This window comes from Oncorhynchus gorbuscha, linkage group LG02 (assembly GCF_021184085.1).
Source record: "Oncorhynchus gorbuscha isolate QuinsamMale2020 ecotype Even-year linkage group LG02, OgorEven_v1.0, whole genome shotgun sequence".
In the NCBI taxonomy this organism is placed as follows: domain Eukaryota; kingdom Metazoa; phylum Chordata; class Actinopteri; order Salmoniformes; family Salmonidae; genus Oncorhynchus; species Oncorhynchus gorbuscha.
Genome location: NC_060174.1, coordinates 58,316,728 through 58,460,906, shown reverse-complemented (window position 1 = coordinate 58,460,906; position 144,179 = coordinate 58,316,728). Strand labels below are relative to the sequence as shown.

The 144,179-nt window shown below is 42.7% G+C and overlaps 1 protein-coding gene across 1 annotated transcript; it reads right to left on the bottom strand.

Annotated features, from left to right (window-relative positions):
- Positions 1-28,398: 28,398 nt before the first annotated feature.
- LOC124005302 (beta,beta-carotene 9',10'-oxygenase-like) lies at positions 28,399-130,819 on the bottom strand. The gene is made up of 12 exons (XM_046314440.1): positions 130,652-130,819; positions 107,630-107,846; positions 106,148-106,359; positions 82,533-82,648; positions 81,883-81,985; positions 71,242-71,370; positions 60,390-60,550; positions 58,049-58,216; positions 52,306-52,443; positions 44,312-44,494; positions 33,814-33,924; positions 28,399-30,922 (listed from the first exon to the last, which is right to left on the bottom strand). The coding sequence occupies exons 1-12, from the start codon at positions 130,677-130,679 to the stop codon at positions 30,806-30,808; spliced, it is 1,683 nt and encodes a 560-aa protein (XP_046170396.1). The 5' UTR covers positions 130,680-130,819; the 3' UTR covers positions 28,399-30,805.
- Positions 130,820-144,179: the final 13,360 nt, after the last annotated feature.

The window sequence follows — 144,179 nt, the reverse complement described above, 5'->3', positions numbered from 1 at the left end:
TCATTCTGCTTCCTTTTATTATTAATGATTTAATTCTCTCTCTCCCTCTCTCTCTCTCTCTCTAGTCAGACTTACAGGCACTGACTGATCTTCTCCTCACTACGGACATCAACCCTGCACATCTGCTCACCCAACCTGACCTCTACTGGCTATGCAGTGAATCACACTGTGGTAATTCATATTTTCTACTGTAGGATCCTGAGCTTAGATTCAAATGGGTTTTCACGGAGAACTTATCCATAGCCCCATTTAAAACTGGTGTCTTGATTTTGTCCACGTTCTGATTGTGTCCAAAAATGTGAGCACAATCAGAATGAGGATCAGGACAAAGGACGCATGTTAGCACAGATATAAGCAGCTTTCATGAAGTAATGAGTTGGAATGAATGTTTTTCAAATCAAAATCAAATCAAATTGTATTTGTCACATGTGCCGAATAAAACAGGTGTAGACCTTACAGTGAATTGCTTATCAAAGTAACAAATAATTATAGAGCAGCAGTAAATTACAAATAACGAGGCTATATACAGGGGATACCGGTACAGAGTCAATGTGCCCTTGGCACCAGTTAGTCGAGGTAATTGAGGTAATATGTACATGTAGATAAAGTTATTAAAGTGACTATGCATAAATAAAAACAGAGAATAGCAGTAATGTAAAGGGGGGGGGGCAATGCAAATAGTAGCCATTTGATTAGATGTTCAGGAGTCTTATGGCTTGGTGGAGAAGCTGTGTAGAAGCCTCTTGGACCTAGACTTGGCTCTTCGGTATATCTTGCTATGCGGCAGCAGAAACAATCAATGACTAGGATTGTTGGAGTCTTTGATTGGTATTTATAATGTGTTGATTGAGTATGGAAGTTGTGAATGTAGGGGGGAAAAGATAGGCAACCTTTTTGCCCAATGTCAACAACAGCACCTTTCTGTCTCTGTCTGTCTGTCACTCTGTCATATCTTTGATGATGTAGATAGATGGCAGTGTGCAACCAAGGCTCAGTTCTGACTCATCCCAACACCCGGTTTCTGTTTGCCTGTCTGTCTGTGTTTGTAGCCTGCATTCTGATATATGGGTGACAGTGAGAACTCAAAATAACTAGGGAAAAAAATAAGCACTGTGTAGAAATGGATGTACAGAATAGAGGAGACTGACTCTTTAGTCCTGGGTCATTCCACGAAAAGAGTGCCTTTGATATTTTAAGTAGAAATTGTGCACCAATATTGAATATGCATATTTGTATAACATATATCAGAAAATGTTTTTATAAAAAAATATTATATTAAATATGCCCATACTTGCAAATTGCACAAATCCATTTTTCGAGACTGGTTGAAGTCAGGCTAAATCTTTTGGTTACATTTTGTTAAGACAACACAACATTTGGTGAACGCAGATGCTTCTAAAGCTGAGATAAATGAGTTGATGTGTAGGAAGAGTCTGACTTTTGGGAAATGGCATTAAAGTACACTGATTTTAGACTACCAAACCACAAATGCTTATTTAGACCCAATCACCATCTTTTAAAATTAAGTTATTAATATAGTTTAGTATGTAACACTATGAAATTGGCTTTTAAATTATGTGCAATTTTATGTAGTGAACTTTGAAATTATGGATGCATGTCCATTTTCAAGTGGTTCAAATTCTTTAAAATGTTGATGACCGTAGTATGGCTAAATTCCCAATCTGGCTCTCAAAACATCACGGTCACCTAATAATCCCCAGTTTACAATTGGCTCATTCTGTCATGCAGGTGAAAGAGGACCCAAAAGCGACTTGGCGAAAACAGAGTCTTTAATCCAGTAAAGTAAATACAAACAAAAAACACAACTTTCACTCGAAATGACGAGGACAAACTGGAGACTCGATCTTGAACAGCAGGTGAACAGCAGGTTGCCTCGGGAAGGCACTTGAACCAGACAGACTCAGACACCTGCTCACCACGCAGCATCTGAGGAAAACACGACACGACAGGGCGATACACAAACACAGCACGGTGAATTCTAGACAAGGAACCGACAGGACAGGAACGGAACACAAAGGAAGAAATAGGGACTCTAATCAGGGGAAAGGATCGGGAACAGGTGTGGGAAGACTAAATGATTGATTAGGGGAATAGGAACAGCTGGGAGCAGGAACGGAACGATAGAGAGAAGAGAGAGCGAGAGAGTGAGAGAGGGAGGGGGAGAGAGAGGGATAGAAAGAGGGAAAGAACCTAATAAGACCAGCAGAGGGAAACGAATAGAATGGGAAGCACAGGGACAAGACAAGATAATAAATGACAAAACATGACAGTACCCCCCACTCACCGAGCGCCTCCTGGCGCACTCGAGGAGGAATCCTGGCGGCAACGGAGGAAATCATCAATGAGTGAACGGTCCAGCACGTCCCGAGACGGAACCCAACTCCTCTCCTCAGGACCGTAACCCTCCCAATCCACTAAGTATTGGTGACCCCGTCCCCGCGAACGCATGTCCATGATCTTATGTACCTTGTAAATAGGTGCGCTCTCGACAAGGACGGGAGGGGGGAGGGAAGACGAACGGGGGTGCGAAGAAAGGACTTAACACAGGAGACATGGAAGACAGGATGGACGCGACGAAGATGTCGCGGAAGAAGCAGTCGCACAGCGACAGGATTGACGACCTGGGAGACACGGAACGGACCAATGAACCGCGGAGTCAACTTACGAGAAGCTGTCGTAAGAGGAAGGTTGCGAGTGGAAAGCCACACTCTCTGGCCGCAACAATACCTTGGACTCTTAATCCTGCGTTTATTGGCGGCTCTCACAGTCTGTGCCCTGTAACGGCAAAGTGCAGACCTCACCCTCCTCCAGGTGCGCTCACAACGTTGAACAAACGCTTGAGCGGAGGGAACGCTGGACTCGGCAAGCTGGGATGAGAACAGAGGAGGCTGGTAACCCAGACTACTCTGAAACGGAGATAACCCGGTAGCAGAGGAAGGAAGCGAATTGTGAGCGTATTCTGCCCAGGGGAGCTGTTCTGCCCAAGACGCAGGGTTTCTGAAAGAAAGGCTGCGTAGTATGCGACCAATCGTCTGATTGGCCCTCTCTGCTTGACCGTTAGACTGGGGATGAAACCCGGAAGAGAGACTGACGGACGCACCAATCAAACGACAGAACTCCCTCCAAAACTGTGACGTGAATTGCGGGCCTCTGTCTGAAACGGCGTCTAACGGGAGGCCATGAATTCTGAATACATTCTCGATAATGATTTGTGCCGTCTCCTTAGCGGAAGGAAGTTTAGCGAGGGGAATGAAATGTGCCGCCTTAGAGAACCTATCGACAACCGTAAGAATCACAGTCTTCCCCGCAGACAAAGGCAGACCGGTAATGAAGTCTAGGGCGATGTGAGACCATGGTCGAGAAGGAATGGGGAGCGGTCTGAGACGACCGGCAGGAGGAGAGTTACCCGACTTAGTCTGCGCGCAGTCCGAACAAGCAGCCACGAAACGGCGCGTGTCACGCTCCTGAGTCGGCCACCAAAAGCGCTGGCGAATAGACGCAAGAGTGCCTCGAACACCGGGATGACCAGCTAACTTGGCAGAGTGAGCCCACTGAAGAACAGCCAGACGAGTGGAAACAGGAACGAAAAGGAGGTTACTAGGACAAGCGCGCGGCGACGCAGTGTGCGTGAGTGCTTGCTTAACCTGTCTTTCAATTCCCCAGACTGTTAACCCGACAACACGCCCATAAGGAAGAATCCCCTCGGGATCAGTAGAAGCCACAGAAGAACTAAACAGACGGGATAAGGCATCAGGCTTGGTGTTCTTGCTACCCGGACGGTAAGAAATCACAAACTCGAAACGAGCGAAAAACAACGCCCAACGAGCTTGACGGGCATTAAGTCGTTTGGCAGAACGGATGTACTCAAGGTTCTTATGGTCTGTCCAAACGACAAAAGGAACGGTCGCCCCCTCCAACCACTGTCGCCATTCGCCTAGGGCTAAGCGGATGGCGAGCAGTTCACGGTTACCCACATCATAGTTGGGGTCCTGTAGCTCAGTTGGTAGAGCATGGCGCTTGTAACGCCAGGGTAGTGGGTTCGATCCCCGGGACCACCCATACGTAGAATGTATGCACACATGACTGTAAGTCGCTTTGGATAAAAGCGTCTGCTAAATGGCATATATATATATATATATATATAGTTGCGCTCAGATGGCGACAGGCGATGAGAAAAATAAGCGCAAGGATGAACCTTATCGTCAGACTGGAAGCGCTGGGATAGAATGGCTCCCACGCCTACCTCTGACGCGTCAACCTCGACAATGAATTGTCTAGTGACGTCAGGAGTAACGAGGATAGGAGCGGACGTAAAACGTTCTTTTAGAAGATCAAAAGCTCCCTGGGCGGAACCGGACCACTTAAAACACGTCTTGACAGAAGTAAGAGCTGTGAGAGGGGCAGCAACTTGACCGAAATTACGAATGAAACGCCGATAGAAATTAGCGAAACCTAAAAAGCGCTGCAACTCGACACGTGACCTTGGAACGGGCCAATCACTGACAGCTTGGACCTTAGCGGAATCCATCTGAATGCCTTCAGCGGAAATAACGGAACCGAGAAAAGTAACGGAGGAGACATGAAAAGAGCACTTCTCAGACTTTACGTAGAGACAATTCTCTAAAAGGCGCTGTAGAACACGTCGAACGTGCTGAACATGAATCTCGAGTGACGGAGAAAAAATCAGGATATCGTCAAGATAGACAAAAACAAAGATGTTCAGCATGTCTCTCAGAACATCATTAACTAATGCCTGAAAAACAGCTGGCGCATTGGCGAGACCAAACGGCAGAACCCGGTACTCAAAATGCCCTAACGGAGTGTTAAACGCCGTTTTCCACTCGTCCCCCTCTCTGATGCGCACGAGATGGTAAGCGTTACGAAGGTCCAACTTAGTAAAGCACCTGGCTCCCTGCAGAATCTCGAAGGCTGATGACATAAGGGGAAGCGGATAACGATTCTTAACCGTTATGTCATTCAGCCCTCGATAATCCACGCAGGGGCGCAGAGTACCGTCCTTCTTCTTAACAAAAAAGAACCCCGCCCCGGCCGGAGAGGAAGAAGGCACTATGGTACCGGCGTCAAGAGACACAGACAAATAATCCTTGAGAGCCTTACGTTCGGGAGCCGACAGAGAGTATAGTCTACCCCGAGGAGGAGTGGTCCCCGGAAGGAGATCAATACTACAATCATACGACCGGTGAGGAGGAAGGGAGTTGGCTCGGGACCGACTGAAGACCGTGCGCAGATCATGATATTCCTCCGGCACTCCTGTCAAATCGCCAGGTTCCTCCTGAGAAGTAGGGACAGAAGAAACGGGAGGGATGGCAGACATTAAACACTTCACATGACAAGAAACGTTCCAGGATAGGATAGAATTACTAGACCAATTAATAGAAGGATTATGACATACTAGCCAGGGATGACCCAAAACAACAGGTGTAAACGGTGAACGAAAAATCAAAAAAGAAATAGTCTCACTGTGGTTACCAGATACTGTGAGGGTTAAAGGTAGTGTCTCAAATCTGATACTGGGAAGATGACTACCATCTAAGGCGAACATGGGCGTAGGCTTCTCTAACTCTCTGAAAGGAATGTCATGTTTCCGAACCCATGCTTCGTCCATGAAACAACCCTCAGCCCCAGAGTCTATCAAGGCACTACATGTAGCACCCGAACCGGTCCAGCGTAGATGGACCGACAAAGTAGTACAGGATCTTGATGGAGAGACTTGAGTAGTTGCGCTCACCTGTAGCCCTCCGCTTACAGATGAGCTCTGGCTTTTACTGGACATGAATTAACAAAATGTCCAGCAACTCCGCAATAGAGGCACAGGCGGTTGGTGATCCTCCGTTCCCTCTCCTTAGTCGAGATGCGAATCCCTCCCAGCTGCATGGGCTCAGACTCTGAGCCAGAGGAGGGTGCTGGTTGCGTTGCGGAGCAGGGAAACACCGTTGATGCGAGCTCTCTTCCACGAGCCCGGTGACGAAGATCTACCCGTCGTTCTATGCGGATGGCGAGAGCAATCAAAGAGTCCACATCTGAAGGAACCTCCCGGGAGAGAATCTCATCCTTAACCACTGCGTGGAGTCCCTCCAGAAAACGAGCGAGCAGCGCCGGCTCGTTCCACTCACTAGAGGCAGCAAGAGTGCGAAACTCAATAGAATAATCCGTTATGGACCGTTCACCTTGGCATAAGGAAGCCAGGGCCCTAGAAGCCTCCCTACCAAAAACTGAACGGTCAAAAACCCGAATCATCTCCTCTTTAAAGTTCTGGAACTTGTTAGAGCAATCAGCCCTTGCCTCCCAGATAGCTGTGCCCCATTCTCGAGCCCGGCCAGTAAGGAGTGAAATGACGTAAGCAACCCGAGCTCTCTCTCTAGAGTATGTGTTGGGTTGGAGAGAGAACACAATCTCACACTGCGTGAGAAAGGAGCGGCACTCAGTGGGCTGCCCGGAGTAGCAAGGTGGGTTATTAACCCTAGGTTCTGGAGGCTCGGCAGGCCAGGAAGTAACAGGTGGCACGAGACGTAGACTCTGGAACTGTCCAGAGAGGTCGGAAACCTGAGCGGCCAGGTTCTCCACGGCATGGCGAGCAGCAGACAATTCCTGCTCGTGTCTGCCGAGCATGGCTCCTTGGATCTCGACGGCAGTGTAACGAGCGTCTGAAGTCGCTGGGTCCATTCCTTGGTCGGTTCCTTCTGTCATGCAGGTGAAAGAGGACCCAAAAGCGACTTGGCGAAAACAGAGTCTTTAATCCAGTAAAGTAAATACAAACAAAAAACACAACTTTCACTCGAAATGACGAGGACAAACTGGAGACTCGATCTTGAACAGCAGGTGAACAGCAGGTTGCCTCGGGAAGGCACTTGAACCAGACAGACTCAGACACCTGCTCACCACGCAGCATCTGAGGAAAACACGACACGACAGGGCGATACACAAACACAGCACGGTGAATTCTAGACAAGGAACCGACAGGACAGGAACGGAACACAAAGGAAGAAATAGGGACTCTAATCAGGGGAAAGGATCGGGAACAGGTGTGGGAAGACTAAATGATTGATTAGGGGAATAGGAACAGCTGGGAGCAGGAACGGAACGATAGAGAGAAGAGAGAGCGAGAGAGTGAGAGAGGGAGGGGGAGAGAGAGGGATAGAAAGAGGGAAAGAACCTAATAAGACCAGCAGAGGGAAACGAATAGAATGGGAAGCACAGGGACAAGACAAGATAATAAATGACAAAACATGACACATTCACCCCCCCCCCCCCCCTCCTCTCCCCTGTAACTATTCCCCAGGTCGTTGCTGTAAATTAGAACGTGTTCTCATTCAACTTACCGGTTAAAATAACGGATCAATTTTAAATATAAAAAAAAAAATGCTAAACTAAAGAAAAAAAAAAGTTTAATCAAGTTCTCATTTTTATTATAAATATTATATATTATTATGTTTGGAAAGACTAATATTAATAGACCAAAATACCAATAAATCTCAAAATTGATAGGCAGACGCAACATTTTTATTTCAGCCTGTGGTCTGAATAAAGACTTGTTAAAGTGGCAAAATTATGTTAAATCGTGACTTAAATGTTCTGTCCATCAATGATCCAAAACCAAATTTACTGAGCCTGAGCAAATTTGACAAAAACAATAGACACGTTTGCCTAAGAGTTGTGCAGAGTTGGAAGAATCTTAATGAAAATGATTCATAGCTGTAATGGCGACAAAAGGTGCATCCACCAAGTATTAACTCTGGGGACTGTAGACTTATCCAATTATGATATATCATTTTTTTTCTTAATTTGGAAAATTTCTATAACTTTCTTTCACTTTAAAAATGTGGAGTAGCTTGTATAGATCTGTAAGGGAAAAACATGTCATTTAATTTGAGATTGAATTCATAGCAGCAAAATGTGAAGGTGTAGACTTTCTACGGGCACTGTATGTGCTAAAATACAGGTACAGTTGAAGTCGGAAGTTTACATACACTTAGGGTGGAGTTATAAAAACTCGTTTCTCAACAACTCCACAAAATTCTTGTTAACAAACTGTAGTTTTGGCAAGTCGGTTAGGACATCTACTGATAAGAAATTATTCCAACAATTGTTTACAGACAGATTATTTCACTTATAACTCACTGTATCACAATTCAAGTGGGTCAGAAGTTTACATACACTAAGTTGACTGTGCCTTTAAACAGCTTGGAAAATTCCATAAAATTATGTCATGGCTTTAAAAGCTTCTGATTGGCTAATTGACATCATTTGAGTCAATTGGATGTGTACCTGTGGATGTATTTCAAGGCCTACCTTCAAACTCAGTGCCTCATTGCTTGACATCATGGGAAAATCAAACGAAATAAATCAAGACCTCAGAAAAAGAGTTGTAGACCCCCACAAGTCTGGTTCATCCTTGGGAGCAATTTCGAAAACGCCTGAAGGTACCACGTTCATCTGCACAAAAGATAGTATGCAAGTATAAACACCATTGGACCATGCAGCCATCATACAGCTCAGGAAGGAGACGCATTCCGTCTCCTGGAGATGAACGTACTTTGGAGATTAACCTACTTTGGTGCGAAAAGTGCAAATCAATCCCAGAACAACAGCAAAGGACCTTGTGAAGATGCTGAAGGAAACATGTACAAAAGTATCTATATCCACAGTAAAACGAGTCATATTTTGACATAACCTGAAAGGCCGTTCAGCAAGGAAGAAGCCACTGCTCCAAAATCAACATAAAAAAGACAGACTACAGTTTGCAGCTGCACATGGGGAAAAAGATCATACATTTTGGAGAAATGTCCTTTGGTTTGATGAAACAAAAATAGAACTGTTTGGTCATAATGACCATCATTATGTTTGGAAGAAAAGGGGGGTGGCTTACAAGTTGAAGAACACCATCCCAACCGTGAAGCACGGGGGTGGCAGCATCATGTTGTGGGGGTGCTTTGCTGCATGAGGGACTGGTGCACTTCACAAAATACATGGCATCCTGAGGCAGGAACATTATGTGGATATATTGAAGCAACATCTCAAGACATCAGTCAGGAAGTTAGGGCTTGGTCGCAAATGGGTCTTCCAAATGGACAATGACATCAAGTATACTTCCAAAGATGTGGAAAAAAGACTTAAGGACAACAAAGTCAAGGTATTTGAGTAGCCATCACAAAGCCAAGGTATTTGAGTAGCCATCACAAAGCCCTGTATTTTGTGAAGTGCATTTTCCTGTAGAAAATGAATGGGCAGAACTGACAAAGCGTGTGCAAGCAAGGAGGCCTACAAACCTGACTCAGTTACACCAGCTCTGTCATGAGGAATGGGCCAAAAATGACCCAACTTATTGTGGGAAGTGTCAGGACCCGGTTACGAACCCGGGTCTCCAGAGTGAGAAACAGTCACTTAACCAACTAGTCGGCAGAACCCAGAAGATGAGGCAGACACAGCAGTACTTGAGACGGTGTATTTAATGAAGTAAAAAGTGAAGTTCTTCAGGAAAACATGTAACTCCACAAACTCAAAAGGAATCCTACAAGAACAAAGGTAATCCTCCAAGACAAAAAAGGTAAATCCACAAGGTGGAAGGTAAAGCACAAAACGCCTCAAAAGATACTCAAAAAACAAACAAACAAGAACAAAAAACAGAATTCCACAAGAGAGTCCACCGGGATCAACAAGAGTTCTCAGAGTACTAGGCCTGGGTGCTAACATACAAACACAGAGCAAAGAACAGAGGAAAACAAAGGGTTTAAATAAAATCAGGGGAAACGAGGCACAGGTGCAAATAATAATGGGGATCAAGGGAAAACAAAAGGTCAAAAGGCACAATGGGGGCATCTAGTGACCAAAAACCGGAACAACCCTGGCCAAATCCTGACAGGAAGCTTGTGGAAGGCAACCCGAAAAGTTTGACCCAAGTTAAACACATTAAAGGCAATGCTACCAAATACTAATTGAGTATATGTAAACTTCTGATCCACTGGGAATGTGGTGAAAGAAAAAAAAGATGAAATAAATCACTCTCTACTATTATTCTGACATTTCACATTCTTAAAATAAAGTGGTGATCCTAATTTACCTAAAACAGGGGATTTTTTACTAGGATTAAATGTCAGGAATAGTGAAACACTGAGTTTAAATATATTTGTCTAAGGTCCTTCTGACTTCAACTGTACAGACTTCAACTTCTGACTTCAACTGTACAGTCGTGTCCAAAAGTTGTGAGAAGGACACAAATATTAATTTTCACAAAGTCTGCTGCCTCAGTGTCTTTAGATATTTTTGTCAGATGTTACTATGGAATACTGAAGTATAATTACAAGCATTTCATAAGTGTCAAAAGCTTTTATTGACAATTACATGAAGTTGATGCAGATTCAATACTTGCAGTGTTGTCCCTTCTTTTTCAAGACCTCTGCAATCCACCCTGGCATGCTGTCAATTAACTTCTGGGCCACTGATGGCAGCCCGTTCTTGCATAATCAATGCTTTGTGTTTGTCAGAATTAGTTGTTTTCTTTTGTCCACCTACCTCTTGAGGATTGACCACAAGTTCTCAATGGGATTAAGGTCTGGAGCGTTTCCTGGACATGGACCCAAAATATCAATGTTTTGCCTCCCAAGCCTTAGTTATCTTAGTTATCACTTTTTATACTTAGTTATCACTTTTGCCTTATGGCAAGGTGCTCCATCATGCTGGAAAAGGCATTTTTTGTCACCAAACTGTTCCTGGATGGTTGGTGAGAAATTGTCCTTGGAGGATGTGTTGGTACTGAGAAGGAACCCCACACATGAATGGTCTCAGGATGCTTTACTGTTGGCATGACACAGGACTGATGGTAGCGCTCACCTTGTCTTCTCCGGATAAGCTTTTTTCTGGATGCCCCAAACAATTGGAAAGGGGATTCATCAGAGAAAATGACTTTACCCCAGTCCTCAGCAGTCCAATCCATGTACCTTTTGCAGAATATCAGACTGTTCCAGATGTGTTTCCTGGAGAGATTTGGCGTCTTTGCTGCCCTTCTTGACCAGGCCATCCTCCAAAAGTATTTGCCTCACTGTGCGTGCGGATGCACTCACACCTGCCTGCTGCCATTCCTGAGCATGCTCTGTACTGGTGGTGCTCCGATCCCGCAGCTGAATCAACTTTAGATGGTCCTGGTGCTCGCTGGACTTTCTTGGGTGCCCTGAAGCCTTCTTCACAACAATTGAACTGCTCTCCTTGAAGTTCTTGATGACCCAATAAATGGTTGATTTTAAGTGCAATCTTTCTGGCAGCAATATCCTTGCCTGTGAAGCCCTTTTTGTGCAAAGCAATGATGACAGCACTTGTTTCCTTGCAGGTAACCATGGTTGACAGAGGAAGAACAATGATTCCAAGCACCATCCTCCTTTTGAAGCTTCCAGTCTGTTATTCGAACTCAATCAGCATGAAAGAGTGATCTCCAGCCTTGTCCTCGTCAACACTCACACCTGTGTTAACAAGAGAATCACTGTCAGCTGGTCCTTTTGTGGCAGGGCTGAAATGCAGTGGCAATGTTTTGTGGGGGATTCCGCTCATTTGCATGGCAAAGAGTGACTTAGCAATCAATTGCAATTCAACTGATCACTCTTCATAACATTCTGGAGTATATGCAAATTGCCATCATACAAACTGAGGTAGCAGACTTTGTGAAATTAATATTCATGTCATTCTCAAAACTTTTGGCCAAGACTGTATGTGCTGTAATTTGTTGATTAAAATCAACTGACATTACAAATAATACATTATTTTGCATGAGCCCCATCAGTTAACATAATTTGAATTAACATTCTACATTACCATGGAAATTATTACATCACATTATCAAGCAGCCATTAAGCCCCATAAAACCTGGTGGTCAAACATGGAAATGGTTCCAATCATTTTTCACCATTCATTTGATCCATTGTGGATTTGAGAAAAACTTCAAATAAGGGCTGTTTTGTGTAGGCTTGCCTTAGTGTGATATTTTGACAACCTTGTAAATCTCACTTGGACAAGGTGACTTGTATAAATATATTCTGCTCTGTTTACTCTCAGATTTCAAAATACTAATTCAAGTAGAATGCAAGACTACAAATCCCTGTAAGCGCCTGCATGTCATCTCCAGCTGACACCTTTACTGTCAGCTAGCTAGCTACCTTGATCCAAAATGAAAGATATATTGATATTAATTTTCTGTACAAGGAAGTCATATTTGTTGTTTTATTTATGCATTAGGACTTGTGTCACGTATAGAATACTATCCTCGTAGCAGTCAGATATGTGTAATGTTCCATGAATACTAAGCTAGTTATTTTCAAAGAAGTTATATATTTGTTTATTTTTATTTCACCTTTATTTAACCAGGTAGGCTAGTTGAGAACAAGTTCTCATTTGCAACTGCGACCTGGCCAAGATAAAGCATAGCAGTGTGAACAGACAACACTGAGTTACACATGGAGTAAACAATTAACAAGTCAATAACACAGTAGAAAAAAAGGGGAGTCTATATACAATGTGTGCAAAAGGCATGAGGTAGGCGAATAATTACAATTTTACAGATTAGCACTGGAGTGATAAATGATCAGATGGTCATGTACAGGTAGAGATATTGGTGTGCAAAAGAGCAGAAAAGTAAATAAATAAAAACAGTATAAAAACAGTATGGGGATTAGGTAGGTGAAAATGGGTGGGCTATTTACCAATAGACTATGTACAGCAGCAGCGATCGGTTAGCTGCTCACATAGCTGATGTTTGAAGTTGGTGAGGGAGATAAAAGTCTCCAACTTCAGCGATTTTTGCAATTCGTTCCAGTCACAGGCAGCAGAGTACTGGAACGAAAGGCGGCCAAATGAGGTGTTGGCTTTAGGGATGATCAGTGAGATACACCTGCTGGAGCGCGTGCTACGGATGGGTGTTGCCATCGTGACCAGTGAACTGAGATAAGGCGGAGCTTTATCCGAGGCTACTGAGTTTGCCGATAAGAATATGGTGATTGACAGAGTCGAAGGCCTTGGCAAGGTCGATGAAGACGGCTGCACAGTACTGTCTTTTATCGATGGCGGTTATGATAACGTTTAATACCTTGAGTGTGGCTGAGGTGCACCCGTGACCGGCTCGGAAACCGGATTGCACAGCGGAGAAGGTACGGTGGGATTCGAGATGGTCAGTGACCCGTTTGTTGACTTGGCTTTCGAATACCTTAGATAGGCAGGGCAGGATGGATATAGGTCTGTAACAGTTTGGGTCCAGGGTGTCTCCCCCTTTGAAGAGGGGGATGACTGCGGCAGCTTTCCCAATCCTTGGGGATCTCAGACGATATGAAAGAGAGGTTGAACAGGCTGGTAATAGGGGTTGCGACAATGGCGGCGGATAGTTTCAGAAATAGAGGGTCCAGATTGTCAAGCCCAGGTGATTTGTACGGGTCCAGGTTTTGCAGCTCTTTCAGAACATCTGCTATCTGGATTTGGGTAAAGGAGAACCTGGAGAGGCTTAGGCGAGGAGCTGCGGGGGGGGGGGGGCGGAGCTGTTGGCCGAGGTTGGAGTAGCCAGGCGGAAGGCATGGCCAGCCGTTGAGAAATGCTTATTGAAGTTTTCGATAATCATGGATTTATCGGTGGCGACCGTGTTACCTAGCCTCAGTGCAGTGGGCAGCTGGGAGGAGGTGCTCTTGTTCACCATGGACTTCACAGTGTCCCAGAACTTTTTGGAGTTGGAGCTACAGGATGCAATCTTCAGCCTGAAGTAGCTGGCCTTAGCTTTCCTGACTGACTGCGTGTATTGGTTCCTGACTTCCCTGAACAGTTGCATATTGTGGGGACTGTTCGATGCTATTGCAGTCCGCCACAGGATGTTTTTGTGCTGGTTGAGGGCAGTCAGGTCTGGAGTGAACCAAGGGCTGTATCTGTTCTTGGTTCTGCATTTTTTGAACGGAGCATGCTTATCTAAAATGGTGAGGAAGTTACTTTTAAAGAATGACCAGGCATCCTCAACTGACGGGATGAGGTCAATGTCCTTCCAGGATACCCGGGCCAGGTCGATTAGAAAGGCCTGTTCACAGAAGTGTTTTAGGGAGCTTTTGACAGTGATGAGGGGTGGTCGTTTGACTGCGGCTCCGTGGCGGATACAGGCAATGAGGCAGTGATCGCTGAGATCCTGGTTGAAGACAGCGGAGGTGTATTTGGAGGGCCAGTTGGTCAGGATGATGTCTATGAGGGTACCCTTGTTTACTGAGTTAGGGTTGTACCTGGTGGGTCCCTTGATGATTTGTGTGAGATTGAGGGCATCTAGCTTAGATTGTAGGACTGCCGGGGTGTTAAGCATATCCCAGTTTAGGTCGCCTAACAGAACAAACTGAAGCTAGATGGGGGGCGATCAATTCACAAATGGTGTCCAGGGCACAGCTGGGAGCTGAGGGGGGTCGGTAGCAGGCGGCAACAGTGAGAAACTTATTTCTGGAGAGAGTAATTTTCAAAATTAGTAGTTCGAACTGTTTGGGTATGGACCTGGAAAGTATGACATTACTTTGCAGGCCATCTCTGCAGTAGACTGCAATTCCTCCCCCTTTGGCAGTTCTATCTTGACGGAAGATGTTATAGTTGGGAATGGAAATCTCTGAATTTTTGGTGGCCTTCCTGAGCCAGGATTCAGACACGGCAAGGACATCAGGGTTAGCAGAGTGTGCTAGAGCAGTGAATAAAACAAACTTAGGGAGGAGGCTTCTGATGTTGACATGCATGAAACCAAGGCTTTTTCGATCACAGAAGTCAACAAATGAGGGTGCCTGGGGACATGCAGGGCCTGGGTTTACCTCCACATCACCCGCGGAGCAGAGAAGGAGTAGTATGAGGGTGCGGCTGAAGGCTATCAAAACTGGTCGCCTAGAGCGTTGGGGACAGAGAATAAGAGGAGCAGGTTTCTGGGCATGGTAGAATATATTCAGGGCATAATGCGCAGACAGGGGTATGGTGGGGTGCGGGTACAGCGGAGGTAAGCCCAGGCACTGGGTGATGATGAGAGAGGTTGTATCTCTGGACATGCTGGTTGTAATGGGTGAGGTCACCGCATGTGTGGGAGGTGGGACGAAGGAGGTAACAGGGGTATGAAGAGTGGAACTAGGGGCTCCATTGTGAACTAAAACAATGATCACTAACCTGAACAACAGTATACAAGGCATATTGACATATGAGAGAGACATACAGCGAGGCATACAGTAATCACAGGTGTTGAATTGGGAAAGCTAGCTAAAACAGTAGGTGAGACAGCAACAGCTAGTCAGCTAGCACAACAAACAGCAGGTAAAATGGCGTTGACTAGGCAACGGGGCCGACAGAAAACAAACAAGTAGAATGGAGTACCGTGATTAATGGACAGTCCAGCGTGCATCAGCTATGTAGCCAAGAGATCAGTGTCCAGGGGGCAGCGGTGGATGGGCAGGGAAGCTGGACTGGCGAGTGTTATCCAGGTAAAAAAAAAACTAACAATGACTAAATAGCTTGTAGCTAGTTAGCTGGTTAGCGTCTGGAGGTTCTTGAGTGTTTTCTAAAAGATTAAAAATAATAGCGATTCCGTATCACAATGAGTGAGGCAGGTGTCCGGAAGGTATAAACAATTTAAAAATCAAAAAGAGATAGAAAGTAAATATGGGTCCAGAGAGTGTTTGGGATGCGGCGATTCAGACGGTTAGCAGGCCTGTGCTAACAAGCTAACAGTTCGTAGGCCCGGGCTAGACAGGCTAGCAGGGGTGTGCTACAGGTGCTCTGGCCGGGCTAGCTTCAAGCTAAGTGGGTGGAAACGCTAGCCAGGGCTAGTCATCCGGGGTTGCAGTTTAGCTAGATAGCTAGTTGTGAAGATCCAGCTGAAAATGTTCCGTTTGCGGTGGGAATCCGGGGATTAAAAATAAATAGGTCCGTTATGCTCTGGTTAGAGTCGCGTTGTTCGAACTGGCGAGAGCTTTCCGGGCTAAAGGTTAGCTGATGACCGGCACAACATGACAACAACGTGGCAGCAGCGCAAAACATGGTACAAATAATATTTGGCACAGACAACAGCACAAAGGGCAAGAAGGTAGAGACAATAGATCATGTGAAGCAGCCAGAACTGTCAGTAAGAGTGTCCATGATTGAGTCTTTGAATGAAGAGAATGAGATAAAACTGTCCAGTTCGATTGTTTGTTGCAGCTCGTTCCAGTCGATAGCTGCAGCGAACTGAAAAGAGGAGCGACCCAAGGATGTGTGTGCTTTGGGGACCTTTAACAGAATGTGACTGGCAGAACAGGTGTTATATGTGGAGGAAGAGGGCTGCAGTAGATATCTCAGAATTGGGGGAGTGAGGCCCAATCTATAAATGATGTCTCTGTAATCTACCATGGGTAGGATGATCATCTGAATCAGGGTTAGTGTCACACCCTGACCATAGAGAGCCCTTAGAGAGCCCTTGGTTCTCTATGGTGTAGTAGGTCAGGGCGTCTCTAGGGGGTGTTCTAGCTCAATATTTCTATGTTGGTGTTTTGCATGGTTCCCAATTAGAGGCAGCTGGTAATCATTGCCTCTAGTTGGGGATCATACTTAGGTAGCCATTTTTCCCAACTGTGTTTTTGTGATATTATTTGTGTTTGTGCTTGTAGCACCACTGAGGTTAGGTTTCGTTGCTTGTTTATTTTTTATTTATTTTTTGAAGTTTCACTGCAAATAAAGATGTGGAACTCAACACACGCTGCACCTTGGTCCGGTCCTTATTACGAACGTGACAGTTAATTTGGCAGTTGGTAAAGAGGAGCGATTACTTTAGAGGAAACCAAGTCTAGATGTAACTTTAGCCTGCAGCTTTGATACGTGCTGATAGAAGGAGAGTGTATTGACTAGCCATACTCCCAAGTACTTGTATGAGGTATTTGAATTTGACGCTCTGCATTTTCCCTGGCAATTGGCCAAGTGGGACATTTGCATACCGCCTATATGTGAGATATGTGGGACGGTAGCGTCCCTCTTGGCCAAAAGCCAGAGAAAATGCAGAGTGCCAAATTCAAATACATTTCTATAAAAATCAAACTTTCATGAAGTATACACGGTTGGTTATATGGTACTTACATGGTATTTGTGCCAGCTCTCCATCTTCTAACTAGTTCACAATGTTCCACAATAACAAGAGAGAGACATTTTATATTTCCTGAGAATAACCTGCATTCTAAAAGTGAACCGGAATGCAAACACTTCTACACAAACAAAATGACACTGTCATTGTGACATTCTAGGTTTACAGAAAGCTAGCTAACAGCTTGCTGAGAGATAGTGGACTTTACTCCACTCCATGGTGAAGGAAGTTCCTGATAAACTTCCCCAACCGCGTGGAGCCCGAGACCAGGCTTTGTGGAATTTTGCTCCGACTACATCGATTCGCCCAAGGTCAAAACTTCAAAAATTGTGAATTATGAAACGCCCAACTTGTACCTATGTTTGTCCTCTGTAGTTGCGTGCATTTCTTTGTTTGCTGAAATCCATACTTTTTAAATAAACCTTAATCAAATAAAACCACCAACTGTTTACTTTAAGACGGCAACTCTCAAATATGAAACAGTCGGTGGTTGTATTTGATTAACGTTTGTTGAAAAAGCCTGGTCTCGGCTCCACGCCGTTGTGGAAGTTCGTCATACACTTCCTTCACCATTGAGTGGAGTTTAGTCCACTAGCTGACAGAATACATTCATAATGAAAATATACATTCAAATACATGAATGACATACCTAGAAAGACACACAATACACAGTGTCTTGGTGAAATGCTTTCGGAAACTGTAGTACTGTACGGGACCTGGATATCACGAAATAAAAACACATTTCACTTTTCACGAAGTTCATGCCAGCTTAGCATAGCTAGCATAACCCATTCTAACCAGTGGACGGGAGAGGCTATATAGCTCACCAACTTGTAGTCCTAAAAAACAGGAGTTACCTCTGGTTCATTTAGCTATTCCTATGGAGGGAAAGAATAGGGAGGGGAGGTGTCACGGTGGACTGACTACAGCGGTGCGGAATGCCTCAAGATTAAAATGTAATATTCAACATTTGCAAGTTTGACTAAATATTAGCACTTCACTCCACATACTCGCGGGCAATACATTTCAATCTGGATAACAACACAAAACAAATTATGAGGCTAGAGAAATGTATCGACCAATATCATCAATACAATCAAAACCAAAACATGTCAGGAAGTATGCATGGAGAACCAATCCCCAAAAGAATACGTGACTCCTCAACGGACACAGACAATGTATTATTTTCACCACCGGGAATGGTATGCGTGGAAACTGACTTGCTAAAGTTGTCAAATTATAAACTTGAACAAGTCAGTAAAGATATAAAGGAGTTGAAGGCGAGCCTTGAGATGATTGACGAAAAAGCTGTGACAACGGAGAAAGAAGAAAACAAGCTAAAACGTACACTCAATGCAATTGAAACAGACGTTAAAGAACCTCGAAAGGAGAACACGTTTCTGAGAAAAGCCTTACTTGAAACACAGACTACATATATGAGAGAAAATCTAGTACTTACTGGTATCAAATAAAAAGTGGGTGAAGATCCAGAACATGTGGTGAAAGAATTCTTTCTTATAGCGCTACCGATCTCAGGTGATACTGTCGACAAAATTAAACTCTAACATTTCGGAAAGAGGACAGAGATATGAGCGCCCAATCGTTGCCAAATGTACATTCTTTGAAGATAAACTAATGACTAAAAGCCTGAGTAAAAGATTCGCTGGCACAAAAATAGGCATGAATGATCAGTTCCTGAAGGAAATTACAGAACGGTACAAAGATCTGAACCACTCTTCAAGGTGAATAGATTAAAGGGAAACGTGTAGCTCTTATAGTCGATAAACTGTATATTGATAACCAATTGTTCCAAGACTACTCCATGGCTATTTTAAATATTACAAGTTCCCATAGAGGAGTTGAATAATGGAACACCCAATACTATCCATGGTAGGGAATAGAATAGTAAAATAATTAGTATTCAACTTCCTATTTATAGTGTTAATCAATAGATAAGACAGCATTAGGCGAAAGATTGATTATTTATATAATACATCTTCAAATATAAGGAAAACAAAAGTACACAAAAGCCAGATATTAGGTAGGAATCAACATGTTCGGAATAAAACACAGCAAACAGAGGACATAGATGGCACAGTATGTGGGTATGTGCAGGTGTAATGTGATGGAAGGTGGGGGGGGATGTTTTTGTGTTTGGAAAACTGTGGAGATAAGTGAGTGAAAAAGGAAAATGGTTGTAAATGCCAGAGGCCATATGCATCTGCCAGCTGGAGTTGTGACAAGAGAGAGCTTTCAATTTTGTGCAGATATGGGATATACAAAATATAGTTTATTTATTTATTGTCCTATCATGATAGAACAGTGACCAACCCTTTTAATGTCGACACTGGGAGTCTAGAAGCAGGTGGTAAGTTTAATATAACAAAGAACATGGAACGATAGGAGTAGTGTGTTGATATGAATCAGAGAAACAATACTGCTTGGGGAAAGAACATAAGATGAAGGGGAGGTAAAGAGAGAGGTAATGGAGTCCAGGTGTGCCTCATGATGAAGCGCAGGTGGGCGTAATGATTGATGACAGGTGCACGTAATGATGGTTGCCAGGGCCGGTGGCTAGTAAACCGGCGACGTAGAACGTCGGAGGGGAGGAGCGCAAATAGACATGACAGTACCCCCCTGACGTGGCCATTCCGGGCGGTTCCACTGTAACACAACACCGCTCTTCTGGGCCGTACCCCTCCCAGTCCACCAGGTCCTGGAGCCAACCCCCACGACGTAGGTAGTCCAGTAGGGATCTGACGGCATAGGCGGGATCTCCCTTGGTGTCCAGGGGGGCCAGAGGGATGTCTTAGGGGACAGCATTAGCCAGGGGATCAGGAACCACCACCCTGAGAAGACAGACATGAAAAGAAGGTGAGATACGGTAGTCACTGTTGACCCTCCAGAGAATCATGAATGGTCCCACAAACCTGGGGGCTCAGCTTCTTGCAGGGCAGGTGGAGTGGGAGGTTCTTGGTAGAGAGCCAGACATGATCCCCAGGATGGAATACTGGAGTCTCACTGCGGTGGCCGCCTGCCTGCTCCTTCTGAAGGTGGACAGCATGCTGGAATCTCACGTCAGCCTCATTCAACACTTCTTATGTGCGCCTGAACCACTCAACCACCACAGGAGCTTCGGTCTGTTCCGGGGTCCACGGAGCCAGGGCCGGCTGAAAACCTAGGACACACTGGAAGGGAGTCAGCCCGGTGGAGGAGTAACTTAACAAATTCTTGCCGCACTCCACCCATGGAAGGAATCGGGCCCACTCTCCCTGCCGGACCTGGCAGTGACTCCTCCCCAGCTCCTGGTTCATCCTCTCCACCTGCCTGTTAGACTGAGGCCTATACCCTGAAGTGAGGCTGACCAAGAACCCAAGCTTCTCCATAAAGGTTCTCCATACCATAAAGGTTATTCCATCTTTTGCACCTTGCCTATGCCGCTTGGCCATTGCTCATTCATAGACTTATATGTACATATTCTCATTCACCCCTTTAGATTTGTATGTATTAGGCAGTTGTTGGGGAATTATTGGATTAGTTATTAGACATCATTGCACTGTCGGAACTAGAAGCACAAGCATTTCACATTAATATGTGTATGTGACAAATAAAATACAATTTGATTTGATTTACAGAGGTCTAAAGAAATGATCAGGACATACTCAGTATTAATATCCCGAAAGAATGAAATGATCTGACACATGCAGCTAACAAAAATATATTGAATTGTCTGTTCTACCCCAAATAACAACCAACAAATTGCATCATTATCGTAACAATAGAAGAAGTTGTAACCGGAAAAGGTAAGGAACTTGTCTGTCGGCCCTGCATTAAAGACCAAAATTGGATAAAGAAAATTGTGATAAATAAAAAAAGGTATCCTCTTTAATTTGAGAGCTGTGCCTTATAGCTTGCAAAATAGTTGTGAAGAGATTTTCGATGTACCGATTCCATGGCACATGGTTAATGAACCAACGACGACACCGGATTGAAAACATTCTTGCAAACAATAGAATGTTATTTTTGTGCAGGATACAATCATCCCAGTGCTGCAGATTTTGCTGCGAAAACACAGAATCAGTGGATCATTTGTTTTGGTACTGTCCATATTTAGCTTGTTTCTGGTCACAGGTTCTGTTATGCAGGTGAATGAGGACCCAAAAGCGACTTAACGGAAACAGAGTCTTTATTCCAGTCTTAAACAAAAGCGATAATCCTGGATATTATCTAGGCAAATGCAAAAACAGGAAAACTGAAATCCACTCGTCAGTAGAGAGGAATGACTGGAGACGCGACCACAGACTGCAGGTCGCTTCGGGAAGGCACCGGCCGTAGCTGACATTGACACCTGCTCACACGCAGCATCTGAAGAAGGTAAAACACGACAGGGCGGAACAAGGACACAGAACAGCGAACATCAAACAAGGATCCGACAAGGACAGAAGCGGAAAACAGAGGGAGAAATAGGGACTCTAATCAGAGGGCAAAATAGGGGACAGGTGTGAAAAGAGTAAATGAGGTAGTTAGGAGAATGAGGAACAGCTGGGAGCAGGAACGGAACGATAGAGAGAGAGTGAGAGAGAGAGGGAGAGAGGGAGGGGGAGAGAGAGGGATAGAAAGAGGGAAAGAACCTAATAAGACCAGCAGAGGGAAACGAATAGAAGGGAAGCACAGAGACAAGACATGATAATCAATGACAAAACATGACAGGTTCAGGAATGGCTGAAGAATTGTAACATTTACCTGGAGCCAACTCTGAAAATAGCAGTGCTGGGTGATTTGAAAAGTCATAGTCAATCGATCAATAATATAATAATACTTTTAGCAAATGTTTTCTTTCATTTCCAACCTGTAGAAACTATGGGAATAGAAATGTTCACATTTTGTAAAACATCAGCACAGTATATACACACAGCACACAATATACGGCAAATAGAAATAAGAAAATGGATGGTGTCAAGAGATAGATGGGAGGGGTTGAGTGGGGTTGAAGGTTGGGACTAAAACAACAAGATAACTAATGTAAAATATACTGTGTCTGTAAAATGTATAAAGTTTCAGAAATTTTGTTAAACAGAACAGTTAAAAATATATGGCAAAGAGAAATCAAATTGGATGGTCGTTAAAGATACAGTGAGGAAAAAAGTATTTGATCCCCTGCTGATTTTGTATGTTTGCCCACTGACGAAGAAATGATCAGTCTATAATTTTATTAATGGTAGGTTTATTTGAACAATGAGAGACAGAATAATATTTTTTAAATCTAGAGAAACGCATGTCAAAAATGTTCTAAATTGATTTGCATTTTAATGAGGGAAATAAGTATTTGACCCCCTCTCAATCAGAAAAATGTCTGGCTCCCAAGTGTCTTTTATACAGGTAACGAGCTGAGATTAGGAGCACACTCTTAAAGGGAGTGCTCCTAATCTCAGTTTGTTACATGTATAAAAGACACCTATCCACAGAAGCAATCAATCAATCAGATTCCAAACTCTCCACCATGGCCAAGACCAAAGAGCTCTCAAAGGATGTCAGTGACAAGATTGTAGACCTACACAAGGCTGGAATGGGCTACAAGACCATCATGATAAGCAGCTTGGTGATAAGGTGACAACAGTTGGTGCGATTATTCGCAAATGGAAGAAACACAAAAGAACTGTCAATCTCCCTCGGCCTGGGGCTCCATGCAAGATCTCACCTCGTGGAGTTGCAATGATCATGAGAACAGTGAGGAATCAGCCCAGAACTACACGGGAGGATCTCTTCAATGATCTCAAGGCAGCTGTGACCATAGTCAGCAAGAGAACAATTGGTAACTGTACACCGTGAAGGACTGAAATCCTGCAGCGCCCGCAAGGTCCCCCTGTTCAAGAAAGCACATATAACATGCCTGTCTGAAGTTTGCCAATGAACATCTGAATGATTCAGAGGACAACTGGGTGAAAGTGTTGTGATCAGATGAGAACAAAATGGAGCTCTTTGGCATCATCTCAACTCGCCGTGTTTGGAGGAGGAGGAATGCTGCCTATGACCCCAAGAACAACATCTCCACTGTCAAACATGGAGGTGGAAACATTATGCTTTGGAGGTATTTTTCTGCTAAGGGGACAGGACAACTTCACCGCATCAAAGGGAAGATGGACGGGGCCATGTACCATCAAATCTTGGGTGAGAACCTCCTTCCCACAGCCAGGGCATTGAAAATGGGTCGTTGATGGGTATTCCAGCATGACAATGACCCAAAACACACGGCCAAGGCAACAAAGGAGTGGCTCAACAAGAAGCACATTAGGTCCTAGCCAGTCTCCAGAACTTAATACCATAGGAAATCTGTGGAGGGAGCTGAAGGTTCGAGTTGCCAAAGGTCAGCCTCGAAACCTTAATGACTTGGAGAAGATCTGCAAAGAGGAGTGGGACAAAGTCCCTCCTGAGATGTGTGCAAACCTGGTGGCCAACTACAAGAAACGTCTGACCTCTGTGATTGCCAACAAGGGTTTTGCCACCAAGTACTACGTCATATTTTGCAGAGGGGTCAAATACTTATTTCCCTCATTAAAATGCAAATCAATTTAGAACATTTTTGACATGCGTTTTTCTGGATTTTGTTGTTATTCTGTCTCTCACTGTTCAAATAAACCTACCATTAAAATTATAGACTATCATTTCTTTGTCAGTGGGCAAACGTACAAAATCAGCAGGGGATCAAATACTTTCCCCCCCCCGTAACCTGCTATATAAACATTAAGCTGACCCCTGTGCACCTGGCTATGGCTAGTCTAACCCACTGAGGTATAATAAGAACTGGACACAAAATGTCCAACTTGTTTTCAAGGTAATCTAATCTACTCACGTTCGCATAGGCCGATTAATGAACAGTCAATATCCGAGTTGCATCGGGTTTAATACGGAACATCACATGCGCACTAACTCTCAGTGCGGGTCCAAAATATTGCTGGCCAAAAAAAAAAATATTTAGATTTTTGTGCAAATATATACAAAATATATTTGAAAAATCACATTTACATAAGTATTCAGACACTTTACTCAGTACTTTGTTGAAGCGGCTTTAGCAGTGATTACAGCCTCGAGTCTTCTTGGGTATGACGATACAAGCTTGGCACACCTGTATTTCGGAAGTTTTCCCATTCTTCTCTGCAGATCCTCTCAAGTTCGGTCAGGTTGGATGGGGAGCGTCGCAGCACAGCTATTTCCAGGTCTCTCCAGAGATGTTCAATCGGGTTCAAGTCCGGGATCTGCCTGGGCCACTCAAGGACATTCAGAGACTTGTCCCGAAGCCACTCCTGCATTGTGTTGACTGTGTGCTTAGGGTCGTTGTCCTGTTGGAAGGTGAACCATCACCCTAGTCTGACATCCTGAGTACCCTGGAGCAGGTTTTCCTCTGTACTTCTGTCTGGCCACTCTCCCATAAAGGCCTGATTGGTGGAGTGCTGTAGAGATGTTTGTCACCTCATGACCAAGGCCCTTCTCCCCCGATTGCTCAGTTTGGCCGGGCGGCCAGTCTCTGAAGAGACTTGTTGGTTCCAAACTTCTTCCTTTTAAGAATGATAGAGGCCACTGTGTTCTTGCGGACCTTCAATGCTGCAGGTTTTTCTTTATTTTTTACAATGTTCTACATTGTAGAATAATAGTGAAGACATCAAAACTATGAAATAACGTATATGGAATTATGTAGCATTCCAGGTGTAGCTGGTTGAGAGAATGCCAAGAGTGTGTGAAGCTGTCATCAAAGCAAATGGTGGCTACTGTCACGTTCTGACCTTTATTTCCTGTGTTTTGTATTTAGTTAGTATGGTCAGGGCGTGAGTTGGGTGGGCAGTCTATGTTTGTTTTTCTAGGTTTTGGGAATTTCTATGTTTCGGCCTAGTATGGTTCTCAATCAGAGGCAGGTGTCATTAGTTGTCTCTGATTGAGAATCATACTTAGCTAGCATGGGTTTCACTGTGTGTTTTTGGGTGATTGTTCCCGTCTCTGTCTTTGCACCAGATAGGACTGTTTTGAGTTTTCACATTTATTGTTTTTTGTAGTCAGTTGTTCATGTGTACCTTAACGTATTAAAAAGAACCATGGACACTTACCACGCCGCGTATTGGTCCTCTGATCCGTTTCGCCTCTCCTCTTCGGAAGAAGAGGAGGAAATTCATTACAGCTACTTTGAAGAAACTATTTTGATTGAACACTTTTTTGGTTACTAAATTATTCCATATGTGTTATTTCATAGTTTTGATGTCTTCACTATTATTCTACAATGTTGAAAATATTCAAAATAAAGAAAAAACATTGAATGAGTAGGTGTGTCCAAACTTTTGACTGGTACTGTAGATTTCACCTTGTTCATATAGTTGGCAGAAATGGTAAGGGATTAAATATAGATGACTGGCAGAAGAAAAAGAGGATCTGGTAAAATAAGGGTATGTTGCTAACATCTCGGTAAGTAGCTATTGTAACTAGCTAGCTAGCTTCTTTGTAACACGCTAGCCTAGTATTCATTGCAAATATCTGACTGCTACTAGGTATTCTGTACCAGACCAAATGCATAAATAAGACGAAAAAAATACTTAAATAAATATGGAACAAATGAAAATGCTCAATATCTTTCTTTTTGGATCAAGGTAGATAGTAGCTAGTTAGCTGACAGCAAAGTTGTGCAGGAGCTTGCAGGGATTTGTAGTTATGCATAATGACGCTAATTAGCATTTTCAAATCGGAGAGTTAATACAGTGCCTTGCAAAAGTATTCATCCCCCTTGGCGTTTTTCCTATTTTGCTGCATTACAACCTGTAATTTAAATATATTTTTATTTGGATTTCATGTAATGGACATACACAAAATAGTCAAAATTGGTGAAATGAAATGAAAAAAAATAACATGTTTTAAAAATTCTCAAAAATAAAAAGGTGGTGCATGTATTTGCATTCACCCCCTGTGCTATGAAGCCCCTAAATAAGTTCTGGTGCAACCAATTACCTTCAGAAGTCACATAATTAGTTAAATAAAGTCCACCTGTGTGCAATCGAAGTGTCACATGATCTGTCACATGATCTCAGTATATATACACCTGTTCTAAAAGGCACCAGTCTGTAAGACCACAAAATAAGGCGCACCACCAAGCATGCAGCACCATGAAGACCAAGGAGTTCTCCAAACAGGTCAGGGACAAAGTTGTGGAGAAGAACAGATCAGGGTTGGGTTATAAAGAAATCTACTAAACTTTCAACATTAAATCCATTATTCAAAAATGGAAAGAATATGGCACCACAATAAAACCTGCCAAGAGAGGGCCACCCACCAAAACTCACAGACCAGGCAAGGAGGGCATTAATCAGAGTGGGAACAAAGAAAAAAAAGATTACACTGAAGGAGTTACAAAGCTCCACAGCGGCGATTGGAGTATCTGTCCATAGGACCACTTTAAGCCGTACACTCCACAAAGCTGGGTTTTACGGAAGAGAGGCCAGAAAAATGCCATTGCTTAAAGAAAAAATAAGCAAAACAAGTTTGGTGTTAGCCAAAAGGCATGTGGGAGACTCCCCAAACATATGGAAGAAGGTACTTTGGTCAGATGAGACTAAAATGTAGCTTTTTGGCCATCAAGGAAAACGCTATGTCTGGTGCAAACCCAACACCTCCCATCACCCCGAGAGCAACATCCCCACAGGGAAGCATGGTGGTGGCAGCATCATGCTGTGGGGGATGTTTTTCATCGGTAGGGACTAGGAAACTGGTCAGAATAGAATGAATGATGGACGGCGCCGAATACAGGGAAATTCTTGAGGGAAACCTGTTTCAGTCTTCCAGAGATTTATGAGTGGGACGGATGTTCACCTTCCAGCAGGATAATGACCCTGAGCATACTGCAAAAGCAACAATCGAGTGAAACATTTACATTTCTTGGACTGGCCTAGTCAAAGCCCAGACCTCAATCCAATTGAGAATATGTGGTATGACTTGCTGTACACCAGCGGAACCAATCCAACTTGAAGGGGCTGGAGCAATTTTGCCTTGAATAATGGGCAAAAATCCCAGTGGTTCAATGTGTCAAGCTTATATAGACATACCCCAAGAGACATGCAGCTGTAGTTGCTGCAAAAGGTTCCTCTACAAAGTATTGACTTTGAGGGGGGGGGGGGGTGAATAGTTATGCACTCTCAAGTTTTGTTTTTTTGTCTTATTGTTTTTGTTTGTTTCACAATAAAAAAATATTTTGCATCTTAAAAGTGGTAGGCATGTTGTGTAAATCAAATATACAAACCCCCCAAAAAATCCATTTTAATTCCAGGTTGTAAGGCAACAAAATATTAAAAATGGCAAGGGGATGAATACTTTTGCCAGACACTGTAGAGCCGAATATATTGATAAAAGTCTCCTTGTCCGAGAGAGATTAACAGTTATCAAAATATAACGCCAAGGAAAGCCTACATGAAACACACACCTTGTTTGAAGTGGTTTTAATATCCCCTATGAGAAAAATGTATGAAAAATAATTGGGAGCATTTACATGTTTGACTGCTAGGTTTTATGTGTATTATGATGCATCCACAGTGGGGTTCTATGGTAAATTAAATTAAAAGCCAATTTATGCTTGATCCAAAAATGTGGTTAGGAGGCTTCGTATGTCTGCGGAGGCCTTTTTGCAGTAAACTCTGTACGGTCACTTCAGACATTGGATTGATCATGCAGAGCCTTTTATCTGGAGATAACATCCTGGTCTTTGCAACCACCGAACTGCAGTACCACATTACGTCATTAGAGATCGCTCATACCACATGAGTAACATGAAAAACAAATCATTTTGGAGAAAGTCACAACTTACAGGGACATTTGTAACCCTGTTACACCTGGACCACTAATAATACTCCATCAAGGCTTCTCATAATACCTGAGAATCCTGGAAGAAATATGATTACTTTTATTTACATAGGCATGCATGTAGGTTGATTGGCAGAAAACTCAGCACTGTACAATAATACACCCACTGGAACTCAAGGTAGGACCATAGGATGACTGAAAACAGAGTGTGTATGTTTATTGGATTGGATAGAGAAGACAGGAGAGGAAAGAAGAGTGTGTTGAAAGACCCTTGGTCAGATTTCAAATCATGCTCTAAGACTCTCAGTGGTACATAGTGTTCTAGAGGAAGCAGCTTAGACCGTTAGAGCGGCTAGACCACCCCAGGCCTCTGGTGGCTTTACTATCAACTACATTTAATTCAATTTATATATGAATAATATCAATGACTGATAAAGGTCAGAAAACAAATGAGAAACTTTTATAGTATCACTTTTTATTAGAAATGTACCACAAGAACATAGAAAAGCTATTTGTATAAAATTGACAAAAAATACAAGATTGTTAGTGGATATGCATGCGTAACTTAATGTAAACTAAGGCATCAGATTCTGCACTGTATAAAGTAATTAGTTCTGCAAACAATTATTTTATGTGGAAACCAGTTGCCTAGAACCGTTTGAGTAACCCAACTCAGAGTATTTCAGTGTTCAATACTTAAAGTTACTTAAAGTAATAAAGTGACATCACCACCCATATGGTCTTCTTAAATTGTAAATACTTAACTGTTTAATGTTTTATGAACTTTTTGAAACTAAATTCCATGACGTATTCTGATCTAGAACGATTGATTGAAGTTACTTGAACATGGATATGTGTTGTAGTGAATGGGCACACTTACAGTCTCTCTCATTTCGAAAAGGAGCCTGGATTACTTTAATTTCAGTGAATCTCATATACATTGGGTTAAAGTTATGTACAGCAATGGTTACTTAGAAAGTATTGAGCTTTTAAGAGGAGTAAAAGGCTGTCCATTGTCTCTATATATATTTATTATGGCCATCGAAATGCTAGCTATTAAAATTTGATCCAACAAGAACACTGAGGGGTTAGAAATCTAGGGGTTAAAAATAAAAATGTGTCAATGTATGCCGATGACTCAAGTTCTCGCTTAGGTCTGCAATCTGGATCCCTGCACAGTCTCATTGAAGATCTTGATCACTTTTCTAGCCTCTTTGGACTAAAACCTAATTATGAAAAGTGTACCAGATTACGTATAAGATCGTTAAAAGTAAGTTTTTACACTAAATTGTAGTTTGCTAATAAAATGGGTGGAAGATGAAGTAGACATACTTGGTATTCATATCTCAAAAAATATAAATTAACTTACCACAACCAATTTCAATAGAAAGTTTGCAAAAATAGATAAGATTCTGCAACTATAAATCACATGTATTAACTCTTTGGTTCTATCACAGTTTACTTAATAGTGGCATTGCCTACTCCAGGCGACTTGTATTTTTAAAATCATATGAGCGACAAATAGTTCACTTAATTTGGAAAGCTAAACCAGACAAAATAATTAATGTGTTTAGGGGGCTAAAAATATTAAATATTAAAGCATTAAACCTCTCACTAAAAGCTTCACTCATACATAGATTACACTTAAAACCAAAATGGTTTTCCAGTAGATTATTAAGAAAGGTTAATCCTTTGTTCAAAAATGCCCTTTATACAGATTACAACTTCTCATTTCCGACTAATTGAAAATGAAACTTTGTTTAAAGTGTGCCCTTTTATAAACAAGCCATACAAAGCTGGTTACAATTTCAATTTTACCTCCAGAAAAGACAAAACAAATATTATGGTTAAACTCAAATACTGATTAATTTAAAAAAAACGTTCTTTATGGAAAAAATGTTTTAAATGGTATTATATTTATTATTGATATTATGAATAGAGATAGTGGAGTTAAGTAACATATGCAGCTATCAAAAATATATGGGAATGTCTGCTCAATGCAAAGTTACAACCAATTGATTGCAACATTACCAAGGGCAAGGGGAAGAGGGGGAATGTTTGGAACTTGTTTGTCTGCCATATACTAAGGATACAAAATTGGCTGAAAATGATTGGCATAAATAGAAAAAATATACCAGTTTCATTTGAGGGCAAAAATGTTGACCCTGCGCCATACAGGTTGCAAAATAAATGGGAAGAGATTTTTGATGTACCGATTCCATGAAACATGGTATATGAACTGACACAAAAAAACGAAATTTGATTCAAGACTGACTTTTTCAAATAAAATTATTATACAAAATTATTGCCACCAATTTCATGCTATATATATAGGGCATACAACAATCTCAGCACTGTAAGATCTTTCTGCGAAAAATGGTAAATACTTGAATGGTAAATAATGTATGGTCATTTTGGAGTCACTTTTATTGGAAATAAGAATAGAATGTTTCTAAACACTTCCATTGTACATTATTGTGGATGCTACCGTGAAAATGGAAAATCCTGAATGATTCGTAAATAATGACAAGTGAGAAAGTTACAGACACAAAAGACACACAAAAAGACTCTCACCATTACAATAACAGAGGAGGTTATATTTTTTTGGGGGGGAGGTATGCTATTTCTGCATCTAACTTTCTCACTTATCATTATTCACAATTTATTCAGGATTATCTGTAATCATGGTAGCATCCACATTTTAACATGTAACGTAGAAGTGATTAGAAACATATTATATTCTTATTTACATTAAAAGTGACTCCATAATGACACACTACATTATTTACCATTAATTTCTATTGGTCACAAAATAATCTGAGGGAGGAAGGCATGGGTGATTGTTAGGTCAGTAATGCTGATCTAGGCAGTCGGGTTGAAGGTACCATGGAAACCGTAGGGAATATTGACAGGCACCTCGGCTCTCCCCAGCTCCTCCCATGTCTTGGCATTCAGAACCAGGAGGAATGTACTCTTATTCTGCACAGAGACATAGAAGCGTCCAGATTAATCTACATCAACACTGTAGAACATTCTAGATTGACCTCTATCAACATTCCAAACTAATCTCTATTAATACCATATCCGTATATGGCACGTTTCTGAAATGCTGTAACTTGTGTCTAAAATAACTGAGATTGCTACCCAGTGAATATCGCCATTTGACCCAAATGATTGGATGAGAAAGGTAAACAACCTGAACAGGCTCGTTGTGTGAATATTATTGATGACAAGTTTTGAAAAAAATCCCGATGACAATGGTTGTCAAAACCACCCTGTTTAAATGTTTTTTAAATTTTCTGTAGCCCTTTACACTTGTACCTGTATAAGGATTAAAAAAACAGTAACATGCCTTACATGATGTTAGAGCTCAGAGTCTCCGCTTGAAATATATAGCCAATACATTTTGTATTGAATAACAGTGTAATTTACATTATGATTTCAGTGAGAAAACATTTTCATAATGAACAGTTAGCCTGTGCTTATCGTAACAAGCTGTTGTTGCAAGGTTGCCATAAAGTGTTTCTTTACATGACCTTTGACTGTTGTGAAGCACAGTTGTGGTCTAGTGGTGACATTAGGAACTGCATGTTACTGCATAGTTTGAGACAAAGTTTAATTCATTCAGCCCTTCTTGTTTATTAGTGTGCCTGTGGTGCTTCAGCATAAACACTTCTGCATTCTTATCCACTGCCAAAAATAGGTACAACTTAAAAATGTGTCTAGGAAGGTAAACTGAACAAGTGTTTTGTGTTTTTATATAAAGTTAATTATTTTTCCACATTGTATTGTTACAGCTTCAATTCAAAATTGATTGAATAGATCCTACTCATCTACACACAATACCCCATAATGACAAAGTGAAAACATGTTTTGTTAGACATTTTTGAAAATGGATTATATTAAATAAAGACATCTAATTTATATATTCACAACCCTGAGTCAATTAATGTTAGAATCAACAATGGCAGCGATTACAACTGTGAGTCTTTATCGGAAGTCTCTAAGAGCTTTGCACACCTGGATTGTACAATAATTACATTTTTTATTTTTTATTCTTCAAGCTCTGTCAAGTTGGTTAGATTTACAAGCCAAAATAAGTCAATATTGTAACTAGGTCACTCAGGAACATTCAATGTCATCTTGGTAAGGCACTCCAATGTATGGTTATGGTCCTGCTGAAAGGTGAATTTGTCTCCCAGTGTCTGTTGGAAAGCAGACTGAACCAGGAATATCCTCTTGGATTTTGTCTGTGCGTAGCTCTATTCCTTTTATTTTTGTCCTGAAAAACTCCCTAGTCCTTGCTGATGATAATCATTCCCATAACATGACGCAGCCACTACCTTGATTGAAAATATGAAGTTTGGTACTCAGTGACGTGTTGTGTTGGATTTGCCCCAAACATAACACTTCCTATTCAGGACATGAATTTGTTTTCTTTGTCACATTTTTTTGCGGTTTTACTTTAGTTCCTTATTGCATATATATTTGTATTCAGTACAGGCTTCCTCCTTTTCACTGTGCCATTTAGGTTGGTATTGTGAAGTAACTGCTACAATGTTGTTGATCCATCCTAATGTTTCTCCTATCACAGCCATTAAACTCTGTTTTTAAGTCAACATTGGTTTCATGGTGAAATCCCTGAGCGGTTTCATTCCTCTCCAGCAACGGAGTTAGGAAGGACACCTGTATCTTTGGAGTGACTGGGTGTATTGATAGACCCTCCAAAGTGTAATTAATAACTTCACCATGCTCAAAGGGATATTCAATGTCCGCTTTTTTAATTTTATCCATCTACTATTAGGTGCAATGCGAGGCATTGGCAAATCTCCCTGGTCTTTGTGGGTGAAATCTGTGTTTGCAATTCATTGCTCGACTGACAGACCTTACAGATAATTGCAAGTGTGGGACACAAAGATGAGGTAGTCATTCAAAAATCATGTTAAACACTATAAGTGAACACAGTGTGAGTCCATGCAACCTATTATTTGATTTAAGCAGATTTTTACTCCTGAACTTATTTAGGCTTGCCGTCACAAAGGGGTTGAATACTTACTGACTCAAGACATTTCAGCTTTTCATTGTTAATTAGTTTGTAAAACATTTCTAAAAACAGAATTGCACGACAACATTATGGGGTATTGTAGGTAGGGGGTATTATGGGGTATTGTACACAACCTCTCCGGCTGTAACACAACAAAATGTGGAAAAGGTCAAGGACCTGAAGGTACTATAGTTGCTTTTTGGTGGTTATCATGTGAACCACAAATAAAATATACTTTTCCATTTAAATTAGAATATTTAGTTAATAAATTATAATTTGGAGCACATTGTGTAATAAAGATGGTTTGTGTTTTATTCCATTTCTAAAAAAAAATGTAATATAAATCGGTAGATATATTGGTAATATGTGACTTTTGCCTCCCTAAAATCCCATATCGGTTGGCCTGAATTTTGTTGTCTGAGTGAGTAAAATGCTGCAAATTACAAGGACTCTGTGCATTTTGGAAGATAAGATGTTGAGGATTATAATAAACACAGATTTGTTGATAGAAGCATGGGTCCAAATGCGCACTTCACATTTCCATATCATAAAACGTATGTAACGTTTATGATCACTACCTTTCATGTATAGTTACAAGATGACATGATGTTATACCCTGGGTTGTCCTGAACAGAACAGCCTGTTTGTTTTATTGTGAGGAAAATTTGCTACAGACCACACATCAGAATGCACTCATGACTCCATTCTATGCACACCAAAATTACAATCTGCTTCTCGGAATTTCCTTGTGAAAGCCTAACTCTGTAAGATCATGTTTTCTAATTTCGCTAGCCATGTGTGCGATATAATGACCCATGACCTTTACCTCAGTGGGCGTGACCACCACGGACAGGATGACCCCATCGTCCTCCTCCACGGCGTCCGGCGAGGGAACGAAAACAGGCTCTGAGGGGAACAAACCCTTCTGGTACCACACCTTGAAACAGAGAGAGAGCAGAGATGCAAACTGGGACCCCAAAAGGTAAACATGGTCAATCTTTGAAAAGTGAAAGATAATATTTTTTTTCTTCAGAGAACAACAAGTACATAATATACATTTTATTAGTCTCATTACTCCTAACTTCCCAAAACACAATAGACAGAGAAAATAGTGTCCCGGGGAAACGGGGGAGTTGGGCTCTTTGGTCTGCGTTTAAGGTTTATCATGACATGCAACAATAATCTCAGTCTTCCCAGAGAGGAATACATAAGGCACAATCACATCTTTCTTTTTTGCCAAATTACTTTTTGTTGGTTTTGTTTTTCCAGGTTTGCGATATTTTTCAGATTTTCACTCTCGTAAACCAAATTGGATGTTCTAAGTCTACAACAATGCTTAGCTCAATGCTCAGCTCAGACTGGCCAATAAAAAGAAAAGAGCTATAATTGCTGCAAATTGAGGATTCTTTGACGAAAGCAAAGTTTGAAGGACGCAATTATTATTTCAATTAAAAATAATTATTTATAACCTTGTCAAAGTCTTGACTATGTTTCCTATTCATTCTGCAACTAATTTCACGTATGCTTTCATGGAAAACAAGTGACCCCAAACTTTTTAATGGTATTGTATGTATATATTTCCTGAGTTAAAAAAATATTTCCTTAATTTAGGACAGACACTTCAAATCTTTGTTTCTTATGATTTATTTTTGAATGTCTTTTTTGCCATTCATGAATGTGTTATTCAAGGCACTTCTATAGGTTTTAGTAGTAAAGGCCAACATCAATATTCTTTCAAATTATGTCTTTTTTGGGGTTACCTTAAGGGGTCTTAAAATTCTAAATCCAATAGTTAAATGATCCAGTATGACTATCTTAAAACAATTCCATATGTCAGACAATTCCATATGTCAGATATGTCAGGACTCCACCTCCCTTCCCCAATGGCTTAGAATGAATACAAGTTAAGGAATTAGAATTTAGGATAGCCTTAAACATGTGAAATTTAGTTTGGTGTATCTAGGTTGAACTGTTCAAGAATAACTGTTGGTGAGAAATATTATTCTAATTTATGCAAATATATAATCTCCACCAGGAACAGCGAGAAAAGGACTGTCCACCCCTCAGAGCCTCATTCCTCTCTAGGTTTCTTCCTAGGTTCTTGCCTTTGTAGGGTGTTTTTCCTAGCCACATGCTTCTACATCTGCATTGCTTGCTGTTTGGGGTTTTAGGCTGGGTTTCTGTATAAACACTTTGTGACATCTGCTGATGTAAAAAGGGCTTTATAAATACATTTGATTGATATAGTTATACTATAGTTTATCAAGGTTTTACCCCCTACCCTGTCAAACAACTGATTGGCTCAAACCCATTAAGAAGGAAAGAAATTCCACAAATTAACTTTTAAGAAGGCACACCTGTTAATTGAAATGCATTCCTCATGAAGCTGGTTGAAACAATGCCAAGAGTGCAAAGCTGTCATCAAGTTAAAGGGTGTCTATTTGACAAATCTCAAATATAAATGTATTTACAATGTAGAAAATAGTACAAATAAAGAAAAACCCTTGAATGAGTAGCTGTTCTAAAAACTGACCCGTATTGTATGTCTTCTTGTTTTCCCCTCTACGAACAGATTCTGTATCTCCAACCTCAGCCTCTCTGATGGACTGTCTCCTTCCACCACTGTGCGCCAAATTCTCAAAATGTGAATCTGAAGGCTTGCACCCTGAACCTGAGCTTGGTGTGGCCGGACAGTAAAGGAGTCAATCTCAAATGTGAAAACAGTTTAAGCGTGTGTAGACTTTCACTAGGTCATTGATTCTTTAAGAAAATAAGTTATACATTCTTGTCGAGCTTAGTTTAACTGTTCTTCCCCATCAGAATCAAAAATAGGCCTGTTTAACTGAAAACACTGTATAGACTCAAAACATGGTTCAAACTATAAGTCCTTGCATCCATAACTCCTATATGTTAATGGTCAGTGCTAACACGGATCCTTGGGACATCCCTACCCTAAACGATAACCCTAACCTTAACTCTTACACATAACCAAATCCCTTACCTAACCTTAACTATTTTAACAATGGGGTAGGGACATCCAAAGGATGCTGAATAGCATGGACCGTATGTTTATTTTCTGAGATCTGTATCCATGAATACTGGGCAGGGGCACGAGATGAGAGTCTGCTGTGAGAGAGACAGTGGCCTGGCCATAGAATTAGGAATAATAATTGTATGACATAGCCTGACAATAGATCACAGAAAATAGTTATATTCCCAGGGAAATTGATCCCAGGCCTTTGCAGCCCGTGGCCCAGAGTTGCCCATCCCTGACCTAGAATCTTGAAATTCTGTGCATAGTTCCCTCTTCGCACAAGGAACAAATTTCCCTCAAGGACCCACAAAGAATGCCATGATGGATTTTCTGCCAATTTGAATTCCTGAAAAACACTTAAATGACATCTCCTCCGGAGCCACAGGGCCGATCTGGATAAAACCCTGATATACGGCATCTATGGATAAATGTCTTTCAATGCAACATTTTCCAGACTAGTATGTCAAACAACTGACCAATAAACATTAATGTGGGCATGGTCTGGCACATAAATACATATAAATCAGACAGACATTTGTGTGGTAAACATGTTCTTAACCCTGTCAAGACTCATATGCAAGCAGATTTAGATTGACCACACGGTGGTGCTACAACAGGCACATATTTATCTCTTTTGATCTGTTTGACTCTGTGTTGAAATTGAAAACCTCTGGTTATTGTGACGTGTTGTTGTGCTTCCCATTTGAGGTCTGGATTGTGATTCCTATGATTTTTGTGTGGTGTCAAAATCTGAATGATTGTTGCAACAACTTCTTTTGGTTTTCTGTTATTCAAAAGGTGCTGTCAGGAGAAACAAATTGATACCATTTCATCCTTCCACTCTCACATGGTTGTTAGTTCTATCAGTTAAGTTGCTAGAGAAGTGGACTTATTGTTCATTTTAATTGGTTTGATTGCTATGCAGCCTGGCAATGTTCTTAACCCTTGCTTGCTAGCTAGCCATCTGTGGCTGATACAGTCAAAGTCAACTCTGCAGATACAGTGCTTTCGGAATGTATTCAGACACCTTGACTTTTTCCACATTTTGTTACATTACAGCCTTATTCTAAAATGTATACAATTTGAATTTTTATCATCAATCAACAGACAATACCCAATAATGACAAAGCAATAACCGGTTTTTGGGAATTTTTACAAATGTTTATATTTCAGTTGTTTTATATATCACATTTACGCAACTATTCACACCCTTTACTCAGTACTTTGTTGCAGTTCTTTGGCAGCAATTACAGCCTTGAGTATAACATTATAAGCATAGCACACCTGAATTTGGGGAATTTCAACCATTCATGAATGCAGATCCTCTCAAACTCTATCAGGTTGGATGGGGAGTGTCAGGTCTCTCTGTAGCTGTTTGATCATGTTCAAGTCCGGGCACTAGCTGGGCCACTCAATGACATTCAGAGACTTGTCCCGAAGCCACTCCTGTCTTGGCTGTGTGCTTAGGGATGTTGTCCTGTTGGAAGGTGAACCTTTGCCCCGGTCTGAGGTCCTGAGCGCTCTGGAGCAGGTTTTCGTGTACTTTGCTCCGTTAATCTTTGCCTCGATCCTGACTAGTCTCCCAGTCCCTGCCGCTGAAAAATATTCCCACACCATGATGCTGCCACCACCATGCTTCACCGTAGGGATGTTTCCAGGTTTCCTCCAGACGTAACACTTGGTATTCAGGCCAAAGAGTTCAATCAGACCATAGAATCTAGTTTCTGATAGTCTGACAGTCTTTAGGTGGCTTTTGGCAAACTCCAAGCAGGCTGTCATGTGCCTTTTACTGAGGCTAACATAAATGCCTGATTGGTGGAGTGCTGCAGAATTGGTTTTCCTTCTGGAAGGCTCTCCCATCTCCATAGAGGAACTTTGGAGCTTTGTCAGAGTGACCATCTGATTTTGGTTACCTCCCTGACCAATGCTTTTCTCCCTCAATTGCTCAGTTTGGCCGGGCGGCCAGCTCTAGGAAGAGTATTGGTGGTTTCAAACTGTGTACTTGGGGAGACGGCTGGGTTCTTGGGGACCTTCAATTCTGCAGACATTTTGTGGTACCCTTTCCAAAAATCTGTGCCTCGACACAATCCTGTCTCGGAACTCTAAGGACAATTCCTTTGACCTCGTGGCTTGTTTTTGCTCTGACTTGCACTGTCAACTGTGGGACCTTTATAGAGACAGGTTTGTGCCCTTCTAAATCATGTCCAATAATTTGATTTTACCACAGGAAGGCTTCAGTCAAGTTTTACAAACATGTCAATGATTATCAAAGGAAAAAGGATGCACCCAAGCTTAATTTCAAGCCTCATAGCAAAGGGTCTGAATACCTAAGGCATCTGTTTGTTTGTTTTATCTAAATTTGCTAAATTTAGGTAAATGAATTATATTATATTATTATTATTATATTATTATTATTATTATTATATTATTATATTATTATTATTATTATTGTTATTATTATATTATAAATCATAAAAAAAAATACATTATAGAATAAGGCTGTAATGTAACAAATGTGTAAAAAGTCAAGGGGTCTGAATACTTTCCGGATGCACTGAAGAATATCAAAGTTGCAGCATTTGTATTTGTTTAATCTGTTTTCTAGTGATATTAATTTGGATACATCCATTCCACTGTTGAGGGATGACACAGACACAAAATCTATTTAATCTATTTAAATGACAAGTTTAAAATGAGACAATGTCATGTCTTTTGTTGTTCATGGTTCAGTTGATAGCTGCAATATTACTACCTACATTTAAGAAATATTGCTACCTGACTCAGGCCTGATCCAGCAGCCAGACCCAGGCCAGCAGTTTTAGATCTGGAATGCTTGAATCAGGCCAGATGTGGGCCAGATGTTTGCTAACATACTGTACATTTATGCTTTAATACTAAATAAATACTGCACTCTGACCCACAGAACTTATATGATAGTGTTGTTAGACAAAGCAAGGAAAGTTAACTTCAAAACATAATTTGCAGCTGTTGTTGGTAAATAATTAATATCCAAGCTTCTGACATGAAGCTAGATGCAGCTAGAAAGAGAGCATGCAGCTAGAAAGGGAGCAGTTGATGGGTTACTTAAACATCTCTATCTACTGATTGGTAAACATTATTCCTAATCCATTTTCGGATTTGAAAAGCAGAGAAGTAGGGGAAGATTTTATTCCCTCTAACTTTTTGTCTAACTTGTTGGGGTAGTGGTGAAAAACAGCAGTTGTTTGTAGAAAAAGTTACAGCAAATGATGAAGCGGTTATTGAAACAGCTCCGCATTTAACCCCATAGTACCCTCCAGATTTGTCATTAAGCTCGTGTCCCTGGGTCTCGACCCTGCCCTGTGCAACTGGGTCCTGGACTTTCTGACGGGACTCCCCCAGGCGGTGAGGGTAGGAAACAACATCTCCACCCCGATGATCCTCAACACTGGGGCCCCACAAGGGTGCTTTCTCAGCCCTCTCCTGTACTCCTTGTTCACCCATGACTGCGTGGCCATGCACACTTCCAACTCAATCATCAAGTTTGCAGACAACACTACAGTGGTAGGCTTGATTACCAACAACGACGAGACGGTCTACAGGGAGGAGTTGAAGGCCCTTGGAGTGTGGTGTCAGGAAAATAACCTCAATCTCATCGTCAACAAAACAAAGGATATGATCGTGGACTTCAGGAAACAGCAGAGGAAGCAGCCCCCCTATCCACACCGATGGGACAGCAGTGGAGAAGGTAGAAAGTTAAGTTTGTTGGTGTACACATGCTGGACAAACTGAAATGGTCCACCCACACAGACAGTGGCGCAACAGCGCCTCTTCAACCTCAGGAGGCTGAAGAAATGTGGCTTGTCACCTAACCCTCAAAAACTTTTACAAATGCACAATCGAGAGCATCCTGTCGGGCTGTATCACCGCCTGGTACAGCAACTGCACCTCCCACAACCGCAAGGCTCTGCAGAGGGTGGTGCGGTCTGCACAACACATCACCAGGGACAAACTACCTTCCCTCCAGGAAACCTTCAGCACCCAATGTCACAGGAAGGCCAAAAAGATCATCAAGGACAACAACCACCTGAGCAACTGCCTGTTCACCCCGTAACCATCCAGAAGGCGAGGTCGGTACAGGTGCATCAAAGCTGAGACAGAGAGACTGAAAAACAGCTTCTATATCAAGGCTATATTAATACTTTCCAAAGGCACTGTAAGTCAGGAGGACTTCAAGAGTTAGGTGTTAGCAAAACCATTGACTAACTGCAAAGTAAAAGTACGTGTTTGTCTGGTACAACATAACACAATTTTAAGTCATATGGGGCAGAGTCTCAAAAACATTAGAAAAGGATTGTGTGTGGATACGGTGGGAACATGTGGATCTGAGCAAGTGTGATGTCATTAATGTTGCTAAATGCTAAGTCTATTGTCTATTGTTTTTGTCAAATTATGTTTTTTATTGTTAAATATTTAATTGTTTGTCTGCTTTACTACAGATTGCTCAGGACTTTTATACATTTCAAACCCGGACTGCTTGGGGAAACTCACTGATAACTGGATCATGGTCTTCAAGGACAAAACTGAGAGAAGCAAGCCCAAGATCTTCTCTTTAAAGTGCAGGTATAGTTTGAAATGACCGTGCTGGAGCCTCAGATGTCAATTAATGTTTTGACTGAAACAATCAAGTCATTCACTTAACATTCTTCTCTCCAGATACACAAGGTGACATTGCTTTAAGACTTCAGCCAGTGGTCCTCCCAACACCAGTCTACAAGATGGGCAGGAATATATTCCGACCCAGCTTCAATGCAGTGGAGGCTCCTTAGAGGAGGAACGGGAGGACCATCCTCAGTGTATTTCATTAAAAAAATTAATTGTAAAACATTAAAAAAGTTAGCCTTTTTTAAATAAAACTATACTAAATATAATCACACTATTTTGCGATGAAGGACTACAGTAGCCACAACAGCACTGTAGGATAGCACCATGGTGTAGCCGGAGGACAGACAGCTTCTTTCCTCCTCTGGGTACATTCAATACAAAACCTGGGAGGCTCATGGTTCTCACCCCCTTCCATAGACCTACAGTAATTATGACAACTTCCAGAAGACGTCCTCCAAGCTATCAGAGCTCTTGAACTGACATGTTGTCCACCCAATCAAAGGACCACAGACTGTTAAACAGCCATCACTAACACAGAGGGGCTGCTGCCTACATACAGACTACAAATCTACATACAGACTAGAAATCATTGGTCACTTTAATAATGTTTACATATCTTGCATCACTCATCTCTTATGTACTATATATACTGCATTTTATACCATCTGTTGCATCTTGCCTATGCCACTGTCATTTCTCATCCATATATTTATATGTATATATTCTTATTCCATTCATTTGGAATAATTAATTTAGGTAGTTGTTGTGGAATTGTTAGATTACATGTTAGATATTGCTGCACTCTCAGAACTAGAAGCACATGCATTTCGCAACACTCGCAATAACATCTGCTAACCGTGTGTATGTGACCAATACAACTTTATTTGGTTTGCTATGAGACTCCAAATTGAGCTCAGGTGCATCCTGTTTCCATTAATCATCCTTGAGATTTTTCTACAACTTGATTGGAGTCCACCTGTAAATCCACCTGGTAAATTCAATTGATTTGACATGATTTGGAAAGGCACACACCTGTCTATATAAGGTCCCACAGTTGACAGTGCATGTCAGAGCAATACCCAAACCATGAGGTCAAAGGAATTGTCCGTAGAGCTCCGAGACAGGAGCTGCAGAAGGGTACCATAAAATGTCTGCAGCATTTAAAGTCTCAAAGAACACAGTTTCCTCCATCATTCTTCAATGGAAGAATTTTAGAACCACCAAGATTCTTCCTAGAGCTGGCTGCCCAGTCAAACTGAGCAATTGGGGGAGAAGGGCCTTGGTCAAGGAGGTGACCAAGATCCCGATGGTCACTCTGAAAGAGCTCCCGAGTTCATCTGTGGGGATGAGAGAGCCTTCCAGAAGGACAACCATCTCTGCAGCAATCCACCAATCAGGCCTTTATGTTAGTTGCCAGACTGAAGCCACGTCTCAGTAAAAGGCACATGATAGCCTGCTTGGAGTTTGCCCAAAGGCACCTAACGGACTCGCAGACCATGGAAAAACAAAATTCTCTGATCTGATGAAACCAAGATTGAACTCCTTGGCCTGAATGCCAAGCGTCACGTCTTGAGCAAACCTGGCACCATCCCTACCGGGAAGCATGGTGGTGAAAACCTGTTCCAGAGCACTCAGCACCTCAGACTGGGGCTAAGGTTCACCTTCCAACAGGACAACAACCCTAAGCACACAGCCAATACAATGCAGGAGTGGCTTCGAGACAAGTCTCTGAAAGTCCTTGAGTGGCCCAGCCAGAAACTGGACTTGAACCCGATCGAACATCTCTGGAGACCTGAAAATAGCTGTGCTCCCCATCCAACCAGACAGCTTGAGAGGATCTGCTGAAAAGAATGGGAGAAACTCTCCAAATACAAGTATGCCAAGCTTGTAGTGTCATACCCAAGAAGACTCGATGCTGCAATCGCTGCCAAAGGTGCTTCAACAAAGTACTGAGTAAAGAGTCTGAAGACATATGTAAATTATCAGTTTTAAAATTTTTATACTTTTGCAAACATTTCTAAACATCTGCTTTTGCTATGTCATTATGGGGTATTGTGTGTAGATTGAGGGGGAAAAAATTATTTAATCAATTTTAGAATAAGGCTGTAACATAACAAAATGTGGAAAAAGTCAAGGGATCTGTTTAAGAAATGAATTTCTTCCAAAATGAAGAAGCAAAGAAATAGACTATTTGTTTTCAGTTTTACTTAGCTAGCAAATGCAGCTAGCTAGTTTTTCTTACTGAAACACCCTGCTCAAACAGAGGGATGCTATGTTTGCTAGCTGGCTATGATTATCCAACACAAACTATTCCAAGTCAAGGTAATCTTTTCGTTTGACTAATTTATTGTCACCGTGGCCCGGCAGCTTACTTACTGTACTACTCTGACAAAACCCAGCAGCATTGCAGTTCTTGACAGACACAAACCAGTACACTTGGCACCTGCTACCATACCCTGTTCAAAAGCACAATATTTTGTCTTGCCCATTCACTCTCTGAATGGCACACAAACACAATCCATGTCTCAAGGCTTAAAAACCCCTTCTTTAATTTGTCTCCTCCCCTTCATCCACACTGATTGAAGTGGATTTAACAGGTAACATCAATAAAGGATCATAGCATTCACCTGGCCAGTCTGTCATGAAAAGAGCAGGTGTTCCTAATGTTTGGTCACTCAGTGAGTACAGTTACATGCACACAATAATATGATTACTTTGGATAGTCAGATTAGTATAATAGTTTTTTTTAAATGTTTACATGCTTTGCAAGAAGAACAATTTCCATAATAGTCCTGTTTACATGCTCACTTCTGAAACAGGCCACCTGATGGGACTTAAATGCAGAAAATCACCAATCAAAATAAACTTTCTGTCACAGCGACTATGCTATTTTTGCAAAGCATATTTTATTCTGAGTTCGGACGTATAAAGTTTGTTTGTGAAAACTACTTCTAATATGCATAAGCGCGCACATAAGTAGGAGGCTTGCGTTACTGGCGAGGGCAGATATGCAGATCAAATACACCACCTGAACGCCAATTAAGCTGTTTACATGTACTAATTATTTGAAAGAAAATTAGCTGTTTTACTGAAACACCCTGCTCAAACAGAGGGATGCTATGTTAGCTAGCTGGCTATGATTATCCAACACAACACAAACTATTCCAAGGTAAACTTTTCATTTTACTAATTTATTGTCACCGGGGCCTGGCAGTGTAACTGCTTACTTACTGTACACTAACGTTAAAGCATGATTGTAGTGGGTTTACTAACGCGTTAGTTCTATTAGCTATGCTGACTATGATGATACTTTAGCTAATATGGTAACAACGATGTAGGCTGTGTGTAGGAGTTTGGCTTGGAATTTTTTTTTGCCTGGTCATTTACAGCTGATGAGTTGTGCATTGAGCTCCAAAAGTGAAGGGAAGAGGTGAAAGGAGGAGGGCGCATAATGTATACAAAGTGGCTGCTATGAAACTGAACTGCGTTTACCGGTGATCAGAGGTGTAATTCATTCCGCCAATGCTGTTGAAAAACTTTCTTAAACAGAAGTGAACAGAACAAAATTGGGGATAAACATACCTGAATTTGTCCAAAAGAAACTCTCGCTGTGACAGAGTAGCATTACATTTGTTACAAAACTCACCTTGACTTTCTTTCCCTCCAGGTCAATCTTGAGGAGTGAGTCTCCCACCAGGTGCCTAAAGCCACAGCCGTAGAAGTAGCGATAGGGCCGCGTGTTGAACTTGCTGTAGTTGATCTGGGGGAACTCCAGGCCTCCGTACTCATAAAGGTCCTCTCCATGAAGATCCTCAAACTGGCACACCACCTGACCAGGACGCAAAGAGACGAAGCAGAACAAGAGCTGATTAAATGTAAAAGCTGGAAACTTAATCCCCTTCAATGATTTAAAGAATGCTGACACTTTTCAACACAAGCATCTTCATCAGTGATTGAGTGGCTATTTACGGTTCCCACAGAAGTGTACATGCACTGTAATGGTAATAAAGGAAACACTTGAGTAAATGATCAGATCAAAATACATCACTGGAACGCCCATTAAGGTGTTTACATGTCCAAATAATTTGAAAGATTGCTCAGAAAACCAGATGTTTTAATCGGTGTACGCTTACTTTGACTTTGACCTTACGCTGATTAAGATAAGCAGAGAAGGTGTTTACATTACTATTGTATTATCTGCCGGCTGCCATAATCAGTTTAATATAGAATTTTTTGAGTGCATGTAAATGCACTCAGTGACTTTGAACAAGGGGTCTTAAAGGAGAACAGGGGGTTTAAACCGTGTATGTCTCAGTCGCCAGAGTTGTGTACTATGAGCAAGCTAGGTCTACTGAGGCGTTTGTAAAGCTAGACCACTTCAGTTAGCTTCACATTCCAGGTCAGGCTTCATCCGCATTACAACAGTGGATATTGCTCGCCCGCCTGCCACTAACTCTAGCAGGCTTGTAACTGTGCATACATGACACACATGGCTAGTCGAACGCAGGACTCTTCATTGAGACAATTAATCCATGGGTGAGTCAGTGCCCTATTTTTGCAAATTCAGCAAGCTATGGTGCGATAAGGTTTTAGATGTTTCGTCTTTATTTTATTGCTTATCATTAATGCAGTCTGATGTGCAATGCGCAACCACCATTTTTTCCCTATTGCTCCATCTATCTGTGGAACAGCTTGTTGTGTTGTGGCCATAGACATACGTATAATCCATAGAAGGGTTTTGGAAACTAACCATGGCAATTTGACTGTACACTAGCAATGGCTGCAAGTCTAGACTTGAAAGGGACCTGCCATCTATGGATTATAAACTGCATTTACAAACATTAGGAACACCTTCCTAATATTGAGTTGGACCCCCTTTTGACCACAACCACCTCAATTCTTTGGGGCGTGGAAAACTTCCCAAATGTATGTCCTTTGGGTGGTGGACCAATGTTGAAACAAATGGGAAACTGTTGAGCTTGAAAAACCCAGCAGCATTGCAGTTCTTGACACACATAAACCAGTACGCTTGGCACCTGCTACCATACCCTATTCAAAAGCACAATATTTTGTCTTGCCCACTCACTCTCTGAATGGCACACATACACAATCCATGTCTCAAGGCTTTAAAACCCCTTCTTTAATTTGTCTCCTCCCCTTCACACTGATTGAAGTGGATTTAACAGGTAACATCAATAAGGGATCATAGCATTCACCTGGACAGTCTGCCATGAAAAGAGCAGGTTTTCCTAATGTTTGGTCACTCAGTGAGTACAGTTACATGCACACAATAATATGATTATTTTGGATAGATTAATATAATAGTTTGTTTAAAATGTTTACATGCTTTGCAAGAAGAACGATTTCCATAATAGCCCTGTTTACATGCTCACTTCTGAAAACAGGCCACCTGATGGGACTTAAATGCAGAAAATCACCAATCAAAATAAACTTTCTGTCACAGCGACTATGCTATTTTTGCAAAGCATATTTTATTCTGAGTTCGGAGATATAAAGTTTGTATGTGAAAACTACTTCTAATATGCATAAGCCCGCACATAAGGACACTTGCGCTACTGGTGATGGCAAATATGCAGATCAAATACAGCACTGGAACGCCAATTAAACTGTTTACATGTACTAATAATTTGAAAGAAAATTAGGTGCTTAAATCGACGTGTGCTATTCCCTCCGTAAGGCAATCAAACAAGCTAAGCGTCAGTATAGAGACAAAGTAGAGTCGCAATTCAACGGCTCAGATACGAGGTATGTGGCATGTTCTACAGTCAATCACGGATTAGAAAAAGGAATCCAGCCCCGTGGCGGACCAGGATGTCTTGCTCCCAGACAGACTAAACAACTTCTTTGCTCGCTTTGAGGACAATATAGTGCTACTGACACGGCCCGCTACCAAAACATTTAAACATGTTAACCCTCGCAGGGCTGCAGGCCCAGACGGCATCCCCAGCCGCGTCCTCAGAGCATGCGCAGACCAGCGGGCTGGTGTGTTTACGGACATATTCAATCAAACCTTATCCCAGTCTGCTGTTCCCAGATGCTTCAAGAGGGCCATCATTGTTCCTGTTCCCATGAAAGCTTAGGTAACTGAGCTAAACTCACTTCCGTCATCATGAAGTGCTTTGAGACTGGTCAAGGACCATATCACCTCTACCCTGCCTGACACCCTAGACTCACTCCAATTTGCTTACCGCCCTAATAGGTCCACAGACGACGCAACCACACTGCAAACTGCCCTAACCCATCTGGACAAGAGGAATACCTATGTGAGAATGCTGTTCATCGACTACAGCTCAGCATTTAACACCATAGTACCCTCCAAACTCATCATCAAGCTCGAGACCCTGGGTCTTGCCCCCACCCTGTGCAACTGGGTACTGGACTTCCTGACGGGCAGCCCCCAGGTGGTGAGAGTAGGTAACAACATCTCCACCCCACTGATCCTCAACACTGGCGCACTACAAGGGTGCGTTCGGAGCCCTCTCCTGTACTCCCTGTTCATCCACGATTGCGTGGCCATGCACGCCTGATGCAGATGACACAACAGTGGTAGGTTTGATTACCAACATCGACGAGACGGCCTACAGGGAGGAGGTGAGGGCCATCGGAGTGTGGTGTCAGGAACATAACCTCACACTCAACGTCAACAAAACAAAGGAGATGATCGTGGACTTCAGGAAACAGCAGAGGGAGCACCCCCCTATCCACATCGACAGGACAGTAGTGGAGAGGGTAGTACGTTTTTAAGTTCCTCGGCGTACACATCACGGACAAACTGAAATGGTCCACCCACACAGACAGCTTTGTGAAGAAGGCGCAGCGGCGCCTCTTCAACCTCAGGAGGCTGAAGAAATGTGGCTTGTCACCAAAAACACTCACAAACTTTTACAGATGCAGCATCCTGTCGGGCTGTATCACCGCCTGGTACGGCAACTGCTCCGCCCACAACCGTAAGGCTCTCCAGAGGGTAGTGAGGTCTGCACAACGCATCACCGGGGGCAAACTAACTGCCCTCCAGGACACCTACACCACCCGATGTCATAGGAAGGCCATAAAGATCATCAAGGACAACAACCACCCGAGCCCCTGCCTGTTCACACCGTTATCATCCAGAAGGCGAGGTCAGTACAGGTGCATCAAAGCAGGGACCGAGAGACTGAAAAACAGCTTCTATCTCAAGGCCATCAGACTGTTAAACAGCTACCACTAACAGTGAGTGGCTGTTTCCAACATACTGACTCAACTCCAGCCACTTTAATATTGAACAATTGATGTAAAAAAATGTATCACTGGCCACTCTAAACAATACCACTTGATATGTTTACATACCCTACATTACTCATCTCATATGTATATAATGTACTCTATACCATCTACTGCATCTTGCCATCTTTATGTAATACATGTATCACTAGCCACTTTAAACAATGCCACTTTTATATGTTTACATACCCTACATTACTCATCTCATATGTATATACTGTACTCGATACTGGAGGTCGACCGATTATGATTTTTCAACGCCGATACCGATACCGATTATTGGAGGGCCAAAAAGGACGATACCGATTAATCAGCCGATTTTTTTGTTGTGTTTATTTATTTGTAATAATGACAATTACAACAATACTGAATTAACACTTATTTTAACTTAATATAATACATCAATAAAATCAATTTAGCCTCAAATATATAATACATGTTAAAAGTGGTGTAAATAATGCAAAAACAAAGTGTTAAAGAAGAAAGTAATATGTGCCAATATGCAATATGTGCCATGTAAAAATGTGTGCCATGTAAAATATGTGCCATGTAAAAAATGTGCCATGTAAAAAAGCTAACGTTTAAGTTCCTTGCTCAGAACATGAGAACATATGAAAGTTGGTGGTTCTTTTTAACATGAGACTTCAATATTCCAAGGTAAGAGGTTTTAGGTTGTAGTTAATATAGTAGTTATAGGACTATTTCTCTCTATACCATTTGTATTTCATATATCTTTGACTATTGGATGTTCTTATAGGCACTATAGTATTGCCAGTGTAACAGTATAGCTTCTGTCCCCCTTCTCGCCCCTACCTGGGCTCGAACCAGGAACACATCGACAACAGCCACACTCAAAGCATCGTTACCCATCGCTCCACAAACGCCGCGGCCCTTGCGGTGCAAGGGGATAACTACTCCAAATCTAAAAGCGAGTGACGTTTGAAACGGTATTATCGCACACCCAGCTAACTAGCTAGCCATTTCACATTGTTTACACCAGCCATTAGGCTGATTGGCTTGAAGTCATAAACAGCGCTCTGCTTGCGAAGAGCTGCTGGCAAAACGCACGAAAGTGCTGTTTGAATGAATGATTACAGGCCTGCTGCTGCTCAGTCAGACTGCTTTATCAAATCAGACTTAACTATAACATAATAACACACGGAAATACGAGCCTTTGGTCATTAATATAGTCGAATCCGGAAACGATCATTTCAAAAACAAAATGTTTATTATTTCAGTGAAATACGGAACCGTTCAGTATTTTATCTAACAGGTGGCATCCCTAAGTCGAAATATTCTTGTTACATTGCACAACCTTCAATGTTATGTCATAATTACGTAAAAATCTGGCAAATTAGTTCGCAATGAGCCAGGCAGCCCAAAATGTTGCATATACCCTGACTCTGCGTGCAATGAACACAAGGTGGATTAGTAGTTATAACTTATAATGATTGATTGTTTTTTATAAGATAAGTTTAATGCTAGCTAGCAATTTACCTTGGCTTCTACTGTATTCGCGTAACAGGCAGGCTGCTCGTGGAGTGCAATGGTTAGAGCCTTGGACTAGTTAACTGTACTGTTGCAAGATTGGATCCCCTGAGCTGACAAGGTGAAAATCTGTCGTTCTGCCCCTGAACAAGGCAGTTAACCCACCGTTCCTAGGCCGTCATTAAGAATGTGTTCTTAACTGACTTGCCTAGTTAAATAAAAACATTTTTTTTAAGAAATCAAAAATATTTCCGATTGTTATGAAAACTTGAAATCGGCCCGAATTAATCAGCCATTCCGATTAATCGGTCGACCTCTACTTGATACCATATACGGCATCTTGCCTATGCCGTTCTGTACCATCACTCATTCATATATCTTTATGTACATATTCTTCATGCCTTTACACTTGTGTGTATGAGGTAGTTGTTGTGAAATTGTTAGGTTAGATTACTCGTTGGCTATTACTGCATTGTCGGAAATAGAAGCACAAGCATTTCACTACACTTGCATTAACATCTGCTAACCATGTGTATGTGACAAATAAAATTAGATTTGATTTAATTTAGATTTTAATCTGATTAAGATGAAGTATTTACATGACTATTGCCATACATGACTATTGCCATACTTAGTTTATTAGAAAATGATTAGTGTGCATGTAAACATACTCAGTGTATGGCTATGGTTGGTTGCGGTTGTCAGTTTGCCTTTCACAGATTTCTAAATACAATCATTAAAAATGTACTGCTTGGAAAGCAAATGCCGCCATTACTAAATGTGTAAAGTGATAGTAATTTCAACATTAATATTATTTTACACACCAAAAAACATGTGATTTAAATATTTTGTTAATCAGTCGTCGTCCTCAAATTAAGGGTATGATGACACAATCTTTGCGAGAGGAAGGGTATCTGATATAATTGCTCCTCAACTCAGTCACTTCATTCAGGATACATGGAGTTAGTCTTGAGTTATCCTACCCGAACCAGGTTAGTTCCGAAGGTTTCGTTGCCATAGAAATGTACCTGGCTGAAAGGTGAGCAACTTTTGTGGTACCGGTTATACCGAGTGTTACTCAAGAGTTGACATAAGTTACCGCGCTAACTCCTCAAACCTGATTCATAGTATAGGGATCTGATCTCAACCCAATTGAACACTTTATGGAAGATTCTGGAGTGGCGCCTGAGACAGCGTTTTCCACCACCATCAGCAAAGCACCAAATGTGGTAATTCATCTTGAAAGAATGGTGTTGCATCCCTTCAATAGAGTTCCAGACACATCTATACCAAGGTGCATTGAAGATGTTCTGGTGGCTCGTGGTGGCCCAACACCCCATTAAGAAACGTTATATTGGTGTATCCTTTATTTTGGCAGTTACCTGTATATCATAACTGTCTCCATACTAGGATGGAATGGCAGGAACCTGGTTACCGAGATTTACCGAGATTTACCGACCAAAACCACTCCCTTTTCCCAGGATAAATAACTCAGAGAAACAAGTAAATTATAATAAATTATTATAACACCTGTGCTCCTCATGCCTCTACTTAGAAAACTCTCCTTTCTAATACAACAAGACTATGGAAGAGGGATGCAAGCTCTTTTTTTGCTGAATGTTAAAAACAGCAGCCCAATAGAACTCATAGGTAATTTGAAAGAGTGAACGCGCGATGGTGGTAGGCTATATCATTTATTTATTCAGACCCATAACCATTCAATCTGGAATATGAATGAGAGGCTTCCATTAAAGAACAGTCTCTGTGTTCTGTGAGACAAGTAAAAGCCATAACACTTACGTTTTTTCCAGCAGCAGACTATGATCGATAATGTCAAACCTGCACTGAAGTCTAACAAGACAGCCCCCACAACCATTTTGTCATCAATTTCTCTCAGCCAATCATCAGTCATTTGTGTAAGTGCCGTGCTTGTTGAGTTTCCTTCCCTATATGTGTGCTGAAAGTATGTTGTGAATTTGTTTACTGTGAAATAGCATTGTATCTGGTCAAACACTATTTTTCCATAAGTTACTAAGAGGTGGTAACAGGCAAGAGTGTGCAAAGCTATCATCAAGGCAAAGGGTGGCTACTTTGAAGAATCTAAAATCAAAAATATATTTGGATTTGTTTAACACTTTTTTGGTTACTACATGATTCCATATGTATTATTTTATAGTTTTTCACTATTATTCTACAATGTAGAAATCTGTAAAAATAAAGAAAACCCCTTCAATGTGTGTCCAAACTTCCAGTCAAAAGTTTGGACACACATTAAAGGGGTTTTCTTTATTTTTATAGATTTCTACATTGTAGAATAATATATATATATATTTGTTTGTCTGTAGGTCATATATGTTATGGAGCTATTGTACTTGGAAGAAGTCCAAACTTATAACTGTAAAGTTGAGAACCACTATCATGTTGCAAAAAACTGTCAACAACCAGACTTGGCAGGAGAAAGGTTCCAGAGCATGTAGATAGGTTGACCTACAATCACCACAGTACGATAACAACTACACTGGAACTCTCCACAAATACTTATTTTGTTGTCACACTTGAGAAGGTCGAAAACATATACAAAAAGAAGAAAAATACATTGGCAGTTAAGTACAGTAATTCCGCCCCACCCTGATCGTTCTCACACATGAACAAAAGGTGATGAAAACTTACCCCCCCTGGCCAGATCTTTCAAACACAAAGAACACAGAAAAACAAGGACGCAGTGTACAGAAACATGCACATTTCTAAAATACCAAACTAGCACTAACAACAACACATACAGATACCAGAAACATGCACATTTCTAAAATACCAAACTAGCACTAACAACAACACATACAGATAACAGAAACATGCACATTTGCAGCATACCTTATCTATGGCTGTTTTGATAGAAGTGGCAGAGCTGGCGGGACGTGTGTTGAGGTTCACACCTGTCGGTGTGTCGTTGGTCACATTGAGGGGCAGAACAAAGCGCCGGGGGAACGCTCTGTGCATGGTGTTGTAGGCCTGAGGAACAAATACAGCGCACGTGAACATCAAAACATCACAATGTCACAGTATAAATGTGCGGTAACATTGGGTGTGTTTTGAGTTTCCGTGTTTAGGTTTCTGTGTGTTGTGTGTGTTGGCATGTGTTCGTGCATGCATGCGTTGGTGTGTGTACCCGCTTCGAAAAAAAAGGTGCTATCTAGAACCTAAAAGGGTTATTCGGCTGTCCCCATAGGAGAACCGTTGTGAGCACAGTGCCCCATGGGGGCTGTGGTGTTATGGTATGGGCAGGCATAAGCTACGGATAACAAACACAATTGCATTTTATCGATGGAAATGTGATTGCACAGAGATATCATGACGAGATACCGAGGCTCATTGTCGTGCCATTCATCCGCCACCATCACCTCATGTTTCAGAATGATAATACACTGCCCCAAGTCGCAAGAATCAGTACACAATTCCTGGAAGCTGAAAATGTCCCAGCTCTTCCATTGCCTGGATATTCACCAGACATGTCACCCATTGAGCACGTCTGGAATGATTTGTATTGACATGTATGACAACGTGTTCCAGTTCCAAACAATATCCAGCAACTTCGCACAGCCATTGAAGAGGAGTGGGACAACATTCCACAGGTCACAATCAACAGCCTGATCAACTCCATGCAAAAGAGATGTATTGCGCTGCATGAGGCAAATGGTGGTCACACCAGATACCGACTGGTTTTCTAATCCGCACCCCTACCCTTTTTTAAGGTGTCTGTGACCAATGGATTTATATCTGTATTCCCAGTCATGTGAAATCCATAGCTTAGGGCCCAATGAATTAATTTCAAATGACTGATGTCCTTTTCTAAACTGTAACTCAGTAAAATCTTTAAAAATGTTGCATGTTGAGTTTCATATTTTTCTTCAGTGTACAATAGTTCTTCAACATTTCTTTATAAATGTGTTATTCTATTTGTGTATTGTGTGATAGGATTTGTGCAGTTTAGTATTATTTGTGTTTTTGTTAGCAATGGGGTATTAGTGTAATAATTTGTTTCAATGTTTTATTTGTATTTATAAAGTACAATTTGTTTCTATTTGTCTTTGTTACTCATTTTTTATATTTTTGAGTCTTTGTTTGCATATATTTGTATAGTTATATAGTTTTAAATGTTATGATTATTTATTTGCATTGTTCCAAATGTCTGAATAAAAATTACAGTTTTTTTTGAGGAGGGGATAGGGAGGGGTTGCTGAAGGGGGGTTTGCCCAGGGAGCCATATAAGCTAGAACCACCACTGAATACAAGCATATCCATAACATGATGCAGCCACCACTATGCTTGAAAATATGGAGAGTTGTCACGTTCTGACCTTAGTTCTTTTGTTATGTCTTTGTTTTAGTATGGTCAGGGCGTGAGTTGGGTGGGTTGTCTATGTTCCTTTTCTATGTGGTGTTTTTGTATTTGGCCTGGTATGATTCTCAATCAGAGGCAGGTGATGTGACGTTAGTTGTCTCTGATTGAGAATCATACTTAGGTAGCCTTTTCCCACCTGTGTTTCGTGGGTGATTATTTTCCGTTTCAGTGTTTGCACCATTCGGGATTGTTTCGGGTTTCATTTAGTTTTTCTCGTTCTTTTTGTAATCTGTAGTCATTTGACTTAAATTACATTATGGATACATACCACACTGCATTTTGGTCCTCCGATCCTTCCTACTACTCCTCTTCAGAAGAGGAGGAAGAAAGCCTTGACAAGAGTGGTACTCAATAATGTGTTTTATTGGATTCCCCCTAACACAACACCTTGTATTCATGACATAAAGTTTAGCGTTTTGCAGTATTACTTTAGCACCTTTAGCAAAAGGATCGGTTATTTTGGAGAGTCTCAGTCTTAAATAATTTTCCACACACAGTCTGTGCCTGTATTTAGTTTTCATGCTAGTGAGGGCCAAGAATCCAGTCTTGCATAGGTACGTGGTTGCAAAGGGCATCAGTGTCTTAACAGCTCTGAGCGCAGACCTATCCAGAAATCTGGCAGTGGCTTCTGATTAAATTAAATTTTCACAGAACCGCTTGTTGCAATTTCGATGAGGCTCTCTTTGTTCAGATATCTGTAAGTGGACTGGAGGCAGGGCATGAAAGGGATAAAATGTTGTTTGTGTCAACCGTTTCGGGAAAGTACCGGCGCAATTATGCACCCAGCTCATTCAGGTGCTTCGCTATATCACATTTGACATTGTCCGTAAGATTGAGTTCATTTGCACACAAAAATCATACAATGATGGAAAGACCTGTGTGTTGTCCTTGTTAATGCAGACAGAAAAGAGCTCCAACTTCTTAATCATAGCCTCAATTTTGTCCCACACATTGAAAATAGTTGTGGAGAGTCCCTGTAATCCTAGATTCAGATCATTCAGGTGAGAAAAAACATCACCCAGCTAGACCAGTCGTGTGAGAAACTCGTCATCATGCAACCGGTCAGACAATGAAAATTATGGTCAGAAAACTTTAAGCTTGTCTCTCAATTTTAAAAAATGTGTCAATACTTTGCCCCTTGATAACCAGCGCACTTCTGTATGTTGTAAAAGCGTTACATGGTCACTAACAGTATCATTGCATAATGCAGAAAATACACAAGTTCAGGGGCCTTGCTTTACCAAAGGTAACCATTTTCACTGTAGTGTCCAAAATGTCTTTCAAGCTGTCAGGCATTCCCTTGGCAGCAAGAGCCTCTCGGAAGATGCTGTAGTGTACCCAAGTGGCTTCGGGAGTAACTGCTTGCACGTGCGTTACCCCTCCACTATGTCTCCCTGTCATGGCTTTTGCACCATCAGTACAGATACCAACATATCTTGACCACCAAAGTCCATTTGATGTCACAAAGCTGTCCAGTACTTAAAAAATATCCTGTCAGGTTGTCCTGGTTTCCAGTGGTTTGCAGTAGAGCATGTCTTCCTTAATTGACCCCCCATAAACGTAATGGATTTATACCAGGAGCTGTTGACTCATCCAGCTGTAAAGCATATAATTCACTGGCTTGTATGCGAAGCAGTAATTGATTCAAAACATCTCCTGCCATGTCACTAATGCGTCGTGAAACAGTGTTGTTTCATGAAGGCATTGTGTGTATAGTTTTTTGGGGCGTTCTCCCCCAGCATTGTCCCAGCCATATTCGCAGCAGCAGGAAAAATTAAGTCCTCCACAACAGTATGGTGCTTGCCTGTCCTAGCCACTCGGTAGCTCACCATATAAGACACTTATTAATGGTATCTGTTGCTTTTACACGTGTCTTACTACTCAAAAATAGTCTTTATTCTCGCTCAAACTCCTGTGGCTTATTTTTCAAATGGTCATGTTTAGTTTCTAAATGTCTGCGCAAGAGTGAAGTTTTTCTGCGAGAGCGTAATGGTTCATGTGATTGGATGTTAATTATTTGACTAGGCTAACTGTATTTGGGTCACGCCCTGACCTTAGAGAGCCTTTTTATTCTCTATTTTGGTTAGGTCAGGGTGTGACTAGGGTGGGTACTCTAGTTTATTGTATTTCTATGTTGGCCTGGTATGGTTCCCAATCAGAGTCTCTGATTGGGGATTATATTTAGGCAGCCTTTTTCCTACCTGTTGTTTGTGGGATCTTGTTTTTGTGTAGTACCTGTGAGCACTCCAGATGTCACGTTTTGTTTGCTATTTATTGTTTTTTTTGGTGAGTTTAATTTAAATAAAGATGTGGAAATCTATGTACGCTGCGCCTTGGTCCGCTCATTTAGACAATTGTGACAATTTGACATTGTGTTGTTATTTCGCTGGGCACCTAGGGAACGTCTTATATGGTCAGCTACACTAGACGTTTAATATTATTTTTGCCAGTGAAATGAGGCTACTCAGGCGAGATAAAAAACTTCACCCAAATCTTTCCCTGTTGGAAAATATAAATGTACTGTTGGAAATTGTGTAAAATGTGAATCACATTTTTATTTGGCTTACCCCCGATGGCATTGAGGGTACCGCAGTACCCCAGTTTGGGAATACCTGCTTTACAGGATTCCTTACTACTCAATTAGGTTAGTATTGTGGAGTAACTACAATGTTGTTGATCTATCTACAGTTTTCTCCTATCACATCCATTACACTCTGTTTTAAAGTCACCATTGACCTTGTGGTATCCCTGAGCTGTTTCCTTTCTCTCCCGAAACTGAGTTAGGAAGGACGCCTGTATATTTGTAGTGATGGGTGTATTTATACTTGATACTCCATCTAAAGTGCAATTAATAACTTCACCACGTTCAAAGGGATATTCAATGTATGCTTTTTTTAAAGTTACATGTTTTACATGTTTAACGATCTACCAATAGGTGCCCTTCCAATATGTCATGACTTCCGCCGAAGTCGGTTCCTCTCCTTGTTCGGGCGGCGTTCGGTGGTCGACGTCACCGGTCTTCTAGCCATCGCCGATCCACCTTTCATTTTCCATTTGTTTTGTCTTGTTTTCCCACACACCTGGTTCACATTTCCCTCATTACTTATTGTGTATGTAAACCCTCTGTTCCCCACATGTCTGTGTGTGAAATTGTTTGTTGTAAGTGCTTGTGCACATTGTGACTGGTGTGCGACGGGTTTTGTACCCATCTTTTGTTATTCTGGATGCCGTTGGTTTTGTATATTAAACTGCTCCAGTTATTACCCAGTTCTGCCGTCCTGCATCTGACTTCCCTGCCACCAGATACACACCCCTTACACAATAGGTGCCCTTCTTGCACAGAGTCGATTCATCTTATTTTGTGACAGCTGTTTCCTTTCTCTCCCGAAACTGAGTTAGGAAGGACGCCTGTATATTTGTAGTGATGGGTGTATTTATACTTGATACTCCATCTAAAGTGCAATTAATAACTTCACCACGTTCAAAGGGATATTCAATGTATGCTTTTTTTAAAGTTACATGTTTTACATGTTTACCGATCTACCAATAGGTGCCCTTCCAATATGTCATGACTTCCGCCGAAGTCGGTTCCTCTCCTTGTTCGGGCGGCGTTCGGTGGTCGACGTCACCGGTCTTCTAGCCATCGCCGATCCACCTTTCATTTTCCATTTGTTTTGTCTTGTTTTCCCACACACCTGGTTCACATTTCCCTCATTACTTATTGTGTATGTAACCCTCTGTTCCCCACATGTCTGTGTGTGAAATTGTTTGTTGTAAGTGCTTGTGCACATTGTGACTGGTGTGCGACGGGTTTTGTACCCATCTTTTGTTATTCTGGATGCCGTTGGTTTTGTATATTAAACTGCTCCAGTTATTACCCAGTTCTGCCGTCCTGCATCTGACTTCCCTGCCACCAGATACACACCCCTTACACAATAGGTGCCCTTCTTGCACAGAGTCGATTCATCTTATTTTGTGACTTTACTCCAACTTTTTATGCTTGCCATAACAAAGGGGTTGAATACTTGTTGACTGAAGACATTTCACCTTTACATTTTTGATTAATTTCTAAAAATATATATATATAAAATTAAATCCACTTTGACATTATGGGGTATTGTAACAAAGCATCTCAATTTAATACATTTTAAATTCAGGCTGTAAAATGTGGAAAAATTGTGAATACTTTCTTAAGGCACTGTATTTCCATGCTGACCTGATCGAGAGCCTCCCCTGACTTGCGTAGGTTCTGGATGAGGTAGTTGTTGATTGCCTCTCCATTATCAGAGCAACACATGTCCAGCATCAGGAAGCCGTCTTCCTCATAAGCGTTGATCTGGTGGAACACTGACAGAGCCTTGGTGTGGAACTTTACTGAGCTGGTCTAGATGAGACAGAAGAGAGAAGGACAAACATTACTGAGCTGGTCTGGTGGAGACAGAGGAGAGAAAGCAAGACAAATTACTTCAGTGAATTAGATAATTTACTGGTCATTTAGCAATTTAGTAAGTAGCTTAGTTACTATTACTCACTAGTGAACATGACTGCTATATGTGCTACTTTTATGATAGATTAGACATGTTATGATACAGTATCAAAGATTAGCGCTTTTGTACTTCCCATACAGTGAAGCAACTATATTTTCATATGAAAAATACCAAAGCCAATGGCCAAAAAATGTAAGAAATGCAGACTCTTGGAATTATCTTGTTGTTCAAATGTCATTCAAGTCGTTCAAACCAGTCAATCAAACTAGATACTAAGTTGTTTGAATGACTTATTTCCTTGTTTGAGCGACTTACAGTGCTGTGAAAAAGTATTTGCCCTCTTTCTGATTTTCTCTATTTTTGCATGTGTTTGATACTGAATGTTATCAGATCTTCAACCAAAACCATATATTAGATAATGGGAACCTCAGTTTACAAATAACAACAAAAAGAATGGATGCTTTTTTTATGCAACACCCAATTGCCCTGTGTGAATAAGTAATTGACCCTTACACTCAATAACTGTTTGTGCCACCTTTAGTTGGAATGTAGTTGTAGATTTTTACTTTATTTTATTTAACCTGGCTAGTCAGTTAAGAACAATTTCTTATTTACAATGACGGCCTGGGAACAGTGTGTTAACTGCCTTGTTCAGGGACAGATCGACAGACTTTTACCTTGTCAGCTCAGGGACTCAATCTAGCAGCCTTTTGGTTGCTAGTCCAATGCTCTAACCACGAGGCTACCTGCCACCCCTACAAGAGATCAGTCTCTCACAACGCTGTGGAGAAATTCTGTCCCACTCTTGCATGCGGAACTTTTTTAACTCAGTGCCATGTGTGTGTTTTCAAGCATGAACTGCTCATTTAAAGTCCTGCCACATCCAATTGGTATTAGGTCTGGACTAATGACTGGGCCATTCCAAAATTTCAAATTTGTTACTTTTTAACTGTTTTCATGTCGACTTGATTGTGTCTTCATTGCTGCATCATCCAGCTGTGCTTCAGCTTCAGCTCACAGATGCATGGCCTGCCATTCTCCTGTAGAATGATCTGATGCAGAGCTGAATTCATTATTCCTTTTATTAAGGCAAGTTGTCCAGGTCCTGAGGCAGCAAAGCATCCCCAAACCATCACACTATCAGCACCATGCTTGACCGTTGGTATGAGATTCTTGTTTGGTTTTCGCCATACATAATGGGACCGATCTCATCCAAAAAGTTTACCAAAGTTTGCCAGGATGCACCTGGATGATCATCCAGACTTTTGGAATAATGTGCTATGGACAGATGAGACAAAAGTATAACTATTTGGATGTCATGGGTCCCATTATGCCTGGCAAAAACCAAACACTACACTCCACAGTAAGAAGCTTACAACACAGTAAGAAGCTTACAACAACGGTCAAGCATGGTGGTGGACGTGTGATTGAGTGTGAGGGGGGAATTATTTTCATATAGGGGCATTGGGTGTTGCATAGCTTTTTTAAATGAAATAAATTAAAGATGTTGTGTTATTTGTTCACTCAGGTTCCCTTCATCTAATATCAGGTTTTGGTTGAAGGACTGATGACATTCAGTTCCAAAAATATGCAAAATAAGATAAAATTAGAAAGGGAGAAAATTTTGCTCCCTCACTCCACACTCACCCACTTACATGCTCTGGCATTCAAAAGCAGCCCTGCTTTAGGCGATCAAAAAACACAATAAATAATCATATCAAATGGATGGAATCAGTGAATGAATGGTTGCAGCAACTTTGCACAGTCTGACAAGCTGCATAACGAATGAGGCCTAATTAGACAAAAGAACAATTAAGTACTTCAAATGTGATAAGTAGTTGAAATGACTTAGGAATTGTGACATTATTTGTAGGCTTTTTTTAACTAAGTCGTTCAAATGAGATACTAAGTCGTTTCGAACGAGATACTAAGATGTTCAAACAAGAGAATTCAAACTCTACATCTGTATTTCTTTGTTGCTTTGGGCTTCACGGCTTCGTAATAGAACCACGTTAGTTATTTATTTGCATCATAAAGGCCTTTAAAAGCCTTGTCCTATCCACCTCTCACCTGTCCCGTGTGTTTGTCTACCAGGTGAAAGACAGTATCTTGTTTGGGGTCCCAGTAGACCCCCTCACTGATTCCCTTTCCCCTCAGTTTAGCTGTGACAATCTTCAGTAGGTCCATCTTGATAGGCTGCTCTATGAACACCACATAGTTCTCTGACATTGCTACAGGAAAAAGGGAAAATATATGTCAAATACATTGTTTTTATCAGGGTTGGGATCGATTTGAATTGAAGGTTTATCCATTTTTCTATTCAAATCACTTCCCAAATTGACTTTCATAGATTTTCATTGCTGAGATACGGTTGTGTAGTGATTTGTGAGATTGTCTGTACATGGGTACAGGGAGAGTTAACTTTTTAACGCTTAAGTTCTAAATATTATTAACGGCCCTTACATTGTGAGTTATTTTTGCACGCATTTCCATAATTCTATGCTGCTGTTCTAGAATTAGATTGTTGCATTTTGACACTATTATCTACACTCCTCATTGTATTGACACCACAATGTCCCCGTGGTATACGGTCTGATATACCATGGCTGTCAGTCAATCAGCATTTAGGGCTCGAACCACCTAGTTTATAATTATTATCATCTATATTACATGTATTATCATCTGAAAGAGGCTCTAGTATTAGCCTGTCTGAGGGGCTGTGCATGTGAGATAGGGCGGGAAGCCTGAGACGCTAAATCTGGTGTATTTGATACAATAGTGGCAAACAAACAAAGTGAGAGCAGGGTATGAGCATATATTACATATCTCGACCATGGTTAAGGCTGGGGAACGCTGGGATCCTAAAAACATTTTTAATTTAAAAGAATTGTATTTCATTTATTCTCCCCTGGAAAAACTAGTCTACAGCAGTGGCATTATTTCGTAACCATGTCAAGGTATTATCACCACTGGACATGTAGCCTACAGATGCCTGCCTTGTCACCAAGCAGGGAATATATTTTCCATCAAATGTGATGAGTATTATTGCTTGGATAGGTTTTAGCCTGGTCGAGCCAGAGGATAATGAGAACAGGGTGGTGGACAAAGTCATGTAAACAACAAAGTGAAACAGTTTGTGCGGGTGATCAGATTGAATGGTACATGCGTGTAATCAGCTATATTGTATGCAGAGACCTTGGCATGAGGGAACCGATGTTGAGATATAGATATCTCAACATCGTTATATTAAACTATGGCGCTAAACAGGATTATCTAGGTCTATGCTTTGGCGCCATTTTGAGGCTGAATGTTACGTGGGTGGACCAGTTATCACTCTCCTTCGAAAACGTGGTTACATTTGTACAAGCTTCAAGTATTACTCACTATAAAGTATATTTCTAGGACAACTCGATGTAATGTAACAACTCAAATCATTCTCTTTAGTCTACAGTAGTCTACAGGTTAGGCTAAAGGTTGATTGAAATAATCAAATCATATTTTCCCAAGCCAACAACTATTTGGCAAAATGACAAAACATAATTGCGACAATACATTACAAATCAAAGAATAACAAAAGTTGGTTACGTACTTTTCCTTTTCTGTTTTATTTCAGAAATGGAGCCCAGGAGTCAAACAAAGTAAACACTCATATGTTACTTTTCTATCTTTTTTTTGGTCTTTTTTAAAGAACATTTCTCCAATCCCCCCTCACCCACTACACATCAAACGCATAAAGTCATACATTTCAACACATTTTACAATTGTTGATTACATTCTTATGCTGTTCTGTTTCATTTCCGAAATAGAACCCAAGAGTCCAACAAAATATTTCACTTCAGGTAAACAAACATATGTAAATGGTAAACAAACATCTATTTTGGGGGGAACATTTCCCCAATCCTCCCTGTCAAACACCTCAAGTCATACATTGCAATACATTTTCCAATGAAACATTTTTAAATATCAGCATAAATCAACAATTGATCAGCCACTATAAGTCTACTTTCCACTTAGTATTGCTTCAGGGTGTGGTACTTGTCAAAGCAAGGAACTGCTGTCATGTTTTGTCATTGATTATCATGTCTTGTCCCTGTGCTTCCCTTCTATTCGTTTCCCTCTGCTGGTCTTATTAGGTTCTTTCCATCTTTCTATCCCTCTCTCTCCCCCTCCCTCTCTCCCTCTCTCGCTCTCTCTCTCTCTATCGTTCCGTTCCTGCTCCCAGCTGTTCCTCATTCTCCTAACTACCTCATTTACTCTTTCACACCTGTCCCCTATTTTGCCCTCTGATTAGAGTCCCTATTTCTCCCTCTGTTTTCTGCTTCTGTCCTTGTCGGATCCTTGTTTGATGTTTGCTGTTCTGTGTCCTTGTTCCGCCCTGTCGTGTTTTTGCCTTCTTCAGATGCTGCGTGTGAGCAGGTGTCTATGTCAGCTACGGCCTGTGCCTTCCCGAAGCGACCTGCAGTCTGTGGTCGCGTCTCCAGTCGTTCCTCTCTACTGACGAGTGGATTTCAGTTTTCCTGTTTTGTATTTACCTAAGATAATATCCAGGATTATCGTTTTTGTTTAAGACTGGAATAAAGACTCTGTTTCTGTTAAGTCGCTTTTGGGTCCTCATTCACCAGCATAACAGAAGGATCCGACCAAGAATGGACCCAGCGACTACGGATTCTCGCAACACTGCCGTCGAGATCCAGGGAGCAATGCTCGGCAGACACGAGCAGGAATTGTCTGCTGCTCGTCATGCCGTTGAGACCCTGGCCGCTCAGGTCTCCGACCTCTCAGGACAGTTTCAGAGTCTTCGTCTCGTGCCACCAGCTACTTCCTGGTCTTCCGAGTCTCCGGAACCTAGGGTTAATAACCCACCTTGTTACTCTGGGCAGCCCACTGAGTGCCGCTCCTTTCTCACCCAGTGTGATATTGTGTTCTCTCTCCAGCCCAACACATACTCTAGAGAGAGAGCTCGGATCGCTTACGTCATATCACTCCTTACTGGTCGGGCTCGGGAGTGGGGCACAGCTATCTGGGAGGCAAGGGCTGAGTGTTCTAACGATTATCAGAACTTTAAAGAGGAGATGATACGGGTTTTTGATCGTTCAGTTTTTGGGAAGGAGGCTTCCAGGGCCCTGGCTACCCTATGTCAAGGTGATCGATCCATAACGGATTACTCTATAGAGTTTCGCACTCTTGCTGCCTCCAGTGACTGGAACGAGCCGGCGTTGCTCGCTCGTTTTCTGGAGGGACTCCACGCTGAGGTTAAAGATGAGATTCTCTCCCGGGAGGTTCCTTCCAGCGTGGACTCTTTGATTGCACTCGCCATCCGCATAGAACGACGGGTAGATCTTCGTCACCGAGCTCGTGGAAGAGAGCTCGCGTTAACGGTGTTCCCCCTCTCCGCATCTCAACCATCTCCTCCCACCGGCTCAGAGACTGAGCCCATGCAGCTGGGAGGTATTCGCATCTCGACTAAGGAGAGGGAACGGAGAATCACCAACCGCCTTTGCCTCTATTGCGGTTCTGCTGGACATTTTGTCATTTCATGTCCAGTAAAAGCCAGAGCTCATCAGTAAGCGGAGGGCTACTGGTGAGCGCTACTACTCAGGTCTCTCCATCAAGATCCTGTACTACCTTGTCGGTCCATCTATGCTGGGACCGGTTCGGCTGCTTCCTGCAGTGCCTTGAATAGACTCTGGGGCTGAGGGTTGTTTTATGGACGAAGCATGGGCTCGGAAACATGACATTCCTCTCAGACTGTTAGGGAAGCCCACGCCAATGTTCGCCTTAGATGGTAGTCTTCTCCCCAGTATCAGATGTGAGACACTACCTTTAACCCTCACAGTATCTGGTAACCACAATGAGACCATTTCCTTTTTGATTTTTCGTTCACCTTTTACACCTGTTGTTTTGGGTCATCCCTGGCTAGTATGTCATAATCCTTCTATTAATTGGTCTAGTAATTCTATCCTATCCTGGAACGTTTCTTGTCATGTGAAGTGTTTAATGTCTGCTATCCCTCCTGTTTCTTCTGTCCCCTCTTCTCAGGAGGAACCTGGTGATTTGACAGGAGTGCCGGAGGAATATCATGATCTGCGCACGGTCTTCAGTCGGTCTAGAGCCAACTCCCTTCCTCCTCACCGGTCGTATGATTGTTGTATTGATCTCCTTCCGGGGACCACTCCCCCTCGGGGTAGACTATACTCTCTGTCGGCTCCCGAACGTAAGGCTCTCGAGGATTATCTGTCTGTTTCTCTCGACGCCGGTACCGTGGTGCCTTCTTCCACTCCCGCCGGAGCGGGGTTTTTTTTTGTTAAGAAGAAGGACGGTACTCTGCGCCCCTGCGTGGATTATCGAGGGCTGAATGACATAACGGTTAAGAATCGTTATCCGCTTCCCCTTATGTCGTCAGCCTTCGAGATTCTGCAGGGAGCCAGGTTCTTTACTAAGTTGGACCTTCGTAACGCTTACCATCTCGTGCGCATCAGAGAGGGGGACGAGTGGAAAATGGCGTTTAACACTCCGTTAGGGCATTTTGAATACCGGGTTCTGCCGTTCGGTCTCGCTAATGCTCCAGCTGTCTTTCAGGCATTAGTTAATGATGTACTGAGAGACATGCTGAACATCTTTGTTTTCGTTTACCTTGACGATATCCTGATTTTTTCACCGTCACTCGAGATTCATGTTCAGCACGTTCGACGTGTACTCCAGCGCCTTTTAGAGAATTGTCTCTACGTGAAGGCTGAGAAGTGCGCCTTTCATGTCTCCTCTGTCACATTTCTCGGTTCTGTTATTTCCGCTGAAGGCATTCAGATGGATCCCGCTAAGGTCCAGGCTGTCAGAGATTGGCCCGTTCCTAAGTCACGTGTCGAGTTGCAGCGCTTTCTCGGTTTCGCTAATTTCTATCGGTGTTTCATTCGTAATTTCGGTCAAGTGGCTGCCCCTCTCACAGCTCTTACTTCTGTCAAGACGTGCTTTAAGTGGTCCGGTTCCGCCCAGGGAGCTTTTGATCTCCTCAAGAAGCGTTTTACATCCGCTCCTATCCTTGTTACTCCTGACGTCACTAAACAATTCATTGTCGAGGTTGACGCTTCAGAGGTGGGCGTGGGAGCCATTCTGTCCCAGCGCTTCCATTCTGACGATAAGGTCCATCCTTGCGCTTATTTTTCTCATCGCCTGTCGCCATCGGAACGCAACTATGATGTGGGTAACCGCGAACTGCTCGCCATCCGCTTAGCCCTAGGCGAATGGCGACAGTGGTTGGAGGGGGCGACCGTCCCTTTTGTCATTTGGACTGACGATAAGAACCTTGAGTACATCCATTCTGCCAAACGACTTAATGCACGTCAAGCTCGTTGGGCGTTGTTTTTCGCTCGTTTCGAGTTCGTGATTTCTTATCGCCCGGGAAATAAGAACACCAAGCCTGATGCCTTATCCCGTCTCTTTAGTTCTTCTGTGGCTTCTACCGACCCCGAGGGGATTCTCCCTGAGGGGCGTGTTGTTGGGTTGACTGTCTGGGGAATTGAGAGACAGGTAAAGCAAGCACTCACTCATACTGCGTCGCCGCGCGCTTGTCCTAGTAACCTTCTTTTCGTTCCTGTCTCTACTCGTCTGGCTGTTCTTCAGTGGGCTCACTCTGCCAAGTTAGCTGGCCACCCCGGCGTTCGGGGTACACTTGCTTCTATTCGCCAGCGGTTTTGGTGGCCTACTCAGGAGCGTGACACGCGCCGTTTCGTGGCTGCTTGTTCGGACTGCGCGCAGACTAAGTCAGGTAACTCTCCTCCTGCCGGTCGTCTCAGACCGCTTCCCATTCCTTCTCGACCATGGTCTCACATCGCCTTAGACTTTATTACCGGTCTGCCTTCGTCTGCGGGGAAGACTGTGATTCTTACGGTTGTCGATAGGTTCTCTAAGGCGGCACATTTAATTCCCCTCGCTAAGCTTCCTTCCGCTAAGGAGACGGCACAAATCATCATTGAGAATGTGTTCAGAATTCATGGCCTCCTGTTAGACGCCGTTTCAGACAGAGGCCCGCAACTCACGTCACAGTTTTGGAGGGAGTTCTGTCGTTTGATTGGTGCTTCCGTCAGTCTCTCTTCCGGTTTTCATCCCCAGTCTAACGGTCAAGCAGAAAGGGCCAATCAGACGATTGGTCGCATATTACGCAGCCTTTCTTTTCGAAACCCTGCGTCTTGGGCAGAACAGCTCCCCTGGGCAGAATACGCTCACAACTCGCTTCCTTCGTCTGCTACCGGGTTATCTCCGTTTCAGAGTAGTCTTGGGTACCAGCCTCCTCTGTTCTCGTCCCAGCTCGCCGAGTCCAGCGTTCCCTCCGCTCAGGCTTTTGTCCAACGTTGTGAGCGCACCTGGAGGAGGGTCAGGTCTGCACTTTGCCGTTACAGGGCGCAGACTGTGAGAGCCGCCAATAAACGTAGGATTAAGAGTCCTAGGTATTGTCGCGGTCAGAGAGTGTGGCTTTCCACTCGTAACCTTCCCCTTACGACAGCTTCTCGCAAGTTGACTCCACGGTTCATTGGTCCGTTCCGTGTCTCTCAGGTCGTCAATCCTGTCGCTGTGCGACTGCTTCTTCCGCGACATCTTCGTCGCGTCCACCCTGTCTTCCATGTCTCCTGTGTCAAGCCTTTTCTTCGCGCCCCCCGATCGTCTCCCCCCCCCGTCCTTGTCGAGGGCGCACCTATTTACAAGGTACGGAAGATCATGGACATGCGTTCTCGGGGACGTGGTCACCAGTACTTAGTGGATTGGGAGGGTTACGGTCCTGAGGAGAGGAGTTGGGTTCCATCTCGGGACGTGCTGGACCGTTCGTTGATTGATGATTTCCTCCGTTGCCGCCAGGGTTCCTCCTCGAGTGCACTAGGAGGTGCTCGGTGAGTGGGGGGGGGTACTGTCATGTTTTGTCATTGATTATCATGTCTTGTCCCTGTGCTTCCCTTCTATTCGTTTCCCTCTGCTGGTCTTATTAAGTTCTTTCCCTCTTTCTATCCCTCTCTCTCCCCCTCCCTCTCTCCCTCTCTCGCTCTCTCTCTCTATCGTTCCGTTCCCGCCCACAGCTGTTCCTCATTCTCCTAACTACCTCATTTACTCTTTCACACCTGTCCCCTATTTTGCCCTCTGATTAGAGTCCCTATTTCTCCCTCTGTTTTCCGCTTCTTTCCTTGTCGGATCCTTGTTTGATGTTTGCTGTTCTGTGTCCTTGTTCCGCCCTGTCGTGTTTTTGCCTTCTTCAGATGCTGCGTGTGAGCAGGTGTCTATGTCAGCTACGGCCTGTGCCTTCCCGAAGCGACCTGCAGTCTGTGGTCGCGTCTCCAGTCGTTCCTCTCTACTGACGAGTGGATTTCAGTTTTCCTGTTTTGTATTTACCTAAGATAATATCCAGGATTATCGTTTTTGTTTAAGACTGGAATAAAGACTCTGCTTCTGTTAAGTCGCTTTTGGGTCCTCATTCACCAGCATAACAACTGCTGTGTCACATAGCTCAAATATGTACTTGGTCAACTTCCTTTGTTTCTGTCATCGGGTTGATGTTAGACGGACCTTGCAATGGTATACAAATGGTGTACTTTTTCCTTGCAGGGTGTTCTGAGGGACATCGCTAGGAAAGTGGTGTTCAATGAGGTGTAGAGGATTGTCAGAGGCAGGCCGGCCCCTAGCAGACGGACAACGAGGAGTGTGGTGGTCCTCAAGGAGCTGCTGCATCAGGTTTATCCTGTACAGCTGCTATGAGATCACCTGTTCTGTGACCTGCCAGTGGACAATGTAGCTGTTGAGTAGGGCTATGTCTATTAGGTGGAAAAATAGATTATTGTACTTTTTTAGGTATATTCCGGCACACTCAACAAAACACTTCTGCATGTCCACTCTCAGGTGACATAGTTCAGTTTTCCTGTGTTCGACATTTTAGAGGTCTGCACAGTGGACAGAACATGGACATCGCGTTTGTCATGCCCTTACACTGCCATCATCTTCCCGTTCATTTGGAACATCACCTCCCCCTTGCTCATTTTCTTTTTGAATAGTGGAATTCCTATTGGATCTCACTGTGCCACAGGCCCCTGTGTACTCCTCAAAAAGGTACTGTAAATGTGTAGGGCTGCTGTACAAGTTGTCCACAAATACAGTGTGCCCTTTTCTGAGGAAGGATGCAGCATGGTGATCACCGCTGATCCAGATATGCCAAGACCCTCAAAATGGCTTATCTGTGGTGGTGCAGTTGTAGATGATCAGGTCCTGTTCATATCCCATCAGACGGTCACATAAAACAAAGATCTGTGGGGCTTTGATGGGATTTATTGGCGTAATGAAAGTACAAACACCCAGGACATTCCTAATTTTGTGATGGGGTCAGCAAGGTTGGCAGTGGCATTGTTCTCAAAGTGGAGCACTCTCAGCAAGACAAGGAAGTGGTCCTGGGAGATAAAGATGGGTCTGCAGCATGGGGTCAGAGGTTCATTAGTCCCTCACAGAGCCCTTTTTCATTAGCCACAATCAGCAGCACCGTGACCAGGAAGGTATACATTACACTGATAGTAGTGTAACCTTTTTACGCTAGGGGCAGTCTTCTCTTTCAGTTCATGAGAATACCTGCAAACAAATTTGCATATTTAATAGGCTAAAGGCATTCTGAATTTTGATTCATTTGAAGAGAGCCTTGGGTTTTTCTGTTAGATGATAATGGGCAAACTGTTGGTTTCCTGCACCACACTCTCCACCAATTCCTCATCAAGGAACAGTTTAAAACACTCTGACTCTGAAGAGGTTGGCAGGGTGCTTTGTATGCCAGACAGGGTGTCATTGAAGTCTATCTCTGATGGTGTGAAGAGACAGGATCTCAAGCAGCAGGGACCATCTTCTTTAACTTCAACCTATTCTCCCTCACAGCCTATAAGATTGGCAGCAGCACCAGCATCTTGGGGAGGTGAGGGATGCTTATTGCATGCAAGGTAGAGGTGGACACCATTTTCCTCAGACATCTCACGCTAATAGTCTAGAAGGTTGGGGGGGCAAATATTCCTCGTCACTATCTGATTGATCCGACTCACTCTCATACACAGATTCGTCATCAGAATGACAAAATATTTATCGTATCTCCTCTTCAGTGAGACATTGAAATCGGATATTATCTCTATAATCATTGGCTATCAGTGTCTATCAAGAGTTATATTTTTCTTAACTATGTTTACCATGGGCTGCCAGTTCAGACCCCCTATCCAGACCCCCCATTTATTGATAAATTCCCCATCATAGTAATATTTCCTCCATCATATCCCCCCACGATACCTTCTCCCTTTTATTTTATGTTTAAACTGTAAACAACTTGTCAAGTCATGTGCTCCGGTTCTAGTATACACTGTAACATTCACATGCAGCTGCTGAAAAGTGACCAAAGTAAGTTGATATTTTTTGGGCAATGACCTCAGCCATCTTTGACTTTGTTTATTTGCCTCTTATGCCGCGTTCAACACAACTGGGGATTCAAAAAAAAAATAGAAGGTAAAATCATGACATCAGTGATCTTCAGGTCGGTTCTCAGTTGTTTTGAACGGGGCATTATAGTAAATGGCATTCTGGGATTAGAACGTTTTTCACTTGTCAAACATAAACAAACATGGCTGTGGATGTGTTCCGTGTAATGCTTGGGTGATGAAGTTCACATTTATCTTTTACAATAAAGGGTAAAACTGCGTAATAAAGGTTAAGACCTTTATTTTAAAACAGTACCAAAAAATGTAAATGCTGTTCAGACAACAATGGTGTTAAGTCGCGTTTTTTGCATCATAAATTCTGTTGCTGCTGTTGCAATCACATATTTGTGATGGTACACTGCAGGGACCACACAACAATGATCACAAATATGTGATCATACAGGTCAAAGGGTTAAGGGCCCCCCTAGAGTCGATATGTCAATCTAAATTACATAACAAAAGAAATCCCCATCCAAATTTTCGATTGGTACTGTATTTTTTGTTGTTGCAGTGGATGCATCTCAATCCACCACATCCGCCAAACTCGCACTTCCAGTGAAAGGCTGCTGAGCTACAGCGGTGTTTGTCAGACCATGAGACACCCCGAAAATCAGTATTCTGAAAATGTCTGTTGCGTCTGATCGGTTTGACCTAGAACCTATTATGACTACTCTATGGAAAGGAGACTCTCATGAACACACAAGTGTCAGGGGGCATGTCTGAAGTCGGTACCGTCGATGTGCCAACTTCTGTTTGCAAATGTTTGGTCCATTTGGGCTACAAACTAATGGGAACCCACTGTGGAAAGGGGAGATTCTCATGAACATGGTGGTTTTCTTCGTCTTGCACTACGACCCCCATAAGTGTCACGGAACCCATAAGTGTCACGGAAGGTAACCGGTGGAGCATAAAGGTAGTTTTGTGTCTTCCCCAAAAGAGGGGTTAAATAAGTGTCAAAAATATATATACATATATTTACAAAGTTTTATTTTATATCTCCTAGATTTAGGACAGACACTTCAAAACCTTGTTTCTTATTTTACATTTTTTGACTGTCCTTTTTGCCATTTATGAAGGTATTATTCAATGCATTTCTATGGCCTTTTTTAAAAATATATTTTATTTTATTTTGAACGGGATCCTAAAATGCTAAATAAAATAGCAACACCCCCCTCACAAGTTAAAATGAGACACTAATGTCAGGGTACATGGATATGTATCATATGGGTACATGGATATGTATCATACGGATATGATAGAGACGTACAGTGACAGTAAGTAATGGTTGCATTCCGAATTGCAACCTATACCTTATATAGTGCACTACTTCTGACCAGTTCTTGTCAACATAAGTGCACTATAAAGGGACAAGGGTGCAATTTGGAACACAGCCATGATTTTGTTTTGGCTCTAATTGCATAGGTATTGCAAGTGTTTGATAGGTTTACCGAAGCTGTGGTAGTAGGAGGGCCTGGCCTTGTCTGCAGGGACAATAGAGCACAGCACTTTGGCCCCCTCCAGGGTTTCCTCAGGGTTGTTCTTCATAGGGGGCACTTTGATTATGTTATACAAGGCACCTAAAATGACAGGGACACAGTTAGTACACAACCTCTCACAGTGTTGCAATACTGTGTCACAACAATGGTGTGTATACAATAAATGATCATCTAAACTCACAGGAACACTGTTTCTAAACAACCTGTCACCCTGTGATATTGTGTCAGAGCCACATAAAACACACTTGTATATAGACAAGAAATACTTGTATATAAGTATCTCACAGAGATTACAGTAAATAATATGCTGTGGGTGGAGGAAGTCAAGTCAGACAGAGTAGTGATTTGCTCTGATTCATGTGCAATGTTGATTAGTCTGCAGTCCGAAGCTGCAGTGATTAGTTTGCAGCATAGTAAAGCAGCATCTAAGTCTTCCACATTGTCATCAATAATCAATAGTACAACCTTATTGGAAACTTGAAAGACTTAACTTCACCAGGGCCTTAGAACCATGCAGACACTTTGGGACTAGATACATTACATGTATAGCTACCATAGATAATCTGGCCTTCATATTTCCATACTTGCTTTATTGGTAATTTGCACAGGTATTCTGTCATAGTAACCAACTTGATACAAAACACACGTCATAGGCTGGGAGCAGCTCATGGGCACTCAAGCGCACAAGAGCAGTATGTAGTATACAGAGATATTGTAGCTGGTAACCTTCCGGGTGATGGATCACTGCGTGCAGATTTCCCCACATGCAGATTTCCCCACAAGTAGCTAGGGGGTTCGGATATCGACTTGCCTTTCTAACCTTGAAGCTACTGCTTCCCCTATTCATTTAGCTCTTTCCTCACTCCCTGTTGCCACTAAGTTGGAAGCACAGAATCATCTTGAATGTCATTGAATGCTGTAATGTTAAGATTTCCCTTCACTGGAACAAAAGGGCCTAGCCCGAGCCATGAAAACTAGCCCCTGACCATTATTCCTCCTCCACCAAACTTTAAAGTTGGCACTATGCATGGGGGCAGGTTCAATTCTCCTGGCATTCGCAAAACCCAGAATCGTCCATCCGACTGCCAGATGAAGCCTGACTCATCACTTCAGAGAATGCATTTCCACTGCTCCAGAGTCCAATGGCGACAAGCTTTACGCCACTCTATCCGATGCTTGGCATTGCACATGGTGATCTTAGGCTTGTGTGTGGCTGCTCGGCCATGGAAACCCATTTCATGATGCTCCCGACAAACAGTTATTGTCCTGATGTTGCTTCCAGAGGCAATTTGGAACTCAGTAGTGAGTGTCGCAACTAAGGACCGACAAGTTTTAATGTTTGTCTGTGGAGATTGCATGGCGGTGTGCTCGATTTTATACACCTGTCAGCAAAGAGTGTGGCTGAAATAGCAGAATCCACTAATTTGAAGGGATGTCCACAAACTTTTGTATGTACAGTATAGTGTATCTCTAGCTTAAACTGACTGATTTAGATGGGTATTTTTTTATTATGTTACTTAGATTGACCTACCGATGAGTCAATAGACTCAAGGGGGTTTCAATGCATTTTTCGCTAATAAATGATTGGCAAGGATTTGATTGGTTCTCTAAATGTATTTTTTTCCTCTGGGTTGAGACCTCTTATTGTTTGGATTTGAAAGACATAGAAGGGGGCAGCGCTCAGGGGCTATGTGTGGCTGTGGGTGTTTGAGTGAGAAAGACACCAAGGAGAGCCACCCAGTAAAAGCGCAGCCCCCTTTAGTATCAACGCATTGTGCGGACAACCATTGATTAACTGCAATGGAGAAGTAATTGTTTGTCTGGCTACAACATAACGCAATTTGAAGTCATATGGTCTTGGTCTTCAAGGACAAAAAACTTTCCTTTGCCAACCCAGAGAGAAGCAGGCTCAAGATATTCTTTCCGAAGTGCAGGTATAGTTTGAAATGACCCTGCTGGTGGTGCCGCAGATGCTCATTTATTTTTAGCCTGAAACAATAAAGTTCTTCACTAAACATTCTTCTCTCCAGATACACGCGACATCGCTTTAAGGTATCTGCCAGTGGTCCTCCCAACACCAGTCTACAAGATACGCAGGAAGACATTCTGATCCAGCTTCAATGAGACCAGAAAGTCCTTCATTAACTTACTTAGCCTGTACGTTTAAATAGTGAATAGGCATAGAGATTGATAGGAAATTAAATGATGACATTTTGTAATATGTGAACGAAGGAACAGCAAAATATGTTTCACATAACTGCACACTCTAAAACATTAGGTAGGTTTCCTTCCAATTTGCGACAGATTTTCATGTGAATATTCTAAAATCTGCATTAAACTATATGAGCATTTTCCCATTGCATTTTAAACTGTACTGATGGTTTTGTCACAAACGGCTATGTTATATAGCAAATATGCCCACTCTGGTCTTGGAACATGCGCTCCAGCCAACAGCTCACACATACAGTGCATTTGGAAATGTTTACGAGGGTATGTTTGGCAGCATGAGTGAAGGATGCTTTGCTGCGATATAGGAAGCCAATTCTAGATTTAATTTTGGATTGGAGATGCTTATGACTAGGGGGCAGTATTTTCATTTTTGGAAAAATAACATGCCTGTAGTAAATGGGATATTTTGTCAGGACAAGATGCTAGAATATGCATATAATTGACTGTTTACAATAGAAAACACTCTAAAGTTTCCAAAAACTGTAAAAATATTGTCTGTGAGTATAACAGAACTGATGTTGCAGACGAAAGCCTGAGAAAAATACAATCCGGAAGTGCCTCATGTTTTGAAAGCGCTGCATTCCAATAAGTCCCTATTGAGCAGTGAATGGGCTATCAACCAGATTACTTTTTCTCCGTATTCCCCAAGGGGTCTACAGCATTGTCACATAGTTTTACGCATTTATGTTGAAGAATACCCCTAAGCGGCTACATTGCGCAAGTGGTCACCTGATGCTCCCAGAGAGATTCTCGTGTAAAATACAGAGGTAGCCATTATTCCAATCGGTCCTACTGAAAAACGAATTGTCCCGGTGGATATATTATCGAATAGATATTTGAAAAACACCTTGAGGATTGATTATAAACAACGTTTGCCATGTTTCTGTCGATATTATGGAGCTAATTTAGAATATTTTTCGGTGTTTTCGTGACTGCAATTTCCGGGCGATTTCTTAGCCAAACGTGAAGAACATACGGAGCTATTTCGCCTACAAAAATAATCTTCTTGGAAAAAAAGGAACATTGGCTATCTAACTGGGAGTCTCGTGAGTGAAAACATCCGAAGCTCCTCAAAGGTAAACGATTTAATTTGATTGCTTTTCTGATTTCTGTGACCAAGTTACCTGCTGCTAGCTGGACAAAATGCTATGCTAGGCTATCGATAAACTTACACAAATGCTTGTCTAGCTTTGGCATATTTTGAATATCTGAGATGATAGGGTGATTAACAAAAGGATAAGCTGTGTCTTAATATATTTCACTTGTGATTTTCATGAATAGGAACATTTTCTAGGAATATTTATGTCCGTTGCGTTATGCTAATTAGTGTCAGTCGAATATTACACTCCCTCATGCGGGATGTGGAGTCACTAGAGGTTATTAATGTGAGTCTGGAAGGAGAGTTTACAGTCTAACCAGACACCTAGGTATTTGTAGTTGTCCACATATTCTAAGTCATACAGTTTTAGTCGGAAGTTTACATACACCTTAGCCAAATACATTTAAACTCAGTTTTTCACAATTCCTGACATTTAATCCTAGTAATAATTCACTGTTTCATGTCATTTAGGAACACCACTTTATTTTAAGAATGTGAAATGTCAGAATAATATGATGATAATGATTTATTTCAGCTTTTATTTCTTTCATCACATTCCCAGTGGGTCAGAAGTTTAGATACACTCAATTAGTAATGGGTAGCATTGTCTTTAAGTAGTTTAACTTGGGTCAAACGTTTTGGTAAGCCTTCCAAAAGCTTCTCACAATAAGTTGGGTGAATTTCGGCCCATTCCTCCTGACAGAGCTGGTGTAACTGAGTCAGGTTTGTTGGCCTCCTTGCTCACACACACGTTTTCAGTTCTGCCCACACATTTTCTATGGGATTGAAGTCAGGGCTTTGTGATGGCCACTTCAAAACCTTGACTTTGTTGTCATTTTACCACAACTTGGGAAGTATGCTTGGGGTCATGGTCCACTTGGAAGACCCATTTGCGACCAAGCTTTAACTTCCTGACTGATGTCTTGAGATGTTGCTTCAATATATCCAAATAATTTTCCTCCCTCATGATGCCATCTATTTTGTGAAGTGCACAAGCCTCCCCTGTAGCAAAGCACCTCCACAAAATGATGCTGCAAATCCCATGCTTCACGGTTGGGATGGTGTTCTTCGGCTTGCACGCCTCCACTTTTTTACTCCAAACATAGCGATGGTCATTATGACCAAACAATTATATTTTTGTTTCATCAGACCACAGGATATTTCTGCAAAAAGTATAATCTTTGTCCCCATGTGCAGTTGTAAACCGTAGTCTGGCTTTTTTATGGCGGTTTTGGAGCAGTGGCTTCTTCCTCGCTGAGCGACTTTTTAAGTCGATATAGGACTAATTTTACTGTGGATATAAATACCTTTTGTACCTTTTTCCTCCAGTATCTTCTCAAGGTTCTTTGCTGTTGTTCTGGGATTGGTTTGCACTTTTCGCACCAAAGTGCGTTCATCTCTAGGAGACAGAATGTGTCTCCTTCCTGAGCGGTGTGACAGCTGCGTGGTGCCATGGTGTTTATACTTGTGTCCTATTGTTTGTATAGATGAACGTGGTACCTTCAGGCATTTGGAAATTGCTCCCAAGCACCAGACTTGTGGAGATCTACATTTTTTTTTCTGAGGTCTTGGCTGATTTCTTTTGATTTTCCCATGATGTCAAGCAAAGAGGCACTGCGTTTGAAGGTAGGCCTTGGAATACATCCACAGGTACACCTCCAATTGACTCAAATGATGTCAATAAGCCTGTCAGAAGCTTCTAAAGCCATGACATAATTTTCTGGAATTTTCCAAGCTGTTTAAAAGCATAGCCAACTTAGTGTATGTAAACCTTTGACCAACTGGGATTGTAATACAGTATTATAAATGAAATAAACTGTCTGTAAACAATTGTTGGAAAAATTACTTGTGTGTTATGCACAAAGTAGATGTCCTAACCAACTTGCAAAAGCTATAGTCTGTTAACAAGATTTTTGTGAAGTGGTTTAAAAACAAGTTTTAATTACTCCAATCTAACTGTAAACTTCCGACTTCAACCTTACATTAACAACAGCTCTGAATGGCTCAGAGTGCTAGTCAGGTTACGTGATTGTCTTCTGGCACGCACCACTTCTATTAATAAATCGCTATCAGAAAATTATTTGTGTGGTAATTATTTATTGTTTTCCTGTTTTATTCATATGTTTTCAAGTTCTGGTTACGAATCATGCATTCTGATTCTTGTATAGATTGTAATAAAAATTTTTTTGAATGTTGTACTGATTATGGTGATCTAAGCTAATACCAGCTATGTGTGGAGCCATGTTTGTTGACATACAATGCATTCTGGGTTTCACGTAAATGTCTGTCGGACAAAGATTTTATAACAAAATGTGGTGAGGGAGGGTTCAGAGTATACTTCTGGAAGTGAATGATGGGATGAGAATGAAGGTAGGCGACACACCCCCTTCAACTTGCACATGCAAACAGACCAAACTAATCTTATTATCTTTGGTTGAAGTGAAAAAACAAACATGGCGGCAAGCACAAACTTCCCATCTTCGGATATCTTTCGATTTCTAGAAAGTGTTTAACTGAATTCTTTTGATCAATGGTGAGCTCACTCGTGATGTGATTTTAAATACTAATTGTTGTTAGCTAGTTCATATTGTAGTTTCTGTCTGCCGAGAGTTATCTAAATATGATCGCTTGTGTTACATCAATTTTTCCTCAGTAGGTGGTAGGACAAACACAGCCTACATTTTCCGGTTTGGATGATTGTGTTATGCTGTAGTTACTTCTGTGAATGTCTGAACATTGCATTGGAAAATGAACAGTTCACATTCAGGGCATAACTTTGTAAGGACTGTGTTTGTGCCAAATGTTTCTGTGAAAAAACAGTGTGGCCAGCTCAAATGCTGTCTGTTGCATTAATCGAAACTGGACGTTCTAAATCAATCACACCGGTTTGAGTGTACACTGCAGGGACCACTGTAGAATGATCACACCGTTTGTTTCATCGGATTTCATCGGAAGAAGAGTAATCATCGGACCAAAATGCAGCAGGGTACTTGTTCATCTTTAATAATTGCACTGAAAACTGAATAAGCAAAACAACAAAAAGGAAAACCGAAACAGTCCTGCAAGGTGAATAACACTAAACAGAAATGAACTACCCTCAAACTAAGATGGCAACACAGGCTACCTAAGTATGATTCCCAATCAGAGACAACGAAAGACAGCTGTTCCTGATTGAGAACCATACCCGGCCGAAACATAGAAATACAAAAACCTAGGCATACAAACATAGAATGCCCACCCAAATCACACCCTGACCAAACAAAATTAGAAACGTACAAAGCAATCTACGGTCAGGGCGTGACAGTTGGTACATGTGAAAAGGGTTATGAATGAATATGGGTTATGCATATTCATAAGTTGTCAGTCTTTTCTTGCTGTTTTCTTCATCTAGTAAAACAAGTATTTTTATTTAACTGCCACAAATATTATTACCTATTGGCCGATGTGTTTTCTTGCTGTGTTTTCATCCAATGAAACTGTTAAGGAGTGTACGCTAGCATACGTCCCTTCCGTCTTCAAGAGAGCGAGAGTTGCACCCCTTCTGAAAAAACCTACACTCGATCCCTCAGATGTTAACAACTACAGACCAGTATCCCTTCTTTCTTTTCTCTCCAAAACTCTTGAACGCGCCGTCCTTGGTCAGCTCTCCCGCTATCTCTCTCAGAATGACCTTCTTGATCCAAATCAGTCAGGTTTCAAGACTAGTCATTCAACTGAGACTGCTCTTCTCTGTATCACGGAGGCGCTCCGCACCGCTAAAGCTAACTCTCTCTCCTCTGCTCTCATCCTTCTAGACCTATCGGCTGCCTTCGATACTGTGAACCATCAGATCCTCCTCTCCACCCTCTCCGAGTTGGGCATCTCCGGCGCGGCCCACGCTTGGATTGCGTCCTACCTGACAGGTCGCTCCTACCAGGTGGCGTGGCGAGAATCTGTCTCTTCACCACGCGCTCTCACCACTGGTGTCCCTCGGGGCTCTGTTCTAGGCCCTCTCCTATTCTTGCTATACACCAAGTCACTTGGCTCTGTCATAACCTCACATGGTCTCACCTATCATTGCTATGCAGACGACACACAATTAATCTTCTCCTTTCCCCCTTCTGATGACCAGGTGGGGAATCGCATCTCTGCATGTCTGGCAGACATATCAGTGTGGATGACGGATCACCACCTCAAGCTGAACTTCGGCAAGACGGAGCTGCTCTTCCTCCCGGGGAAGGACTGCCCGTTCCATGATCTCGCCATCACGGTTGACAACTCCATTGTGTCCTCCTCCCAGAGCGCTAAGAACCTTGGCGTGATCCTGGACAACACCCTGTCGTTCTCAACTAACATCAAGGCGGTGGCCCGTTCCTGTAGGTTCATGCTCTACAACATCCGCAGAGTACGACCCTGCCTCACACAGGAAGCGGCGCAGGTCCTAATCCAGGCACTTGTCATCTCCCGTCTGGATTACTGCAACTCGCTGTTGGCTGAGCTCCCTGCCTGTGCCATTAAACCGCTACAACTCATCCAGAACGCCGCAGCCCGTCTAGTGTTCAACCTTCCCAAGTTCTCTCACGTCACCCCGCTCCTCCGCTCTCTCCACTGGCTTCCAGTTGAAGCTCGCATCCGCTACAAGACCATGGTGCTTGCCTACGGAGCTGTGAGGGGAACGGCACCTCAGTACCTCCAGGCTCTGATCAGGCCCTACACCCAAATAAGGGCACTGCGTTCATCCACCTCTGGCCTGCTCGCCTCCCTACCACTGAGGAAGTACAGTTCCCGCTCAGCCCAGTCAAAACTGTTCGCTGCTCTGGCTCCCCAATGGTGGAACAAACTCCCTCACGACGCCAGGACAGCGGAGTCAATCACCACCTTCCGGAGACACCTGAAACCCCACCTCTTTAAGGAATACTTAGGATAGGATAAAGTAATCCTTCTCACCCCCCCCCCCCCTTAAAGTATTTAGATGCACTATTGTAAAGTGGCTGTTCCACTGGATGTCATAAGGTGAATGCACCAATTTGTAAGTCGCTCTGGATAAGAGCGTCTGCTAAATGACTTAAATGTAAATATACAAATGCTGGCCTCGATCTTCAGCTCGAAAGATGTCCAGTTCCAGTTATGATATTGGCAAATATCAATACTGTTTGTGTGTTTGCTTTCTGAAAGTACAGAATATAGAACAATTATTAGCAATTAGAATACAATATCAGTATATAGCAATAAAACAAAATTACAAAGAAATATAACACTGCTATAAAAAATATAAATTGCGTTGACAAAATCAAAAATATGAGTTATATTACAATAAGAAACAGTAACTGTTGAGCTCCACAAGGGGGCGGGGCAGAACAGAGCAATGCTAAACAGGCCACATTTAAAAACAACATGGTCGTAAGGCCAGGGTAGCTTCGAAAGACAAAACAAGCTAATACTTCTCTGGCACAATTAGCATTGTTTTACAGAGCTAATAGAAGAATGTAGCTAGCTACATAAGCACAATTGAGTATAACACCATAAAGGTTATGAAATTAGTAACGTTACCTCGCATGTCCACGAGGAATATACACAAATATATTTTGCTCCATACATACAGTGAGCTACAGTAGAAACAACATAACATGACATACATAAAGTATTATAACGTAATAAGACACTTACTTTGATAGAAACACACAAATGTCCAAAGTTATTATCATGTAGTAATGAAAACAACAATGAAGATGAAATGGGCACCAGCCGGAAAATGTGAAAAAGTTTGTGCAGATCCTGTTCTGACTGGAGATGAGCAAATGTCTGCATACTTGATCTGCAGAAACAAGGGGGAAGTGCTTGGGGAAGTTTGTCCGGCTCAGTAATGCCTAAAAAAAAAAATGTCCACAAAAGTGAAATGGCCTAATTGGAACACACCTCAATTAAAATTGTTGTTAGAAAACAATTTGAAATTGACAAGTTAAAACAGCCTATAATCAAAAGCAGGCAGCATGCAGCACGGATTAACTGTCCTGTTGCGTAACGTTCACATTTTGGAACAATGAGCGCATTCTGACATCACGTGCATAAAAACTCATACTGTGCCGACCGTTAGAGATATTTTGAAGTCATATGTGACTAGGTTAACCCAATGCTGTGTTTGACCAATGTTAATATTGACCCAGCGCTGGGTTGTAGAAATGACCTATTTTTTGAGTAACAATAATTCTATAATAATATAATAATAAAAAGTCATATGAATTGCCATATTAAGCATAACCCGATTTCTACCTCTTCAGATGCCAAAATATAAATTGTTTTGAGTATCCTAATTGTTTCAGTGCATGCATTCAACAAAGTTTGGACGAAAGATTTCCACAGGGTCAACATTCTCCAAAGTCCACTCAAAAAGGCAATAGTTCTGAATGAACTGGGTTTGATTTAGTTTTCTTTTTTTTATTATTATTTAAAACTTCCATTGCTTAACCTATTGCTCAGTTATCACTTGGCTCATGTAAATCATTTTGTAGTTGTCATTTTAAACATCCTAAGGTCAACATCCCCATAGTGTTCACATTTCTCTCATGTAAATGTTGTAGCTACATAAAAAGATTAAACAATTTATTTGGGAAATATCCAGTCTTTTCCATTTTTCTTCATTACCATGCTGATGATTTCAAGTTCTATTGGATTTATTTTGATCTGTTAAAGACATTGAATACTAATTATTTAGAATATTTACTACATTTAGTGTGTTCAGTTGTTTTTCTCTGAATTCATTTCATTTAAAGTTGTTGTTTGGTTGATGTAGATAAAAGTCAATGTTGTTTATCACACAGTAACCAAAAAAAACACATTTCATTTTCATATTGTCACTGAGTTTGCAGTTAACAGAATGTTGGCCACAGGTTTCCCAGAATTGTTTGCCAGAAGTTGACAAGTTGCCGCAAAATTACCACTAAAGTTAGCCTCATTTAACTAATTTGCATGTGAAAATATGAGCTTGTGGCAAATTGGCCACAACTGTTTGCTAGAAGCCAGTTTTATCAGTAACAGAGAAAAGAAAGAAAGGAAAAGGGAGAAGCTCTCCCTATATATATGTATGATATATAGGCCAGATGTAGGCTACATATCAATCTCAAAAATACAATTTCATGGTGCTCCTTAACCCTATAATTTGTAATTGCTGGTAATTCTTACCATTTAATATGATAAATATTTTTCATTGTGCTCCTACATTTGTTTGTGCTCCTACATTTTTCAACTTAGGAGCATGTGGGCCCAGTGGAGCTTCTATGTAGACTGACCTTTTCTGCCATAAGAGTTGCCCATGTTGTACGTAGTGCCGTCTGGTTCAGTGTGGGGATGCGCAGTGGCCATATTCACAGCAATAAACTTTGTCCAGTCCACCTGTAGTAGAAGAACAGGTCAGATAAAGTACACAGCTGTTACCAATATACAGTGCCTTGCGAAAGTATTCGGCCCCCTTGAACTTTGCGACCTTTTGCCACATTTCAGGCTTCAAACATAAAGATATAAAACTGTATTTTTTTTGAATAATCAACAACAAGTGGGACACAATCATGAAGTGGAACGACATTTATTGGATATTTCAAACTTTTTTAACAAATCAAAAACTGAAAAATTGGGCGTGCAAAATTATTCAGCCTCTTTACTTTCAGTGCAGCAAACTCTCTCCAGAAGTTCAGTGAGGATCTCTGAATGATCCAATGTTGACCTAAATGACTAATGATGATAAATACAATCCACCTGTGTGTAATCGAGTCTCCGTATAAATGCTATATAATCACTATAATCAATATATATTTCAAACAGGGCATCATTTACGTAAGTCAGTACATTTGTGCAAGGGTATGATTGCAAAATGTGTCTGATCACTGAGCTCATTTTTTTCTTTGGCTGTCTCTTATCTCCTATTATTATGTCATCACTGTACCTTATTCTGTGTCTCCAGGCTCTCTGGGTCCACCCTGTACATGTAGTTGGTCTCAGTGCTGACAAAGCAGTCTCCCTTGTACTTTACAAAGCTAACACTGGCGTTGTCCGTTGCCTCTGCAGGGAGAAAACAGAAATAAAATGTAGAAATGGATTATTCTATTTTGAGGGCAATTGCATCTTGTTGCTGTTGATACTTCTTCATTTTCTTTTCTGAGTTAGACGTGCACAAAAGGAATGAGTGAATAACTTATTAGATTTTTGGACAAACTCTTTATAAACCTTGGTAAATGACTATAGCCTGTGCATGGCTTGCATGGCCAATTAAATATTAAAGTTGCTTGCAAACAGTCATATTTCTGGCAAAGAGTTAAAGTTCTTGCAAAGTTGTGCTGCTTGCAAAGAGTCCTGTTGCAGCTTGCAAACCCTTGAGAAGAGGAAAAGCCACCCTTCTTCTCCCCTCCAATCCCCCTGTTTAAATGTTACATAACCTTCGACTGTAGCCAAGCCCCAGAGGCCTCAAACCAGTTTCGCGGGCAGCAGACCAGCTTGAGTTACAGTTTGAAGAGAGGAACATATCATTGCATTGGGTTTACTTTCTCTGAAATAGTCTTATAAAAACCAGATCTTGAATAAAGTCCTTTCTTTGTCACGTTCCTCACTGTTAAACAGAAAAGATCAGCAGAGTCTAGAAACCACACTGGAACTGACTCCACCATCTCCACAGGGATAATTTTGCGATTACACAATGAAATAGCACTGTAACATTGACAATAGGCAGCTTTACATTGCTCCAGGTTTATTCAATACAATGTCACAGAAAATATAATTGCGACATGTGTAAAGGAAATGGCAGATACAGTGGGGCAAAAAAAGTATTTAGTCAGCCACCAATTGTGCAAGTTCTCCCACTTAAAAAGATGAGAGAGGCCTGTAATTTTCATCATAGATACACTTCAACTATGACAGACAAAATGAAAAAAAATCACATTGTAGGATTTTTAATGAATTTATTTGCAAATGATGGTGTAAAATAAGTATTTGGTCACCTACAAACAAGCAAGATTTCTGGCTCTCACAGACCTGAAACTCCTTCTTTAAGAGGCTCCTCTGTCCTCCACTCATTACCTGTATTAACCTCTTCAACCTATGGGGGCGCTATGTCATTATTGGATAAAAAACGTGCCCGTTTTAAGCGCAATATTTTGTCACGAAAAGATTCTCGACGATGCATATAATTGGCAGCTTTGGAAAGAAAACACTCTGAAGTTTCCAAAACTGCAAAGATATTATCTGTGAGTGCCCCAGAACTGATGCTACAGGCAAAACCAAGAGGAAACTTCAAACAGGAAATGAGCAGGATTTTTGACGCTCTGTTTTTCATTGTCTCCTTATATGGCTGTGAAAGCGCCAAGAATTAGCCTGCCCTTTCTATCGTTTCTCCAAGTTGTCTGCAGCATTGTGACGTATTTGTAGGCATATCATTGGAAGATTGGCCATAAGAGACTACATTTACCAGGGGTCCGCCCGGTGTCCTTTGTTGAAATTGTTGCGTAATCTCCAAGCTGCTCGCATTCATCCATGTGATTGAGACAGAGAGGAGTCTTCCAGGAATGATATATCATGAAGAGATATGTGAAAAACACCTTGAAGATTGATTCTAAACAACGTTTACCATGTTTCAGTCAATATTATGGAGTTAATGTGGAAGAAAGTTTGGCGTTTGGATGAATGAATTTTCGTTTTTTTTGGGTAGCCAAACATGATGCAGAAAACGGACCGATTTCTCCTGCACAAATAATCTTTCAGGAAAAACTGCACATTTGCTATCTAACTGAGAGTCTCCTCATTGAAAACATCCGAAGTTCTTCAAAGGGAAATTATTTTATTTGAATGGTTTTCTGGTTTTTGTGAAAATGTTGTCTGCTGAATGCTAATGCTAAATGCTATGCTAATGCTAAATGCTGTTACACAAATGCTTGTTTTGCTATGGTTGAGAAGCATATTTTTGAAAATCTGAGATGACAGTGTTGTTAACAAAAGGCTAAGCTTGAGAGCTAGCATATTTATTTCATTTCATTTGCGATTTTCATGAATAGTTAATGTTGCGTTATGGTAATGAGCTTGAGGCTGTATTCACGATCCCGGATCCGGGATGGCTCGACGCAAGAAGTTAATGGTACCTGTTTGAAGTTGTTATCAGTATAAAAGACACCTGTCCACAACCTCAAACAGTCACACTCCAAACTCCACTGTCAAAGGACACCAGAAACAAAATTGTAGACCTGCACCAGGCAGGGAAGACTGAATCTGCAATAGGTAAGCAGCTTTGTTTGAAGACATCAACTCCACGCAAGATCTCACCCCATTAGGTCAAAATGATCACAAGAACAGTGAGCAAAAATCCCAGAACCACACGGGGGGACCTAGTGAATGACCTGCAGAGAGCTGGGACCAAAGTAACAAAGCCTACCATCAGTAACACACTACGCCGCCAGGGACTCAAATCCTGCAGTGCCAGACGTGTCACCCTGCTTAAGCCAGTACATGTCCAGTGTCATGTTTGTCATTTATTATCATGTCTTGTCCCTGTGCTCCCCATTCTATTCGTTTCCCTCTGCTGGTCTTATTTGGTTCTTTCCCTCCTTCTATCCCTCTCTCTCCCCCTCCCTCTCTCACTCTCTCGCTCTCTCTTCTCTCTATCGTTCCGTTCCTGCTCCCAGCTGTTCCTATTCCCCTAATCATCATTTAGTCTTCCCACACCTGTTCCCGATCCTTTCCCCTGATTAGAGTCCCTATTTATTCCTTTGTGTTCCGTTCCTGTCCCGTCGGTTCCTTGTTTAGTATTCACCATGCTGTGATTGCGTTTCGCCCTGTCCTGTCGTGTTTTTGCTGTGATTGTGTATCGCCCTGTCCTGTCGTGTTTTTGCCTTCATCAGATGCTGCGTGTGAGCAGGTGTCTCTGTCAACTACGGCCTGCGCCTACCCGAAGCGACCTGCAGTCTGTGGCCGCTTCTCCAGTTATTCCCCTCTACAGACTAGAGGATTTCTGTTATTCCCTGTTTGGACTTAAATAAACTCTGTTTCTGTTAAGTCGCTTTTGGGTCCTCTTTCACCTGCATGACAGAAGGAACCGACCAAGGAATGGACCCAGCGACTTCAGACGCTCGTTACACTGCCGTCGAGATCCAAGGAGCCATGCTCGGCAGACACGAGCAGGAATTGTCTGCTGCTCGCCATGCCGTGGAGAACCTGGCCGCTCAGGTTTCCGACCTCTCTGGACAGTTCCAGAGTCTACGTCTCGTGCCACCTGTTACTTCCTGGCCTGCCGAGCCTCCAGAACCTAGGGTTAATAACCCACCTTGCTACTCCGGGCAGCCCACTGAGTGCCGCTCCTTTCTCACGCAGTGTGAGATTGTGTTCTCTCTCCAACCCAACACATACTCTAGAGAGAGAGCTCGGGTTGCTTACGTCATTTCACTCCTTACTGGCCGGGCTCGAGAATGGGGCACAGCTATCTGGGAGGCAAGGGCTGATTGCTCTAACAAGTTCCAGAACTTTAAAGAGGAGATGATTCGGGTTTTTGACCGTTCAGTTTTTGGTAGGGAGGCTTCTAGGGCCCTGGCTTCCTTATGCCAAGGTGAACGGTCCATAACGGATTATTCTATTGAGTTTCGCACTCTTGCTGCCTCTAGTGAGTGGAACGAGCCGGCGCTGCTCGCTCGTTTTCTGGAGGGACTCCACGCAGTGGTTAAGGATGAGATTCTCTCCCGGGAGGTTCCTTCAGATGTGGACTCTTTGATTGCTCTCGCCATCCGCATAGAACGACGGGTAGATCTTCGTCACCGGGCTCGTGGAAGAGAGCTCGCATCAACGGTGTTTCCCTGCTCCGCATCGCAACCATCTCCCTCCTCTGGCTCAGAGTCTGAGCCCATGCAGCTGGGAGGGATTCGCATCTCGACTAAGGAGAGGGAACGGAGGATCACCAACCGCCTGTGCCTCTATTGCGGAGTTGCTGGACATTTTGTTAATGCATGTCCAGTAAAAGCCAGAGCTCATCTGTAAGCGGAGGGCTACAGGTGAGCGCAACTACTCAAGTCTCTCCATCAAAATCCTGTACTACTTTGTCGGTCCATCTACGCTGGACCGGTTCGGGTGCTACATGTAGTGCCTTGATAGACTCTGGGGCTGAGGGTTGTTTCATGGACGAAGCATGGGTTCGGAAACATGACATTCCTTTCAGAGAGTTAGATAAGCCTACGCCCATGTTCGCCTTAGATGGTAGTCATCTTCCCAGTATCAGATTTGAGACACTACCTTTAACCCTCACAGTATCTGGTAACCACAGTGAGACTATTTCTTTTTTGATTTTTCGTTCACCGTTTACACCTGTTGTTTTGGGTCATCCCTGGCTAGTATGTCATAATCCTTCTATTAATTGGTCTAGTAATTCTATCCTATCCTGGAACGTTTCTTGTCATGTGAAGTGTTTAATGTCTGCCATCCCTCCCGTTTCTTCTGTCCCTACTTCTCAGGAGGAACCTGGCGATTTGACAGGAGTGCCGGAGGAATATCATGATCTGCGCACGGTCTTCAGTCGGTCCCGAGCCAACTCCCTTCCTCCTCACCGGTCGTATGATTGTAGTATTGATCTCCTTCCGGGGACCACTCCTCCTCGAGGTAGACTATACTCTCTGTCGGCTCCCGAACGTAAGGCTCTCGAGGATTATTTGTTTGTGTCTCTTGACGCCGGTACCATAGTGCCTTCTTCTTCTCCGGCCGGGGCGGGGTTCTTTTTTGTTAAGAAGAAGGACGGTACTCTGCGCCCCTGCGTGGATTATCGAGGGCTGAATGACATAACGGTTAAGAATCGTTATCCGCTTCCCCTTATGTCATCAGCCTTCGAGATTCTGCAGGGAGCCAGGTGCTTTACTAAGTTGGACCTTCGTAACGCTTACCATCTCGTGCGCATCAGAGAGGGGGACGAGTGGAAAACGGCGTTTAACACTCCGTTAGGGCATTTTGAGTACCGGGTTCTGCCGTTCGGTCTCGCCAATGCGCCAGCTGTTTTTCAGGCATTAGTTAATGATGTTCTGAGAGACATGCTGAACATTTTTGTTTTTGTCTATCTTGACGATATCCTGATTTTTTCTCCGTCACTCGAGATTCATGTTCAGCACGTTCGACGTGTTCTACAGCGCCTTTTAGAGAATTGTCTCTACGTAAAGGCTGAGAAGTGCTCTTTTCATGTCTCCTCCGTTACTTTTCTCGGTTCCGTTATTTCCGCTGAAGGCATTCAGATGGATTCCGCTAAGGTCCAAGCTGTCAGTGATTGGCCCGTTCAAGGTCACGTGTCGAGTTGCAGCGCTTTTTAGGTTTCGCTAATTTCTATCGGCGTTTCATTCGTAATTTCGGTCAAGTTGCTGCCCCTCTCACAGCTCTTACTTCTGTCAAGACGTGTTTTAAGTGGTCCGGTTCCGCCCAGGGAGCTTTTGATCTTCTAAAAGAACGTTTACGTCCGCTCCTATCCTCGTTACTCCTGACGTCACTAGACAATTCATTGTCGAGGTTGACGCTTCAGAGGTAGGCGTGGGAGCCATTCTATCCCAGCGCTTCCAGTCTGACGATAAGGTTCATCCTTGCGCTTATTTTTCTCATCGCCTGTCGCCATCTGAGCGCAACTATGATGTGGGTAACCGTGAACTGCTCGCCATCCGCTTAGCCCTAGGCGAATGGCGACAGTGGTTGGAGGGGCGACCGTTCCTTTTGTCGTTTGGACAGACCATAAGAACCTTGAGTACATCCGTTCTGCCAAACGACTTAATGCCCGTCAAGCTCGTTGGGCGTTGTTTTTCGCTCGTTTCGAGTTTGTGATTTCTTACCGTCCGGGTAGCAAGAACACCAAGCCTGATGCCTTATCCCGTCTGTTTAGTTCTTCTGTGGCTTCTACTGATCCCGAGGGGATTCTTCCTTATGGGCGTGTTGTCGGGTTAACAGTCTGGGGAATTGAAAGACAGGTTAAGCAAGCACTCACGCACACTGCGTCGCCACGCGCTTGTCCTAGTAACCTCCTTTTCGTTCCTGTTTCCACTCGTCTGGCTGTTCTTCAGTGGGCTCACTCTGCCAAGTTAGCTGGTCATCCCGGTGTTCGAGGCACTCTTGCGTCTATTCGCCAGCGCTTTTGGTGGCCGACTCAGGAGCGTGACACGCGCCGTTTCGTGGCTGCTTGTTCGGACTGCGCGCAGACTAAGTCGGGTAACTCTCCTCCTGCCGGTCGTCTCAGACCGCTCCCCATTCCTTCTCGACCATGGTCTCACATTGCCTTAGACTTCATTACCGGTCTGCCTTTGTCTGCGGGGAAGACTGTGATTCTGACGGTTGTCGATAGGTTCTCTAAGGCGGCACATTTCATTCCCCTCGCTAAACTTCCTTCCGCTAAGGAGACGGCACAAATCATTATTGAGAATGTATTCAGAATTCATGGCCTCCCGTTAGACGCCGTTTCAGACAGAGGCCCGCAATTCACGTCACAGTTTTGGAGGGAGTTCTGTCGTTTGATTGGTGCGTCCGTCAGTCTCTCTTCCGGGTTTCATCCCCAGTCTAACGGTCAAGCAGAGAGGGCCAATCAGACGATTGGTCGCATACTACGCAGCCTTTCTTTCAGAAACCCTGCGTCTTGGGCAGAACAGCTCCCCTGGGCAGAATACGCTCACAATTAGCTTCCTTCGTCTGCTACCGGGTTATCTCCGTTTCAGAGTAGTCTGGGTTACCAGCCTCCTCTGTTCTCATCCCAGCTTGCCGAGTCCAGCGTTCCCTCCGCTCAAGCGTTTGTCCAACGTTGTGAGCGCACCTGGAGGAGGGTGAGGTCTGCACTTTGCCGTTACAGGGCACAGACGGTGAGAGCCGCCAATAAACGCAGGATTAAGAGTCCAAGGTATTGTTGCGGCCAGAGAGTGTGGCTTTCCACTCGCAACCTTCCTCTTACGACAGCTTCTCGTAAGTTGACTCCGCGGTTCATTGGTCCGTTCCGTGTCTCCCAGGTCGTCAATCCTGTCGCTGTGCGACTGCTTCTTCCGCGACATCTTCGTCGCGTCCATCCTGTCTTCCATGTCTCCTGTGTTAAGCCCTTTCTTCGCACCCCGTTCGTCTTCCCTCCCCCTCCCGTCCTTGTCGAGCGCACCTATTTACAAGGTACATAAGATCATGGACATGCGTTCTCGGGGACGGGGTCACCAATACTTAGTGGATTGGGAGGGTTACGGTCCTGAGGAGAGGAGTTGGGTTCCGTCTCGGGACGTGCTGGACCGTTCACTCATCGATGATTTCCTCCGTTGCCGCCAGGATTCCTCCTCGAGTGCGCCAGGAGGCGCTCGGTGAGTGGGGGGTACTGTCATGTTTGTCATTTATTATCATGTCTTGTCCCTGTGCTCCCCATTCTATTCGTTTCCCTCTGCTGGTCTTATTTGGTTCTTTCCCTCCTTCTATCCCTCTCTCTCCCCTCCCTCTCTCACTCTCTCGCTCTCTCTTCTCTCTATCGTTCCGTTCCTGCTCCCAGCTGTTCCTATTCCCCTAATCATCATTTAGTCTTCCCACACCTGTTCCCGATCCTTTCCCCTGATTAGAGTCCCTATTTATTCCTTTGTGTTCCGTTCCTGTCCCGTCGGTTCCTTGTTTAGTATTCACCATGCTGTGATTGCGTTTCGCCCTGTCCTGTCGTGTTTTTGCTGTGATTGTGTATCGCCCTGTCCTGTCGTGTTTTTTGCCTTCATCAGATGCTGCGTGTGAGCAGGTGTCTCTGTCAACTACGGCCTGCGCCTACCCGAAGCGACCTGCAGTCTGTGGCCGCTTCTCCAGTTATTCCCCTCTACAGACTAGAGGATTTCTGTTATTCCCTGTTTGGACTTAAATAAACTCTGTTTCTGTTAAGTCGCTTTTGGGTCCTCTTTCACCTGCATGACATCCAGGCCCATCTGAAGTTTGCTAGAGAGCATTTGGATGATCCAGAAGAAGATTGGGAGAATGTCATATGGTCAGATGAAACTAAAATATAACCTTTTGGTAAAAACTCAACTCGTCGTGTTTGGAGGACAAAGAATGCTGAGTTGCATCCAAAGAACACCATACCTACTGTGAAGCATGGGGGTGGAAACATCATGCTTTGGGGCTGTTTTTCTGCAAAGGGACCAGGACGACTGATCCGTGTAAAGGAAAGAATGAATGGGGTCATGTATCGTGAGATTTTGAGTGAAAACCTCCTTCCATCAGCAAGGGCATTGAAGATGAAACGTGGCTGGGTCTTTCAGCATGACAATGATCCCAAACACACCGTCCGGGCAATGAAGGAGTGGCTTCGTAAGAAGCATTTCAAGGTCCTGGAGTGGCCTAGCCAGTCTCCAGATCTCAACCCATAGAAAATCTTTGGAGGGAGTTGAAAGTCCATGTTGCCCAGCAACAGCCCCAAAACATCACTGCTCTAGAGGAGATCTACATGGAGGAATGGGACAAAATACCAGCAACAGTGTGTGAAAACCTTGTGAAGACTTACAGAAAGCGTTTGACCTCTGTCATTGCCAACAAAGGGTATATAACAAAGTATTGAGATTAACTTGTTATTGACCAAATACTTATTTTCCACCATAATTTGCAAATACATTTTTTAAAACCCTACAATGTGATTTTCTGGATATGTTATGATGAAAATTACTGGCCTCTCTTATCTTTTTAAGTGGGAGAACTTGCACAAGTGATGGCTACAAGTGGTGGCAACATGTAAAGTGCTGGTCCCATGTTTCATGAGTTGAAATAAAAGATCCCAGAAAGGTTCCATATGCAGAAATAGCTTATTTCTCTCAAATGTTATGCACAGATTTGTTTACATCCCTGTTAGTGAGCATTTATCCTTTGCCAAGATAATACATTCACCTGACAGGTGTGGCATATTAAGAAGCTCATTAAACAGTATGACAATTACACAGGTGCACCTTGTGCTGGGGACAACAAAAGGCCACTTTAAAATGTGCAATTCTGTCACACAACACAATGCCACAGATGTTTCAAGTTTTGAGGGAGAGTGCAATTGGCATGCTCACTGCAGCAATGTCCACCAGAGCTGTTGCCAGATACCTTCTCTACCATAAGTCACCTCCAATGTTGTTTGAGAGAATTTAGGTCCAACTGGCCTCACAATCGCAGACCACGTGTAACCATGCCAGCCCAGGACCTCCATATCCAGCTTTCTCACATGCAGGATCGTCTGAAACTAGCCACCCGGACAGCTGATGAAAGTGAGGAGTATTAATGTCTGTAATAATGCCTTTTTGTGGGGTAGAACTAATTCTGATTGGCTGGGCCTGGCTCCCAAGTGTGTGGGCTTTTATCTGCACCCCTGCCCAGTCAGGTAAAATTAATAGATTAGGGCCTAATGAATTTATTTGAATTGATTCATGTCCTTATATGAACTGTAACTCAGTAAAATCGTTGAAATGTTGCATTTATATTTTTGTTCAGTATAGAATAAATTATTTAAAGAATATTCTCTAAACAACATTTTTATCCGTTCAACATGGGTCGATTTTTCTTTTATCAATCTTTCTTTATTGCGACAAATGATGGAAACTGTAATTTGACTACATTATGATTGCCGACTCATTTTGAAGGTACGCAGGGGCTTGTGATGTGACCGCATAACAATAATGCCCCACTCCACATTGAAATTGAAATGTCTACTGCTTGCAAAATCAATTTTTTCAACTATAAAAATTATGTTTATTTGCAAGACAAGGATTGTCCTGACTTTCAAGAATGCTTGAATTGATTCGCCTTTTTCCGGTTGGCTGGCAAGTTTCACCATCAAATTATTTCAGATCTACAGCAGTGTAAGTTTCACCATGGAATGGACCGTGGTGATACGTTGGCACATGTTAATTACTAGAATATGGCAAATATTTGTCAATTACAGGATTCTATCTATGCTGGCATTCCCAGGCTCCTGAGAAATTAAACGGATAGGTGGGAGGACAAACAGGCTATCGCCAATTTATTAATGCTCAATTTGCCTAAACAGTGTCACGACTTCCGTCGGAGTCGGCCCCTCTCCTTGTTGGGGTGGTGTTCGGCGGTCGATGTCACCGGCTTTCCAGTCACCACCGATCCATGTTTCATTTTAGTTTTGTTTTGTCTGTATTACACACACCTGGTTTCAATTCCCATATCATGTTCCTTATTTAACCTTCTGGCATACATTTCTGTTCTGTCCGTGATTGTTTGTGTCTTAGTGGTTGTTGTAGGTGTTAGTTTGTATGTATTTTCCTATTTGGAATATTGCTTGAATTTTTGTGAGTAAACTCAGTTGTGTTGCTCAAACCTGTGTCCTGCGCTTGACTACGCTACGGCCCGACTCTGGATGACTACGAGGACTTCTCCCGCCGCTTCCGGGCAGGTTTTGATCATCCACCTGAAGGGAGAGTGGTGGGAGAGTGATTGTTCCATCTGAGACAGGGGCTGAGGAGCGCTCAAGAGTTCGCACTGGACTTCAGAACTCTGGCAGCTGGTGCGGGATGGAATGAGCGGGCCCTGATCGACCACTACAGGTGTAGCTTACGAGAGGACATTCGTAGGGAGCTAACCTGCAGGGACGCCACTCTCAACCTGGATCAGCTGGTGGACTTGTCTATCTGGCTGGATTACCTGTTGGCCTCCCGTAGACGTCCGGATTGGGGTCCGTCCGTTCCATTTCCCAGCACCTTGGATCCAACACCGATGGAGTTGGGTGGGGCTGCTATGAGGTGGACCGGAGGGAGGAACATTCCCTGCTCCAGCTGTGGCCGCAGAGGGCACACTGCTGGTCGGTGCTGGGGTGGTTCTCCAGGAAGTTGAGGTAGCAGGCGGAGCATTGGTGGGTCATCCCAGGTGAGTAGGCACACAACTCACCCAGAGCCCCCTGTTACACATATGTGGTTACCTATAGAATTTCCTGAGTTTTCCCCGCATTCCCAGCATAAGGCTGGATTCAGGCGTAGCTGGGAACTTTATTGACCGCTCCCTGGCACATAGAATAGGGATCCCTAATCAAATCAAAATCCAATCAAATTTTATTTGTCACATAAACATGGTTAGCAGATGTTAATGCGAGTGTAGCGAAATGCTTGACATCTGCTAACCATGTTGTTTCTGTTGATGTTTCCTGCCCTGTACATGCCTTAGATAGTTGTCCTTTGGGGTCGGGGCTAATTAGGGAGGTCACAGCTCCCATTGCTATGAGAATGCAGGGGGGTCACGAGGAGAGAATTAGTCTCTTCCTGATGGACTCTCCTGCGTTTCCTGTTGTGTTGGGCTTTCCCTGGTTGGCCTCTCATGATCCTATTATTTCATGGCAACAGAGGGCTCTCAAGGGATGGTCCTGTCAGTGTTCAGGGAGGTGTGTAGATGTTTCCTTAGGTGCCACTACGGTGGAGAGTCCAAACCAGGTTTCCACCATGCACATTCCCCTCGAATATGCCGATTTGGCACTCGCCTTCTGTAAAAAGAGGGCGACTCAAGGTTTAAATCAGATTACGGTAAAATACAGTTACCCGCTACCTCTCATCGCCAGTATGACAGTGTCATTTAACGGGGCGCGCTTCTTCACAAAATTGGACCTCAAGAGCGCTTACAACCTGGTGCGTATCCGGGGGAGGGATGAGTGGAAGACGGCATTTAGTACCACTTCTGGGCACTATGAGTACCTCGTCATGCCGTATGGGTTAATGAATGCTCCATCAGTCTTCCAGTCCTTTGTGGATGGGATTTTGAGGGACCTGCACGGACAGGGTGTAGTGGTGTGTATAGTTGACATTCTAATATACTCCACTACTCACGCCGAGCATGTGTCCCTTGTGCGCAGGGTGCTTGGTCGACTGTTGGAACATGACCTATACATCAAGGCGGAGAAATGTCTGTTCTTCCAACAGTCCGTCTCCTTCCTAGGGTACCGCTTTTCAGCATCAGGGGTGGAGATAGAAAATTACCGCATTTCAGCCGTGCGTAATTGGCCGACTCCAACCACGGTAAAGGAGGTGCAGCGGTTTTGAGGGTTTGCCAACTACTACCGGAGGTTTATCCGTTGTTTTGGTCAGGTAGCAACTCCCATTACCTCCTTGCTGAAAGGGGGACCGGTGCGACTGCAGTGGTCAGCTGGGGCGGACAGGGCTTTTGGTCACCTGAAGGCTCTGTTTACCTCGGCTCCCGTACTGGCTCATCCTGATCCCTCCTTGGCATTCATAGTATAGGTGGACGCGTCCGAGGCTGGGATAGGAACTGTGCTGTCTCAGCGCTCGGGTACGCCACCGAAACTATGATGTGGGGGACCGGGAGCTGTTGGCTGTTGTCAAGGCTCTGAAGGCGTGGAGGCATTGGCTTGAGGGGGCTAAACACCCTTTCCTCATTTGGACTGACCACTACAATCTGGAGTACATCCGGGCGGCGAGGAGAATGAACCCTTGCCAGGCAAGGTGGGCCATGTTTTTCACCCGCTTTGTTTTCACCCTATCCTACAAACCAGGTTCCCAGAACGTTATGGCAGACACACTGTCCTGGCTGTATGATACAGGAGTGGTCCACGGATCCCACTCCCATAATTCCAGCTTCTCGCCTGGTGGCACCGGTGGTATGGGAGGTGGACGCGGACATAGAGCGGGCGTCACGTGCAGAGCCCACTCCCCCTGAGTGTTCAGCTGGGCGTCTGTACGTTCCATTTGATGTCCGCGATTGTTTGATCTGTTGGGCTCACACGTCACCCTCCTCTGGTCATCCTGGCATCGGTCGGACGATGTGCCGCCTTGCTGGGAAGTACTGGTGGCCCACTTTAGCTAAGGATGTGAGGGTTTATGTTTCCTCCTGTTCGGTATGCGCACAGTGCAAGTCACCTAGACATCTGCCCAGAGGGAAATTATAACCCCTTCCCGTTCCACAACGACCTTGGTCACACCTATAGGTGGATTTCATGATGGATCTTCCCCCGTTGCGGGGTAACACCACGATCCTGGTCGTTGTGGATCGGTTTTCTTAGTCCTGCCGTCTCCTTCCTTTGCCCGTTCTCCCTACGGCTCTACAAACTGTGGAGGCCCTGTTCACCCTCGTTTTCCGGCACTACCGGGTGCCTGAGGATATAGTTTCTGATCGGCATCCCCAATTCACGTCTAGAGTCTGGAGGGTGTTTATGGAACGCCTGGTGGTCTCGGTCAGCCTTTCCTCAGGTTTCCACCCTGAGAGTAACGGGCAGGTGGAAAGAGTCAACCAGGATGTGGGTAGGTTTCTGCGGTCCTATTGCCAGGACCGGCCGGGGGAGTGGGCGGTTTACATCACTGCCACTCCTCTACCAACCTATCACCGTTTCAGTGTGTGCTGGGTGATCAGTCGGTCCTGGCACCATGGCATCAGAGCCAGATCGAGGCTCCTGCGGTGGATGAATGGTTTCGGCACTCAGATGAGACATGGAACGCTGCCCCTGTGTGGCTACAACGGGCCATTAGGAGGCAAAAGGCGAGTGCCGACCACCACCGCGGTGAGGTGTATGCACCGGGGGATCGGGTCTGGTTCGCGACCCAAAACCTGCCCCTTCACCTTCCCTGCCGGAAGCTGGGTCTGCAGTTTGTGGGGCCATATGCTGGCTCGTAACGGGGTAACACCACGCCATCATGGACTCAAGGCGTCAGGCGAGGGGCCTTCAGTACTTCATGGAGTTGGAGGGGTACGGCCCGGAGGAGAGATGCTGGGTACCGGTGGAGGACATCCTAGATCCTTCATTGCTACAGGAGTTTCACCGTCTCCACCTGGATCTCCCTGCATCCCGTCCTCCGGTTCGTCCCCGAGGCCGGTGTCGGCGCGCAGCTGGAGCCGCGAGTCAAGGGGGGGCTACTGTCAAGACTTCCGCCGAAGTCGGCCCCTCTCCTTGTTCGGGTCCTTCTGTTAACCTGATTTAGAATTCCTCACAATAAAATGTAGACCGCATTATCTACCAAGAGAATTCTCTTCGATTATAATCACAGCCGTATATATCCCCCCAAGCAGACACATCGATGGCTTTGAACAAACTTTATTTAACTCTTTGCAAACTGGAAACCATTTATCCGGAGGCTGCATTCATTGTAGCTCGGATTTTAACAAGGCTAATCTGAAAACAAGACTCCCTAAATTTTATAAGCATATCAATTGCGCAACCAGGGGTGTAAAAACCTTGGATCATTGTTACTCTAACTTCCGCGACGCATATAAAGCCCTGCCCCGCCCCCTTTTCGGAAAAGCTGACCACGACTCCATTTTGCTGATCCCTGCCTACAGAGAGAAACTAAAACTAGAGGCTCCCACGCTGAGGTCTGTCCAATGCTGGTCCGACCAAGCTGACTCCACACTCCAAGACTGCTTCCATCACGTGGACTGGGATATGTTTCGTATTGCGTCAGATAACAACATTGACGAATACGCTGATTCGGTGTGCGAGTTCATTAGAACGTGCGTTGAAGATGTCGTTCCCATAGCAATGATTAAAACCTGTTGGGGACACCCGTTCCAAGCTGGGACCTCCCCCCCCCCACACCCTCAGCTGGAATGTGGCGCATGGAACGCAAAAATATTCCTAAAAATATTTAACCTCCACACATTAACAAGTCCAATAGCTCAAATGAAAGATAAATAAGTTGTTTATCTACCCAGCAAGTCAGATTTCTAAAATGTTTTACGGCGAAAACATAGCACATATTTATGTCAAACCACCACCGCAGACATAGCTCATTTGCATAGCCAAGTAGGAAAAAATATGCAATCAACAAACGCAGGATTAAAAGAAAAATCATTTCACTAACCTTTTGAAATCTTCATCAGATGACAGTAATTTAACATGTTACACGGTACATAAATTTTTTTCAATAATCTGCAATATATATCCATAAATCTCTGTTTACAATGACGCATCGTTCAAAAAATGCTACTAAAATGTCAGGAGAAATGACGATAGCTCCGGCAGATAACGTCAGCTAACAAGGAATACACATCATAAACTTTGACTAAATATGCATGTTCTACATATGTATAGGAAGATACACTTCTTCTAAATGAAATCGCTGTGTTACATTTCATTTTTAACGTTACAGGTTGCGTTCACTAGGCTATACTAGGAGTCGGCGCTCCAAATGTAGCATTCTGGCTCCTCTATCTTGGAGTCCACCGAAACCCAAATTTACCACATAAATATTCCCTTACCTTTGCTGTTCTTCCATCAAAAGACCTGGAAGGGATTATACTTACCAAAACAGCGTTTAGTTTTCAAGTCTGCGTCTTTCGGTTCTCAAAAACTACACATTTCGGTCAAAATGTAGCCAAAAGTCAAGTGGATGCGCACCAAAATGTCGAACTTACATATTATATGTCGAGTAAACTTGTCAAACTAACTTCATAATCAAGCTTTAACATGTTATAAAGGTGTACAGCAATTGTGAGGACGAACAGAAACACAGGCATCGTTCAATCGATCTTGGAAAAAAGACAGGACTTGACCAGAGTGCGCATAAAAGTGACCTGTTTTTTCCTGTGACCGAGAACTTTCGGCAAGCTCAAACTCCCGTGAGCGCGCGATTCTCACAATGAGAAGCCCCATTGAAAGCAGGGATCGCGCTGAACACGTAGGAACTGTTCCCAGAGCTGTAACTGTTTGTGAAGGGTGTTTGCGATGACGTCAAAGTTGGGCCAACTTTTATCATGACAAGAGATAGTTTGGGAGAATGCATGCCCTGACAGTTCTGCTTTACAGAGAGACAAAATTTAAACGGTTTTAGAAGCTTTAGAGTGTTTTCTATTCGATAATATTTTTTATATGCATATATTAGCAACTTTTGCAAAAATTTATCCTGTTTAATAAAGAATATGTATATACTGCACTCAATACCATCTACTGTATCTTGCCTATGCCGCTCTGCACCATCACTCATTCATATATCTTATGTACATATTCTTTATCCCCTTACACTTGTGTCTATAAGGTAGTAGTTTTGGAATTGTTAGCTATATTACTTGTTGGTTATTACCGCATTGTCGGAACGAGAAGCACAAGCATTTCGCTACACTCGCATTAACATCTGCTATCCATGTGTATGTGACAAATAAAATTTGATTTGATTTTTAAAGTTGGGTACATTTTGTCCCATTCCTCCTGACAGAGGATGTGTAACTGAGTCAACTTTGTAGGCCTACTTGCTCACACACGCTTTTTCAGTTCTGCCCAAAAATGTTATGTAGGACTGAGGTCAGGGCTTTGTGATGGCCACTCCAATATCTTGGCTTTGTTGTCCATACGCCATTTTGCCACAACTTGGAGGTATGCTTGGGGTCATGGTCCATTTGGAAGACCCATTTCCGACCAAGCTTTAACTTCCTGACTGATGGCTTGAGATGTTGCTTCAATATATCCACAAAATGTAACTTTCTCATGATGCCTTCTATTTTGTGAAGTGCAGCAAAGCACCCCCACAACATGATGCTGCCACTCCTGCGCTTCACGGTTGGGATGGTGTCCTTGGGCTTGCAAGCCTCCCCTTTTTTCCTCCAAACATAACGATGGTCATGATGTCCAAACAGTTCTATTTTTGTTTCATCAGACCAGAGGACATTTCTGCAAAAAGTACGATCTTTGTCCCCGTGTGCAGTTACAAACCGTAGTCTGTTTTTTTTATGGCGGTTTTGGAGCAGTGGCTTCTTCCTTGCTGAAGGCCTTTCAGGTTAGGTCAATATAGGACTCGTTTTACTGTGCATATAGATACTTCTGTACATGTTTCCTCCAGCATCTTCACAAGGTCCTTCGCTGTTGTTCTGGGATTGATTTACATTTTTCGCACCACAGTCCGTTCATCTCTAGCAGACAGAACGCGTCTCCTTCCTGAGCGATATGACGCTGTCCCATGGTGTTTATACTTGCGTACTGTTGTTTGTACAGATAAACGTGGTACCTTCAGGTGTTTGGAAATTGCTCCCAAGAATGACTTGTGGAGGTCTACAGCTTTTTTTCTAAAGTCTTGGCTGATTTCTTTTGATTTTCCCATGATGTCAAGCAAAGAGGCACTGAGTTTGAAGGTAGGCCTTGAAATAACCACAGGTACACCTTTAATTGACTCAAATTACGTCAATAAGCCTATCAGAAGCTTCTAAAGCCATGACATCATTTTCTGGAATTTTCCAAGCTGTTTAAAGGCTTAGTGTATGTAAACTTCCGACTTCAACTGTAAATAAAAAAATGTCTTCTCACTGTCAACTGCATTTATTTTTGGCAAACTTGACAAGATTCAACAACTGAGACATAAACTGAACAAGTTCCACAGACATGTGGCCAACTGAAATCGAAAAATGTGTCCCTGAACAATGGGGGGGTCAAAATCAAAAGTAACAGTCAGTATCTGGTGTGGCCACCAGCTGCATTAAGTGCATCTCCTACTCATGGACTACACCAGATTTGCCAGTTCTTGCTTTGAGATGTTACCCCACCAAGGCACCTGCAAGTTCCCGGACATTTCTGGGGGGAATGGCCCTAGCCCTCACCCTCCGATCCTACAGGTCCCAGACATGCTCAATGGGATTGAAATCCGGGCTCTTCGCTGGCAATGGCAGAAGACTGACATTCCTGTCTTGCGAGAAATCATGCATAAAATGAGCAATATGGCTGATGGCATTGTTATGCTGCAGGGTCATGTCAGGATTAGCCCAAAGGAAGGGTACCACATGAGGGAGGAGGATGTCTTCCCTATAATGCACAGCGTTGAGATTGCCTGCAATGTCAATGAGCTCAGTCCGATGAGGCTGTGACTCACCACCCCAGACCATGACGGACCCTCAATCCTACTCCAGAGTACAGGCCTTGGTGTAATGCTCATTCCTTCGACGATAAAGCCGAATCTGACCATCACCCCTGGTGAGACAAAACCACGACTCGTCAGTGAAGAGCACGTTTTGCCAGTCCTGTCTGGCCCAGCGATGGTGGGTTTGTGCCCATAGGCAACATTATTGTCGCTGATGAGGACCTGCCTTACTACAGGCTTTCAAGCCCTCAGTCCAGGCACTCTCAGCCTATTGTGGACAGTCTGAGCACTGATGGAGGGATTGTGCGTTCCTGGTGTAACTCGGGCATTTGTTGTTGCCATCCTGTACCTGTCCCGCATGTGTGATGTTCGGATGTACCGATTCTGTGCAGGTGTTGTTACACGTGGTGTAATATGTGAAGATATGTGAAGTAATTTTTTTTAAACTAACTATCTTTTAAAGACAGGGTCCTGAAAAAGGGACGTTTCTTTTTTTGCTGAGTTTATGTGTGTATATATTTCTGTCTGTCTGTCTGTCTGTCTGTCTGTCTGTCTGTCTGTCTGTCTGTCTGTCTGTCTGTCTGTCTGTCTGTCTGTCTGTCTGTCTGTCTGTCTGTCTGTCTGTCTGTCTGTCTGTCTGTCTGTCTGTCTGTCTGTCTGTCTGTCTGTCTGTCTGTCTACAGTACACGTCAAAAGTTTGGACACACCTACTCATTCAAGGGTTTTTCTTTATTTTTACTATTATCTACATTGTAGAATGATAGTGAAGACATCTGTCACGGCTCATGTCAGAATGAGTGTACCAAAGCGCAGTGTGGTAAGTGTTCATGATGAATGTATTACTCAAAACACTCAAACAAAATAACAAAGAGGGAAAACCGAAACAGTCCTGTCAGGTGCAGACACTAAACAAAAAAAAACTACCCACAAAACCCAAACGAAAAAGGAAAACTTATACAGTGGGGAGACTAAGTATTTGATACACTGCCGATTTTGCTTGTTTTCCTACTTACAAAGCATGTAGAGGTCTGTAATTTTTATCATAGTTACACTTCAACTGTGAGAGACGGAATCTAAAAATCCAGAAAATCACATTGTATGATTTTTAAGTAATTAATTTGCATTTTATTGCATGACATAAGTATTTGATACATCAGAAAAGCAGAACTTAATATTTGGTACAGAAACCTTTGTTTGCAATTACAGAGATCATATGATTCCTGTAGTTCTTGACCAGAATGGACACACTGCAGCAGGGATTTTGGCCCACTCCTCCATACAGACCTTCTCCAGATCCTTCAGGTTTCGGGGCTGTCGCTGGCCAATACAGACTTTCAGCTCTCTCTGGCAGCCCTGGTGCATGAACCTTCACTGGAGGAACCGGGCCGCAGATCATCGCCTGACGAACCAGACCACCGATCATAACCGGAGGCTGGGGACCGTCGCTGGAGGCTCTGTGCTAGGGACCGTCGCTGGAGGCTTAGTACGTGGCGCCGGAACAGGTCTTACCATACTGAGGAGACGTACTGACAGCCTAGTGAGTGACGGTACCACAACACATCCGGGCTGGATACTCACTTTAGCTCGGTGGTGTGGAGAGCTGGCACAGGAAGCACTGGGCTATGATGGCGCATTGGAGGCATAGTTCGTAGAGCCAGTGCAGGACACACTGGAACGTGGAGTCGCACCAAAGGTCTGGAGCGCAGCACTGACACAACTCGTCCTGGCTGGATACCCCCTGTAGCCCGGCAAGTGCGGGGAGCTGGAACAGGCCGCACTTGGCTATGCTGGTGAACCGGGGACACCGTGCGTAGAGCTGGCGCAGGATAACCTGGACCAAAGAGACGCACTGGAGGCCAGGAGCGCTGAGCCGGCACAATCCGTCCTGGCTGAATGCCCACTCTAGCACCGCCACTGCGGGGAGCTTGCACAGAGCGCACCGGGCTGACACACTGAAGGCATGGTGCGCAGAACCGGATAGCATGGTGCTTGACCGGTCACTCGCTCCCCACGGTAAGCATGAGGAGTTGGCTCAGGTCTGAACCCTGACTCTGCCAATCTCCCCGTGTGCCACCCCCCAAAACATTTTGGGGGCCTTCCTCTCGTTCTTGCCTCGCTGCTCCAACTCCTCGTAACATCGCTGTTCCGCCTTTGCTGTTTCAATCTCCTCCTTTTGACGGCGATACTCCCCGACGTGTCTCCAGGGTCCTTTTCCGTCCAGGATCTCCTCCCATGTCCACTCGTTCCTTTTTCCATGCATCTTGGTCCTTTGGTGGTGGGTAGTTCTGTCACGGCTCTTGTTGGAATGAGTGAACCAAAGCGCAGTGTGGTAAGTGTTCATGATAAATTTATTACTCAAAACACTCGAACAAAATAACAAAGAGGGAAAACTGAAACTGTCCTGTCAGGTGCAGACACTAAACAGAAAACAACTACCCACAAAACCCAAACGAAAAAGGACACCTTATATATGATCCCCAATCAGAGACAACAATAGACAGTTGCCTCTGATTGGGAACCATACCAACATAGAAATAAAGAAACTAGAATGCCCACCCTAGTCACACCCTGGCCTAATCAAAATAGAGAATAAAAACATCTCTATGGCCAGGGCGTGACAACATCAAAACTATTAAATAACACCAAAAAAGTGTTAAACAAATTAAAGTATATTTTATAATTGAGATTATTCAAAGTAGCCACCCTTTTTAGTGCGTTTGTGTCGAACAGTAGTGTTGTAACAAGGTAGAGTTGGTATACAGAAGATAGCCCTATTTGGTAAAAATCTAAATCCATATTATGGCAAGAACAGCTCGAATAAGCAAAGATAAATGGCAGTCCATCATTACTTTAAGACATGAAGGTCAGTTAACCCTCCCGTCATCCTTGGATTGTGTCTAGACCCCGAGTCCTCTGGGTCACCCTGTCCCTTATTGGCTAAAGGCCCAATGGGCGCAAGTGTGACAGTATGCGTGTGAACAGCCGTTGCAGATGTATTTCTTACACCTGCAGCACACCGTATGTGTGTCTTGGAGTCCTTCTTCGGTGGACAGAGCTGACAACTCTTCCTCGTACCTGCCCCGGGGGCCAGGGCAGCGCGCGGGGCAGCGTGCGGGACAGCAGCGGAGCGCTGACGCCGCTTCGGTGCGGGGGAGATGCTGCCTTCTTTGGATCAGCGGCTTGACGAGCTCCTTTCCCAGCTTCTACAGGAACACCCTGCGCTTCTTCCGCTTGCGAGGCATCCAGTCAGCCTTGATCTCGCGCCATATGACAAAGGCGTTGTAGGAGGACACGTCGAGGTTGTTGTGGAAGACGACCAGGAGCCAGCGGGCAGTCATCTGTCTGCAGCTGTACGTGCCGACCTCCTTGTCCAGGTTGTCCACGCCGCCCTTGTTGCAGTTGTAGTCTAGCACGAGGGCTGGCTTCCTGTCGCGGCGATCGCCGACTTGGGCCTCTGTGTGCAGCGTGCTCAGAAGCAGTACGTTCTTGTTTTTCTTTGCAAGGTAGGACACTAGAGTGGCGGTGGGCGTGAAGGCATACCTGGAGAACAGGCCCTGTCTGACCTTTGACTCGAGCAGTGCCGGTGGGAGCTCGTTCTTGTTCTTTCTCACAGTGCCCACCACGGTAAGGTACCGCTCGAGAAGCCGCTGTCCCAGTTCGTAGGAGGTAAAGAAATTGTCACACATGACGTTGCGACCGCTCAGTCCCGTTGTCAGATCGAGGACGACGCACATCCCCCGGTTATTCTCGGGGCCTCCGCCAGCCACCTTGCCCGTGCAACTTGCATCTTCCAAACGTAGCTGGACATTGAGTCGCAGACCACCCACGACTTGATACCGTATTTCGCCGGCTTGCTGGGGATGTACTGACGGACAGGACAGCGGCCTTTGGCAAGGGGAGAAGAGATTGGTGTCATAATCGGCTCGTTGGGGCCAATGAGTGCTACGTTATACATATACTTGCTCTCTCTGCGTGCGCACACACACACACACACACACACACACACACACACACACACACACACACACACACACACACACACACACACACACACACACACACACACACACACACACACACACACACACACACACACACACATCACCTTGGGCTGTAGAGGGCCGGCAGCCGCTGCTGCCACAGGTCCCAGACCTCTCGTATGGCTGTCAGTTTGTCCGTGGCGAACCTCGCGGGTCTCGACTGGCGGTCTTCGAATCACAGCAGCCTTGAATACCTGTGACAGACCTTGAGTGGCATGGTGGCTCGGAACACGGTCCTTCCGCTCTCCACGTCCCACAGGCTGGCCGCAGCCTCGACTCGGGACCTGTAGACACCCGCTAGGATCAGCAGCCCTACGTAGGCGCGCAGGTCGGAGGCGTCCATGGCACACCAGCTGTCGTCGCCATATTTTCTCGCCACGTGCAGATTCGTCATGCCCACAATTCTCCTTTCTATCTCCGGTGTGACAAACAGGTGGAATGTGGACGCGATGTCGCGGGCGCGCGACACGTGTTCGTCCTCGGAGGCTTCATCGCGCTCGTCCTCGCGGTCGTCCTCGCGGTCGCCCTCGTGTTCATCCTTCCTCCTGGTCTTCCCCCGAAGAGTGCGAAGAGGCCTGGTCAATAATGTTATTCTTCAATACAATGAAGGAATAATTTTTGTAGTTCAGATAGAGCCTGGTCAACCGTGGGGGCAAAGGCATACACAACAGTATCATCGGCATCCAAGTGCAGGTCAAAAGAAAATGGAGAGACATGTCGATATTCTTAATGTAAAGGAAACCTGATTTGAACAGGTTCAGTAGATATCCACTGTGTTCTGTCATGTCATTTTTAACTCCAGACATAAAGTAATCCTTCTCACCCCCCCCTTTAAGATCTAGATGCACTATTGTAAAGTGACTGTTCCACTGGATGTCATAAGGTGAATGCACCAATTTGTAAGTCGCTCTGGATAAGAGCGTCTGCTAAATGACTTAAATGTAAATATAAATGTAAATGTAACATAAAAGAGCACGTATGTATAGATTGTTTTCATGTAGGTAGGCCTATCTTTCACACTTCAACCCTCTCTTTAGGCCCAACTGGGTTTAAATGGCTTCCTCCGTTTCATTTATTTGTATTTATTCATCAGTGTTTATTTATTTTTGCTGCTTGGGGGTAATTGTTATTGCTTGGATAACCTTATCTACTATTATGTATTGATATTTTAATTTCTTAATATGTGGTGCGTACTGCGCAGAAAACTAGATGAATAATTGTAAGAATCATTGTAATGTTTGTTTAACAATGTGTCCATTAATCCTGTAAGGGATGAGTTGCCAACTGTCTATTTGAATAAATAAAAGTATCTGCTTCAGAGGGAAGGCTAGACAGTATCCGTAATATCTGCATGATCCACATGGCCTAGTTTCTGAAGTCTGGTGTGGAGTTAACTCATTTTAGACATAGTATGTGCATCCTGTACTTGTTATTGTACATTGACCCTGACATAACCCTGAGCTGCAATGCATGCATAGCCTACATTTACTTTAGGAGTGAAGACATAGACACTGAATGGTACAACACACTGAGTAAGTTATGTCTCTGTCTAAAAGCAATAATTTTTGAGGAAATCAGCAACTGGTCAACTACTATGCAATTGCAAAACTATGATGAAATGTATAATGACAATGCTGTTACCGTATTAATTAAAGTTACTAGGTGTAAGTGCAAGTGTAAAGTGTTGCTCAAAATATAATTTGTATAGCTGACTGGTTTATATCCACCCCCTCTCCACTCTCTCTGTGACTGTGACTCACCTATCATCTCGAAGCGAGAGAGGAAACGCAGGAAGAAGTTCTTGCAGGGGTCGGGCATGGCCACTGTGCCAAACTCTGACACCATGATGCGGTTCCTCTCGCTGTTCTTCTTGTAAGCATCACTCTGCAGAAAGCGACTCCTGTAGGTCACCTTGCCATCCTCAATCTTAAACTGGTGCAGCATGGCCATCCCATCAAACCAGTGGTTGTAGCTGAATAATAAAGGACAGTGGGGATAGGTAAGGGCAAGGGAAAGTGTTAAAAAAAACCTAAGGTTGATGTCTGCGCCCCTGAGTAAATCTAATTAGCATAATACAAATATCCCCATAAAAATATGTCAATTTAAGCTAGAGACATCTGTTGTTTTTGCATTGGATGCATCTCAATCCACCACATCTGCTTAGTTAAATAACAGTTAAATAAAATAGAAAGGTGACAGCTCGAGATCAGTGTTTTTCAGACCAAATTGGGTTCTCACAAAATCGTTTGTAGCATCCGAATTGTTTAGCCTACAAACTAGTATGACACCTCAATGGAAAGATGAGACTCTTATGAACATTATGGTGTTCTCTGTTTTGATCTACACTTCGTCTGATGTGGGACAAGTCTGAAGTCGGTACAGCTGATCTACCAACGTCTGTCTACAGTGTCCGAACTGTTTGGACTACAAACGAATATATGGTGAGACGCTCACAAACATGTCGGTTGTTTTGCTTTTTGAATGCACACAGGCTTCAAGACTTGTCTGAAGGTCCCCAATTACCTATCCCAAAAATTTATGGAAGGATATATGGAGTCTGTTTAGTGAAAAGAAAAGGGGGTTCAGTAAATAAAAAAATAAAAAAACATCTCTCAGATATAGTGCAGACACTTCAGAACAATCTTCCTTTAGATTTTTTGGGGGAACAATCTGTTGTTCCATGTAGTGAATGTGTTATCCATGTGGGCTAATAACAGGGGTCTTCAAGGGTTCTTAAAATTCAAAATCAAATAGCAAAATGATCCTGGTACGACCGTCATAAAACAATTCAATATAGCTTAGTAGCCACCCCCCTAGACATGGCTTAGACTCTTATGGGTTAAAGGTTAGGGATAGGTTCAGGGTTAGTGGATAGAATAGGACAGTGAAGATAGATTAGATTAGTCATTAATAAAGTGGAAGTGGATTCATCATGCATTCGTATAGCGTGGTTCTAGATCTGTTTGTATTATCTTGCCAACTCCTATGGTTGTTGTCCATAGCACTACAGGAGATGACAAGACAGCACAAACAGGTCTGGAAACAGCCTAACGTCCTTATATTTTTTTTGTTAAATGTAACATAGTTTGGTGAACTGCTAAAAAGGATATGTGTTGATGTATGTCTCTGAACCCCATCCTTGATATGCCAATGTGTAGCCTACTTGTACTTATTTTTGTTTTATTCTACTGGTCTAATGGCTGCAAGTTGTTCCAAAAAATGTGGCTAAAGGTTTGACTCACTGTTGGTTTCCGAACTCAAACTTCCCTGGGCCGTTGCGGAGGAGGCTGCCTCGGATCCAGGTTGGGATGGTCCCACACAACTCTGTGGCGATGGGCTCTGGGGTCTCCTCCACGGACCGCACCAGAGGGGCGATAGACTCCAGACCCTTCAGCTCTAGCTGGTTACACTTATTGAGCTCCTTTGGCTTGGCATCACTAGACGGTGTGATGGTCGCATCTGCAAAAAAATGATAGATACTTTTATTTTTGTGTATCTTGAACCTCTAGGATGCTGTGAGTCCCACGACACACACACCAGACCGTCATGCATAAGAACAGCCCTTAGCTGTGGTATATTGGCCATATACCACACTGCCTCGTGCTTTATTGCTTGATTATAAAATGTAATTATGAAGACTGTTTGGACTTGGCAAGAGATTTTTGCTCTGATTAAGCTCAGTAAATACCTTAGTTCTCCACACAAGGCCTCAGTCACAGTGAACTGTTTATACACCAAGCAGATGCATAGTCTTACCACCAGAAAAATCACCACCACAAAATACTTTCACAAATCCTTTTGGGGCCTTATGCTTGCCTTGCAAAAAACTTATTTGTTCCTCTTGAATACCCCCCTCCCTCGAGCATCACATTTGGTACCTGCATGAATCCCCCAAGCACCCCATTGGTTCCTGCATGAACACTCCCAAGATACATAGGTACGGTTCTATATTTCAATATGAATGTCAATACACGCAACAGGTCTATAGTGAGGTGATTTCCCATAGTTAAAGTTCCCTATTATGAGCTATAATGCTAATATTTGTGTAAACTCTTCAGAATTGCAATATGTGGATGTCACTGAGTAGACTGATATGCAATGTCATGGATCCATACCTAAGGCTGCACATTGCAATATTAATTTTCAGTACATTGTAGACAGACTTATGAGCTGAATGTGACTCATTTCACAACAGTTTCAAAGTCCCACAATAAGTGCTATGAAGCTAATATTTGAGAATTTTTCACAGTTGTGTTCTATGGGTATCACTGAGTAGGCTGACGCCCCATTTCATGGGTGCACAATCTCTAGCTTAGGCTGTACAGTCAAATATCTATGTTCAATAGGCTGTATAGTGAGCTGATTTCCCACAGCTAAAGTTCTCTAATAAGACCTAAGATGCTAATATGTGTAAGCTCTACATAGTTGTGTTCTGTTGGTGTCACTGGGTAGGCTGATACCCCATTTCAATGGGAGCACAACCTTTAGTTTAGACTGAACAGTCCAATATGTATGTTCAATGGTTATAATAGGCTGAATGCTTAATGGTGCTAACTTCACACTTGTTTTTAGAGTCCCACAATAAGAACTAAGACGCTCATATTTGTGTTAACGAGTGTTTTCCACTAGCGCTTTCTGTCTGCTATACAGCAGGTTACACACACTAATTTTTAGCCGGATAGCCTATTTTTTCCACTTAAATTAATTAGGCTACTTTTCAATTCGCGAGTCAGAAAAAAAGTTAGCCGGGCCTTCTCCCACTCGAACTGGGATTGGAAACTCCAGTCCTTAGGGGCCCGGTTGGTGTCAGCCCCAGCTAACACACCAGAATCCAATAATCAACTAATTATGATCTTCAGTTTAGAATGCAATTAGTTTAATCAGCTGTGTTTGCTAGGGATGAGAAAAAAGTGTGACACCACTCCGGCCCCCAAGGACTGGAGATGCCCATCCCTGCTAGAATGAACAAAATGCATCTATTGACAGGACAGGCACCTGTCAGTCACAAAGTTAACGATCACAGGGAAACTGTCTGTCCCGCCTCCGGTACTTGTGTTTGTTATGTAGGCTGTGGTGGCAGTAGAGAGGAAGAGGAAGAGATAAGTTAGTTTTAACAGTGGCCAAGTAAGCTACTATGGCTATTTGATCATAATGTAGATCTAACAGAGTGGTATACCATCGAAAGCGATGGAGAAAATGCATAACATTTTAATAACATGGAAATAGCTGTTCTATAATTCAGCCTACAGTAGCAGCCAATGTGTGGAGTTAAATGTAGGCCTACATTCCATTAGACTTTGGGGAAAAAAACATGCATGGCTTGACCATTAACCTGTTCATCCACTTGTCCTTCAAACAAGGAGGTTGTCACACCCTGATCTGTTTCACCTGTCTTTGTGATTGTCTCCACCCCCCTCCAGGTGTCGGCTATCTTCCCCATTATCCCTTGTGTATTTATACCTGTGTTCTCCGTTTGTCTGTTGCCAGTTCGTCTTGTTTGTTCAAGTCAACCAGCATTTTGTGTCTCAGCTGCTTTTTCCAGTCTCTCTTTTCTCGCCCTCCTGGTTTCGACCCTTGCCTGTCCTAACTTCGAGCCTGCCTGCCTGACCACTCTGCCTGTCCCTGACCATGCCGACCTTTACCTTTACCCCCCTCTGGATTACCGACCTCTGCCTGAACCTGCCTGCTGCCTGGTACTGTTGCCCCACCTTTGATCTCAAAACAAGTGCATCTACTCACGATCAAAGCTGTAAACAAAGTCCTGTTCAAAATAAATGGCACAGATCCATAAATAGAAATGATCTATTTGCATATAGGGCTCCCGAGTGTCGCAGCGATCGAAGGCACTTCATCTCAGTGCTAGAGGTGTTGCTACAGAACCTGATTTTATTCCAGGCTGTATCACAACCGGCCATGAGCGTCGTTTGGGTTTGGCCTGGTTAGGACATCATTGTAAATAAGAATTTGTTATTTACTGACTTGCCTAGTTAAATAAAGGTTAATGAAAATATCAAATGAAATAATGCAGCTCTAACTGGTTATGTCGCACAGGTCTGAAGAGTATGGGCTGATTCATGCGCAATAAAATTCTACTGCGATGCGTCCGCCTAGAGCAAAATCTCTTCCATAGTTGTTTTGTTTCGGTATGTTGCATTAAAAGTGACAATTGCCAAAGCAAAGGGAAACCTTAATAGGTCTGGAATGTTGAGTGAAGTTCAATCTTGTGCTTCTTAGTTTGCTGATATTTCTTCTGTGTACAGCATGGCAGTCCCAGGGAGCTGTGTGGCAGTCTCTGACTACTGCGTGCCCGCACACGGAACAGCTTAGAGTGAACATAGATGTAGGCTCTCGTCAGTATATACAGTTCAAGTAGGAAGTTAACATACACCTTAGCCAAAATACATTTACTCTCAGTTTTTCACAATTCCAGACATTGAATCCTAGTAAAAATTCCCTTTCTTAGGTCAGTTAGGATCCCCACTTTATTTTAAGAATGTGAAATGTCGGAAAAATAGTAGAGAATGATTTATTTCAGGTTTTATTTCTTTCATCACATTCTCAGTGGATCAGAAGTTTACATATACTCAATTAGTATTTGATAGCATTAGCTTTAAATTGTTTAACTTGAGTCAAACGTTTCGGGTATCCTTCCACAAGCTTCCCACAATAAGTTGGGTGAATTTTGGCCCATTCCTCCTGACAGAGCTGGTGTAACTGAGTCAGGTTGGCAGGCCTCCTTGCTCTCACACGCTTTTTCACGTTTTTCAAATTTTTTATGGGATTGAGGTCTGGGCTTTGTGATGGCCACTCGGATATCTTGACTTTGTTGTCTTTAAGCCATTTTGCCATAACGTATGCTTGGGGTCATTGTCCATTTGGAAGACCAATTTGCGACCAAGATTTAACTTCCTGACTGACGTCTTGACATGTTGCTTCGATATATATCCACACAATTTATTTTGTGAAGTGTACCAGTCCCTCCTGCAGCAAAGCAGCCCCACAACATGATACTGCTTGTGAGGTTGCTTCTTCGGCTTGCAAGCCTCCCCCTTTTTCCTACAAACATAACAATGGTCATTATGGCCAAACAGTTCTATTTTGTTTCATCAGACCAGAGGACATGTCTCCAAATAGTACGATCTTTGTCCACATGTGCAGTTGCAAACAGTCGTCTGGTTTTTTATATGACAATTTGGAGCAGTGGTTTCTTCCTTGCTGAGCGGCATTTCAGGTTATGTCGATATAGGACTCGCTTTATAGATACTTTTGTACCGGTTTCCTCCAGCATCTTCACAAGTTCCTTTGCTGTTTTTCTGGGATTGATTTGCACTTTTCGCACCAAAGTACGTTCAACTATAGAAGACAGAACACGTCTTTTTCCTGAGCGGTATGATGGCTGCGTGGTCCCAAGGTGTTTATACTTGCATACTATTGTTTGTACAGATGAACGTGGTACCTTCAGGTGTTTGGTAATTGCTCCTAAGGATGAACCAGACTTGTGGAGGTCTACAATTATTTAAAGGCACAGACAACTTAGTGTATGTAAACTTCTGACCCACTGGAATTTTGATAAAGTGAATTATAAATGTAATAATCTGTCTGTAAACAATTGTTGGAAAAATTACTTGTGTCATGCACAACGTAGATGTCCTAACCGACTTGCCAAAACTATAGTTTGTTATTAACAAAACATTTTTGGAGTGGTTGGAAAACTAGTTTTGAGTCCAACCTAAGTGTATGTAAACTTCCGACTTCAACTGTAGATTGTAGATAGCAAAAGAGTGTTCTGTAAAAAGTATTGCAGAGGATAAAGTTGAATATTGAAAACATTGTTAATTTCATTTCTATTTGTTTCCATCGTCACCAATTACATTTCATAGCCAACATATTTTTACATTTAAAATAGATCAAGTAATGCCAAAAACAAATCTACATCACAATACAGTAATTGTTTCAGAATTCACCCACAGAAATGACATGCTTAGAATTACTGGGTGTATATAAAGGCCCATTGTTTTATTTGAGTAACGATTAATAAGAGTGGTGTGATGGGGTAGACCAGTGGTTGCTGGAATAGGCTCAACACTAGAGCCATTGTCAACCTTCGTAGACTATTTTATTAAATCTCATGTGCAAGCATTTCCATCATATGTAAAATACTCTATATACTTAATAAACAAAATCTCACTAATAACGATATTAACAGAAGACTGCATTTTGGTCACATTAGATGTCGAGGGTCTATATACCAGCATTCCGTCTCAAGGACAAGGTCACTATTTCTGTCGGCTGGGTAGTGAGACAGACAGTGTGTGGTTAGCAGGCCATGTGTATGTTTGTGTGTATGTGTGTGCGTATGTATGTGTGTGCGTATGTATGTGTGTGCGTATGTATGTTTGTGTGAATGTGTGGGCGTGAGAAGTCAGTATAAAATGAATTGTTTTGTATTCTTGACTGTAGAATGTTCCCGTGAATAAACATTTGACCATTGTAGTTGGGTCTCCGCCTGATTAATTTCAACCAGTTTCCTACAAACTCTGGGTTTCAGGCTTAGAGTAATATAATTAAATTGGGTTATGTTCCTGGAGAACATAATTCTCTTAACACAGCCCAGCTCACTATTTGAGAGATGGAGATACCAACGAATACACACCAACAAATTTGATTTTAGAGCTGGCTGAATATGTTTTGACATATAACTATTCCAGATTTGATGATGAATACTACCTCCAAATGAATAGAACGTCGATGGGCTCCACATTCGCTCCGAGCTATGTTCATCTTTATGTGGGTATTTTTGAACAACATTTTTGTTATGTTCTGTCAATTACTGATGCCCCCTTTAAGAATTGAGCAGTGTTGATCTATGTTGTTCTGGTACTAACTCGTTTTAGTAAATGTGAAGCTCCAGTTCACTTCCTTGTATTCGGAATCTTTCTTATTATATAAATAAGTAATAAGAGCTAAGACATTATAGTTTTGTTAACAATTTTTTATTTTTGAATAAAATCCTGAAGTGGTATCGATATATTGACAAAAAAATGTGCATATGGGGAGGAACGGGAGAAGAGCTGTCAGACTTTAGGGTATTACTCAATGACATTGACCCCAATCTCAAATTCACTATTGAATGTGACTCTAAAAGTGTTCATTACCTCGATATGTGAAATGCGAAATCAAATGAAACTCTGTTTACAACACTGTATAGAAAGGAAACACACAGAAACACTCTATTACAGGGGGACAGCTTCCACCTTGAAGCATTAAAAAGAGGACTTCAAGAAGCCAGTTTTTCAGACTGCGCCATATATGACACTCCACGGAGGACAATATAGAAAAAGCAGCAGAGATGCGCAATAGGATTCTAAAAATAGGCTACTTTCCACAATGTGTGGATGAAGCTCTTCATTTGGCATTGGGAAAACATGAGCTGAACTTCTACTAAAACGACCCATTAGAGCTAAAGAACACTCTGTAATGTTCACCGCCACATATACTTTGAACTCACAAACGTGGGAGATGCTGGCAAGAAACACTGGCATGTTTTATCATCGGACCCAGCTTTGACAGCTGAATTTAAGAATCCCTCTCACAGCTACACTGCTGCTATAATTAATTTAGTCACTTCCTGTTGTACGGAGAATAAGGAAGAGCTTGGATTTCTTTATTTGGAAAGTTAGTTGTTTAAAAGAATATGGTAAAGTTTTTTGTAGCGACCTAGCTTCTTATGTTGGATCACGTAACATCAGTTGCTGGGACTGCATGTATCTTTCCAGTTATCCTGCCGACAAAGGACGGGTCTGAGGAGCTTTTGGCGTCGCAGCTTGCCTAGCTGCTAGCTATCTGGACATCAAGCTAGCGAGGTGTTCTAGAACGCTGCCTGCGATATGGTTAGCGAATGTGGCTGGGACCGCGGATTGTCCCAGGTTTGTGGCTGTCTAAATCCCTGCTGTTTGTTGTTTTAAATTTTCCCCGTGATCTGCCCTGTCTGGAACTGCGAGGAATAACATCCTAAGATACTTTGCTAGCTACGATGACAAAGACCAAAGCCGATGGGAGTACCGTTGAGGTCAGTGCCAGTGGTGTCTTTCTATCACACGTGAAGGATCTTTTAAACAAACAAAAATAAACCTATAAGCAGTTGCTACAACAACAAGAAAATGGTTTTAAGTGTTTTGTCCAAATTCTCATGGATTCTACTAATAAAAGAATGGAATACCTGACCAGAAAGGTCCAGGACCTGAATAACCGTTTGCAGTTCTCCAAGGGTGAGCTCGACGAGTTGAAACAGGAGAATGGCAAGATGACAGCAATCTGTAAGTCATTGAGAGAGGACATCAGTTCTGTGTGTGAATCCATGATAACAATAACAGATAAATTAGACAATCTCGAGGGACAATCAAGGCGAAACAACATGGTTGTGGACGGAATTGCAGAATCTCCACATGAGACCTGGATAGAGTCTGAGGACAAAGTGAGGGAAATGATCTCTGAGAAATTGAAGATGGACCACGGGAAGATTGAGATGGAGCGTGCCCACAGGACTGGAAAACCCACCACCAGCCCAAGCAAAAGGCAAAGGCCGATAGTGATCAAGTTCCTGAGGGTCAAGGACAAGGTAGCTATTCTGGAAAGAGCCAAGAACTTGAGAAGAATCTTCCTCAACAAGGACTATCCTGAAGCTGTGCGCCAGAACAGGGAAGAACTGATCCCAGCCATTAAAGCTGCCAGAGCGCGTGAGGACATTCCATACATCCTCATTGTCTATGACAGGCTCATTGTCCACCATCCCACCCAAAAGCTTGGAAGCGATGAGAGAGCCAAGCCTTTTGGGTTTGCAGCCTCAACCCCGCAGCACACACACACACCAATTGATTAATGGAATGCTGAATTTATATATTTTTCTCTTGCTTTGTCTGCTCTTTCAATATCATGTCTATCTCTGATAAACTACTCAGGAAAGGGCTGAAATTAGCCCATATTACTATATATAGCCTTAGAAATTGTAACGGATTCGTCTGAGGAGGAGTAGCAAGGATCGGACCAATGCACAGCTTGGTAAGTGTCCATGATACTTTAATAATCACTGAACATGACAAAATACAAAAAATAACAAAGGAAACAAAAACCGAAACAGTCGTGAATGGTGACACAAACAACAAAACAGGAAACAATCACCCACGAAACACAGGTGGGAAAAGGCTCCCTAAGTATGATTCTCAATCAGAGACAACTAATGACACCTGCCTCTGATTGAGAACCATACCAGGCCAAACACAAAACACAACATAGAAAAACAAACATTTATAGAAGAGACAGAAATGCTTAAGGGGGAGGAGTTGCTGTATATATTCAGAGCCATATCCCTGTAATGCTTAGAGAAGATCTCATGTCAAGTGTTATTGAAGTGTTGTGGTTGCAGGTTAACTTGGCACATCTAAAGCCTTTTCTTTTGGGGTGTTGCTATAGGCCACCAAGTGCTAACAGTCAGTATCTAAATAATATGTGTGAAATGCTTGATAGTGTATGGGATGTAAACAGGGAGGTCTACTTTCTTGGGGAACTGAATATTGACTGGTTTTCATCAGGCTGTTCACTCAAGAGGAAGCTTCTTACTGTAACCAGTGCCTGTAATCTGGTTCAGGTTATTAAATCAACCTACTGGGGTGTTTACAAACAATACAGGAACAAAATCATCCACATGTATCGATCACATCTTTACTGTAGATTGTTCTAAAGCTGTGTCCGTACCCATTGGATACAGTGATCACAATATAGTGGCTATATCTAGGAAAGCCAATGTTCCAACAGCTGGGCCTAAAATAGTGGATAAGAGATCATACCAAAGATTTGGCTGTGACTCTTAAGTGGATGATGTTAAAAATATTTGTTGGTCTGATGTGATTAATGAGGAGCATCCAGACGCTGCACTTGATGAATTTATGAAATAGTTTCTTCCAATTATTGATAAACATGCAACTGTTAAGAAACTGACTGATAGAACTGTTAAGGCTCCATGGATTGATGAGGATTTGATAAACTGTATGCTTGTAAGAGATGGGGCAAAAGGAGTGGCTAATAAGTCATGCTGTACATCTGTACGATACTTCTCCTTTTTTGAAGAAATGTATTTGGAACTTCTGGCCGCTTTTGAAAAGTAACTCTAAGCTATAATGCACGCATTTTCCCTCTAAATGCCACAACCCCTTTTCTCGGTTTAAATTTGAGGAACGATGTTGTTCAACGTGAAACATCATCACACTTCTGCCTGCCTCTGTAAAACATATATATTCCCTATTCAGTTTAGTTTTAAATTCTAATCATCAAAGTAAAACCAACCCAACTTCTCAACTTACCATACTCTAACATTTAAACGTACCATGTTTTTTGCTTAACTTATCATATGTCAGTCGATTCATAAATAGCTATAACGTCCGGATAGCCCGAAATTGTATCGTATCTCTCCGTTATTCCCTACATTTACGTTTAGGTGACTTTCTCTTCTATGATACTTTTATTTAAATACGACTCCCATCTCAATACATTATTCCACCAGATCATTTTGGGCAAAATAGCGTATTACATCGAAATTGTCTCGCCATTATCTTTAATGACTTATTTTTTCAATTCTATCTAAAACACATAATAAACGTTCATTTCATATCTTTTACAAACACTGGCGACCGTATTTTTCAGGCAAAACATGCAAATAGGTCAATTACAATCTAAAATCAATTTTAGTTAACCGCCTCGGACGGGAACCGAACCGTGGATGAGACTGCTGCGCTCACCACTATACTACCAATCCTGGAACTGATTATGATTCTCCGCAAATAGACTCATCTTCTCTGTTTAAATTTGTAACTCCGACATTTAGACAACAGAAAATAGCCCCAATTTAGACGCCCAAAGTTTTCTCTCAATTAGAATTCTCGTTAATCTCGCTCCCTTTGTATCTGAACCTTCTCTTTCTTTACTCGATTGTCGCCTCTGACTTTCCCCACAGTTAAATTACAACCTGTTGACGACTTTTGCAGGGAGTGTTACACTCCTGGGCGAAATTTCCAATTTCGTTACAATTAAACCATCTTGTATTTTTCTTTTGACTCCCCTTATCCATTTTTCTCAACATTATTATTATAATTGTCCGTAGTCCCAAAACTTCGACACCGGGAATTCCCAGAAAATCGTCCTAATTTAAAACCCTTCCTTGCTATATTCGTAATATCAGCTTCCATTCAGGTTCTTTGTCTGAGTCAGATTTTGGACGCCACCCTTCCATTCTCTTTGTTCTCGTATTACGGTAATCTCCCGCTAGTTTCCGACACTTCTTTTGAGGAATTTCTAAACAATCCTTCCTTTTCTGTCTGACTATTTGCGTGTCTCTTTTATGGAAATCTTATCAATAGCTTTGACTTTTGAATCAGATATTAGGACTTACCTTACAACTATAAGCCCAGGGTTTGTAAAGCCCTAGTTTATATCCTATTTTCCGGTTGTGTCAGAGGGCTTTTAAAGAACGCTAATAATCGTTATCTCACGCCACTAATGCATGGAACTTTCCTGTCTATAGATATGGCTTTTATCTAATTTATTTAGATTTAAGTCCCCTCTCCTCCTTATTTGGATATTTCCGTAGTATTAGTTGAATCGGAACGATGGTCAATACTGCCACTATTCAAATGACCAATCCAGTTATCTTGCGCATTCTTGCCGTCTCCCCACGCCCAGTATTTGTATCTTGCGCATTCTCACCGTCCTATCCCCCAGTACCTATTTAATATCCCGTCTTAATCTCGGGCGGGTGTGCCTCTCATGATTAAGTTTAGTTTATTTACGGTAGTGCACATTACCACAGGTTATTTTCGAACCTGCTTCAGTGTATATCGGTTATACAAAACCCAGTGTATGATGGTCATACAAACCCAGTGTATATCGGTTATACAAAACCCAGTGTATGATGGTCATACAAACCCTGTGGGAATAGCAAAGCTCCCATTATTGATGAATCCTGAAAATTTCAGAACATCAATTAAAGAAATCCCCCCAGAATCGAGAATAAAGGCTACTTTACCTGCTGCTGGCTGGGAAAGCATTGTTTGTTTGAATCTGTCACCTTCCCTGTACTCCGTGATAATACGCAGGCCTGAATTTGAACCTCAATTCAGAGGTCAGGGCTTTAGTAAAACGAGTCAAAAACTTGTCCGTGCATGATTTTCAGCGTACTACCTCCAGATAACAGGGAGGGAGGGGTATTTAGATCCGGGATTGAAGGACCAATTGTTAGAGGAATTCTAAATTCCTATATGTTTTGTAGCCAAAACCAAATTCGCACTCTTTCTATTTCATTAATGAGTTGTAAATTCATTAATTATGCATGAAGTAGATCGAGACCAGTCTTAAAAGTCAGGTAACAGCGTTTATTTCAAGAGAGTACTGCCACATACACATTTTTCTACAGGTTATAAACTGAAAATGACGTCAGCGTTTTCTAAATGTTCTATCTCTTCATAGAGGCCCTATAGTTTCTCGAGCTTTTGCTCCACGCCTGAAGTCAAGGTCAGTCAGTATAAATCAGCATTCTAGACAGTCTGGAGATAGTCCGTTCCTGCCACCTGGAAATAGTACATTCATTTGTACAAGGAACAGACCGTCATTGTTACTAAACTCCTGACTACATTATATACAATTGGGAATGGGAGCAAGAGAGAAAATTCATATGTACAGTATATTATAGCATTTGGACTAGTCAGTTCTGATTGGAATGTATACATAATTAGTCATTTCAACCATCATTTCCTCCAACACAATCCTAGAGAAAATGTGTGGGCAGAACTGAAAAGGCGTGTGCGGCCAAGGAGGCCTATTCTATAACCCTGACTCAGTTACACCAGCTCTGTCAGGAGGAATTGGCCAAAATTCACCCAACTTATTGTGGGAAGCTTGTGGAAGGCTACCCGAAATGCTTGACCGAATTTAAACAACTTAAAGGCAATGCTACAAAATACTAATTGAGTGTATGCATACTTCTGACCTACTGGGCATCTGATAAAATTAATAAAAGCTGAAATAAATCATTTTCTCTAGTATTAATCTGACATTTCACATTTTTAAAATAAAGTGGTGATCCTAACTGACCTAAGACAGGGAATTCTTACTTGGATTAAATATCAGGAATTGTGAAAAAAAGGAGTTTTGTGAATTCAAAACCTCTCTCATTGTCATTCAAAACCTAGGTTAACCTCCACTGTATTCACATCCTACCATGCCCTTGTCTGTACGTTATGCCTTGAATCTATTCTTCCGCAACAAGAAACCTGCACCTTTTACTCTCTGTTCCGAAAGCACTAGATGACCAGTTCTTGTAGACTTTAGCCGTACCCTTATCCTACTCCTCCTCTATTCCTCTGGTGATGTAGAAGTTAATCCAGGCCCTGCAGTGCCAAGCTCCACTTCCATTCGGTAACGTCCCACCTGGCCAACATCCGGTGAAATTGCGGAGCGCGAAATTCAAACTACAGAATTATCAATATTTAACTTTCATAAAATCACAAGTGTAATACATCAAAATAAAGGTTAACTTCTTGTTAATCCAGCCGCTGTGTCAGATTTCAAAAAGGCTTTACGGCGAAAGCACACCATGCAATTATCTGAGGACAGCGCCCCGCATACAAAACCATGGAAAACATATCTCAACCAGGTCAGAAATAGCAATATAATAAATGCCTTACCTTTGATGATCTTCTTATGTTGGCACTCCAAAAGGTCCCAGTTACATCACAAATGGTCCTTTTGTTGGATAATCTCCTTTATATCCATAAATACTCAATTTAGCTTGAGTGCTTCAGTCAATAATCCACCCAGTTTCCCTCCATCAAAATGCATACAAAATGAATCCCAAACGTTACTAACATACTTTTCCAAACAATTCAAAAAATATTTTTACAATCAAACCTTAGGTACCCTAATACGTAAATAAATGATCAAATTTAAGATGGAGAATCGTTTGACGAACAATTGTCTTTACCGGAGAAAAATACCAAAGAACGCACTCTCATGCACGCGCTTGGAAACACTACAGCCAAAATGGGAGCCACCTAGAAAATCTACCATTTCTGGCTAATTTTTCCAAAAACCAGCGTGAACCTCTTTCTAAAGACTGTTGACATCTATTGGAAGCCCTAGGCACTGCAATCTGGGAGGACTTCAACTTATAATAAAAGTGACAGCCATTGAAAATAGTGGTAGGCTGAATTTTTGTTTGATTTAGATGGTTTCTCCTCGGGGTTTCGCCTGCCATATCAGTTCTGTTAGACACTTTAGAGTGTCTTCTATCCAAATCTACCAATTATATGCATATCCTAGCTTCTGGGCCTGAGTAACAGGCAGTTTACTTTGGGCACACTTTTCATCCGGAAGTGAAAATACTGCCCCCTACCAAGAGAGGTTAAGTGCTAGACCTCAGCTGAATACGGTAATGAATGGTGTGGCGGTTGAACATGTTGCAGAGACTAAATTACTTACCGTTACCTTAAATTGTAAACTGTCATAAAAAAAAACAAATAGATTCAATGGTTGCAAAGATGGGGAGAGGTCTTGGCGTAATAAAGAGATGCACTGCTTTTTTGACACCATACTCCAAAAAGCAAATTCTGCAGGCTCTAGTTTAGTCAAATCTTGATTATTGTCCAGTCGTGTGGGCCAGTGCTGCAAGGAAAGACCTAGTTAAGCTGCAGCTGGCCCAAACGTTACAGCAAAAGCACACAACAGAGTGGCACGTTTTGCTCTTAATTATAATCAGAGGGCTGATATAAATCCTATGCTGCCAGTCTCTCTTGGCTAAGAGTTGAGGAGAGACTGACTGCATCACTTCTTTTTATAAGAAACAATGTGTTGAAAATCCCAAATGGTTTGCATAGTCAATTTACACACAGCTCTGACACACACACTTTCCCACCAGACATGCCACCAGGGGTCTTTTCATCATCCCCAAATCCAGAACAAATTCAAGAAAACATACAATATTATTGGAACTTCCTTCCATCTCATATTGCTCAAAATAACAGCAAACCTGATTTTTAAAAACAGATAAAGCAACGCCACGGCACAATGCCTCTCCCCTATTTGACCTAGATAGTTTGTGTGTATGCATTGATATGTAGGCTACGTGTGCCTTTTAAAAATGTATGTGGTTCTGTCCTTGAGCTGTTCTTGTTTAATGATGTTCTGTATTTCGTCATCCTGTATTATGTTTCATGTTTTGTGTGGACCCCAGGAAGAATAACTGCTGCTCTTGCAACAGCAAATGCGGATCCTAATAAAATACCAAATACCAGATACAAGAGGTCGCAATTTACGCGATAAATTGGCCCATGTCAATTGCCAGCCACAAAAGAAAATCAGCCAGGCTCTTTTACGTCTTCTTCCAAATGGTAGCTATAAAAGCAGAGGTTGCACACAATGCAACAATATGATGAAGTGTGAATATTTCTGCCACCCACATACAGGAAAACAGTTCCAAATAAATGACATTATTACGTGCTCCGCCACCCATGTCATCTACATGATTAAATGTACACGTGGGCTGTGTTATGTAGGTAAAACCTCTCATTCTCTCAAACAGAGAATTTGTGAACATTAAAGTTCAATCAGGAGAAATGACAGGGATTATCCAGTTGCAGTACATTATCCAGTTGCAGTAATGTTTTACAACATTACATTTCTACCTTTAGATTTTGTGGTGTAGAGAAAGTTAAGATAACAGACAGGGGAGATGATATAAATAATAGGCCTACTCTGAGTAAAAGAGAATAGTTTTGGAATTTCACACTCCAGACATTATTTCCTAGAAGTCTTAATGATGAAATGCCTATGTATGTTATGTTGTAAATGTGAACATTAATTATGCCCTCATTTCAGATTACGTTTATAGCCCAACTATTGTCTTTCTTTTACACATTTAGCATATAGAATGCCATTGTTGTGATAATCTTGGTAATAGTTGTATGTTTTAAGGATCCCATTATCTCCTCTTTCCAAACATTTCACCACCTAAATTACAAGTGTTGGATATGCACTGAACAATTTAATGTCAGCACAAGTAATCTACAAAATGTATTATAATGACTAGCTTCAAACATTGTCTATTGGTATTGTTTTTAAATTGAACATATAGCTGACCAATGTAAACAATGTGCGAGTAAAGCTATTCTCTGCTTCAGATGCACAATATCAAGGGGTAGGGCTGTTACGGTGACTATATTACCACCACACCGGCAGTCCCGAGTCATGAAGGCAGTCAAATTACACATGACCATTTAGTCATGGTAAATTAGGCTTCTCCAAGCTCTGATGCTGCTGATGGTCATTAGCAGACTACCATAATTGCTAACTGTCTGGTACACAGCACTCTATTGGCCCTCTAATCACCCTGACATCAATGCAAATGTAATTAAAAATCGAATCAAACTCTTAATGAGAGCCGATGAGCTCATGTTACACAACATTTCTCTAGGCTTTGTAATTGTGTGAGAAAACAGAGTGATTTACTACTAAAACTGAGAGGATCCCATCAGCTTTCTATAGGCTAGGCCTCTCCCTAATGTCAATATGCCGTGTCCATTGCTGTTTTGGTTAGTCATTATTGTCTTATTTCACTGTAGAGCCTCCAGCCATGCTCAATATGCCTGTCATGACCTGTCCTGATCAGGTCAGGTTACAGGAGACCACAACCCTACATATTATCTCTCAACCCCAACAGAGGAGGAGAGATCTAGGGGTCTGAAGATGTGGAGGTTTTATGACCCCTCACGCCCCTGGTAAATCTCAGGCCACAGACAAATTCCTTTGTCCTGTTACTATGGAGAACTAGCCTCAGAACATTAAAACATAAAATAAAGGGACTTTGGAACAATGGTTTCCGTCAGCCAAAATGGTGGTCATGGCGATAGATGGAATATGAAAATGTATGTAATTTTGTTTTGTTATTAAAGGTTAATAGATGACGTTAATACGAAAACATTGTAACGTGAAGAGTTTTCCTAGTATATGTTTGATGTTTATACATTGTACGTTTTATGGAAAATATCCAAATCAAAGAGAATGTTTTGGGAAAGATGAAATGTGAAGTTAGTTGTCTAAAATAGGATTTGAGTCAAATCTAGACCTTGCCCTCATAACTTGGTACACCCAGAGAATTGCCCTAAAGGCAGTTACGCCCACTTCTGACCCAAGGGTATAAAACCTGTGAGTAAAGAATTTACAGGAAGACTACGTGACCCAAGCTGCAGCCAAGGTCTAAAAGATTAACGAACCCAAAATGCAACGCAAGTTTGTAGACAAAGAAATATTTTTCTACCCAAGCTACGGATGAGTAGCTGTGTCTAAGCGGGTGAATTCAAGTCGAACCACCTAGCCTCCATCTCCCATCGAATCGTGGTATCTACACGGTTTCATTCCAACGCTGTGAGCTCTGAGCTACAGAGTTGTCTGTCCTCAGAAGACCCCTTCCAGAGCAAGGGTGAGGGAACAGACTCCTAAGCCAAAAGGACACTGACATCGGGAGGACGATCAGAGAGGTGCGCCGGGGTAGTGCGTCATCGAGCAGCAGAACGGTCCATTGAACGGTCCACGAGGAGAATCCTCAGAGACCTCCCCCACGTAATTAAATCATTATATTCTGACCCATAAGTGCGGCAGTTTGGGGCAAGGCTAGGGTTAGAATAGCATAGCTGACAAATTCACCCAAATGTATATTTCTCTCGTGTACCTTCTTTTTTCTCTCTTTCTTTGAAATCCCCATTTTGGGTAACACGCGCCATAGTGTGTTGGCCCGTTATACTAAGTTCTAATCAATAGCCTATAATGTGTTTTGTCTATGTGTATCTTTTATCATCATTTTAGCTTTTTAGTAAATAAATATCCAACTAAGATTGGTGTGGTAAGAACTCATTGGTGAGACCCGGGGCCGTGCAAATTCACGGACTATACGACGTTCAGAACGAGATTGCAGAGGTAACTGGTTAATTAGCGGCTGTTGTAACATCGATATTCTGATATTCTTTGAGTTAATTTGGGAAATAGAAACTCAATAAAAACTAGTTTTCCCATGGTGCCCCAGGTTAATGCGTTAATAATTTGCTTGATTCAGTTAATCACGCAATTAGAAACTTGTATTCATTCAACGCGCAACAGTCGTCACATTAACTAATACAATGTCACGACATGCCTTTGCTTGCCATTTTGTTCCACCTCTCACACGTGGTGACCTCACCTGGTTTAACCTCTTAGGTCGACCCGACACGCAGGCGTCCCATCTAGACATCTGGAAATGCAAATGCGCTACGCTAAATGCTAATAGCACTCGTTAAAACTCAAACTTTCATTAAAACACACATGCAGGGTACTGAATTAAAGCTACACTCTTTGTGAATCCAGCCAACAAGTCAGATTTTTAAAATGCTTTTCGGCGAAAGCATGAGAAGATATTATCTGATAGCATGCAACACCCCAAAAGACCCGCAGGGGACGTAAACAAAATAATTAGCATAGTCGACGCTACACAAAACGCAGAAATAAAATATAAAACATTCATTACATTTGACGATCTTCTTTGTTGGCACTCCTAGATGTCCCATAAACATCACTATTGGGTCTTTTTTGCGATTATATCGGTCCATATATAGCCTAGTTATCGATCTATTAATAATTTAATTGAATTTTGCACGCCCAATTTTTCAGTTTTTTTGAAATATCCAATAAATGCTGTTCCACTTCATGATTGTGTCCCACTGGTTATTGATTCTTCACCAAAAAAAATACAGTTTTATATCCTTATGTTTGAAGCCTGAAATGTGGCAAAAGGTCGCAAAGTTCAAGGGGGCTGAATACTTTCGCAAGGCACTGTATGTGCGTAGGATATCTACTGTTTGCGTGGAAGTATGTGTGCAGCTTTAAAATGGATGTCTTTGTGTTCTTGACTTTAAAACGTTCCCTGAATAAACTGTACTAACCTTTTGCATAAGCTGAGTCTTTGACTAATTATTATTATACCCATGGTCTTACAAATCTCGGGATTGGTCAGAGCTATTGATGGTTAGTTATTATCATTGGGATTGAAAATTCTCGTGACACAACACGTCTCTCATTGTCAATGAAAACCTAGGTTAACCTCCACTGTATTCACATCCTACCATGCCCTTGTCTGTACGTTATGCCTTGAATCTATTCTTCCGCAACAAAAAACCTGCTCCTTTTACTCTCTGTTCCGAAAGCACTAGATGACCAGTTCTTGTAGACTTTGGCCGTACCCTTATCCTACTCCTCCTCTATTCCTCTGGTGATGTAGAGGTTAATCCAGGCCCTGCAGTGCCTAGTTCCACTTCCATTCCCCAGGCGCTCTCTTTTGTTGACTTCTGTAACCGTAAAAGCCTTGGTTTCATGCACGTTAACCTCTTAAACCTTTTGTAACTAGGGGGCAGTATTTTCATTTTTGGATAAAAAACTTTCCCCTTTTAAACAAGATATTTTGTCACGAAAAGATGCTCGAATATGCATATAATTGACAGTGTTGGATAGAAAACATTGGACGTTTCCAAAACTGCAAAGATATTGTCTGTGAGTGCAACAGAACTGATGTTACAGGCGAAACCCAGATAAAAATCCAATCAGGAAGTGCCACATTTTTTGAAACCGCCTCATGACAATGACTCCTTATAATGCTGCGATTGAGCTTACGTTTTCTACGTATTCCCCAAGGTGTCTACCGCATTGTTGTCACACCCTGGTCGAAGTATGTATGTTTTTCTTCATTTATTTGGTCAGGCCAGGGGGTGACATGGGTTATTGTGGTGCGTTTTTGTCATGGGGTTTTTGTGGGGTGTCTAGCATAGTCTATGGCTGCCTGAGGCGGTTCTCAATCAGAGTCAGTGATTATCGTTGTCTCTGTTTGGGAACAATATTTAGGCAGCCATATTCTTTGAGTTGTCGTGGGTGATTGTTCCTGTCTCTGTGTTAGTTGTCACCAGATAGGCTGTATAGGTTTTCACTTTCCGTTTGTTGTTTTTGTATTGTTCGTGTTTTTTCTTTATTAAAGATGTATCGAACTAACCACGCTGCATTTTGGTCAGACTCTCCTTCAACGGAAGAAAGCTGTTCCAATTGTGATGTCTTTTTACGCATTTATGTTGAAGAATAGCCGTAAGGGACCACATTTAGCAAGTGGTCACATGATGGCTCCCGCAGAAAATCTTGCACACAAGTACACAAGTACACAAGTAGCCATTTTTCCAATCGCTTCTTATGAGAAACCAATTGTCCCGACGGATATATTTATCAAATTGTTATGTGGAAAACACATTGAGGATTGATTCTAAACAATGTTTGCCATGTTTCTGTCGATATTATGGAGCTAATTTGGAAAAAAGTTTGGCGTTGTAGTGACCACATTTTCCGGTCAATTTCTCAGCCAAACATGACGAACAAACAGGAGCTATTTCCCCTACAAAAATAATATTTTTGGAAAAAAGGAACATTTGCTATCTACCTGGGAGTCTCCTGAGTGAAAACATCCGAAGTTCTTCAAAGGTAAATGATTTAATTTGATTGCTTTTCCTATTTTCATGAAAATGTTGCCTGCTGCCAGCAGAGCCTAGCATAGCATTATGCCATGATAAACTTACACAAATGCTTGTCTAGCTTTGGCTGTAAAGCATATTTTGAAAATCTGAGATGACAGTGTGATTAACAAAAGGCTAAGCTGTGTTTCAATATATTTCATTTGTGATTTTCATGAATGGAATATTTTGTAGGAAGATTTATGTCCGCTGCGTTATGCTAATTCATTTGAGGCTAGGATTACGCTTGCGGATCCGGGTTTGTTAGTCGCAAGAAGTTAAAGCTAGGGGGCAGAATTTTCACTTTAGGCAGAATTTTCACTTTAGGATAAATAGCGTGCCCAATTTAAACTTCCTGCTACTCATACCAAGAATATAAGATATGCATATTATTCATAGATGTGGATAGAAAACACTCTGAAGTTTCTAAAACTGTTTGAATCATGTCTGTGAGTATAACAGAACTTATGTACCAGGCAAAACCCAGAGGACTAACTGTTCAGGTTTTTTTTTCTTCCCCCATCTCTGTTCACTATATTGTCGTTGCCATTGGATATTTAATAGTAACCAATTTTCAGTTCCTACCGCTTCCACACGATGTTGCCAGTCTTTGGTTGAGGTTATTCCTTTGTGCATTGAAGTAGTAGGCCAACTCGGAACTGGGGACACTTTTGTGAGTTGCGCAATGTATGAAAAGCAGAGCTGGTTTCTTTTCATTCATGTATTGAATACAGATTGCCCCGTCTACAATGTGATCGATTATTAACGTTTAAAAATACCTAACGTTGTATTTCAAAAGAATTTCAAAATATTTTGGCAAAGTTTATAGGTAGTGACGTTGTGTTTTTGTAAGCTGTTTTTTTTCTGGATCAAACGCATTTTATGAATGGACATTTTTGATATATATGGACGGAATTATTGAACAAAAGAACCAATTGTGATGTTTATGGGACTTATTGGACTGCCAACAAAAGAAGCTCGTCAAAGGTAATGCATATTTTATATTTTATTCCAGCGTTTTGTGTAGCGCCTGCTACGCTAGCTCCTTTGTTTACTGCTGGTGCAGATGGGTGCAGGCTATCAGATAACAGCTTCTTATGCTTTCGCCGAAAATTATTTAAAAAATCTGACATGCTGGCTGGATTCACAACGAGTGTAGCTTTAATTGAGTATCTTACATGTGTGATTTAATGAAAGTTTGAATTTTATAGCATTTTATTTGAATCTGGCGCTCTGCATTTCCCCTGGCAATTGGCCAGTCGAGACGCTAGCATCTCCCATATCCATAAGAGGTTTAACATTAGAAGCCTCCTCCCTAAGTTTGTTTTATTCACTGCCTTAGCACACTGCCAACCCGGATATTGGACTTTACAGCCTAAACTAAGAAATAGGGTATAAAGTATCAGCCTACTTGGTGACACCCACAGAAGCACTATTTTTGCACAAGTTTTCGAATACCAATGCCCATTCCGATATTCTAATATTCCTATAACGTACCTGTCCCTATATTTTATTCTATCAACAGATGTTTCTGCATTAAAGCATACCGGAAGACAGTGTTTACAACATATCTTTCAGAAGGTATTCATACCCCTTGACTTATTCCATATTTTTTTTTGCATTACAGCCTGAATTCAAAATAGGTTAAAAAAATAAAATAATCACATGTACACATATACCCCATAATGACAAAGTGAAAACAGGTTTTTAGAAATGTTATGCATATTTATTGAAAACGAAATACAGATATATCTACTTTACATAAGTATTCACATCCCTGAGTCAATACATGTTAGAATCACATTTGTTATTTTACAATTCTGGGTCTTTCTAGGTAAGTCTCAAAATTATTTACAAACCTGCATTGTACTATATTTTTCAAGGTGGTTGTTGATAATTGCTAGACAGCCATTTTAAAGCAGATTGAGGTCAAAACAGTAACTCGGCCACTCCGGTATATTCACTGTCTTCATGGTAAGCAACTCCAGTGTATATTTGGACAAGTGCTTTAGGTTATTGACCTGCTGAAAGGTGAATTCATCTCCCAGTGGCTGGTGGAAAGCAGACTGAACCAGGTTTTCCTCTAGGATTTTGCTTGTGCTTAGTTCCATTCCTTATATTTTTCAGCCAGAAAAACTCCTCAGTCCTAAACGATTACAAGCGTACCCATAACATGATGCAGCAACCACTGTGCTTGAAAATATGGAGAGTGGAATGTGTTGTATTGAATTTGCCCCAAACAAAACACTTTGTATTTAGGACAATTGATTTGCTTTGCCACATTTTATGCAGTATTATTTTAGTGCCTTGTTGCAAACAGGATACATGTTTTGGAATACATCAGGCTTCCTTCTTTTCAATCTGTCAATTAGGTTAAATATTGTGGAGCAACTACAATGTTGTTGATCTATTCTCAGTTTTCTCCTTATCACAGCCAACTCTGTAACTGTTTTAAAGTCACCATTGGCCTCATGGTGAAATCCCTATATGATTTCCTTCCTTTCCAGCAACTGAGTTAGGAAGGATCCCTGTATCTTTGTAGTGACTGGGTGTTTTTATACACCATCCAAAGTGTATTTAATAACAAAGGGATATTCAAGGTATATTTTTTTAGTCATACACTTCTACCACCAGGTGCCCTTCTTTGCGAGGCATTGGAACACCTCCCTGGTGTTTGTGGTTGAATCTGTGTTTGAAATGCACTGCTCGACTGAGGGAACATACAGATAATTGTATGTGTGGGGTACAGTGGTGAGGCAGTCATTAAGAAATCATGTTAAAACCAATTATTGCACACAGAATGAGTCCATGCAACTTATGTGACTTGTTAATCACAATGTTTTACTCCTGGAGTTATTAAGGCTTGTCAAAACAAAGTGGTTGAATACTTATTGACTCAAGACATTTCAGCTTTTTGTTGTTAATGAATTTGTAAAAAAATACGTATAGAAAAACATAATTCCACTTTGACATTGTGGATCATTGTGTGTAGGCCAGTGGAACACAATTCCAATTTCATCAATTTTAAAATGCAGGTTGTAAATCAACAAAATGTGGAAAAATAAATACTTTCTGAAGGCACTGTGTGCTTCCATTGCAAACAAGAAATTAAACATACTTTACAGCCAGCATTGTTATAGTCTCTATGACTAACATGTCTTGTCTTTCAGTCAAACAGGCTATTCCAGATTACCATTTGTATTTGCCACCTGTTTTTAGTAAGGACAGGATACACACCCACACAGAGGGAAACAACAGTCACGTGCAGCTATAATATACAGTAAAATAGCATAGGAAACAACAGTAAAATTCACATATGACTGCATATTACTGCTTATTATATGCTGTAAAATGTAGCCTAGCAAACAACAGTAATATGCAGCTATATGCTGTAAAATGTAGCCTAGCATACAACCGTAAAAGGCAGCTATAATATGCAGTAATATGTAGCCTAGGAAACAGCCATCACATGCAGCTATAATATGTAGTAATATGTAGACTATGAAACAACCAATATGCCAACAGCTGTAGCCTGGGGAAAAACAGTCATATTCAGCTGTAGCCTAGGATACAAAAGTAATATGCGGCTGTAGGTTATAGATAAAGAGATTAAGATGTAGGATTAACCTTTAAAGAAGAGAATAACCTTACCTGATACCTCGAGCTTTACTGGTGGCATGGCTTGACTTAGAACACTGTTGCTGCTGTGTGAAGAATTCTGTGTGTGGAATTCAGTTAGCTACAGAAGTCTACTGTCCTTTTATAGAGAAAGCTTTTTTTGCTAGTTGGGCACTACACTGCTCGCTAGTGAGCTACACACTCTACTGGCAGTCAATATGGAGGCGGTGCATTATATAATCCTGGTATATAACCCATTGCTGAGGAACAAAGGGACAGGGAGGGGAGAGAGAGAGAGTGGAAAGAGAGCCAGCATCATTCAGAGATGAGAATACAGGGACAGTTATAGAACAGTCCCTTTTCTGATCTTCACACCAGGGTCAAAATCAAATCAAATCTAATTTTATTTGTCACATACACATGGTTAGCAGATGTTAATGCGAGTGTAGCGAAATGCTTGTGCTTCTAGTTCCGACAATGCAGTAATAACCAACAAGTAATCTAACTAACAATTCCTAAACTACTGTCTTATACACAGTGTAAGGGGATAAGGAATATGTACATAAGGATATATGAATGAGTGATGGTACAGAGCAGCATAGGCAAGATACAGTAGATGGTATCGAGTACAGTATATACATATAAGATGAGTATGTAAACAAAGTGGCATAGTTAAAGTGGCTAGTGATACATGTATTACACAAGGATGCAGTCGATGATATAGTGTACAGTATATACATATGCATATGAGATGAATAATGTAGGGTAAGTAACATTATATAAGGTAGCATTGTTTAAAGTGGCTAGTGATATATTTACATAATTTCCCATCAATTCCCATTATTAAAGTGGCTGGAGTTGAGTCAGTGTCAGTGTGTTGGCAGCGGCCACTCAATGTTAGTGGTGGCTGTTTAACAGTCTGATGGCCTTGAGATAGAAGCTGTTTTTCAGTTTCTCGGTCCCAGCTTTGATGCACCTGTACTGACCTCGCCTTCTGGATGATGGCTCGGGTGGTTGATGTCCTTGATGATCTTTATGGCCTTCCTGTAACATCGGGTGGTGTAGGTGTCCTGGAGGGCAGGTAGTTTGCCACCGGTGATGCGTTGTGCAGACCTCACTACCCTCTGGAGAGCCTTACGGTTGAGGGCGGAGCAGTTGCCGTACCAGGCGGTGATACAGCCCGCCAGGATGCTCTCGATTGTGCATCTGTAGAAGTTTGTGAGTGCTTTTGGTGACAAGCCAAATTTCTTCAGCCTCCTGAGGTTGAAGAGGCGCTGCTGCGCCTTCTTCACGATGCTGTCTGTGTGAGTGGACCAATTCAGTTTGTCTGTGATGTGTACGCCGAGGAACTTAAAACTTGCTACCATCTCCACTACTGTTCCATCGATGTGGATAGGGGGGTGTTCCCTCTGCTGTTTCCTGAAGTCCACAATCATCTCCTTAGTTTTGTTGACGTTGAGTGTGAGGTTATTTTCCTGACACCACACTCCGAGGGCCCTCACCTCCTCCCTGTAGGCTGTCTCGTCGTTGTTGGTAATCAAGCCTACCACTATTGTGTCGTCCGCAAACTTGATGATTGAGTTGGAGGCGTGCGTGGCCACGCAGTCGTGGGTGAACAGGGAGTACAGGAGAGGGCTCAGAACGCACCCTTGTGGGGCCCCAGTGTTGAGGATCAGAGGGGAGGAGATGTTGTTACCTACCCTCACCACCTGGGGGCGGCCCGTCAGGAAGTCCAGTACCGAGTTGCACAGGGCGGGGTCGTGACCCAGGGTCTCGAGCTTGATGACGAGCTTGGAGGGGTTCATTTCAATGTATAGAGGTAGAGAACCATTGCGATAGGTCCTATTTCACTGTAGTACTTTTTTTTGTTTACTTCCTGAATTGAATGAAATGACTGCTTCTCACAGGCAATTCTTGTAGTTTTAATTAAGCGTTTTTAGATTATTTTTGCATGTTGTTTCCTAGGATGTGCAGTGCTTTTAGGCTTGAACTTAAACCTTTAGGCTAAGTCATCTTGTAGTGGGAAGTGATTATGGGCTATTTGTACAGCTTACCTCATAGGGGCAAGGGTCAGATGAGTTTCATTGCTTTCATCCCACACACACACACACACCTCTACTATTAGTATTCAACTATTCTCTAATGGCACTATAATGAAAAATGCATAATAGTTCTCTATCTATACATTCACTGGACATTTAAACCAATATATTGTGTATTTTTTTAATCAATTAGAAGGATGCTGGCCTGTTCAAATACTTGTGTAATAAAATAACAAAATGGACATAGAGAATAGACCGGTGGCAGTTAATGTGCACGGGTTGTCTTCACTTTCCCCGGTTCAGTCTGTGGACATATACTGTGTAAACCTGTTACGTATCTCTGATATACTAGCACACAACTCCCCCTTGTGGCTATTCAGATGATGGCTAAACAGTGTCGTACAGTAGATCCTTGGACATTTATTACCACTCTTTGAAAACCAATGCACAAATAAATATTTTTTTTGAACTTAGAATTAAATAATGAAAAGAAAAATCTGTTATTAGGCTACACAGTCATTCTACATGGACTTTGAATTCAGTTTTAGAAACACAATTTGTCAGTCTTTCGTTTGAGGAACATGCAGCAAGCTATGCATGCCTAGTTTGTTCATTTACCCTAGCAGATGCTCTTATATTCCCATGCCCTAATCACAGTCACCGCAAATCTATTTTTAACAACAATATCATTAAATAAAATACACTTGAAAATTATACTTTCCCAAATGAACAAAAGTTGCAAGTGCATATAGGCCTAACTGATTATATGCAGTTGCTGTGTTAAAAAAAAACAAATGGCTTTTTCTCAAATTCAGTGATGATCAGATACTTTTTTTGGTTTATTTTTATTTAACCTTTACTTAACCAGGTAGGCCAGTTGAGAACAAGTTCTCATTTACAACTGCGACCTGGCCAAGTTAAAAAAGCAAAGCAGTGCGACAAAATCAACAACACAGTTACACATAAACAAACGTACAGTCAATCACACAATAGAAAATGTTATGTACAGTGTGTGCAAATGTAGAAGAGTGGGGAGGTAAGGCAATAAATAGGCCATGGAGGCAAAATACTTTAAATACTTTAAATATAATTTAGCATTAACACTGGAGTGATAGATGTGCAGATTATGATGTGCAAGTAGAGGTACTGGGGTGCAAAAGAGCAAGATGATAAGTAACAACATGGGGATGAGGTAGTTGGGTGTGGTATTTACAGATTGGCTGTGTACAGGTACAGTGGACGGTGAGCTGCTCTGACAGCTGATGCTTAAAGTTAGAGAGGGAGATTTAAGACTCCAGCTTCAGTGATTTTTGAAATTCGTTCCAGTCATTGGCAGCAGAGAACTGGAAGGAAAGGCTAACCCTAACCCTAACCCTAACCCTAACCCTAACCCTAACCCTAAAGCAAGTGTTTGCTTTGGGGGTGACCCGTAATATATACCTGCTGGAGCGCGTGCTACCGGTGGGTGTTGCTATGGTTACCATTGAGCTGAGATAAGGTGGGGCTTTACCTAGCATAGACTTACTGATGACCTGGAGCCAATGGGTTTGGCAACAAATATGTGGTAAGGGCCAGCCAACGAGAGCTGGTGGGTAGTATATGGGGCTTTGGTGACAAAACGGATGGCACTGTGATAGACTACATCCAGTTTGCTAAGTAGAGTGTTGGAGGCTATTTTGTAAATGACATCGCCGAAGTCAAGGATCGGTAGGATAGTCAGTTTTACGAGGGTATGTTTGGCACCATGAGTGAAGGAGGCTTTGTTTGTGAAATAGGAAGCCGATTCTAGATTTAATTTTGGATTGGAGATGCTTAATGTGTGTCTGGAAGGAGAGTTCACAATCTAACCAGACACCTAGGTATTTGTAGTTGTCCACAAATTCTAAGTCAGAACTGCCCAGAGTAGTGATGTTAGTCGGGCGGGAGGGTGTGGGCAGTAAATCGGTTGAAGAGCATGCATTTAGTCTTACTTGCATTTAAAAGCAGTTGGAGATGGATACAGAATGTTGTCATCTGTGTAGAGATGGATCAGAGAAACACCAGCAGCAAGTACGACATCATTGATATACACAGAGAAAAGAGTCGCCTGAGAATTGAACCTGTGGCACTCCCATAGAGACTGCCAGAGGTCCGGACATCAGGACCTCCGAATCGACACACTAAACTCTATCTGATAAGTAGTTGGTGTACCAGGCGAGGAAGACATTTGAGAAACCGGGGCTATTGGGTATGTCGATAAGAATGCAGTGATTGACAGAGTCGACAGCCTTGGCCTGGTCGATGAAGACTGCTGCATAGTACTGTATTTTATCGATGGCGGTTATGATATCGTTTAGAAATTTGAGCATGGCTGAGGTGCACCCATGGCCAGCTCGGAAACCAGATTGCATAGTGGAGAAGGTACGGTGGGATTCGAAATGGTCTGTGATCTGTGTTTTAACTTGGCTTTCAAAGATTTTAGAAAGGCAGGGCAGGGTGGATATAGGTCTATAACCGTTCTGGTCTAGAGTGTCTCCCCCTTTGAATAGGGGGATGACTGTGGCAGCTTTCCAATCTTTGGGGATCTCAGATGATACGAAAGAGAGGTTGAATAGGCTAGTAATAGGGGTTGTAACCATTTCGGTGGATGATATTAGAAAGAGAGGGTCCAGATTGTTGACCCCAGCTGATTTGTAGGGATCCAGATTTTGCAGCTCTTTCAGAACATCAGCTTCCTGGATTTAGGTGAAGGTGAAGTGGGTGGGGGTGGCTGTCAGGTTTTTACCAGAATTGGACCCAGAAGCAGACCAGGACAAGGTGAGTATAAAGATGGTGAGTATTTATTAATCAATGAGAACGTGGAGGTAGATAGTTCCGGGTGGAGGAGCGGGCAGCGGAGGTGGGTTGATGGGAGTGGATAGGCAGATCCAATGGATAACAACACACTGGCGATGAGCAGACAGGGATAGGATATGGGTTCCGGGTGAATGGTGTTCATGCCTAACGATCCGGCAGGGAATGGATGTCAGGTAAGAGCTTTTGAAGGGGAGAGGTGATGATCAGGACAGGTGTGCAGATTACTGATGGGATACAGGTGCGGGTGAACATCGATCTCCCAACAAGCTAATTCGCCCGGCAACCAGACAGGGTGCGTTCCAGGATACCGGAAACACACTCCAGGACAGAAACACAGGCAAACACAGACTCAGGAAGTGGGATTCGTGACAGTGGCTTGGACAAGTTGCTGAAGGGGGTGCAGTTGACCGGGGTAGGGGTAGCCAGGTGGAAAACATGGCCAGCCGTAGAGAAATTGATTATCGAAGATTTATAAGTGGTGACAATGTTTCCTATCCTCAGTGCAGGGGGCAGCTGGGAGGTGCTCTACAGTATCCCAAAACATTTTGTAATTAGTGCTACAGGATGCAAATGTCTGTTTCAAAGAGCTAGCCTTGAGGAAAGCACTTTTAAAGAATATCCAGGCATCCTCTTTTCTGACGGAATGAGGTCAATATCCTTCCAGGATACCCGGGCCAGGTCGATTAAAAAGGCCTGCTCGCTGAAGTGTTTTAGGGAGCGTTTGACAGTGATGATGGGTGGTCCTTAGACCGCAGACTCATTACGCACACAGGCTATAAGGCAATGATTGCTGAGATCCTGGTTGAAGACAGCAGATATGTATTTAGAGGGCAGATTGGTTAGGATGATATCTAAGAGGGTGCCCATGGTTACGGATTTAGGGTTGTACCTGGTAGGTTCCTTGATAATTTGTGTGAGATTGAGGGCATCTAGCTTAGATTGTAAAACGGCCGGGGTGGTAACCATATCCCTGTTTAGGTCACCTAACAATACGAGCTCTGAAGATAGATGGGGGGCAATAAATTCACATGTGCTGTCCAGGTCACAGCTGGGGGCAGAAGGTGGTCTATAACAAGTGGCAATGGTGAGAGACTTGTTTCTGGAAAGGTGGATTTTTAAAAGAGGAAGCTCAAATTGTTTGGGCACAGACCTGGATAGTATGACAGAACTCTGCAGGCTAACTCTGCAGTAGATTGAAACTCTGCCCTCTTTGGTAGTTCAGAGGTGGAAGAAAATAGTTAGGGGTGGAAATTTCTGGATTTTTGGTGGCCTTACTTTAGCCATGATTCAGACCCGGCAAGGACATCAGGGTTGGTGGAGTGTCCTAAAGCAGTGAATAAAACATGCATGAAACCAAGGCTTTTACAGAAGTCAACAAATGAGAGCGTCTGGGGAATGGGAGTGGAGCTAGGGGCTGCAGTTTTGAGGCAGCATAGTCAAAACATTGGGTAAAATGTCCCATTTGCAAGTGTGGACAAAAACAACAACAATATGTGATACAACATAGATTTAACCATGCAAATCTTGTCCAAGTCATAAACAAAAAGGATCACTATATAATAGTATAATATAAACCCACATTATAAGTTTGTGACAAAAGGGCTTAGGTTAATTGCCCTGACGTAGTTCTTACTAACATAACCTTTCAAACAAGACTGACTTTGTTAAGTTCCTGATATCAAAGATGAGATTGTCCAGGCATATGGGGCAAAATGTACACTCAATGATATGGTCCCTGTTCAGTGTCTGTACCTGCAGTATGGTCTATATCCCCCACAGCATAGCAACGGCCTTGCGGATCTCCTCATCATGGTAGCTGAAAAGGCAACGGTCCCCATGGACGTGGTGAATAGGCCAGACTTGACCAGTTTTAATCTTCAGGTCACCTTGGACATAGTATGTCAGCAATACCCCTGTGATGCACAGAGCTGGTCTATATGGGTCAATAAAGCCCACTGCATGAACGTTACACAATATTCTTCTGGGATGGGGTCAACTGGCCACATTTCAATTTAGGAAGTCAACTGAAATTCCATTTCTACTTTCAATTTTCCCTGGAATGGAATTTCAGTTTTCAGATTCAAGACTACCTTGAATTGACTGAATTGAAATATAATTGATCCCAACCCTGATATTCAGCCCAATGTCCCATCCCCTTTGAGGCCATAGTAGAGCCACCTTACCAGTGTCCATGGAGGGTGAGGGCAGCTGCCATAAAGTAGTCCAGCACTGGCCCAGGGTGCATGTAGGTGGCAAGTGAGATGACTAGCAGCAGTGGGCTCACAACACTCACCTGTCAAGTGCAGGGACGCAGCCTTGGAACCAGCAGCAGCAGCTGCAAACACAGCTGAAAGGGAGATATTAGCTAGGCCTACCTCAGAGAAAGTAGAGACTCAGTGGCACCACGGTCACAGGCAATAATAAATCATTTTTCAAACAAGACTCAGCAGTGTGACTTGATCATGAGCACCAGTGTGCCAGAGAATGTGAGGCAAGAGGATGCACTCGTCAGCACCATCACCGACACTCAGAACAAATCTCAAACAAATGTCAGTGCTTCAAAAAACATGGAAAAAAACAACACACGCAAACATATCAAATGCAAACAGAAAGATATGAGCAGGATGATGAGCGTGAGCAGCAGTGCAGCCAAAGATATTGTTGACAGTGTGAAAAGAGAATGCACTCATCAGCACCATCAAGGATACCTTTGTCTGCGCATGAGGTAATGATGAGCCCAGTAGCGTAGCCTAGTGGTTAGAGCGTTGGACTAGTAACCGGAAGGTTGTGAGTTCAAACCCCCGAGCTGACAAGGTACAAATCTGTCGTTCTGCCCCTGAACAGGCAGTTAACCCACTGTTCCCAGGCCATCATTGAAAATAAGAATATGTTCTTAACTGACTTGCCTGGTTAAATAAAGGTTAAAAAAAAAAGCTGTTTTTTTTAGGTGAATATTGATGAGTCTTTAAGTCTTTAATCTTTAAGTAAAAAAAGGTAATATATATTATATGTTGATCATGTTGTTTTTGTATTTTACCCTCTTCCCTCCCCAAATTTGTGATATCCAATTACGATCTTGTCTCATCGCTGCAACTCCCCAATAGGCTCGGGAGAGGCGATGGTCGAGTCATGCGTCCTCTGAAACATGACCCGCCAAACTGCAGTCCTTAACACCCACCTACTTAACCCGGAAGCCAGCTGCACCAATATGTCAGAGGAAACATCATTCAACTGACGACCGAAAGTTAACCTGCAGGGGCCCGGTCCGCCACAAGGAGTCGCTAGAGCGCGATGAGCCAAGTAAAGCCCTCCCGACCAAACCCTCCCTGACCCGGATGACGCTGGGCCAATTGTGCGCCACCCTATGGGACTCCCAGTCATGACCAGTTGTGACACAGCCTGGGATCGATACCGGGTTTGTAGTGATGCACTCGGAAGGCCAAGCAGATTTGTTTTACATCAAGTTTTTAATATTTCAATTTATAGCATTCATACAATACACTTATCGAGTTTTAAAGATCCCCCCCACCCCTCACCAGCAATCTGATAGCATGTAAAATAAATAATGAGATATAATATAATAAATGAATTTTACATAGTAAATCTACTGAACAATACATCATATAACCTCACAAATAGTGACAAATTATTCATACACATTTATGGATGTTTGGCCCGTAGGTTAAGAGCTCAGAAATGTCTGCTCCATGTGTCCAGAGTGGACACCTTGGCCCTGTGGATCCTGGCCATGGAGAGCTTCATAAGTACAATTTCCTTAAATGTGAGCAGCCATTGTTGCAATGGAAAGTGATCAAATCAAATCAAATCAAATCAAATTTATTTATATAGCCCTTCGTACATCAGCTGATATCTCAAAGTGCTGTACAGAAACCCAGCCTAAAACCCCAAACAGCAAACAATGCAGGTGTAAAAGCACGGTGGCTAGGAAAAACTCCCTAGAAAGGCCAAAACCTAGGAAGAAACCTAGAGAGGAACCGGGCTATGTGGGGTGGCCAGTCCTCTTCTGGCTGAGGTGGAATCGACCTTTGTACACTCATTGGTTCCTGCCAACCACACTACTTGTTGGCGCTCTGACAAGTGCAAATCAGAGTCATCACAAAGCTACATCACTATTGGATCAAATTGCATTATTTTATCTGTAAGTACAGAGATTACATCCTTGACTTACCCCTAGAATTCAACCACCCCGGGAAATTCCACAGAACATGCTGAAAAGTACCAAGATCCCTTGTTATTCAGAACTTACATAATGGCGATGGACTAAATACTCATACGCATCTGCCCGAAGTTTGACCAATGGGTGCACTGCTAATTCTGCTCCCCAGGGGACCCCATAGGCTCGCATGGATAGGCGAACTTGAATGTGAAGACAACCTTAAGAACACTGGCGGATTTCCTGGAAACTGAGGAGTCTTCAAATTGAAAATGACTTTGAAAGTATAAATACCCTCCTTAAAATGAAGAATCTGATATATATGGTTTCTTACACGCTGAGAATTCTTTATTACGCCCTATTGGAGAGTATGAATGCCATTTAAGATTAGATCTCATATGCTTCTCTGTAGTTTAACACATTTACTAAGTATGCTATAATGGGTCCAAACAATAATGCAAATATATTGAGTAAATCAAGAAAATAGTCAATCTAATTTGAGAACGATTGACTCTTCTATAACTTGCAAAATATTTTAGTGGTGATAGTTGACCTCTCTAGCTACACAGTTGTTGTCATAGCAACACAAGACAAGTTAGCCAGCTACAACCAGGCAAATTTATCAGACGGGCGATGTAAACGTGACTTTGTTGTAAATTACAATTTTAGGTTATAGAAGCTAGATGACCTTTAAACAACATGTAGGTTATACTGAACACTATTTAAGAGACAATCAGTCAGCTAGCTAACAGTGGTGATGATCACTTACTTAGCTAGCTGCTAACGTTAGCTGCTACTGTCACAATCACCCAGCTATCTGGAAAGCTAGTTTACGAGCTAGCTAGTTTGTTGGTGCTCCACTGTTGAACTTCATAATGATCACAAGTAATTATATCAAGTATTCCTCAAAACTCTTTGTTGTGGATAAATCCTCCTGACCAGTTCACTTAGGTTTCCCGGTGCTTGCAGTACCCTGTTGTTAAGTCTTCTTCATCACAATAGGACCAGTGGCGTGGTGCTCACTGCGGTGCTCGTGGTTGTCACCTCCTAGTGATGACACAAACTCCTCTGCATCTTGTGCTTTGGTGAATGACAGGTGCTCTTCCCTGTGTGTGGTCCGGAGCGTTGCTGGATAAACGAGGAATGACTGGATGCTCCTCAATCTGAGTTTGTTCCCGGACCTCGTTGAAGTTGGGAGGTGTGCGTGCTGTAGTCAGGAAAAAAAACGCAGTACCCTATGGGCGTGGCGAATGGCTTGGCGGCAGGACCTTGAAGACTGAGTCCTCGGTCTGTCTGTAGCATTACTAGTCCCAGGTCCTGAGTAATGCGATCGGCTCTTTCTCAAACTTACAAGATATGGATGGTATCCATTTAGGGCTCATTCTCTGTAGGAATTTGAATGGATCATCAGTATGGTCTCCTTTTAAATACATTAATCTTATATTTGAGCGAAATTAACAGTTCTCCATTTTATCCATATTGAGCTGCATTTTCTCCAGTTTTGAAGAACAGTCGTTGATTTTCAGTTTGCTTTCCATATGTTCACCTTGCAGATTGTCCACTTTAGTAGACAGATTGTCAATAACTTTCATCAGTCTCTCAATGTCGATTGTAATAGCTTCAACAGCCGCTAAAGTCTCTTGATGTTTTTTGGTTCCACCGGCTCCGCTAACACCTGTTGTAGCATATCCTTGAGCTACTTCTGTTGCTTGGCTAATGCCTCGTGCCAGCTATGAAGGACTCAGTTTCAGTGCTGAAGGTTGTCTTCTGATGCTTACATATAGGGGATGAAGTCAGAGAAGTGCCGTTTTTCTTGCCACCTTAGCTTGCCGGCATTGTTAGTCAGACTTGGGTTATTTTTTTAAGTGTTCATTATCAAAATGACAAATATGAAAAAGAGGTATTGGGTTTGCAGAGCTCTAGTGACTAGCACATTGGTCACGTCAATCGGATCTTTAAAGGTAATTTACCGGAGTGAAATGGAGCTGTGTGTATCTGGACCTGAAGGGCTCCCCATCTCAACTTTTCCTGCTAAACCTATTCCCCCTCAGGAGACTGAAAAGATTTTGCATGGGTCCTCAGATCCTCAAAAGGTTTTACAGCTGCACCATCGAGAGCATCCTGATGGGTTGCATCACCACCTGGTATGGCAACTGCTCGGCATTCGACCGTATGGCACTACAGAAGGTAGTCAGAATGGCCCAGTACATCACCGGGGCCAAGTTTCCTGCCATCCAGGACCTCTATACAAGGCGGTGTCAGAGGAAGGCCCTAAAAATTGTCAAAGACTCCAGCCACCCTTGTCATAAACTGTTCTCTCTGCTCCCGCACGGTAAGTGGTTCCCGGAGCGCCAAGTCTAGGTCCAAGAGGCTTCTAAACAGCTTCTCCCACCAAGCCATAAGACTCCTGAACATCTAATCAAATGGCTACCCAGACTATTTGCAGTGCCACTCCCCTCCTCACCCCCTCTTTACATCACTGCTACTCTCTGTTGTCATCTATGCATAGTCACGTTAATAACCCTACCTACATGTACATACTACCTCAAATAACCGGTGCCCCCGCACATGTATCGGTACACCCCTGTATATAGTCTCGCTATTTCACTGCTGCTATTTAATTACTTGTTACTTTTATCTCTTCTTCATATCTCTTGTTTTTGAAACGGCATTGTTGGTTAGGGGCTCGTAAGTAAGCATTTCACTGTAAGGTCTACAGCTGTGACTAATACAATTTGATTTGAATTGAAAATGTAGGCGAGCGATAAATATTTCAGAACAACTAGTAGTCGAATAAGACAGGGGAGAGATGACGAATTTTGGCAGAGATTTATTTTATAGACTTGAAACAAATAGCCAATCCGAAAACTGCCGACATTACTAGTGCCTCCCCCGCTATCAAACCGACATAAAAAGGAGGAAGGTCACAGCTCCACTCCGTTTGATAACACAGGAGAGTCATGAGGAGAGAATTAGTCTCTTTCCGATCGACTCTCCCGCATATCCTGCTGTGTTGGGTCTTCCCTGGTTGGCCTAATGGCAACAGAGGGCTCTCAAGGGATGGTCCCGTCAGTGTTCAGGGAGGTGTAGGTGTTTCCTTAGGTTCCTTAGGTCATTGCACGGGGGGGAAGGGGGACGTCATTTAGCACCACATCCGGGCACTATGTATATCTCGTAATGCCGTACGGTTGATGAATGCTCCATCAGTCTTCCAATCTTTTGTAGATGAGATTTTCAGTGACCTGCACCGACAGGCTCTAGTGGTGTATATAGATGACATTCTAATCTACTCCGCTACACGAGCTGAGCATGTGTCTCTGGTGCGCAAGGTGCTTGGTCGAGTATTGGAGCATGACCTGTATGTCAAGGCTGAGAAATGTCTGTTCTTCCAACAGTCTCTCTTTCCTAGGGTACCGCTTTTCCCTGTCAGGGGTAGAGATGGAGAATGACCGCATGACTCCAACCACGGTAAAGGAGGTGCAGTGCTTCTTAGGGTTTTCCAACTACTACCTGAGGTTTATCCGGGGTTTCGGTCAGGTAGCGGCTCCCATTACCTCCTTGCTGAAGGACCAGTGCAGCTACAGTTGTCAGCTGAGGCAGACAGGGAATTTAGTCAACTGAAGGCTCTGTTTACCTCGGCTCCCGTGCTGGCTTATCCTGATCCCTCCTTAGCGTTCATAGTTGAGGTGGATGCGTTCAAGGCTGGGATAGCTGCTATCTCAGGGCTCAGGTACACCACTAAATCTCCTCCCCTGCGCTTTCTTTCCGAAGAGTCTCAGCCCGTAAAACTATGATGTGGGGGACCGGGAGCTGTTGGCTGTTGTCAGGGCTCTGAAGGCGTGGATACATTGGCTTGAGGGGGCTAGACACCCTTTTCTCATTTGGACTGACCACCGCAATCTGGAGTACATTCGGGCAGGACTGAATCCTCGCCAGGCGAGGTGGACCATGTTTTTCACCCGCTCTGTTTTCACTCTATCCTACAGACCAGGTTCCCAGAACGTTAAGGCAGATGCACTGTCCCGGATGTTTGACAAGGAGGAGAGGTCCGTGGATCGCACTCCCATAATTGCAGCTTCTTTCCTGGTGGCACCGGTGGTATGGGAGGTGGACATAGAGTGGGCGTCACGTACGGATCCCACTCCCCCACAGTGTCCAGTTGGGCATCTGTACTTTCCGTTTGATGTCCACGATCGTTTGATCTGTTGGGCCCATACGTCACCCTCAGGTCATCCTGGCATCGGTTGGACAGTGTGCTGTCTTTTTGGGAGTACTGGTGGCCCACTTTAGCTAAGGACGTGAGGGTTTATGTTTCCTCCTGCTCGGTGTGCTCACAGTGCAAGGCACCTAGACACCTTCCCAAAGGGAAATTACAGCCTCTTCCCATTCCACAATGACCGTGGTCACACCTATCGGTGGACTTTGTGACGGATCTTCCCCCGTCACGGGGTAATACCACGATTCTGGTCATTGTGGATCGGTTTTTTAAGTCCTGCCATCTTCTTCCTTT

Bases quoted from the DNA above. Each gene is read 5' to 3' on its own strand.
- LOC124005302 (XM_046314440.1), bottom strand. From the start codon at position 130,679: ATGCCACCAGTAAAGCTCGAGGTATCAG. The intron at 33,925-44,311 runs GTGAGTTTTGTA...CTCTGTTTCAAG, and splicing joins TGGAGGGAAAGAAAGTCAAG to GTGTGGTACCAGAAGGGTTT. The intron at 30,923-33,813 runs GTAAAGGTCATG...GTCTCTGTGCAG, and splicing joins TGGTGGTCACGCCCACTGAG to AATAAGAGTACATTCCTCCT.